At 40.3% G+C, this 144,179-nt stretch overlaps 3 protein-coding genes across 14 annotated transcripts; all 3 read right to left on the reverse strand.

Annotated features, from left to right (window-relative positions):
• Positions 1-35,751: 35,751 nt before the first annotated feature.
• Positions 35,752-82,123, reverse strand: svild (supervillin d). 4 transcript variants are annotated; one of them, XM_085416423.1, is made up of 29 exons: positions 81,969-82,123; positions 64,958-65,447; positions 59,728-59,762; positions 56,018-56,076; positions 54,027-54,124; positions 52,990-53,092; positions 51,268-51,848; positions 50,996-51,125; positions 44,746-44,893; positions 44,345-44,422; positions 44,111-44,197; positions 43,107-43,290; positions 42,850-43,022; positions 42,132-42,287; positions 41,805-41,941; positions 40,597-40,744; positions 40,254-40,399; positions 39,869-40,044; positions 39,330-39,465; positions 38,932-39,232; positions 38,575-38,729; positions 38,354-38,456; positions 38,006-38,213; positions 37,795-37,928; positions 37,483-37,638; positions 37,082-37,225; positions 36,665-36,777; positions 36,276-36,428; positions 35,752-36,161 (listed from the first exon to the last, which is right to left on the reverse strand). In XM_085416423.1, exons 2-29 carry the CDS (start codon positions 65,335-65,337, stop codon positions 36,075-36,077), a joined length of 4,509 nt encoding a protein of 1,502 aa, XP_085272549.1. In that variant the 5' UTR covers positions 65,338-65,447; positions 81,969-82,123; the 3' UTR covers positions 35,752-36,074. The 4 variants fall into 4 exon arrangements, with proteins under 4 accessions (XP_085272549.1, XP_085272548.1, XP_085272550.1 ...); XM_085416422.1 differs by having other exon boundaries at positions 81,730-82,104; XM_085416424.1 differs by lacking the exon at positions 81,969-82,123 and adding an exon at positions 73,209-73,230.
• Positions 82,124-84,639: 2,516 nt separating this feature from the next.
• On the reverse strand, positions 84,640-95,612 carry LOC146663590 (N-lysine methyltransferase KMT5A-A-like). Of its 9 annotated transcripts, none has more exons than XM_085416433.1 (11): positions 95,476-95,612; positions 94,566-94,709; positions 93,249-93,411; positions 92,969-93,161; positions 90,994-91,071; positions 90,245-90,322; positions 89,309-89,362; positions 87,141-89,130; positions 86,953-87,021; positions 86,118-86,504; positions 84,640-85,623 (listed from the first exon to the last, which is right to left on the reverse strand). In XM_085416433.1, the coding sequence occupies exons 2-11, from the start codon at positions 94,672-94,674 to the stop codon at positions 85,409-85,411; spliced, it is 3,336 nt and encodes a 1,111-aa protein (XP_085272559.1). In that variant the 5' UTR covers positions 94,675-94,709; positions 95,476-95,612; the 3' UTR covers positions 84,640-85,408. The 9 variants fall into 9 exon arrangements, with proteins under 9 accessions (XP_085272559.1, XP_085272558.1, XP_085272552.1 ...); XM_085416432.1 differs by having other exon boundaries at positions 95,341-95,476; XM_085416426.1 differs by lacking the exon at positions 95,476-95,612 and adding an exon at positions 95,296-95,338.
• Positions 95,613-103,932: 8,320 nt separating this feature from the next.
• On the reverse strand, positions 103,933-112,004 carry LOC146663591 (glycylpeptide N-tetradecanoyltransferase 2-like). The gene is made up of 12 exons (XM_085416435.1): positions 111,921-112,004; positions 111,705-111,813; positions 111,351-111,495; positions 108,127-108,245; positions 107,870-107,961; positions 107,171-107,287; positions 106,866-107,036; positions 106,541-106,649; positions 106,257-106,427; positions 105,945-106,112; positions 105,432-105,569; positions 103,933-104,690 (listed from the first exon to the last, which is right to left on the reverse strand). Exons 1-12 carry the CDS (start codon positions 111,935-111,937, stop codon positions 104,667-104,669), a joined length of 1,380 nt encoding a protein of 459 aa, XP_085272561.1. The 5' UTR covers positions 111,938-112,004; the 3' UTR covers positions 103,933-104,666.
• Positions 112,005-144,179: the final 32,175 nt, after the last annotated feature.

Raw genomic sequence — 144,179 nt, forward strand, 5'->3', positions numbered from 1 at the left:
TTTTGCATAAGCCCCTTGCAGACATGAGCTCCTTCCCATTAATCTGACAGGATCTGAACATGGCTTTATGTCTGAATGTACAGAGCTGCAGTGGAGGGAGCTTTTGATGGCTGCAAAACTTCAAACTACAGCAGTGAGCAATATGCAACATTTGCAGTGACAGTCGGAGAGACCTGACCTCCCTATGGGGGCCCCACTTGACCGCACTCACTTCAGTTGCAAGTGGCCTGCATGATTCTGTTTAAACAAACCCAATTTCAATGAGGAAAGCCACTCAATGAAAACGAAGGGTATTATCTTTCTCAGAGTGATAAGAGAAAGGATAAAAAGAGAAAGAGTCTGGGTGTAAAGATAAAACTAACTAACTAAATGCTTCTAGTCCAGCTTTAACTGTTAAGGCTAAGTGACAGATACTTGAGTAATGTAAGTTCTAAGAGCATCACATTACTTCTTCTGTTTACTTTGATGGTCAGCATCAAACATAGGTTAGCTAAGTTAAGGTAGTTAGCCTAAGTCAGGGGTGCCCAATCCCGGTCCTCGAGAGCTACCGTCCTGCAGCTTTTAGATGCATCCCTACTCCAACACAGCTGAATCAAATGGTTTGATTACCTCTTCAGCATGCCATCGTGTTTGGCAAAGGCCTGATAACAAGCCATTCATTTGATTCAGCTGTGTTGGAGTAGGGATGCATCTAAAAGCTGCAGGATAGTAGCTCTCGAGGACTGGGATTGGGCAGCCCTGGCCTAAGTTATCCAACCTAGCAGAGCAGCAGTGTGTCCAGTACCACAGATGACTTGTTAACATCACAGAAACACTGTAAACGGGTTACTGTCAATTTTAGAGTATTCACTGGCTGCTAGCTGCCAATAAAGTTACTGCAAAAAACTATTTACAGTAACTTCACTGTAATTTTATATTTTTTGCTATACTGTCATTTCAGGCTGAACGACAGTAAGCTTTTAGTAACAGTAATCTACATCTGACAGTCAGTCAGACAGAACTCCAAAACACAACCTTAGCAACATAGTGTATGCTGTACAGTGTAGCAAAGAATGCTCAGACCTCTACATTGGAGAGACCAATCAGCCACTTCATAAACGCATGGCACAACATAGAAGACAAGACTTGGTGGGCTATATGGTGGGGCTAGGTATCACAGCGGATTCTCCCGATGTCATGATTCGGCCGTGTGGCAGGCAGGATGAGGACCCAAATTGCAAACTCACAGACACGGGGGATAAACTCAAAATGCAGCTTTATTGCTGACAGGTGATAAACAATAACGATGATACAAAAGCAATGCAAAACTACACTAAACTGGGAAAAGCTAAAGTAACATATACCGGAAGACACGGGGAGAACCACACACGGCATGAGGGAGAACGCGACGCCGAACAGAGGGAGACTCAGACAGAAATACACAGAGGGTAAACGAGGAAAGTGGGCACACACGGGGAACACAGGTGACACTGATAATCATAACGAGACAGGGCGGGGTGAACTGAACATGACATGTACAGGCACAGAGGTTCAGACAGGAGGAGAGAGAGCACGGGGAAAACACAGACATAACGGGCTGGGGAAACATGAAACAACCACAAAGGGAGACGAGGGCTCATAAATACATAGAGGGCACACAGGGGGGAGAGAGAGCACGGGGAGAACTTAGACATAATGGGCAGGGGAAACATGGAATAAAACATAAGGAGAGACGAGGGCTCACAGATACACAGAGGGGCACACAGGGGGTAAAAGCCATGAAGGGAAAACACTTAGGGAACAACACAACAGGGCAACTCAGAAAACATGGCCTAAATAAGGAACGAAATACAAAAATACAAGGAACTAAGAATACTGGGCCCACATGGCCCAGGACCATGACATCACCCCCCCCTAAAGGGCTGGCTCCCGACAGCCCAAACCCGAGAAACAAAAACAAAAACAGAAAACAACCCACCCAGGGCGGGAGGCGGGGGACCAGGACGGAGGGACCAGAACGGGAAACAAAACAAACAACAGAAAACACGGGAGCACATGACCATAGTCAAAATAAAGTTCAGGGGGCCGACCCAGAGCCCACAGGCACAAGAGTTCACGGGTCACACGGTCGGGGGGCCGACCAGGCGGGTGGCACAGGTGGCAGAGCTGGTCCGGAGGCCGGCCGCGCGGAAGGCAGCGGCGGCGACGAAGGAGACGACGGAGCAGTTCAAGAGGCCGGCTGCGCGGAAGGCAGCGGCGGCGACGAAGGAGACGACGGAGCAGTTCAGGGGGCCGACCGCGCGGAAGGCAGCGGCGGCTCTCCAGTCTCAGGCGTGCTGGCCATGGCCTGGTGGGCACAGGACCAGTCGAGGCAGGACCAGACGAGGCAGGACCAGCCGATGGCGATGCGGGGGCCGGACCAGGCGTCGCTGCAGAGGCTGAGGCTGGACCAGGAGGAGCAGAAGCCAAAGTTGGAGCTGGGCCAGATGAGGACGAAGACTCTGAGGCTGGGCCAGACGAGGACGAAGACTCTGAGGCTGGGCCAGACGAGGACGAAGACTCTGAGGCTGAGGCCGCAGCAGACGAAGACTCTGAGGCCGCAGCAGACGAAGACTCTGAGGCTGAGGCCGCAGCAGACGAAGACTCTGAGGCTGAGGCCGCAGCAGACGAAGACTCTGAGGCTGAGGCCGCAGCAGACGAAGCACAGGCTGAGGCCGCAGCAGACGAAGCACAGGCTGAGGCCGCAGCAGACGAGGCTGAAGACTCGGAGGCTGCGGCAGGCGAGGCTGAAGACTCGGAGGCTGCGGCAGGCGAGGCTGAAGCCGGGCCAGGCGAAGATGAAGCCGGGCCAGGCGAAGACGAAGACGCTAGAGCTGCAGCAAACGTGGACGAGGCTGCCGGTGGAGCAGCTGGTGGCTGAACGGGCCCCTCGGACCCTCCAGCGGAGACAGGAGGCTGAACGGGCCCCTCGGACCCTCCAGCGGAGACAGGAGGCTGAACGGGCCCCTCGGACCCTCCAGCGGATGAGGTAGATGGCGGCGTGGGAGCCGCGGAGTCCTGGATGAGCTCATCCGAGCTCCCAGCAGGAGCTGATGCAGAGCCAGGGAGATTTGGGACCCCTGGCTGAATGTTAAGCTGACCAGCGGACCATACTGCTATCGGGGACTGGGCTACAGGAGCTACTGGGGACTGGGCTACAGGAGGCACTGGAGCTACTGGGGCCTGCGCTACAGGCGGCACTGGAGCTACTGGGGCCTGCGCTACAGGCGGCACTGGAGCTACTGGGGCCTGCGCTACAGGCGGCACTGGAGCTACTGGGGCCTGCGCTACAGGCGGCACTGGAGCTACTGGAGACTGAACTGGGGGTGACACTGGAGACTGAACTGAGGGTGGCTGCGAGGGAGCTAACTGAACTGAGGGTGGATGCGAGGGAGCTAACTGAACTGAGAGTGGCTGCGAGGGAGCTAACTGAACTGAGAGTGGCTGCGAGGGAGCTAACTGAACTGAGGGTGGCTGCGAGGGAGCTAACTGAACTGAGGGTGGCTGCGAGGGAGCTAACTGAACTGAGGGTGGCTGCGAGGGAGCTAACTGAACTGAGGGTGGCTGCGAGGGAGCTAACTGAACTGAGGGTGGCTGCGAGGGAGTTAACTGAACTGAGGGTGGCTGCGAGGGAGCTAACTGAACTGAGGGTGGCTGCGAGGGAGCTAACTGAACTGAGGGTGGCTGCGAGGGAGCTAACTGAACTGGCCTGGGAGGAGAAACACGAGCAGGAAAAGGAGCAGGCTCAGGGTCGACAAAAATAGCTCTATCAAAAATGAACCCGCCGTCCACTTCATGTTTTGTAGTTTTAGCATTGTCCGGTTTATGGCGGCGGGCGCGCCGCCTCCTTCGAGCAGAGGAAGCTGGCGCGATGGGCGCTGATGGCGCCAACACAGAGGGTGACGTAGTGGTGAGTTCCCCGTCGTCCGCCCCCATCCTTGCCAGAAATGAGACAGGCGAAAAATAGCCTAAGCGGATCGGAGACGGCGAGCGGCTGGTAGGCTGTGCAGCAGGTGAGAGGTCCTCCTCCGGGATGAGCCAGGGTTTCCGCCGGAGCTCGTCCTCCCGATAAGTCCGTAACACCTGCTGCCGCTCTTCCTCGCCAAAGTCTATGGCTTCCGTTGTCTCTGTGCGCCACGCCGTGCGGCCAGACCGCGGTGAAGACGCGGAAGCCGGCGGGGTGCGGGCGGAAGGTGTGTCTGTGGCGAGCCTCACCGTTCCAACTCTGACCGCTACTGGCTCATGAGACAGCGGCGATGACACCCGTTCACGGGACGGAGGTGTGGGTGCTGAGGCGGCATTCAGGACCCTCTGGGCCAGCGCACGGGCACGAAGCTCCTCCTTAAGGGGGCCCAGGGAGTCAAACGCCTCGACGAGGTGGGGGAGCTGTCGCAACCGTGGCTCCCGCAACAAAACGGCGTCCACGGCCGCCAATCCTGTGGAAACCACACTTGGATCCGCGCATCCGATGATGCGATCCATAATGCGGCAGAGCCGGTTCAGCTCCTCCCCTACCTCCTCTGAAATGTCCGCTGAGTCCGACATGGTCGCGTCGTCCTGGAGGTCCGCGGAGGGGTTGTGAACTGCTGGGTCCATGTTGTGGTCGCGTTCTTCTGTCATGATTCGGCCGTGTGGCAGGCAGGATGAGGACCCAAATTGCAAACTCACAGACACGGGGGATAAACTCAAAATGCAGCTTTATTGCTGACAGGTGATAAACAATAACGATGATACAAAAGCAATGCAAAACTACACTAAACTGGGAAAAGCTAAAGTAACATATACCGGAAGACACGGGGAGAACCACACACGGCATGAGGGAGAACGCGACGCCGAACAGAGGGAGACTCAGACAGAAATACACAGAGGGTAAACGAGGAAAGTGGGCACACACGGGGAACACAGGTGACACTGATAATCATAACGAGACAGGGCGGGGTGAACTGAACATGACATGTACAGGCACAGAGGTTCAGACAGGAGGAGAGAGAGCACGGGGAAAACACAGACATAACGGGCTGGGGAAACATGAAACAACCACAAAGGGAGACGAGGGCTCATAAATACATAGAGGGCACACAGGGGGGAGAGAGAGCACGGGGAGAACTTAGACATAATGGGCAGGGGAAACATGGAATAAAACATAAGGAGAGACGAGGGCTCACAGATACACAGAGGGGCACACAGGGGGTAAAAGCCATGAAGGGAAAACACTTAGGGAACAACACAACAGGGCAACTCAGAAAACATGGCCTAAATAAGGAACGAAATACAAAAATACAAGGAACTAAGAATACTGGGCCCACATGGCCCAGGACCATGACACCCGAAACCTTGGCTGATTGTCACCTACACCCGTTTTCACACCTTGGCTCATGTGATTAGGTAGGACGTCCATGTCCCTCTTGGAGGAAACTCCCATAGGGCTTAAATCTGGGACTGTCCACCATTTACCTTAGAACTGAAGAAGCTTCATGGATGAGAGGTGAAACGTCTTCAAGCAACTCAAAGAAGTCCTTTTCTTTCCAAGCTCCTTAGACTACGATAACCTGGATGACTGAGAACCTTCACAGACAGTATGCCACATCGTTTGATGGAAAGAAAAACTATCAACTGCAGAGGGATGAATTTAAAGACATCACGAGAGTCAAAGTAAAAAACTGACATGGTCGGCATTAGATAGATTGAATCAAAATGTCAAAGGTGTCCTGCTGGATTTTTGTCAGGTGTGCTAGGGGCCAGAAAATGGTATCAGTTCATTCATCATGCAGGAACTTACTGCATATTCTCACCACTTAAGGCCAGGAATTGTGTGCAGGAACCCACAACCCAGCCTAGAATTTGGCAGTGGGATCAAGGATTTCATTCTGATAGCTAATGGCAGTCATGTTGCTGTTGCCTGTAAAGGCCTGTTGGTGCTCCGCATGGATATGCCTCCACAGACCATCACTGAACCCCTGCCAAATCGGTCATGCTGAATGATGTTACAGGCAGCATAATTTTCTCCTTGGCTTTTCCAGACTCTTCCACACCTGCCACATGCCAATCAGACTCCATGGTGCCAGGTAGTGAGCACAGGGCACACTAGAGGACAGTAGCCCCTAATGAAGTCTGTTTCTGATTGTTTGACCATAGACATTTACACCATTGGGCTCATGGAAGTCCTTTGGTAGCTCTAGCAATCAGCATCCTTGTACAAAAGAGCAGAGACTGGTCCTCCAGATGAGTTGAGTACCTTCCACGGCCTTCTCCAGCCCTCCTAGAGCAACTGCCTGTCTCCTTGAATCTGCTGCATGTTCTTGAGACTATGTTGGAAGACACAGCAAACCTTCTCACAAAGGTATGCACATGTACCATTCTGGATACCTGTGCAACCTCTGTAGGGTCCATGTATCGCCTCACACTACGAGTAAGGACACTGGCCCAACTCAGTGGCCTCCACCTGTAAAATGTTTCCTGTTTGGGGGGTTGTCTCACTGTCACTATCACTGTCATCAACACTGAAGCAGCTGAAACTGATCAGCACCCCCATCTGCTACCTGACCGACCAGATCAATGTCTCGGAATTTTAACTGGCCTGATGTTATACTGGCAAAGCAGTTTTTGTGACTAGTCCTCTCCAAACACTTTCCTACTGAGCTAATAGGCTTAGTCATTTGTTTTGGGTGAAATTAAATAAAACGCATTAAGTCCATTTTGTAATTCCTGCTCGTACTATGTTTCAAAATGGAGACGTTCATTGATATTACTGGGCCTAAGAACATTTTAATATCATCATGTCATGATAATAACAACAAAGCTGCAGTAGCAGAGAGGTGTAAACCAATAAGTAAATCCTAAACCCTCATGCTGTCCTTAAGTTTCTGTAGTTTTTGTTTAATGACAGCAGGGACTCTCTGTGATGACATTAAAAACACTGATTGGCTGAAGCAGTATTTACCCTGGGGGAAATCATACAAATGTTAATTTCAGGACAGCAGCTTGGTTGAATCAGGAGCTGTGAGAGACAGTAATATAAAAGTGACCTGTGCCAATGATGCTAACAATGTTATGTATCCTATGTCTAAAAGGAGCTATAAAGATATAGCTCATAAAGACTCAAGGGTAAAGTGACCTTATGCAACTGCACACTCTTGCCTGACTTTAAGTGATCCTGAGTCACTACAAATAAAATTATCAGAAGGTGTGGGCATCATCTCCTCTTCTGTAACATAAATCTAAGTAAAAAATTACAGTAAGGAAGATAATTGTGTTCTCCTGTTAGCTATGCCCTTCTTCTGCCTCTCCCTTTGTGTCCATCTCATCACATTACCCAAGCAGGGGACTTCTGTCAGATTTTACCATAACCCGTGTCTCACACCCAGTCATTAGGTTGCTTTCTCTGCTGCTGTCAGCTGTCATTTCAGTGTCATATTGATGCGGTGCTCTCCCCTTTCACCTCCAGTTTTCATCACCAGTGATGTCCATGTGTCCGTCCAATCAGCTTCACGTCACTATCTATCTTCAGCATCATTCTGTTTCTAGACGTCATTGTGTGAATATTTCTGCACATTGCTACCCTGGATGATATGTTAAAATACATTTTCTCTAGCCTAAACACTGAAGGTTGCATGTGGACAAACCTTAAACAATGCTGCTCAGAGCTTTAACGCCCGGCGAATTTGCACAACCTCTGTCGACTCAGTGCTCCCTCTTAACGAATCATCTTGTATAAGTCAGCATAAAATTAGCCCTTTTGATAGTTTAATTCCCACTGCAGCTAACCCTGAGGAAGGTGGATGCACTGCATTGCAGGATACAATGAAATGTGTTAACTGTGATCCCCAGAGGCCGCAGATCCTCTCGCAAACTTTATTGCACTTGCGCTTTAGATCCTGGCAGTGGCAGATGAATGTGTGGAAGGGCACCTTGAGGGTCGATGGAGGGGCCGCTGCCCTTCCAGAGGCTGACAGAGTCATTTGTCAAACGGAGAAGGCCGTGAATTTACTGCACTCGCTGTCTTATCCGCATGTTTAACCCCATGTGCTCCTAACACACATACACATATACACACACACACACACACGCACGCACGCACGCACGCACGCACGCACGCACACACACACACACACACACACACACACACACACATCTCCTGCCCCTGCAATGTACGCAAAGGGATCCGGATCTGATGGAATTAGAGTGAGACAGAGGGAGAGAGCGGGCTATGGAGCAGACAGGGAGAGAGAGTTTATTTAATTATAGAGACACAGGAAGAGAACTGAGTGACATCATTTCAATGTCGCCTCTGTCGCTCTCCCCCCCTCACCCCCAAACTGTTCACTGTCAAGAGCTCCATCTGGTAGACACATGACGCACACACACATTCACGTCCACACGTATATTCACATGGACAGACTCATGCTCTGATACTCTGCGTGCTCCTCTTCACTGAGTCAGTAGTTCAAAAAAGAAAAAAAAGAAAGCTTCTGCATTTTACATCCGAGCTATTCATCATGGGTTTCACTCCCACCACACAGTCTGATTTTTAACCCATGTCCCTGTTCATGGAGGGGTTCATAAAGCCAGGACTGTAAGTGACACATGTGACACATTCATGCAAGATGCAGGACTATGAGGATGTCTCATGGATCAATATGGGAATGGAGTCTTATACTGATAATGTTCTTGTAAGTCTGCACACTCAATGCACGACAGACACGACAGAGTTGATCAGCCACTTCGTAATACTGGGGGGTTAGCATCTTGCCCCAGGACACTTTGTCACATGGACTTGATCAAAACACCAACCTTCCAATTAGCAGGCAACCTGCTCTGCCTACTGAGCTACAGCTGCACCTTTAATAAAACATATGACACATTTGTAATGAATTTTTTTGGTGATGATAAGTTAGATCTTGAAAGCTGAAAGTCAAAATATTATTTATTGGAAAAATGATATAAAGATACATATCTGTGTTCAAAACATTTTAACCGTTTTTTTCAGCAATTAATTAAATAAGATTTAATAAATAATTGTTGCCAGCCCTGGACATCAACCTAAAGTAGTTTAAGCTCATTTGTTTTGTCTCCTGATATTCCACCACATGACAATTTCTTCAGGACTCAGTTCACTGATAGGTGCTCTGACATTTTCCCATAGAATTTGGTAAATGGACTGGTGCTTGTACAGTGTAGTGTGTTTCAAACTGAGCACTCAAAGCACTTTACTACGCAAGTTTTACTCTACGCCTTTAAATGCTTTCCAGCTATCACACATGCACATATTCACACTCTGATGGATGCATTGGGAGCAGTTTGGGGTTTTCTGGGTCAACACTTTAACACCTTTGTGACAACACGCACCCATTTGCTGGTATAATTCATTGCTTCATCAGAAATGGTCGCCCTATATATGAAGCAAAACAGGCTCAGACCATGACATCAACACCACCATGGTTCGCAGGTTGAATGAGGTACTAATGGTGGAATTCAGTGTTCGCTTCTCTCGAGAAATAAAGTACAGATACTTTTGACTGCTACGTTATTTGCAAAGGGTCACAGCATGTTTTGATATGGCAGAGTTTTATGCTGGATGCTCTTCCTGGCACAACCCTAGAGAGATTTTTGTCTGCTCTCAGGGTTGAACTGAGGTTCTTTTTTCCTTAGTACCAAATGTATAAACCATGATACAACGAAAAAAAATTCTCATACAAAACATTGTTGACGTTCAACAAACTCTGGACAAAGCTCTTTATGGAGGCCAGATGCTTTCTCCTGTCTTCCTGCCAATGCATGTGCAGCACAGTAACTTATTCACTTTTTAAAAAATTATTATCATTTTAGCTGTGGTTTAAAAAGACTAAATTATTATAATTTTTAGTTCTTAACTTGCTTTGACATTTAGTCACAGGCTTAAGTAAAGTGAAGTTTGTTAAAGCCTGATCAAACAAATTTATATCTGTATATAAATTTATGTATTAGTACAGTCAGCGTTAATCTCGTTAAAATGACAAATCTCTGTTAGCGAGTTAACGTGGATCGCCCCGTGCGTGGGGAACAATCAGCTGAGACTGCAAGACCAGACTGACAAACCTGTGCACTGCCTGGATTGATCACAAGAAGGCCTATAACTCAATGCCCCACATATGGATCCTGGAATCCCTAGAACTATACAAGATCAACAGGACCCTAAGAGCCTTCATCAGGAACTCAGTGGGGATGTGGCGTACAACACTAGAGACCATCTTCAAGCCCATAGCACATAGCGGTCCTGAATGATGGCAAAATCAGGAAGAAGGAACACGAGAAGCTCGAGAAATACCAAGGGCTCAGAGAAGAGCTCGAGAAGATGTGGAGGGTGAAGGTAACGGTGGTCCCCGTGGTAATCGGAGCACTAGGTGCGGTGACTCCCAAGCTAGGCGAGTGGCTCCAGCAGATCCCGGGAACAACATCGGAGATCTCTGTCCAGAAGAGCGCAGTCCTGGGAACAGCTAAGATACTGCGCAGGACCCTCAAGCTCCCAGGCCTCTGGTAGAGGACCTGAGCTTGAAGGATAAACCACCCGAAGGGGCGTGCTGGGTATGTATGTGTATGTGTGTGTCTATCTGTGTTTTTAATGTTCCTCATACATATCTAAAAGATCATTTATGGGGGAAAATGCCCAACAGAGTACTGATAAAGACACTGTTAGTTCATCTAACATTTAGCATCTACTAACCAACAATAAACAATACATATCTCAAAAACCATGCCATTCATAAAGAGGATACAGCTGTCTGCTAAATAGATAAAAATTAAATAGTAAATATAGGACTAGGAAAAAGTGGAAAGAAATGCAACAATAAAAAAGGGTTTGATTAATTCTAGCTATGTGACACTAATAACTGATCTCCAGTAGCCCCCAGTTTGTATGGAGTACTGTGATAGTGAGGAAATAATCAAAGCATAAAATACATAATAAAAATAACCTATTATCTGTTCAGTTCTAAGGTTTTGCACATGAGGCTATAATGAAAAATTATCTGGCCCTAAGCACGTCTTAGAATTAGGTAAACACAACCTCAAATGAACAAAGGCAGATGAAATGCTAAATAGAAAACAAGAAAGGATGTAACATATGTTTTTACCAAGTTTTAATACCTGCCAAGATCATATATTTCATTTGGAAACAACACCTCAGTACCTTATTTTGTTAGATTTCCATTAAAGGTGTGTATTTATCTTCTGTGTCATATGCAGATGGAATGAACAGCGTTGTATTTTAGACTCCAACTATCCCAGCCGCACTGCAGAGCCATTGTAGCATAGCAGCACTGAGTCCCAGAAGCGTACAGCAGTGAATCTTCAGACAGTGAATCCTGCAGCACCTGCTGCATGAATGCTGAAGCCATTCTCTATTTCAGGGCAGTAAACACATGTGTTGTGTCAACCAGCATCTCTGCATGTATAACCAAGTGTGTTAGTAAGTAGTGTAAGTGAATGTGGGGGTGTGCATGTGTGTCATGTGTGTACATCTCAGCACGGAGTGGGTAGGTTGAGAACCACACAGGACGTGAAGTGTGCAGTGAAGTGTGGAGCATGTGGTGTGCATGTGTTACATGTACAGTATTAATGGAGGAGTGAACCTCCCATGGCTGGATCAGTAGCTAACCGCAGGGGACGAGGTGTCCAGGAGAGCTGTCAGTTTTATCCAGCACGAGCGCATTTGACGCATGAGCAGGTGACATTTATTGGATCAACTCTGTTTACACAATTGCCAAATATAACACATTTGTTCAAGACTAAGTAAGTAAAATTTATACCTTGACAGAAATCGCATTAACTGTTTGAGGAGATTTCAAAACCAGATTTGGACGGACTGAATTGGATATATGTTATACCTGAAGCATGTTACGAGGTTACAAAATCTTACAGGTAACAAATTAACAGGCTCTGTTCCATTTATCTAATCTCTACAAAAACCAAAGGACACAACTGACAGTGATAATGTCAGCGTCAGTTTGTCATTGCTCAGTGTGCTACACCTGGGAAGGCTTCATCATTAAACTCCCATACAAGCTCTTTAAAATCTATAGGCTCCTCCTGTTTGTATTTTAAAGTTGGGCAGATAGAACCAAATAGCAATAGTATCAATACCAATGCTGTTATGTGATTTAGTGGACATTAAAATGTATTCAGAATTTGCAAATTGATCATGGTTCATCTCATGGATCATGACGCACTGCTCTCCTCTTCATAAGCTGCCTTTGTGGGTTAAAAACTCTCAGTATCGGTATTGGTAGTGGCAGTATCAGCCCTATATTTAATAGGTATCAGATCAACACCAAAATTTGCCTTATTGAATAGCACCATTGTAGTTTTCTTTTTCTTTTATTTTGTCTGTTTATTCATTTTTATCATCATCCACAGTGTAACATGGCAATGCCAGAGGTGACAGGAAGGAAAAAAGTCCGGCTGTCTCTCCAATAGTTTGCACTTTGTCCGTTCTCCCTCTGCGCTCTTTCCCCGACCTCTAACCAATTGCAGTGATTGGCTGCCCCTCCCTGAGCCTGGTTCTGCTGAAGGTTTTTTCCTTTTAAAAGGGAGTTTTTCCTGCTCAGCAGAAACTCACTGCTGCTCCAATACAGCCAATAATTTAATAACGGGAAAACTTTTTTTGTTGTTGCTGCACTGCTCTTAGGAAAAAGGTTGGATACATGTATTCATAATAGATAAATGCCCATATGCATGCATGTGTGTGCCCTATAATGTATATAAAAGATGGATGATGGGGCTCCACTTGCTGAGACCATACATTTCATAGTTTCAGACCTTGCTGTCTTTGGCTTCCAGGGTCTGTGCAGGAGTGCTCCGGGCTGGACTTTATTCATTTGAATTCAAATTGATGGCAGTGTATACTAACTATACTAACTACTAACTATTTTAACAAGGCACAAATTTGTACATACTCTTGTTTTATGTACATAATTTATTTAGCTCCTGCTGTCAGTATGGAGCTGGTTTGGCAGATGTGTTAAGAAGGTTAACAGGCCGTATTTCAATGTATTTCATTCAAAACTGTGATTAAATTATAGTTGCCTATAAATAATAAAAAGTAGACACACAAGAAAAAGGGGGTAACAACTCTGTTTTTTACAGGAAACAGAAATGTTTATACCGTAAGTAGATTTAAGTACTGTTCAAAAATGTTTAATTAGTGTGCAGTTTCATGTTAACTTATATATAATCTTACATGATAAAGACGCTGTACATTTCGGGGGGCGGGCCATATTATTGAGTGGATTTATCTAGCCTTTTTGCATTTTTATTTAATATTAATTATGTTGATGTGTATGTATACTGTTCTCTCTTACTAACGTACATGAAAAAATAAACACTATCACATTTCTCAGGTCTATGTGATTTTATAACAATGGAGTAAAGTCTAACTTAAATTTTCTTTCACAATTACTGTTCAAAGATCAAAAGGAAATACCTAAAATACTTACATAATAATATATGTACTGTATACTTTCCTGTAAATTAAATGAGGTTCTACAATACTTAAAATTACTTGTGATTTATTCAAAATTACCTGCAAACTGTTTAATTTTACTTATAGTATAATGATTTTTCCCTTTCAAAACTTAAGTTGCTACCCCTTTATTCTAGTGCATATATCTTTAACTAATTGTAGATAGATATAATTACATTGTAATTTAATTTAAATTCAGGGGTCTTGCAACCCTACATACAGGCCGTATTATAAAGTGCTGCTGAGTCATTGTGGGATTAAATCTGTGTTTCAAGTGTGACCAGCAAAGTGATTCAGATGGACTTTTCCAACCTTTGATTGTTTGCACATGGGCAGGAATCCCTAATTACAAGACCAATCCAATGAAATGTGTTTTGTTGATGTAAATGAAAACAGGAAGTGGAGTAAAATGGGTGGGGTTTTTGTGTCCAGGATCAAACAGACTTATGTTTTAACCCTTTGCACTGACATGTCACAAACTCACAGAATAGCCTTCTTCCCACATCGTGAAATCTCTGCCCCAGAATTACAGGTCGACCTTGGGGTCAGGCTGAGATGGATCAGGGCCATGTGTAACGAAAAAAATGCACCCAGGCAGCAGGAGTAGAAATCACCAGGGAGGCTGTGAAACAGCAGGAAATGGTTTTGGTCATAACCTCTTGTCAGGAGAGGTCACAGCACAGATTATTTCACAAACATGTCAAAGTAAGGAGGTGCTATTATGGGAAATGTACGCTGGCAGGTGGAAACAGAGGTATGACTGTAATATATTTGCCTGCAATAAACTTCTTCGATAGTGTAACCTGGACGTGTGTCCCTCTATCCCAATAAAGTGATCCACCCTACTGGCCCCAAGTGTAATACTTACAGCCCTCATCTGGTAGTTTAATTTCCGGGTTTGCCCTGGAGGCATCACCTGCAGCTCAGGTGGGGCCGAAAAACAGGAGTACGAGCGGGGAGAGCGAAGGGAAGCACGGGTTGTCCAATTCGTGGGGAAGGAAAACTTTCCGTGGAGTGTAACACTTACATTGTATGGGTCTAGGGCCTTCCAGTGTAGAATCACCACAAGGCTACTCCGATTCGCACTCACTAACCCACTAGGTTCCGAAAGGAGATTGGCCGTAGCCGACTAAATGGAAGCAAATAAGGCCTCCAGCCCACACAACACACGCTGATGAACAGGAAATTTCTTTATGATGCATTCAAAGAACCCTGTACTTTTGAGTGCTGTGAATCTAACCAGGTTTACAATAGCAAAGGGTTGTAATGAACACCGCGAGGGTGGGACAAAGTGAGGAAGAGGAAACACAGCAGCACCACAGAGAATACCAACTGGCTCGCCGGAGCTGAAATTGAGTTTTTTCTCGTACCAAATTGTCGCCGTTGTATCACATTTATTACATCACTGTGATATATAACACAATAGAGGATTCTGCCAAAGCAAATCTCCCTGAACATTTGTAGATATTAAAGAGAAAGCAAATAATGAAAAATCTAAATCATCTTGCAGACGTCTCACCTTCACATTCCCTGCTTAAACATGAGTAGTCGGCGTTACAAATAAAAGCAGAGACGCGAGAGCCAAGACGTCACGCCGCTTGCAGAAAATTACACTCGGGGGAAAGCTGAAGTACAGCAGAGGAAATAAACAAAAGGTTTTGAGCTGAGAGCAAGGGCTGGCTCTTTGATGTCATTAAAGTTTGTGATGTGCTTGTCTGAGGAAACACTTTACTGTATCCATGTTCTGCAGATATGTGAAGATGAACAAAGATTAGGAAAGAATGCATTCAGCCTGCTTCTGTGTGTGTGTACAGTGTGTTAAATATTTTGCGATTTCGCCTGCTACCCGTGTGCACTGATATGTTGGGGGATTTGAGTTGATTGCTTGAGCTCAACACTTCCTCACGAGCTCAGAAAGGATCCATTATCCTTCAGTCGGGTAATGTCAGTCGTGCCAATTAACACAGAGCTTAATGCTTCACTGTTACACACTGTGACACCTCATTCATCACAATTACAGAGCTGCTATCATTTTAAATCGCGCTGTGATCCTCATCAGAAGCGTGCAATTAAACAATGATTTCTTCTTTTTTTTTTCACCCCCACTTCTACAGCCTGTGACACTTTCAAACACATTTTTCACAAATGGGATAAGTCTGTTAAGGGAACCCATTCGAGGCAATTATAGAGCAGTTTTTGACGGTAAATCAGATTAGCGTCTGATTTAGCGTCAGACGCTAATCTTTGTTTCTTGATCAAGCAACAAAGAACTCATGCACCCAGTTAACAAAATCCAGTGTCTCAAGAGAAACCCGAGGCCTTTATGCTGCACAAATGAGACTAAAGTCCTCCTATCCAGGGTAAGACTCTTTGTCAGAGGTGTAAGAAATCAAGAAATCAAGGCTACATTATGTTTTTTTCTCTGATCTTAAAGTTCAGATGCTGGGGTTTGGCATGGAGCTAGAAAATAGTTTTCAACTGTTGCTGCCGCTGATTGTTAAAGATTCAGAGGAGATGGAGAAGGCGAGCATGGAGGGCAAAAGAAAAGAAGATGGAGGCTGACAGATTGAGAGAGAAAGTGAGAGGCAAAGAGAGAGAGAGAATAGATATACAAAGATTGAAAAAAAATGGATCGGGTGGGGGAAGATGAGGTGGTGGGGAAATGAGAGGGAGGAAGAACGGATACCAGAGAAAAACACTTTTGGAAATGATACACATAATCTGGCTGATGCACTGTGAAACACCTGCAGGGATGCTGAAACTCATATAGCTCAGATAAAAGAAAATACGCCCTCTTTCATTTCTAATGTTTTACATATCAATAAAAAATCATCTTATTCTCAGCAGGTCTTACAATTATTCCAGCACAAGCTCAGACACCGAGTCTTTACTTATTTTAAAATCATGCATCCTTACTGCCTCCATAGGAGTTAAGATGAGGGTAAGTAGGAGACGTGAGCACCTCTGTGAAAGGAGATTTTTTTGGGCTGTTTGCTGGTTTGGAGCATACGGGTGTGTGTTAACACAATGCCAAAAAGGAAAGACATCACAAATGATCGTAGAGAAGAAACTGCTGCTGCATGCCAATCTGTAAAAGGTTACAAGGACATTTCCAAATAATCCAATTCCATCATTCTACAGTGAGAAACATTATTCACAAGCTGAAAACATTCAAGGCAGGTATCAGTGTTCCCGTTCACTCACACAAGTTAGGCCCATGCAATATTCAGAGAATCTGAATCACAATTAGAAAAACACTGAACAAGTGTGGCTTGTTTGGAAGGGCCGCCAGGAGAAAGCATCTTCTCTCTAAAAAAAAACAACATGGCAGCACAGCTTAGGTTTACAAAGTTGCATCCGAACAAACTGCAAGACTTCTCGTCTGTCCTTCTAGAGTCAAATGTGAGGCCATCTGTCTGACAGCTGAAGCTTGGCACAAAGTGGGTCATGCAACAGGACAATGATCCCGAGCACAGCAACAAATCTACAACAGAATGGCTGAAAAAGAAAAGAATCAATGTGCTGCAACGGCCCGGTCAAAGTCCAGCCCTCAGTCTGTGGCGGGACCTGAAGAGACCGGTTCTACAAGCTACTATGAGGTGTGCTTGTGTTTACACACACTACTTGGCTTTTAATAAATAAATAATGACACTATGTAATATCTCATGTGTTGCTGTTCATCTGAGCTTGGACTTAAATCATTTTAGCACCTGGTAAAGACCAGAAAATGTTTTATTATTTCCTGATATGTAAAACGTTAGATACGACTGGGTTGAGTTGTAGCAGCATGAAAGTTTCTGTTTCAGTACACGAGTGTAACTGTGTGCAGGTAGTGAACCACACAGGCGAAGGTAAACAGAACTGTAAAGGCAATTTCACAGCATCTGCATGGGCATTTGTATAAAACCACAGGAGGGATATAAAGGTGTGCATACTGTTGATACAGATAATTAGGAAGTCTGCTGTAAGAGATACTGGAAAATAAGGCTAATGTAGGAAGAAACATCAAAGCGCTTACCTACAAAATAGATGACTACATACTAAACACACACACACACACACACACACACACACACACACACACACACACACACACACACACACACACACACACAGATTTTATATGCATCTGTCCTCATTTTACACTGATTTTATTATATTTAATAAACAAGCTGTCACCAAACCCTCAGCAGCTTCAAATGAGAAACCCACAATTTTGTTTGTGTGTAAAAATCCATGAAAAAGGAAAAAAAGTTTAGAGTGTTTTGAAGTGCAGATCAGATTAAATGAAATGCTCATTTAAGTCAGTCATGTATACAAATCAGTCAATTAGGCTATATTATTTAGTATACTTCAACACTACTTCTTCTTGTGAGTTAGCTGATAGCCTAAATAAATCATTCAACTTAGCATTAGACTGAAAACAGGTTAAGAAAATTCACCTATTTGACAATAATTGCAAGAGCTGTGACCCACCTGATAACAGGTTATCGCCACCTCTGCTCAAGAAGCAGTCTGACACACACCTTGGCACCGAACAGTCAGGCTTGCTGTTTTCAGTTTTTAAGTTAAGCTAAGATAAGCAGTGCAGGCTGTAATTATCATTTTAATTAGTTTTTTTTATCCCAAATTTTAAGATATGTGACATCATAGGCACAAAACAGACAGAGGGATGATGAGCAAAGTGGATGATGCTGCCATGCACAAAAATTAAACACTTTTCATTTTACATGATTGCTTCTGAGAGCGTTTGCTCGGGTTGAGGAGTGGGTGACACGGTGCAGAAAACTGTTATTTTGCAGTAAAACAGTTCATGTAATAAACAGCAAGCAGAGAGGCACTTCAGGATGAGGGGAGTGACAGTGAGTAAGAAAGACGAAATGATAGCAGGACAGCGACGGCGCCCTCACAGAAATAATTCAGTTTCCTCTGCCACGCTGAAGGTCACTCAGTAAGAAACAGTGGACAACCCCGTTTAGCTGTGCCAAAGACCCAGGTGTGCTTAGTGAGAATTAGAAATATCAAGCACATAAATCTACAGACAGAACAAGGATAGGCAAGACCCAACATCGTACGGAGGTTGTGGTTTAATTACAAAGCCGTCTTTTCATATTAAAACCCCACAGAGACGTGTTGGCCTGGGAAGAACTGTATTAATTTCACATTTTTCTCAGCCTGCTTTGAACCTCTGAGATTAGCGAAGCTCAGTGACAGCAGACTGTCTGTTTCTATTGGTGTCAGACATACATTATAGTAACACGTCTTACATTATAGTAACTGAGGTTTTGATTGTCACCCTTGTGATTTTCCATAGTTACAGTCACAGGATTGTTTTTAGACAGTGCTTTTATTTATTCTTGCATTAGCCTACATTTACTGTGTTGAAATGTTTGATAGAACTTTATTATATAGCCCAGGACTCCTGTAGAAATCTCAGAGAATTAAAGGGAATTTCAAGGAATGTTACCTGAAATGAACAGAAATGAATGACATCATGTAATCATGCATTTTCCTACATATTTCCCAGCAGATACACTATAATAACAATTCAGGTTTTCACAAAAAGGAAGAAAAAATAGATTGTAAGTAATTTTAAGAACTGCATAAATAATAGTACTGTGTAATTTGAAGTACCACATAACTTCAGGAATTGCTGCTAAATTACCCACAGTTACACACTTATTTAAGTTACTTCCTGCGTCATTTTTTCTATAAAATATTACTTTTTTCTTCCTATAAAAGGCTGAATTGTTACCCCATTTTTTGAATGTACCTATTGGTAAGGCTTTGTAGTTAAATATAGTAATTTCAGATAAAATACAAATACATTTGTAGGGGAATTAAGCCTTAAATGTGTGCATGTTGATGACAATGGTTGTTGTCATTGTCAGTTAAAAAGATAAGCAGCTCTTTGCCACAGTGCTAATAATATCAAAGCTAAACAATGTTACTTTACAAGTATAACTATGTTTAGAATGTTAGCATGCTAGAGTTAGGCATGAAGTAAGACTGAACCGGTGGTGATGTCATTATTTTGACAAGCACTGAGTCATTAACCAGCGTTAGAGAAACTTACATTTTGAAATGAAAATTGTGCCAGACTTTTCCACATACTGAATGCGGAATAGCTGTTGCTAGTTCCTGGTACCAGCTACTGTTTTGGTACCTACTCCACCCGGCTTCCAAGCGATCCGAGGAGATCCAAAAATGTGACATCAGCAGACTGCATGCCACTGATTGGCTGGTCGGTGGTGTTACTCCTTCACCAAATTTAAAACCGCTGTTTTAGAAACTTGGCAACGAAGGAAACAGCTACAAAAAACAACGCTGTGGGGGATGCCACAAGATGGGAGGTTGAGGGGTTGAAGGTTCCCAGAACTTTGACTGTTTTCATCATTTCTCCGCTTTAGAAAAATGAAACGAGCACCAAAATGTAATTACAGCTGCTAAATCAAAGTGAAGAGTGCCGAATGCTGCCTTCAGCGGGATGTGAAAGAATGCACCCGTGTTTCCTTCTTAGAGCTGGTGTCAGCAGATCATTTACCTGTTTTTGTTCCAAAATGATCCAAAATATTTGAAAGCCAAGGAATAAAGTTGATGTAAGCAGCACCTGGCAGTCGCCCCTGTCACAAACTGCATCCTGATCCTGAAGGAGGAGAAGACCACAGGCAACTGTAACAAACAAACCAGTAATTTTATGGTAATTCTTGAGGGAAAGTCAGGGCTTCACACAGTAAACAGTAAATTTTGATCCCTGGTGGTTCTAACATCATATCATGTGTTGATGATTTGGGATCAGATGCTCCCGATTCCTCTGGGGACATTTTCCCAATCCAGCTAAAAACCTGTGATGTTTCAGGATGAAGAAAAGTGGCGTCTGTCTGACGAACACTACCATCCCTAAATGGATAAACTACGACTTCCACTAAGCATGATCATGGATATTAAAACGCAGCCGGCTGCTTTCTTCTCTACTGAGTCAGTCTCCCACATAATCTGTTCACATTTTCTACTCATTCCACTGTAAACCACAGAAAGCTGTTCTTTCAGCAGTCTTTTAGCAATATGCACATCACACCAGTAATTTTCAACTAAGGCTCTATGGCTTTGTTGTCCTCAATGAAGGAAATAATATGCCAACCAGAGAAAAAAAAAAGTTTTTTAAACCCTTCTGCAGTGCATATGTGATTTTAGGTTCTTTTTATGAGCTCCATTATTTTCAAGGCTGGAACAAGAAGCTGTACAGCCTCGACCCTGCCACTTCTTCTACTGGACATCTTTTAGTGACCTGCAAGTTTTTCTTGTGCTAGTGTCTCTGAATAAGGGCCTTTTAAATCAGCATAGACAATAAGGTCATGTGTGCTTTTAAATCCTTCTGTCCACGAAAACTGACGCACCAAATCAGAAACAAGAGCACCAGATGTTTGATTTCTGCCTGAAATGTGTGTAGGATGGACAAAAACAAAATAAAGAACTGAAATATTTTAGCATTTAAAAGTGCCTGTACTGTTTTCAATTCAGAGCATTATATTAAAGTTTGTTTTTTTAACGTCAGCTCGTTGGCTGAAAACGGGATCTAAAAACTGTTTAAAAAGGAGATGTTAAAAGTGCTGCTTTGGTTTATTCAAATCGTAGTCGTTTAAACAGAAAGAAGACAAAAAAACAACAACTTGCACATCTCACACACACACACACTCACATGTTTGGGATTAGTAGAGCTGCTTCCACTGAGCCAACCGCTGAAGTGAGCATTTATATTGTGTGATGTAAAATGTCAGCGGGTATTTCCAGGCAGCAGATGGTGACAGTTTGCCTACTTAACTTTAACACAATGCATCTGAACACACTTACACACACACGTAAGCACAGGGACCCAAACTCCAACTTTCACCATAAAAACAAAACAAAAAACCCCTATACGTTCTCAGTCCCATATTCCCATCTGAAAATAGCAGGTACTGCATGCCATTTAAATGCAAACACCCAAACGCACGCGCACACACACACACACACATTTACCAGCGACAAAAGCCTGCCTCTATCGACCATGACATCAGTGCCGTTTCCCACAGATGATACAGGAACTGCAGATGACAGATTGATTGAAAAGATCTTCCTCTCTCTCTCATACATCACTCTGGCCTCTTTATCATCGTCTTGCTGCTCAATCCATCTGCTGGAAAGAGAAGAGAATTCCATTTAGGCCAGCCCTGACCACCAGAGCAGCTTTATGCATCATATCCAAAGCAAGACAGCCATGATTTCTTCTCCTTTAATTCTACTTTGCCCTCCTCCTGACGATGGAAACGACTGGATGCTATTAGCCTTGTGAAGTTTGAGCTGCTTGATAATCTAATGCCAAAAGTTCTGTACTTTTGAGAGGTTGGGAGAAGCCTAAAATTTAATCTAAAGCCGTGGAGGGATTTGTCTGAGCTCCTCTGAAATGTTTGGAAGTTTCTTTTTAAAAATCTATTCGCCTTGGCAATATGTTTAGAAAAAACGAGAGAAATGGAGAAAATTTTTATAATGCAAAGAAGATACAATATACCGTATGTATATATGTGAGGCGAAGCTCTAACTTCTGTATCACACTTATCTCTGTTGTAATGTCACCATAATGAGCAACTGCACGGATCAACACAGGCAGACTTTTGGAGATGACAGAAATGAAACACCTACGCAGCAACTCTGCAGGCAAACATATGCAAAATGATTCAGTAGCTACAAGCAAGTTTAAGAAGACTGACTCTTTTGGATTAACTTGGCTTTTCACTGTAATGCTTGCACATCATTTAAGTACGTCTGAGCATCTTTAGATATTTTGTGGACATGTGACCACTTATTATGTGACGTTAACTTCCTCTGCTATTTTGCATGTGTGACAACTATGGTGGCAGTATATGATAATATAAATAAGGTCTCATAACACAGCTGGTCTGTGACCATCTGGCAATCAACAATCAGGAGGGAAAACTGAGTAGTTGCAGCCAGTACCCAAGTGGTTGCTGTAATGGCAGTTGCTGGAAAAATGATTGCTATAAAGCAACATTTAAGCAGGCCTACAGACTGGTCAGTGACACTCTGGCAAAAATATGCAATCCTCAACTGGTTGGCAAGTGATTGCAACACACTGCTAGCTATCACAAGGTGCAAAAAACCCTCCTTGTGATTGTTTTAGTCACTAGCAGATTTCCATGGTTGCCAATAGCCAACTTATCTGCGAACGCTCGCCATTTAATCTCTGAGCTGCATTGAAGATTGTGTAGTGTAAAGCGCTTTGGGGTCCTTAGGGACTAAGTAAAAGAGCTATACAAATACAGGCCATTTACCATTTAAGATTGAAAAAATGTGCTGCAAACAGGAAACGAATAAAGTTCACCTTCAAAGTAAAAGTTCTTTATTTCCAATTTGCATGGTGCATTTCACATTTTTACTATTGCTTGGCATGTATTTGATGTTTGCAGACAAATCGCCATCTTCCATGCAAACTGGTGGCCATGAGGGCACCAGTTTAGTTCACTGGTTGAGCTGGTGTCTGTATTACCCAAGGCTGAAATGCAGCAGCCTGGTTATGCCTGGTCTGACCTCTGGGTACGAGTCTGAAAAAAACAACAACCCAAAAAACCAAAAACGAAGCAGTGACGAAAAACCCTGTAGTTTTTCAGTGCATAAAGAAATTCCATTTTGCAATTGGTTTTGTGGTACTGACTGCCAGCAACTGGCCGTACAACATAGTTGCCAGGGGGAATACAAATTTTTTACTGACCAGTGGTTGCCAAGTGGTTGCCAGACAGTTGCAGACTAGTCTCTGTATCAGTGTGACTGTAATCACAAGGACACCCTCTTTGTGATTCCACTGAGCAACCAACAACACATTTTTCGCCAACTGTTTGGGTTATACCCGAGATTCCAGAGGAACTGAAGGTTTCCACAGGATCAGTGGCTTCTGATTCTCCTTTCTGCAGTTTCATGGAAACTAAAAGAAACTACTCTGATGACACTGACTAGAAAAGAGACAGCAGATTTTTATTCATATTTCTTTTGTTAATATTCCCTTTAATAGACATGTGATGCATAACAATCACTGTAAGATAAAATTCAATGTCTTGAAAAACTTTCAGACTAATCTGAAATGGTTCGAGGTGTTTTAATATGAGTCATACCTCATAGATCAAAGCATATTGTGAGGAGAATGAATTAGACAGCTCCGTACATTAATCCTGCAGCTCTCCAGCAGTCTCAGAGAAGTTACTAAATTTAATCTCAGTAGCAGAAATCCAAAGACAGAGCACTGCTGGGAGAGAAGCCAGGGAGCAACATTGATTAGCAGCATTATCACCTCTATTCCTACCAGTTGTGCGCACACACATCGACACACACACACACACACATCGACACACACACACACACACACACACACACACACACACACACACACACACACACACACACACACACACAGGCACTTCCAAGGTTATTGCAGGTTTCTTTCACTTTGATATTGGCTGCTGCACTCAGAGTGACAATGAATTTTTCAAAGCGTTGGATTTCTCACATACAAACAAGATTTTTTTTTCTTTCTTTCTTTTTTTTTCTCCTTTCAAATGAGCCAGATAGAACTGTTTTGTGAGTTATTAAAATCTGAAGAACTCACTTGTCTTGTCCATAAGGGGCTGCTATCTGATGCTTCAAATGATATGCATGATAGTATAAGAAAGCCTCTAAAAAGCCAGAGTGTAAACATACAGTCCACAGCATATGAGGATTGATTGGCTCATCACACACAATCAGTTCTTCTAAAATGTCTCCTGGGAAGACTTTTGGTGGAGTGTTTTTTCTTTTGATAGCCTGTTATATTGATGTTCTCAGCTCGTGCAGAGCAATTATGACTTCATCCCATCTTTCAGCATAAAAGGTAAACAAACTAAAATGAGAAAAAAAATACGCTGAGGCTATTTTTGTATCCTTTGTAAGTCTTGCAATTGGAACACAGAGCTCTGCGTTCACTTGGGAACTGATCACAAGGATAGCGTTAGCAATTTGAATGGCTGAGGTAAAAATGCAACAAATAACACAAAAAATCCAGTCTGGCAGTGGCAAAAGTAAAAAAAAAAAAAATACTGGTAAAATTGTAGTGTTACACATAGTCTCAACTGTTTTTATTTATCCACTTTTTAAGACAAAAAATTAAAATAGGATTGGTTTGAATTTTTGATTCAAAGCTACTTTACAAAAATATAACAACAAAACAATGAAAGTAAGCATATATTTTAAGGCTCTGTCCAACAGCCAGTTATTTAACATAGTTCAACTGTTTGTCAGTAATTTGGTTAAATATGACATTTATCAGATTTTAAAAAAAATTATAAACTGAGATTAGAGCAGTTTCTTGGTTGGAAGCAGCTGACGGCAACTAGCTAAAACTCCAGGGCGTTCCTCATCCAGGCCCAAGATATAATCTGGGAATGTTTCATTCCTGCGCTTAAGTTTAGTTTAGAACTTATTGCTAACCAGTGAGCTTACAAGTGCTTGTAGGAAAATTACAATATCTTTAATTGGAGGTAGGCTATAACACTTTAAACAAGTGTTTGAGCTAAGATAAGCTAAGCTAAGTTAAACATGTACTAGCTGCATCTTCCTGCATAACCTAGCTGGGTGTGTCCTTATGAACTGGATGGGCAACAAACGTCGACAGAGGAGTATTTGTTTCTAGTCACTTGCACATTGTATATGTACAAACTCGGGGTGTAAAGTAAGAACTCTTAAATTTTCTTAATTCTTAATTTCTTCTTCAGACTGAGTTTAGTTCATGTTTTTCCAGCTGAGGCCCAGCTCCGTCATCTAACATCCAGGACATCATTAGTCAAGCTAATCTGCTTTGTATTAGCATCGGCTTTGTTTGTCTGCATGTCAGCCACATCGTGGGCTGCTGTGGCACCTGAGCCAGAAGGCAGAACGATGCAGGTGATTAATGCAAGCCACAGTTTATGATAAATAAACCCACCGGCCTCTCATCTCTCTGCTGTTGGAGGAGCAATGACAGCATTCTGTAATCTGTTGTAGAGAAAGCTTTACTGCCGCATTCTTGTTGGCGTCTATATGAAATGAGAATGTAGATAAGCGATGAGGTGGTGAGTGTGTAATCCATATGGTGCACATCTATCTGGGTTTGTTTTGCTTGTCAGTGACCCTGAGAGTGTGAGGCACAGATGTACTGCATCCTAAATGAGCAGGTGTTGTCCAAAACAGCTATTCCAATGCATGAGTCAGGCAGGCAGGCATGACAAATATTCATGACTGCTGTTGACATGGTGTTGAAGAAATTTCCAGAACATCCGCCTACAAATGAAACTTTCATCTGGCAAGTTTGTTTTTAAAGTTTCTTGTTCTGCTCGTCAGCTTTTAAATATTTATGAACGAAAAGGCTGGAGAGATTTGTAGGGGGGAGAAAACACAGTGTTTAAACAGGAGTGAAGGTTGGCCAGACAGACAGCACCCTCTTCTGGTCACTTCTAAAAACTGCAGATTGCAAAGGCGTGTCAGAACAGACAGGTCTCTGGACATCAGTATAGTGGTTTTAAAAATAAGAATCTATTAAATTAACATTTTTGTTTAATAGTGTTTTGTTTAATGACTAACATATTGACATGATAGCATCACACAGTTGCTGCAAATTTGTTGACTGCACATCCATGACCTCACTCTTCTCTATGAGGTGCCGTAAGGGACATTATTACTGAAACGCTCTCACACAAACAACTGAAACGCTCTCACACACACTACTGAAATTTTAGCTCTCACACACACTACTGAAATTTTAGCTCTCACACACACTACTGAAACGCTCTCACACACACTACTGAAACGCTCTCACACACACTACTGAAATTTTAGCTCTCACACACACTACTGAAACGCTCTCACACACACTACTGAAACGCTCTCACACACACTACTGAAATTTTAGCTCTCACACACACAACTGAAACGCTCTCACACACACTACTGAAACGCTCTCACACACACTACTGAAATTTTAGCTCTCACACACACAACTGAAACGCTCTCACACACACTACTGAAACGCTCTCACACACACTACTGAAACGTTCTCACACACACTACTGAAACGCTCTCACACACACTACTGAAATTTTAGCTCTCACACACACAACTGAAACGCTCTCACACACACTACTGAAACGCTCTCACACACACTACTGAAATTTTAGCTCTCACACACACTACTGAAACGCTCTCACACACACTACTGAAACGCTCTCACACACACTACTGAAACGTTCTCACATACACTACTGAAATTTTAGCTCTCACACACACTACTGAAACGCTCTCACACACACTACTGAAACGTTCTCACACACACTACTGAAACGCTCTCACACACACTACTGAAACGCTCTCACACACACTACTGAAATTTTAGCTCTCACACACACACTACTGAAACACTCTCACACACACAACTGAAACGCTCTCACACACACTACTGAAATTTTAGCTCTCACACACACAACTGAAACACTCTCACACACACAACTGAAACGCTCTCACACACACTACTGAAACTTTAGCTCTCACACACACAACTGAAACGCTCTCACACACACAACTGAAACGCTCTCACACACACTACTGAAATTTTAGCTCTCACACACACTACTGAAACGCTCTCACACACACAACTGAAACGCTCTCACACACACAACTGAAATGCTCTCACACACACTACTGAAACGCTCTCACACACACTACTGAAATGCTCTCACACACACTACTGAAACGCTCTCACACACACTACTGAAACGCTCTCACACACACTACTGAAACGCTCTCACACACACTACTGAAACGCTCTCACACACACTACTGAAATGCTCTCACACACACAACTGAAACGCTCTCACACACACAACTGAAACACTCTCACACACACACAACTGAAACGCTCTCACACACACACTACTGAAACACTCTCACACACACTACTGAAACACTCTCACACACACAACTGAAACGCTCTCACACACACTACTGAAATTTTAGCTCTCACACACACAACTGAAACACTCTCACACACACAACTGAAACGCTCTCACACACACTACTGAAACTTTAGCTCTCACACACACAACTGAAACGCTCTCACACACACAACTGAAACGCTCTCACACACACTACTGAAATTTTAGCTCTCACACACACTACTGAAACGCTCTCACACACACAACTGAAACGCTCTCACACACACAACTGAAATGCTCTCACACACACTACTGAAACGCTCTCACACACACTACTGAAACGCTCTCACACACACTACTGAAATGCTCTCACACACACTACTGAAACGCTCTCACACACACTACTGAAATTTTAGCTCTCACACACACTACTGAAACGCTCTCACACACACTACTGAAACGTTCTCACACACACTACTGAAACGCTCTCACACACACTACTGAAATGCTCTCACACACACAACTGAAACGCTCTCACACACACTACTGAAATGCTCTCACACACACAACTGAAACGTTCTCACACACACACTACTGAAACGCTCTCACACACACTACTGAAATGCTCTCACACACACAACTGAAACGCTCTCACACACACAACTGAAACGCTCTCACACACACTACTGAAATTTTAGCTCTCACACACACAACTGAAACGCTCTCACACACACTACTGAAACGCTCTCACACACACTACTGAAACGCTCTCACACACACTACTGAAATTTTAGCTCTCACACACACTACTGAAACGCTCTCACACACACTACTGAAACGCTCTCACACACACTACTGAAATTTTAGCTCTCACACACACTACTGAAACGCTCTCACACACACTACTGAAACGCTCTCACACACACTACTGAAACGCTCTCACACACACTACTGAAACGCTCTCACGCACACTACTGAAATTTTAGCTCTCACACACACTACTGAAACGCTCTCACACACACAACTGAAACGCTCTCACACACACTACTGAAATTTTAGCTCTCACACACACTACTGAAACGCTCTCACACACACTACTGAAACGCTCTCACACACACTACTGAAAAACCAAGTCATTTCAGTGAACAGGAAGGCATTTCAGTTAAACAGGAAGGTGTTTCAGTTGAACAGGAAGGTGTTTCAGTTGAACAGGAAGGCATTTCAGTTGAACAGGAAGTTAATTCTTGACAAGGAAACTGAAGGAAAAAGTGTTAGATTTCAAACAAACCACTACACAGATGTCTACTCAGCAACCTGTTAGTTAGGGGTGGGTTTTTATAATCGATTTATTGATTAAAATCGATTCTGGCTTGGATAACGTGAAATCGATTCATTAAAATCCTGAATCGATTTTTTAATATAAATTTATTTTGCCCGAAATGCCAGAATCTCTGGTGAAACCTCACAAAATTTCAACAACCACCAAACAGCTAAGACAGTAAATGAGAGCAGGTACACGGCTTCTGCACAAAGACGTAAACACACAGCGCGGACCCGCGGATCAGAATCAGTGAGATGTCGCCTTTCTCACCCGACAGCACGGACACGGTCAGGGCTGAAAGCCGACAGCTCGCTGACTCTGATCTGTCGGCAGGTCCGCGCTTTGTTTTCACGCCGTTTTTGCGCCGATTCTAAAGCTGTTAGTTTGATCTCTCTCCAAACAATATTGACTGAACCAGCAGCAAAAGAAGATCCAAACTGCGCTTCACATAAACATCGTCATGAATTCCCTCACTGTTTTGCTTCCACCACGATAAAATCGCACGTCATGCACAGCCCTCTCTCTCTCTTTCTCTCTCTCTGTACTTCAAGAACAGTTTCCCGTCTAAAAATCTGTTTTCTGCATTATTCGCTTGCTTGTTAGGCACAAGTCTACTGTTGTTTACAGCGCAGTTGGCCGCTGTTTTTTTTTTTTTTCTTCATTTTACATACTTCCGAAAAGAAAACCTAATTTCTGCCGTTCAATACTGAATAAATTTAAACTTTTTAAAATTATGCAAAATGCAAAACGTTAGCCGTGTCTCTAATAAAACCGCTGTAACGTCAGAGGTAACGTTCATATGTTGATTAATGGTTTTCTTTCGTTTTTGATGTACTGCAGAATATTTTTTATAAAATCCCAGGTCAGGAAAACCACCTTCATGTTTTTATGTGTTTTATCTTCAGCTACTTTGACACAAAGGCATCTGCTGTGATGCTCACACCTTTGATAAAGTCTTGCGTGTGTCAGCTTCCTTTTTTTAAATACAAAAATATGTAAATGTACTGATCTGAATTATAATATTTCTGACTGTCAAAATTCCCCATAATCAAATCGAATTGAATTGAATCGAATCCTGGAACAAATCGATTCTGGACCTTAGTGAGACAGCTGCATTACTTAACAATATATTAGCCTCAGCATAAGTCAAAATTTAGAATAGCGGGAGACGTGCATTATCCTGGTTATTTTTTTGGCATATGTGCTTTTTGTCTTTTTTTTAGCAAAGAAAAATATCTTAAAATCATCAATAAAACCAGGGAGAGAAGGCTTAGCGTTCCTCCATTTAGCACAATGGATATGATATTTACTCAAAAGTATGATGATGTTAATAATGTCTGAGACATCCAATGCTAGATGATCCATATAAAAAAAATTATGATGTAATTCAAACAGTGGCACATCATTAATATTTAGGGAAATCCAATTTTTTTAAGTTGCACCAAATACATTGTGTGATAGGGCATAGAAAAAAAAAGATGTTCTAGGGTTTCATTTTCATCAGTACAAAAAGAACACTGATCCACCTCAAAGCCAAATCTCTTTTTTTAGAAATTCTGCCACAGTATTAGTTTTGTTTAAAGTGTGTTTCTTTAACTTTAGGTAGAATAGGCTATTTCATAAATTTTTAGTATGCTTTATCCAGTGTATATGAAATAACTAAATTAGAACCATGCCATGTAACCATTCTGTTGTAACTATGAAATATTTTGTCTTTGAAGAAACTACTAACAAATTTCTTATTGCATTTTTATCAAACAGCTGACATTGCCCTAGCAATAAATTTGGGAGCACTGATGAGAAATTATTGTATATCATAAAAATTTTAATCAAATGAAGCAGAGGCAGTGGGACCAGTTCACAAAATTTGTTATATTCTCTTTGAGAACAGTTTAGACAATATTTTTCTGAAAAGTCTGTGTAACTTAGAATGACACCGTTATCATCCAACAAATCTGTTATGAATATAATATTTTTGTTCAAACCAGTCACTCTTGAAAATAGATTTTTGATTAAGTGTTATTACCCTATTATTCCATAAGGTTGAATTATGGGGAGAAGTTGTGGGTACATCTCATTTTCCCAAAAATGCAACGTCTGTTTTGGAAAGTTTGATATCTTTATGGGGATTTTATTTGCCGCAAAATCACATTTCAAAATAAAGTCTAATCCTGTATACTATTTTATTAAACAAGAATCATGGGATGTGGGGCTAAGTAGAGTCTGGCTGTGACAGACAAGATTTTAACCATTTAATTCTAAGGGTGCCAACCATAAATTCCAATTCTGGAGTTTTGATACCACCTTTATTGTATCCCTTCACAAGCTGAGATCTTTCTATGTAATGGGTTTTATTCCTCCACAAAAATTCGAACACATTTCTATTTATGGTTTTCATGGTATTTATCGTTTTTTTATTTTTATATCGTTTACGTGGCGCAAAAAAGGTTGGGGACTGCTGTACTAGCAGGTTGCTGAGTAGAAATCCTTGTAGTGTTTTGAAATATACCACTTTTTCCATCAGTTTCCTTGTCAGGAAACAACTTCCTGTTCAGCGGAAATGCCTCTGGTTTCAGTAGTGTGTGTGAGAGCTAAAATTTCAGTAGTGTGTGTGAGAGCGTTTCAGTAGTGTGTGTGAGAGCTAAAATTTCAGTAGTGTGTGTGGGAGCGTTTCAGTAGTGTGTGTGAGAGCTAAAATTTCAGTAGTGTGTGTGAGAGCTAAAATTTCAGTAGTGTGTGTGAGAGCGTTTCAGTAGTGTGTGTGAGAGCTAAAATTTCAGTAGTGTGTGTGTGAGAGCGTTTCAGTAGTGTGTGTGAGAGCGTTTCAGTAGTGTGTGTGAGAGCTAAAATTTCAGTAGTGTGTGTGAGAGCGTTTCAGTAGTGTGTGTGAGAGCGTTTCAGTAGTGTGTGTGAGAGCTAAAATTTCAGTAGTGTGTGTGAGAGCGTTTCAGTAGTGTGTGTGAGAGCGTTTCAGTTGTGTGTGTGAGAGCTAAAATTTCAGTAGTGTGTGTGAGAGCGTTTCAGTTGTGTGTGTGAGAGCTAAAATTTCAGTAGTGTGTGTGAGAGCGTTTCAGTTGTGTGTGTGAGAGCGTTTCAGTAGTGTGTGTGAGAGCATTTCAGTAGTGTGTGTGAGAGCTGAGCATTTCAGTAGTGTGTGTGAGAGCGTTTCAGTAGTGTGTGTGAGAGCGTTTCAGTAGTGTGTGTGAGAGCTAAAATTTCAGTAGTGTGTGTGAGAGCGTTTCAGTTGTGTGTGTGAGAGCTAAAATTTCAGTAGTGTGTGTGAGAGCGTTTCAGTTGTGTGTGTGAGAGCTAAAATTTCAGTAGTGTGTGTGAGAGCTAAAATTTCAGTAGTGTGTGTGAGAGCGTTTCAGTTGTGTGTGTGAGAGCGTTTCAGTAGTGTGTGTGAGAGCTAAAATTTCAGTAGTGTGTGTGAGAGCGTTTCAGTTGTGTGTGTGAGAGCGTTTCAGTAGTGTGTGTGAGAGCGTTTCAGTAGTGTGTGTGAGAGCGTTTCAGTAGTGTGTGTGAGAGCGTTTCAGTTGTGTGTGAGAGAGCGTTTCAGTTGTGTGTGTGAGAGCTAAAATTTCAGTAGTGTGTGTGAGAGCGTTTCAGTTGTGTGTGTGAGAGCTAAAATTTCAGTAGTGTGTGTGAGAGCGTTTCAGTTGTGTGTGTGAGAGCGTTTCAGTAGTGTGTGTGAGAGCATTTCAGTAGTGTGTGTGAGAGCTGAGCATTTCAGTAGTGTGTGTGAGAGCGTTTCAGTAGTGTGTGTGAGAGCGTTTCAGTTGTGTGTGTGAGAGCTAAAATTTCAGTAGTGTGTGTGAGAGCTAAAATTTCAGTAGTGTGTGTGAGAGCGTTTCAGTTGTGTGTGTGAGAGCGTTTCAGTAGTGTGTGTGAGAGCTAAAATTTCAGTAGTGTGTGTGAGAGCGTTTCAGTAGTGTGTGTGAGAGCGTTTCAGTAGTGTGTGTGAGAGCGTTTCAGTAGTGTGTGTGAGAGCGTTTCAGTTGTGTGTGAGAGAGCGTTTCAGTTGTGTGTGTGAGAGCGTTTCAGTTGTGTGTGTGAGAGCTAAAATTTCAGTAGTGTGTGTGAGAGCGTTTCAGTTGTGTGTGTGAGAGCGTTTCAGTAGTGTGTGTGAGAGCGTTTCAGTAGTGTGTGTGAGAGCGTTTCAGTTGTGTGTGTGAGAGCGTTTCAGTAGTGTGTGAGAGAGCGTTTCAGTTGTGTGTGTGAGAGCTAAAATTTCAGTAGTGTGTGTGAGAGCGTTTCAGTAGTGTGTGTGAGAGCTAAAATTTCAGTAGTGTGTGTGAGAGCGTTTCAGTTGTGTGTGTGAGAGCTAAAATTTCAGTAGTGTGTGTGAGAGCGTTTCAGTAGTGTGTGTGAGAGCGTTTCAGTAGTGTGTGTGAGAGCTAAAGTTTCAGTAGTGTGTGTGAGAGCGTTTCAGTAGTGTGTGTGAGAGCTAAAATTTCAGTAGTGTGTGTGAGAGCGTTTCAGTAATAATGTCCCTTACGGCACCTCATACTTCTCTTCCACGACATCCCAAAGGTGCTCTATTAGATTGAGATTTGGTGACTGTGGAGGCCATTTGAGTACAGTGAACTCATGGTCATGTTCAAGAAAACAGTCTGAGATTATATAAGCTTTGTAAGATGGTGAGTTATCCTGCTGTAGGCAGCCATCAGATACTGGATATATTTTGGTCAGAGATGGAAATGGTCAGCAACAATACCCCCAAAAAGTGCCAAGAACATATTCCCAATATCATTACACCACCACCAGCCTGGCTATATGGCAGGATGGGTCCATTCTGACCCTACAATCCAAATGTTGCAGCAGAAATTGAGACTCATCACACCAGGCAATGTTTTCCCAACCATATGTTGTCCAAATGTGCTGACCTTGAGTGTTTAGTCTTACTTTCCTGTTCTTAGCTGACAGTCTGGTCTTCTGCTGCTGCAGCTCATCTGCTTCATGGTTTGACACGTTAAGGCTTCAGAGATGCTTTTCTGCACACCTTGGTTGTAACAACTGGTTAGTTACTGTTGCCCTCATTGGAACCCATTTTTGCCCAGAGAACTGCCACTCACTGGATATTTTCTCTTTCTCGGACCATTCTCTGTAAACTACAGAGATTATGTGATCAGTAGATCAGCAGTTTCTGAAATACTCAGAGGAGCCCCTCTGGCTTCCAACATTTTAAAGTCAACAGATCATCCTGACCACATCACATCTACATACCTAGAAGCACCGAGTAGCTGCCATGTGATTTCCTGACTAGCAGATGAATAGGTTTACCTACGACACGTTCTCATCCTGACGCGTAAAATACAGACGATTGTGACAAGTCGATATTTTACACGTTGGGAATGAGAGCTGGTTGGAATGAATCTGTTTTACGTGTGAAATGAAAATGATAAACCTGTCAAAGCATGATGTACGTTAAATCTGTTCACTTTCAGATCCTGAATCACTATGTGATGGCCACAACATGAAGCTATTTTATTGTTGAATTATGAGTGATACTTTGTGTTTGTGTTGGAATGGACGGCTGGAGCCTCTGCTCGAAGCGTCTCATCGTATTATCACTGGATTGTGCAGTTTCCCCTCTATATCTATCTCTCTATCTACTTTTGTTTATGAGGCTAACAATGAGAGTGATGATGAAATTATTCCCAATACTCTCTGAATAATTACATCAGAATACATAATTTTTTTTAATACATTTTATTTGAAAAGGGAATACTGAGCATCTCATTTCCAAACCACCAAACTTTTATTTTATGTGCTAAAAAAAATAAAAGCTGGCCCCAAACAAATCATACAGATCTTATTTAATCACAAAAAAGATGCATATTGCAACATAATGAATGCATGATTGTGAACACCATGCAGAGAGTGTTCTAGTTCAGACGTGACAGGCAGCTTTACTACCAGCATGCTGTATATACCATCATATCATTACAGGGAGTACGTTTGCATTAAAGGCAGTTATGCAGCACAGTTTCTCTCAGTCTCTCTTCACAACACACACCTAATACTTTTAAAAGTTGCACCCTTGCTCACAAAAAAAAAAAAAAAAAAAAAAAAAAAAAAAAAAATCACACATACACAGAAAAACATAAATGAGACAAAGCTTAGATTTGGTCCCAGATAACCAGAGGGGCAGTTAATTATAAGAACAAACTAATCGATATTAATGATCAACGAGGAAATTTTTGGGGGGAGAGTTTTGCAGATTGCTTTGTTGCTCATGCATCTGCACAAATTTAAAAATGCTAAAAACTGAATATTTTTCTGTGTGTGAATCAGACGTCTGTATCAACACTCTGGTTAAAGAGCAGCAGAGAATCATAGATTACAGGAATTGTGCACAGACCTTCAATTTTTCTTCCTCTGTTCTCAAAATATGTCGATATGTCATATTTCTGCTGTGCAATTGTTTTTCTTAACACAGAGGTGGCTTTTCCATGACGCATTTCAAAAAAAAAAAAAAAAAAAAAAGAAAGAAAGAAAAGGAGTAAATAAAATTCCCAAAGTATAAAGACCACAGGCATTTTTTCATAAACAAACACAGTTTTAAATGAGAAATAAAACTGATAAAAAACATTTATGGTATATTACATATTTATAATATGAGGATAAATGTAAAACAAAACATTTCTATTAACCCTTGTGTGGTGTTCGTATTTTTGTTACTCAGCCAGTGTTCATGGGTCTGGTGGACCCGCTAGAGTTTTGGCTTTCCAAATTAACACTATCAAACAATTTTATGTTAAATTACTCAACAGATGTTTACTTCATCCCAATTACAAGACATATGAACAGCAAACATGGTTAATTTTTTCCCTTTACCTTTGTTAGATCACATTTATGAATTAATGTGCTTCTCGTTTTTCTTTTATATAAAATGTTATAAATAAATCAGTTATAATCAAGTGGAGTGAGTGGAAAGACACAACACATTTACACGTGAAAAAAATAATTAATTGTTTAATTTTTCTTTTGAAAAAAACTGAACATGGGTCTCACAGACCCGAACACCATACAAGGGTTAAAAAAAAAAAAGGTTAGCAATTGCACATAGGCTAGAATATTTCACTGATAAAGGGGGAAAATGGCACTGTTTTTTAAAAATAGATCAACATTTGAACAAAATTGTACATTTGCTTTTCCTAAGTCTTTCTACAAAATGAGGCCTGTTTGTTTTTAATAAAACACGTTAAAAATAAAAAAGACCCAACAGATGCGTGAAGAAAACGATGCGGTTTTAAAACAGACCCTTGCTTTTCTTCAGATTCTTTTGCTTCCAGTTTGGCAGAGCGTTGAACTCAACGCGACTCATCTCAAGAAGTTTCTATAAAACATTAAAAGTGAGCGGAAAAATAAATGTCGGCATTTATAACATTTTTCTTTATTTACTGAATTTAAATGTAACAAATAATTCTAATGGCCACGGAGCGAGTCCTACCTTGAAGTCCTGGTCTGAGAGGTAATCCTCCAGACGCAGAGGGTCCACTCCCTCTGGCAGCGGTTTCCTGGTCAGCTCCTCGATGGAGTACTGCTGCTTACTGAGCTTGGACAGGGCCTCTTTCACCAAGATCACTTTTTTGGAGAGCCCAGCCTGCGAACACAGAGGCAGAAATACTCTACTTTCTATTTTTTTCCACATTTAAGCTCAAACTCTGTCTTTTTGCAACACATTTAATCAAACATAACACCTGAATAAAAGGATAGAAAACAGCACTGCACTCTTGCTGCGATGCTTAGGACAAAATAATCTCCAGTTCAAGCTGTGACAGCTCCCTGACACCAACACTTCATAAGACAGACTGCAGTAAAAGACAAGCCATCACCCACCTTTGAAGCGATATTGGGGTCCTTCTCCCAGTATGGGAAGATGTTGGTGAAGGTCAGGGGTTCACAGCCTGCTAGGATCAAATAGGCCAGAGGGGGGCGCCGAGGATTCTTCTCTGTAGGTCAATGTTGTATTGAAAAACAGAAGGAAAACATAAGCCAAAAAAGAGACTGGACATTTAAGTACAGAATATTAGAGACTTTACATAAGAACAACATTACTCAGACAAACACGTTACTACGAAAATCATTCCTGCATGACTCGACTGTTAAAGTGAAATCTGTGATCTGAAGATTTTTATGGCCTCTCTCTTTGATTTCTCTTCTTTTCTTATATTTAAAAATGATGATGAAGTATTTGTGAAGAATATTGCAAAACTTTAAATAAAATGTTCAAAATGCTTGTGTGTGACCTCTGACCTTTGCAGTACTGCAGCACAGTTTCCATGGCGCACTTCCTCTCGCTGTCCCAGCGCATTTTCGCAGATCCGGTGCACTGTGTGTCTTCAGGCTGCCAGCCCTGCCACAGATACACCTCCATACGGTTGTCGAGCAGAAACAAGGCTGAAGAAGAAATAGTGATGTGATAAGATAGCAAGCCATAACATGATTACATTGAACTTTTGTGTTGCGTTTGAACTGTTGCAAAATATTTGTGATGCATGTGGCATAAGCAGGCGTTCCTCTTGATTCCATCTTTCTTCATATCTGTAGATGTTTGCTGAAGATAAGCCTGAACTTGCTTCGCTAACTTTAAACTTTCTTTAAGAACTGAAATGTAGAAATAACTGAAATGCGACATTGCTCGCAGCTTGTGTTACCTGGTTGTTGTGCTGCGTAGAGGTTCTCCTGCAGGAAAGGCATCGCCATGACTCCTTCTGCTACCCTGGCGGGATACAGCACCTCCTCCCCTTCAAACACCCCGGAGCTCGCACTTAAGCTGAAGAGCCGCGGTGTGTGGTTGTACTTTCCTGGATCTGCAACACACACACACACACACACACACACACACACACACACACACACACACACACACACACACACACACACACACACACACTATCTCTCTATCTACATATCTACATTCTGCTAAACACCTGGATAGTTGCTAAGCAGCGCATGTTGGGCCGTACCATCCAGCATACAGTCGTAGGCCTTCTTGTCTTTCAGACCCAGAGCCTTCACAAACTCCGCAGGTTCAGATCCTTCCTCCACCTCCTCCACTCTCACGCTGCTGCTGAGGCTCAGGCCTAACTCTGACGGATGCCTTGAAGACACAGACACGTGTTGATCCGCAGCCGCAGCCAAACATCCATTCATACATTTACACATCCTGTGCCTTACCTCTGGGTTAGTTTGTCCACTGCTCTTTTGGCCACCTGCTTGGCGCTTGCATGAGCTTTGCAGCCGTGCCACAAGTAGAGCTGGCCTTTCTCAGCATTAAGCAACACCAGGCTGCCACGAGAGCGCAGACTGCTATGCTGGCAGTCCACCTCCACCAGCAAGGCCTCTGACTCTGCCTCACCACGGACACAAAACAACCTCCAGGCTTCTGCAGAGGTGAAACAGACGTGGCATGCTTTCATGTTTTCTACCAGAACCACCTAAATAATTCATTCGGTTTATGAAGTATTGTGAGGCTTTAATCTTTTACAACAAGTCAAAGTTTCAACATGACATTTTTTTGGTTACCTGTGTTGTTGGTGTTGTTCTCTCTGCTGCCCTTATGGATGATCAGACCTCCCTGGAAGAGCTGCAGGAAGCAAGGAGGTTCTTTTCCCTGAGTCACCAACACCTGGAGAGCCACCCGCAAAGAAAAAGGTGAACAAAGCTGGATCTAAATTTACTTTCAACAAGCAGGGATTGTGATTCTAACACTTATTGTGGTTATTTTTGGTGCATCTGTGACTCACCTGTGACCCCCTGTGGCTTCCGAGCTCCACCGTCATGAGAGCGGAGGTTCCTTTCTCACTGGCGCTGGAGTGGCGGCCCTGCCAGAAAAAATACGCAGCCCTCTCTCTCCCAGGACCTCCAGCGCTCAGCTCCCCAGGTTTCTGCCGCTTCCCCACTGGAAGAACAGAGCACAGAAAACCTTCTGCTTATTCGGTTCAGGCTTTCAGTGACATAACAGTCAGCTTTTCTTCACATGCTGTTCTGATGAATGTGTGCCAACATGGTAAGCATGTGAAGCCACACAAATTTATTATTATTATTTTTGCTCGCATCTTCTTCCACTATTTATTCTGAGGCTGTGCCAAAATGTGACTCACCGAGCGTGGTGACAGAGTACTTCCAGCGGATGATGTAGGCGTCGCCCTCGTGCAGCTGGCCCAGGCTTTCCTCAGGCACTTCCTCCTCTCCGTGCTCTCTTATGTGCCACGCCTCTACGGCCACGGTTGCTAACTCTGCCTGCCTCCCATCCTCCGTCCTCACCAGGCCGTGACCCCGCTGGACATTGATGCCCTCCAGAATGGTCTTCACCGGCTCTGGCTCATTGTTCAGCAGATCTTTAGCGTCACATGGGTGGAGCTCCAAGTCAAGTGGGGCGCGCACAGTGGAGTGGACTGGGCTCTGAGCAAACCAGGACACTTTTAATTAGCTTTAAATTTGTTACTTTAAAAAAAAAACAAAAAAACAAACCCAAACAAACAAAACAAATCTCCTCTACCTTAACTTCCTCAGCTTGAGCCGCTTCCTCTTTCTTCCTCTCAGCCCAGTCCAGGAACTTCTCTCTGAACAGGGACGTCTCATTGTGCTCTGACAAACGACCAAACAGAGCCCAGCTCGGACGACCTTCCCCTTTCCTACATGTCACACACATGAAAGTTACCTTTAGTATTTTTAGTGTCTTCTCTGTGTGGCTGTACATGCACAGTGAGACCACTAGGGGCTGCAATATAACTAAAAATCTAACATAGCTCTCCGCTTGAACAGACAATAGAGGTTTCTGGCACAACTTCACCTACTTCCAAAGTGCATAGAGAAGAACAAGAGTCTGAAGAGGTTGAAGCTCCAGCTGCGCATGCAGTTTAAAGAACAGCTTTATTACTTAACCAAACAATAAAGCTGTTCTTTAAACTACGTGTGCTGCTGAAGCTCCAAACTTCTTAAACCATTTATAGCTGCTTTAAATGTGAGATGACCACATCATGCATTTAAAAAGCACCCCACAGAGGACAGAATACAGGATTAACATGTCACACTCACTGAGGCGTGTTCTGGTCTGTGCAGGAAGCATCCAGCGGGTTGACTCTGCAGTGGCTGTAATCGTAGCTGCCGCTGTAGAGCTGTTTGCCTAGTTTGACGGCCACTTTTCTGTCGCTCAAGGGCACATCTTTCCCGTGCCACACGTACACTTCGCTGCCAAAATCAAACACCAACACCTGGTGTGAGACAACAGCAGCAAGAGGAAGGAGGAGAGAGAGACGTTGGTTAAGTGTTTACTGAAATCTCTGTCTTGACTTTTATGGACGTGTCCTAAAGATCTTCAGCTTCCTGTAAGCTTTTAAAGACTTAAGGCTTGTAGGAGAATGAAATGGACTGAGTTTCTATTCCACTTATCAGAACTTCCCAGACATATGAGTGACATCACCTCTTTAGAGTCGAGCAAGGACACACTTGGGATAGAGGCCCAGGCGTCTTCGTGAGGCACCAGCTTGTCTCCCTGGAGTCTGTACACGCCATTAGAGTCCACCACGCCACTCTCGTACAGCTCATCCTCCTCTGGCTCTCCCGCCCCTACAATCAAAAACAGGGTAAGCACATGTGTGTGGTGGAGTGGGGGCTCAGTGGTTAGACAGATAATCCTTTAAGAGGATAAGAGAAGTGCTCTAAGGAGAGTTTGACAGAATATCTACTGGTACTAGTCAGTATTATTAGAGATACAGATGTCAGAGACTGTGTTGGTGTTTACTTATGAAAATGTGTGCACGTACCTCTGTATTTGGTCTTTCCACCCAGCAGGGTCCAGAACTCTTTGGCCCATCTGCTCTCAGTGTTGATGCCCTCCTCCAGCACCGTCACCTGAGGGGCCTTACAGCCGAGGTCCCTCTTAGCCTGAACGAACGCCGCCATCTCCGACGCCTGTCCACACAAAGCACACGTTACAGCAAATACACAGCAGTCACATTTTTTTCTAAATGTGTAAGAGCAGACACATATTAGCTCATTTAATCCATCTGTAGTGATCGGACTTTGTGAAAATGAGAACACAAAGCAGTTACACTATGCTAACTTGTGTGAGAATAGCACAGGCAACACTTGTGGCTGTCCCACATTCTGCAGGCCCTACTCAGACAGGGCCCTCACCCAACCAAATCAAGTATTCCCAGTAGTGAGAAAAGAAATGATGAAATAGAGGTGGAGGAATCATCTGAACCTGTCTCAGCCGGTGTCTTATTAATTCAGCAATTCTCTAACCACAAGAATCCGTCACCCTGTAGTGTCAGCTCTCCAGCTCAGGCACAGCCTTTGATCTACTGATGAAATTCAGCTGATATAAACACTGACACCATTGTCTACTTACCTGTATATGTTTGAGGGTTCAACGTATCCCTGTTTATATATTTTATGTTTTTATGTTCAATATTTTACATTTGGAAACAAACATGTTTTAGGTTGAACTCCTAAAACCAAAGTGGTTCTCTGTTGCATCTCTTTGGTGTGATGATTGTTTGAGTCACAGATCAAACAGTGTAAAGACGTCTTTATGTCAGAGACCTTATTTTGGTTTCATGGATTTTAAGATTTTTGGTTGAGACCTCAGGATCTTCAGAGACAAATTTGTTAAACTCATTTTTCACGTGAAGATACTGACATATAATAACTGAAAAAGTTCACATAACATGAACGTCTGACAAGCTTTTTTGATTTCAGTGGCAGAAACAAGCTTTCATACATTACACAATGCAATAAACACGAGAGCAGCAGAGATCACCTCCCACGGGACAGTGTCCCTTTGGTAGGTATAGTTAAAGCCTTTTATAATCCGTTTGTTTCAACTCTGAATATATCAAACATCAAACTTGATCCTGCAGTTCATGATGGAAACAGCCCGTCAATGCACAACATTATCTGCTCTGAATCTCTTTGTTTTTTCAAATGTGGTCATTAGGGTGCTGATTCAGTGTGTGAGGTTCACTACCTTTGCTTTCTCAATGACATTGGCGAACTCTCCACTCCACATGTAGCAGTGCTTTGGTGTTATCAGAAGAAAGCAGTCACCACTGTTTAGAGACTGAGCTGTGGGCTCCACCAACCGAACCTGGACGTGCCGCCGGCCTTCACAAAGTAACAAAAAAAGACCTTTTACTTATTTGAAACATTAAAGGGATTTAAACTGTGGAAAAAAAGAAGTTGATTTACCAAATATTTTTAAGAAATGAAACAAGAAACATTTTACTGAACCTTTGATCGCTTCAATATTCAACACGTAATCATAGAAAGAGTTAATCCCCTCGTGTTTCCTCACCTTTGATGCGGATAAGCATGAGCTTATTGAAAGGAACTGCACTGTTATTGGTCACAACATCAGTGGACTTCACACTTCGCAGGTTCACCTTGCGAAAGTTTTCCTTGCTGGCCAGACCGGCCAAGGCAACGTCAGCCAGGTTCGAGTGTTTTGCCACTGGACAGGTGAGAAAACAAGAACAGGGACTCAGTTACACATCAGCTCTTGAAATATTAAACTGTTTTGAGGTTTTGATGATTTTCTGTTCCTTTTTCTAATTCTTCATAAACAAAGAGACGAGACACACTTTAATTATTTCTTTCATGTGAGCTATACTAGCACACAGCACACGTAGCTGTGGTGCTCACTTCCTCTTTTGTAAACTGTGAAGACGTCACTGTGGTCAGTCAGCAGAGTAGAATACTTGTTCAAGCAAACATCACACTAATATGATACAATAACCGGCTGGCAACAGCCCCACAGCTTTACCTGAACATCATTTTCATATTTTCTTCTTACATACAGTGTGTTTACGTTACGGCTGATTCACGACATAAACAAGAAATTCACTCTCCAGACATATTTCCTGTATAAAATAATTCACTGACTTTAATGTGATTTTTTTCTTTTTTAGAAATAACCCTTTTTGTGCTCCTTTAAAGCTATCCAAGACTTTCTGGCTATCTTGGGTGAGAATATACTGTAAGCACTGCTACAGTAGGAAAGTTTGAGCACTTACTCCTCTCCACTTGGATCCTCTTGGTCTCCACGGTGGCTACGTTAAGCCTCTGCTCGGTGTAGACCTGCCTGATGTCATTGCGGGCAGCTAAAGCTCGCAGAGGGTTCCTGGAGCCTTGGTTCCTTCTGGCTGGTCGCACCGCTCGCTTGTGCTCTGCTACTGCTGAAGTGAGCCTGATGACAAAGTTTAAGACTTAAAAATATTATAATACTAAAAAAAAAGGACAAAAAACCCATTTATGTTTATTACAAACTTACTTTGGCGACTCAGTCGGGATCTGGCTTAGGTCTTCCTCAGTCACCACCACGCCGGTGTCCTGGATTGCTGAGGGCGAGACGGATCTGTAGAAGTTGCCGAACGTCTCTTCGTCGTCCAGCTTCATCACTTCTTTCTCCATCTCTGCTGTCACCTCGATGGTGGATGTCTTGCTTTTGCTCAAGCCTGCGCCCACAAGCCATAACATCGGCAAGAAGAAAAGATGGAAAAGGAAGTGCTACAAAGACTTTTTGTGCATAACATTTCTGGCATTTTACAGGTCAAAGGTCACATGTGGTGATGGATGTCCTGTGATGTCTATAGCTCAAATGCTTACACTAATTGAAAGTCAACTTTTTTTAATGTTATTAAATTAGTGTGTATTATATTAATAGGATGAAACAGAGAAGAGCTTACTAAACTGCACAGGGATAAAAATTTACTTAAAAAAATAATAAACAGGGCAAAAAATAGATGAATAGAAGGAAAAATAACAATTCTGCAATTTTACTTGTGCATTCATTTATTTTTGCTTTTTTTTTTTTTGTTTAAATTCCTTAAAGTAAAAAAAAAGCTCCAAAATCTTAATTTAATCTGAAAAACAAATGTTCTGCCAATCTCATCGTTTCCACTAATCCACATGGTGGCCCAAACATTTGTGTTGGCAGTTGCTCTGCGTGATTCTTAAATGCTTAAAAATATGTTCCTGTATGTTGCCTCCACATGTTGAAGTGGTCAAAATCAGGTTTGTTTGTTTTTTGGCAAAGACACAATTTTTGTAGTTTTGCCTCAGCAAACGATCAGCAGTGGATTTTAAATCAAACATTCAAGATGTGATTGAAATGCAGACTTTCAGCTTTATTTCAGTGGGTTTAACTACAGCTCTAGATTTTAACTTTGGAATGACACATTTTTACCGACTCGGTATAATCGTGTACTATACGATTGTGCAATACATCATCAAATTCAATACTGTGTACAATAATCAGAAGCAGAGAAAGTGTACCTTTATTGTGGAGCTTGTCTAGGAAGGACTCCAGCTTGTCGAGCCGTTTATCTCCTTCCACCTTGACATCAGATCGAGTGGAGATTTCTGTACAGCAGAGAAAAACTCATTTACTTTTCAGTGGATTTTCCAACTATCTTTTTCATCTGTAATTAAGTGGCAGTTTGAGCCATATTTAATCATGAATATACTTTTAAAAGACCTTTCAGTGAGGTATTAGAAAGATTTACAGACCTTCAAGAGGTTTGACGGGTGTTGCATTAGCCTTCTTCAGAGCTCGAATGGGTGACTCTTCTACTCCTGACACGAGACCTTGCAAAAAAAATAAAACGTTTCAGTATTGGTTATTTGTTTGTTTCTTTTTTGGTCTTTAAATTCAAATGTTTGGTTTTTTGTGACTGTCTGGACTACAGAGATATTTGTATCTACTTTACAACGAGTGCATTCAACCCGACGGCTTGGAAACGTCCTATTCAAAGTAGTACGCTTTGTGTAATCAAATATAGGTCGTCTGCGTCTGTTGGGAGGGTTGGATTTCTGTGTATAATGTTATAAGGGCTGCAGTTATTAGGATTGTTGTCAGTGGAAAACAATGAGCTTATTCAGGCCAACTAAAGCCCAGAGTATAGTCTCACCTTTCTTGGCCATGCGTCCAGCCACAGTGAACTGGTTTGAGTCGTTGGCCGCTCCTTTGCCTTTGCATTTCCACTGCTCCTCCTTCTCCTTGAGAATTTTCATCCTGTCTGCCAGCGACATTTTGGGCTCCACATCTACGTTGGATTTCTGTTGAAACATTCAAACACTTTCAGCTTTGTGTTTGTTTGTGTGTGTGTTTGAATGCAAATCTGTTAAGGCTTACACTCTGATAAACTGTGTACACAAGAGCAGACACACATGAAAACTTGGTGCAGTAACTATGAGAGAGAAAAAAGTGTTGCATCAGGAAAACAGAGACTCTGATGAGGGTGAAGGAAGGAGAGTGAAACACTCATACAGGCAAATATTACTCTGTCAGCGAGTTAGGAAAATTTAATACTGGCAACAAAAACCAAGACCTTTTTTTCTTTTTCAAATCCATCTCTCACCCATTATTCAGCACACCGTTTCTTCTGTGATTTACTCCTGCTGCCATTTTTGCACCTGAACTCGACCATTAAAAGGGAATCGGCAGTAGTTTACTGGCCTCCCTACAGCCCAGGAACTGTGTTGCGGTAATTAATGATTTTCCAGTCTGAAATATTTAGGTTGTTTCTGTCACACTTTTCCCATTGCTGTCTAATTAGTAAGTCACACCGTGCGCAATGTGTGCCTTAGTTTTTGCAGTTGATTACACACAGCTTAGTCAGTGACTGCACAGATTTAAAAAAACAAAAAAAACAAAAAACAGAATTAACTGCTAACCAAGCATGAAAGGTCATAAAAAAGGTCTACACGATTAGATTTTTCATTCATTTATGCATGCAAGCTGTACGTACAGCATTTAAGCAGCGCAGGATGAAAGCTAATGTTTGGGATTCCCCACACCAAACAGCTGGAATGTTCTCGGCAGATGAGTAACGATCTGTGTGATCTGTTGACTCTTACTCTATAACTCATCGCCTCATTTTTACTGTAAGCTCAGAAACCTTAAACTCTTACAGATGCTAGAGGCAGCTTTAAAGAGAAAAACATATTTAGCTAAATTTGGGATTAACAGAGGTTCAAAACAAGCTGTCGGTGCAGTTTATTGTTGTTTTCATTATTTTTCTAACACTGAAGTGACACGAAATCATTTGGCAAAACAATTTGAAAAAACTACCATCTTCTTCTTCCAGATGTTTCGCCAAAGCAGATCATCTTCCTCCATCTGTTCCTATCCCTCGCATCCTCAATCACACCAACTCATATCATCCTTCAAGGCATCCATGAGTAAACGTCTAATAGCAATTTAAACTTTATTATGTACCATAAATGTACCATTAGGTCTCTCTACAGTTGTTGTTGCAAATTGCTAAGTACAGTTAAAAGAAAACGTATGCAGACACAAATCTCTGTGAGGGCAGGTTTACACTCAAGCACCACGTCAAGCCAGTCAGTTAGGAGACAATTATGTTTTTAGGTAACATAAAACAGAAATCAGAGATCAACAAAGTGCAGTCATCCAGTTAATCCTCCATTTTCTTTTTAAATACTTGGATTTACAGCTTCTCTCCCATGTAGATTAAGACAGCGAGGTCCTGTTCAGTGTTTCATATGAGATAACAGACTTTTGTTGATGCTCCAACAGGCACAAAGTTGGAGACCCAAGGTCAGATCAGCACACTCCAAGAACAATCCATCGGGCATTATCTCATTACCTTCAGACATCACTTAGTAGGAAAAAATAATCCTTTTGTGAATCAAGAAAAATCATTTTTGATCAGCCAATAAATCGCACATCTATAGAGCACATCCAGTCTCATATTTAACAATATTAGAGATAAAACATATCTTTGGCCTCTGCTATATTTAGCACACTGAAATATAATAAATGTGCTTTTTTTACTGTGTATGAGAAAATGGAAAAACGAAGGGGGAAAAAAAAAGCATGCTGACATGCTCAAACAATTATCCACCAAATCAAATCGCACGTTCTCTCTCTCCTTCCGCGTCTCGCCATTTCAACCTGAACTTTATTTTGTGCTTTCATATCGAATGTGCTGCCATATGTGCTCAAATATTTGCCTTACATGAGACAAAAGCTCAAAGAATTAAGACTGAACCATGCTGGAATGCACAGACACCTGGATAGGCTAATAAAGAGCTTTTCTACTCTAACAGACAAATCCCTCTAAAACATTCCTGCTCTTTTGCTCATCTCACACACTAAAGGGTGAGAGTTACTCTACAAGGTGTTCTGTGTTTTTCTTAAAATCACTTCAAGAGCCAGAAAGCCCGAATAAACATTTCTGCATACCAATAACACACTTTTGGACTACAGGACTAAGTAAAGTCTGCTTCTTGCAGTCAAAAACTACAACTTCAACCCCTTCCATATTATATTTCATGCCTGCTATAATACAAACAATATCTCCCTAATCACAAAGTCTTGGAACAACTCTCACACACTTGCACATTGCGATAGCCCTTCAAGCTAGCACGCTCCTCTGGAGTCAATCAGAAAAGGGAAATACCTTGGCCTGACAGGACCCCGGAGAGAGTGGAGGAGAGGAAAAGACCTCAAAGCCCCACAGGAAACCACTTTTCCACCCCCGCTTTACCGTACAGTGTGGGCAGCTTTTTGGGCGAACCACTAACACAGATATCAACCACCTGTAGTTCAGCAGACCGCATTCATGTAGCGAAAGAAAGTGTGTCGACAGCTCTGAGTTCTCAGTGGGACTCTGTGAGGGCGAGAGGCTGTCCGGGACACAAGTTGAGAAATACGAGCGAATGTTAAGCAGTTAAGTCCATGCATTGTATGTATGTGTGCACGCACACACAAACACACGCACACTCACCTGAAGGGGTGGGGAAAAGATGCCAAAGTCAAAGAAAGGGGAAGAGTCTGCATGTGAGGACAGAGGCCATAGGAACACAGCAAGACAGAGGAAACTAAGGGAGGGAAAATATAAGAGGAGAAGAAGAAAGGAAAAATATAACAAAAGAAGAATTAGAAAAGAAGAAGGGCAACAGTAAAGACAAGGATTATTTTTATAGCATAAAGTGGGTGAAGCTGAGACTGTTTTAAAAGCTGCATTAAGAGACAGCACATATGAGTCTCTGTCGATCGCTAATAGACTCTCTAATAGACTTTCTGGGAACAACACACATAAGTCTAATGACTAGTTAATGCACTTAAGTTTCTGTGTGGGGCCTGCACTGTCAGTGTGTTAGCTTGTGGAGGGATGCCAGACTGTTCTTTGTTAAGTCATCTCTGAAACATGAAACCCAAAAACTTAGCAAGCCTTCAAGGATTATACAGCAAACAATTTTAAACAATCTTCAAGAGTCAGTATGTTTTTGTAAAGGACACCTAAAACAGCTTGGTTTCTTATGTTATTAACCATTAGCTCGAAACGTGTAGCCATCACTCATTGCAATTTATGACTAACAGGCACAATAGACCCTCTTTAAATTAAATTTACAACAAAGCATCACTTTACAGCACCACTGTGTACAGATCAGCTTAGCAGGCTTAACAGGAAACATCTGGAGCCGATCATGGCCTGTACCATGCGTGTTACATTTTCTGGTCTTCCACATAGTAACCGAAGAGTAAAAACATCTGAAATAACTTGGCAGCGTATAAGATAAGAGAAAGTGTTTAACATGAAAACTCGAGTCTGACTGATTCTGGATTTTTGAGGCTGTGAGAAAAAACAGATCTATTAGACAGGATTCTTTGGACAAACTATGTGAACGCACATGTCCATTTACTCAAAGCTTTCCTCTGTCTGAAATTGAATCACTAGACACTTTATTAGATGCATATGTTCAACTGCTTGTTCATGTAAATAACCAGCCAATCACATGGCAGCAACTCAATTCATTTATATATGCATACATGCTTAAGATGACGTGTGCAAGTTTAAACTGAGTATCAGAAAGGGGAAGAAAGGTGATTTAAGTGAATCTGGACAAAGCATGGTTGTTGGTGCCAGACAGGGATTTGCTGTGATTTTCCCAAACAGTCATCTCAAGGCTCAGGGAATGACATGAAAAGGAGAAAATATCCAGTTAGTGGCAGTTCTCTGTGTGAAAATGCTTTGTTTATGTCAGAGGTCAGAGGTGAATGGTCCGACTGGTCTAAGCTGATAGTTTCAAAAATTACCACGTTATAGGATGCAGAAGCGCATCTCTAAACATACAACACATCACACCTTGAAACAGATGGGCTACAGCAGCAGAAAACCATACTGGGTGGGGTTCTCTGCTGTTGGCATCTGTTAGTGAAGAAAAGGAAACTGAGGCTACATTCAGAGGGACTCACCAATACTGGACACTAGATGCTTAGTCTCATGAGTTTCAATTTCTACTGTGACATTCGGATGGTAGGGTCAGAATACGGTGTAAAAACCATGGAAACATGAATCCATCCTGGCTCAAAGGTTCAGGGTGGATCAATGGTATGAAGTCAACAGATCACAAACTGATAGAGTACCTTAGGGATGTAGTGTAACATGAGATTTGCATCATGGATGCAATGAACTTGCAGCAAATATGTGATGCCAAGGATGAAAATCCCAGAGGAATTTTGAAGCATCTTCTTGAATCAATCCCAAGAAGAATTAACGCAGTTCTGAAGGCAAAAAGTGCGTCCAACCCAGTACAGGCAAGGTACAACTAATGAAGTGTCTGACAACTGCTTGTGCATCTGCTACATTTCAGACAACTCATACCCCAGCGTAGATATATCAGCAATAGGCCAATATCAGTTGGTAATATTTGTCTGGCTCTAATGAAAACCGATGACCTTTCCACATGAGAGAGACATGTTCCACATGGGAGTAAATGCCCCATGGCTAATGCAGACATGACACTAATGCCGGTAATTTAGTCAAACCCTGTATTAGCTGCATCCGTGACATAAGTTGGTTTCCCAGACCTCTACAGTAGCAGCCACAATAAACAGTAGGTTCCAATTCACAAGCCTCAGACAGAAGTAAAGGAAGCGATCCAGAGACATTTCAGACACCAGCTTGGCACCCGTTCATGCGTGCGAGTGTTGAGGATGCAGTTTTTGTGCCATCACTGGAAATACACTAAAAAATTTTTTTTATGGCTTTAGCATGGATTTATCAGAACGAATAAAGACCACACAAATATGAAATGACATCATGCTTCAGTATTTGGGGATTTGCTCAAATTTTGGCTGCTTGCACTCACTCATAAAGTGGCTTTTTCCAGACCTGGATTTGTTCTAACGTTAGCTCATATTTGGATGAACCCAAACCAGTAATCCCCCGAGAAAAAAAACACTGATCTTGACAGACACCCAGCCAAAAATAAAAAATAAAAATATATAAAGAAATATGACATCATTTCAATCTTAAGAGTCCATTTAACCGTTTTGGGGATGTCCATGCAGAACACACTGGATTTTTTTCACTTGTGCAGTATCATCCAGTACAAGCACTTTCAGTGGACTGGTTTTTGTATGGTGTAGTCTTGTGTTTCCACTTGAATACTTGCTTTGTGTGGGTGGTCATGTTTTTGTAGAAAAGAAGAGCGTGTAGAAACCTGCATAAACTTGCATCACTGCCAAGTACGACAGTTGCTTTAGCATGTATCTACTAGACCGTTTACACTGACCTGTGCAAAACCGTATGATCTGGATGTTTATATATATTTCTGAGAAATGAAAGTCTGTTAAGAACAAAAAAGCTAACCCTGTGGAGGAAATTATTGTTTTAACTTAGAGAAGTGAAGAAGAAAGGAGAGTGCAAAAGCCAACAAAGGAAGGAAGCATAAGCTTGGAAGGCTTGCAGGTGTTTGGTCATGGTGTAGGATTTTATTTTTACAAGGGGTAAAAGGTGTGTCCTTCATTCTCTCTGGCAGGCTAGCTAAGCCCTGGATCTCTGGCTTTAGCATCGCCACTCCTATATCCGCTGCACCGCCAAGCCCTCCTGACCTCACACCTCTTTGGCAGCAATTCAGGCAAACAAGCTGATTCAGCAAAGGAATACATGTGTCCGCAGCCAAGTCTTTTCTTTGCCTTTACACAAAACTGATGGTAATCTGCAACATATGGCTGTTTTTGCTCATTACCACCCTTTTCCCAGTGAAGAAAAAGCCCTGCAACCCTGCCAACACAATAGCCTCCAGCAAAAATGACCAATATAAAGTTTTGTAGAGGTGCAATTTTACAAAGTGAACAAGTTTGCGACCAGCAATCACATATTTGTTCAGTAAGTAAAAACTCACCTTTTTCTTCCAGGCACCTTCAGCATCTTGGAGCTGGTTGAAGCGGTCAGCCAGTGACGTCTGGAGCACCTGAGATGGCCTCGCCTTCTTCGGTGTGTCCTTCTCACCTTCTCTACCAAGCTCAGCCAATCTAAAAAGAAAACAAGACACATGAATCCTTTTTGCTTCTCTTTAAAAGTCTGAACCTTTCAGTAATTTTAAAGAAGTTTAAATTTCCATCTTATGCATGATATTGATTTTTTTGTCTCAATCATGTTTCTCCACATGCTGACCTCTGTTTGAATGACGAGCTCTGACTTCCATCCAAACTGCTCTCGAGCTCCTCGACATCTTCTGACATTGTGGAGGACTTCTCCAGGCTCTCATCAGGGGAGGGACTCCGCATCTCCTCATAGCTCCCTCCACCGCTACTGCTGCTGCTCCCCCTCTGATATCTGTTGATACTGATGCACCCTCCGTCTGGGAACTCATCTGTTAATGACTCATCCTCTTTGCCATTTTCCCCATTAACCTCTTCTTCCATCTCTTCTTCCTCCTCCTCCTGCTGCTCCACCTCTTCCCGCTCTTCTTCTTCTTCTTCTTCTACCTCCACCTCCTCCTCGTTGTCTTCACTCTGAGGGTGGCTTAGGGTGACACTACTTTGTTGTGCTGGAAAACGGTCAGGCATGGAGCCGTCGCTGTGGTCTGACTCCACACTAGTAGAGCGGCTTTTCTTTAGGATTCCCTTGATGCCTTGAGGCCCCGAGTCTTGGCGCTTCAGCACAGCGGCAGACTGGCAGGGAGGACTGGGAGGGGGAGAGGTGTCTCTGTTTCTGCTGAGTGGGAGAGCTCTGTCAGAGTGGAGACTGGAAGACTGTAGAGGGGAAACAACACAGAAGGGTATTTTTTAATTTATTTTTATTAGCAGCCATTATAATATGAAAAGAAATACAACTTTTAAATCTAACAGCTTTCTCAGTTTTTCGGCATTTATAGTGAAAATCTATTTTTCTTTCTCCCTCTCTTCTCCATATTTGTACAACCTAATACAATCAACACAAAGACAGATTCAAGTGCTTACTCACTGCTTTCAGTGACCTACTCCCACGTTAAGGTTAGTGAGTCACATTAAATATGACGATGACTTAGCCTCACTCCCCCCCCCCTCTAAGAATGTCAACATATCAAATACGGATATTGTCAACAAATCTGAAAGAGTTTTTTGTCTTTTGCAATATAAGGAAAAGATTCCGATAGAGAAACTGGTGTCAGAAAGCAAAGCTTTTTGAAAATATTAGAAATTCCAAGGCCAGACCATGAATTTCTTCCCTGCAAAAAGAGGAGGCATGATCATGTCTTTAATATGCTATAACTTAGCAAAAGCAGCTGTGACAGCAGACGCTAAGAGGTCAAAGGTGATGAGAGGGTGCTGATTTAGGAAGAGACCCACAAAGAAGTAAGACTGCAAAGCCAGCTGGGTGTAAGATTAAAGTCCAGTGCTAATTCGGTGGTCTCCTTTAATGAACTCCAGAGTTCGATACGTGTGTGGGCATTTACACGAAGAAGTATGTGTGTGTACTTCATCTGATTACTTTCGAGAATCAGTTTGGGTCACGTTATAATATTTTGTCCAGATGAGGGATTTATAAATCAAGTTTACAAAAACAAACTAAACTAAACTAAACTAAACCAGACCAGGAAAAAACAAAACCAAGCAAAGAGTTTTGGAACTAGAAATTGCAGATGTCTAGAAATAGGATATTATTAAATCCGGTTCTTTTGGATTCTTTAGAGCCAAGAAAGACACGGCTGAAAAGTGGTCCTTTTACTTTAAAAATTATCTTTATTTTACATATCCGGGGTATGGAGACCTGACCACAAAACACACAACCCAGAAAAGAATTCACAGAATTTCACTTTTATAGGTTTGCCTATCGACTCATGAGAATCACTTCTTATTTTTATATACCTTCACAGTTTTATGAGTGCATTATTTTTCATTTTGGTAAGCTGACCTTTTCCTCTGTAGTGGCAGTGTCCTCATGTTGCTGTTTCCATGAAGGTTCGTCTGCAGACTCCTTCTCTTCCATGACTTTGCCTGGATCAGGTTTATGGAGCCTATAATATATCAGAAAAAAAAAAGACAGAAATCACAAAGATCTTAGAACAAAATTAAACATTATATAAATTTGCTGGATTAAACTGGCAACACTGATATGACTTTAAGCTTACTATAACATAAGGCTGCCAATGTGACAGCTTACATGGTGAATCCACAGTAATAAAAAGGAGCTGATGATACTCTCACTGTTTGTATTTTATTAATTTATAACTTAAGAAGCTCTTGAAACAGTAGTCTGATGTCTTTGAAACTTCAGCCATGTTTAATATGTGCATGTATGAGTATAATGTATACAGAAGATATGAGATTACATACAGAAGACATGTTGCAGGTGTAAATAAGAATCTAACCATTATTCACTATACATGTTGCAGGCAGTGATGAGGTTTAGTTGGAAATGGTAATGCACATACATACACACTGAAACAATTCCTGACTTGGGGAGAAGCTGAGAACAGTTTGTGGGATTCATTCAAACTCCACATGGACCAGAAGGGCCAGGAATGGTTTCAGTTATACCTTAAACTGTCCACACAGTGGTTACAGTGCTAAGTACAGTGTGGCTCTCACTGCAGCAGCTATTAACTTCAATCTGGTTTGAATCACTGTGGCTACCACTGACACCTGAGTGCTTGTGTGTTGATGCATGTGCACGAGCGTGCGTGCGTGCAAGACAGAGCAGTATTAAAGGCAAGCCCTGCAGGTTTATCTGGTTTATCTCTGCAGCTGTTTACAACATTAGACAGCCTGTAATTACCTCTGTGCTCCATTCAGTCTGCTCGTCCTGCATGTCACCGTGTTTCAAGGTATATCTAACTATTAATGTTGTGCTGTATAATGTATCACAGCCCACAAGAAAGACACTACAGCATTTAAACGGTTAATATCGTTCATCTAATAAAAGCGTTCGACCTGGCTGGAATTGCTTACCTCGTAGAGGTTTCCTTTTCCTCACTGTCGATTACCTGATGCTTTCCTTTAACATCAACTTGTCGGCCGCTGCTTCCATCTTCCATCCCCTCCACCTCCTACAGGTAAAGAAAAAATGGAGGGAGTAGTATCTTAAAGGCTAGGTTTAAGTTTTTAAACACATACTTCTGAAGTCCTACGGCAGCTGTAAAGGATTTCTTGATATAGGAAGTAAATAAATGAATGTGGCTCCACCTCCCTCTATTTGAGAAAAGCAGTTAACCCCTGCAACGCAAACAGGGTGTTCCAGGAAAAAAAAGATAAAAGGAAGTATGTGATGTCAAAGAGCAGGTATGACATATTCATCCACCCTGTGTACGTGCAGTGTGAGAATTAAAAAGAAAGGAATTAGCTGGGCTATATTTTTCATGTTAATGCAAGGGAACCGCTGAGGCAGGTTTCTTGTTTGTGTTGTTTCCAATTCTGCTCGTGTGCTTATTTTAAATGCTAATAAAACAGCATTAAGAAAGTATGACTACCTTTAGACTGAACTATGGTAACTCTTCACCCAAGCTCGTAAACTAACAGGTTGTATATGTTGTGTTGTAACATAATAGCATCAATTTACTCATCAAACTTGCCAAGAAAGCAAAAGTGAAAGGATTTACATGTCTTCCTTTATATTTCTGTCTAATCGCCAGATTTGTTTTTTCTTTAAAACCTGCAGCTGTGTGGGACCTTTGTCAGTAAACACTTTACTGAGCCCTGAGGTAACCTGGTGAAGATAAGTGGATCTCCAGCAGTGAGGAAATTAAACTCCATCGAATTAGAGAATTAGAGGCTCCTTACAACCTAGGCGATGCTCACTGATTACAAAGAAGGAACACATTTTTCCACCGGGGAGGATGTGCTGCCTTCTGCAGAACAGATTTTTATACATTCAGGAAATTCAGTCAGGAAATTCTAAGTATAAATGAGCTGAATCTCTCTTTTATTGCTTCCATCCGAGCTGGAAGACATGCTGTAACCTCACTCCTACTCTGTCTCTTCTGATGGAGACACTGACTCACCTGCTTTTTTCAACAGGAGGAGAAATGAGTGATAAGGGAAACGTGAAGACAGAAAATGGGCATCTGTCACTGCTGCTGACAGTCGAGTGAGGCATCTTAAAATAACAGATCTAGGTCAGAAGAATGGATGGAGGTGGGGGTGGGGGTGTACTGTGATTTTCAGTTGGGCTCCCAAAGAGAGGCTACTTTCCCAGCAATTTTTTGGTTCAAGCAACTTGCTGCCATCTGGGTTCACTTGGCCAGTCTTGGCACCATCCCTAGTTTGCAGGCCCAGTTAGAACAGCTATTTACATCAAACATCATGAAACCTAACCACTTCTGAAACCTTAGCAGCCTGGGAAAGACCAACACTCAGTTCATTTTAAGAACACATGTGAAACTCTCCCATAGGATTGAGGACATTATCGACATTTTTGTTTGAGTGCATCTTTTTATTTTTCCACCACCAATTCCACTGCCTGTGTGAGCTGAAGTCATGACTTTGGCCAAGCATGCATCCAGGTGCAGGACATCTCTGTGCTGTATGGAAAGGCTCAATTTGTTATTAATGGTGCAAACCTCCAGAGGGGAGTTGGAGTGCACACCAGCTGCACTGGAAAGCTGCTGTGAGTAAATCAGCAAGGGGGCTGAAAGGGATAAACCAAAGACAAACGCACCCCCCCAAAAAAAAAAAAAAAAAAAAAATACACATACATTGCAGTACATACGGCAACTGTTCTACCACTAAACGAACAGCTGATTGCCTAACCTTGATTTCTAATCTGTCATCTAAAGCTCATAGCCTTTTATTTTCATGAATGGATTTGATGTTTGTTCCCTAAAAAGGTGCCAGGTCCTTACAACGAGGCAGTAGAAACAGATTTATGTGTCCACAACAAGTGCAAATATATACAAACAGACAAATGCATGAAGTGAGACAGATGGCAAACCAAAATACCGTACCTTAAAAAGAGACACGCTGGAAGTTGCACTTCTCTTGGAGTCCACAGGCTTTTTATCAACTAAAATGAGCACAGCGAATAAAAGAGTGAGAATTAATTGCTCCACAAGTGTCTTTCTTTCTGCCAGTGCAGTAAAAAACGATCAGTGGGAGTGTATGCAAGGGAAAATGATTCAGGACAGTGTGTTTGGCACAGAAAACATTGCATTTTTAAAGCTTGTACAAAAGTAGACATAACAGGTAATTTAATGCACTACACACCAATCTCTCTCTTGGTCAAAAAAAAATAGTCATGTCAAAGGGCTCATGAGCTCCACTGGCTTCAGGGGGAGCCTGAAAAGTCAGTGGGAAGCGCCACAGTGAATTCAGCGAGTCTTTCAATAATGCAACAGTTCAACATCTGATGAGAGGAATACGTTTACTTGAGCATATGCGTTAGAGAGAAATAGAATTGGGTCTCATGTGAACTCCCTAATCAAGAACAGCCCTGAGAATATAATCTTCTAATCTTAACAAAAGGAAATCATTAAATTTTACAATACTCCAAAACAACACACACTTCTTAAGTCAACGCACTTAAATTCATCCCCGCACTCTAAATCTGTTTTTATCGCCCCGACAACGTGACATTTTTACGCCAAAATAACAGCACGTCTCTGACAAACTCACTGTTTCCAATGAAAGAAAAAATAAAAAGAAAGCTCCACTTTTAATTTATGTTTCCGAGCTCCCCTGCTGTCGAGAACATAGTGTTTCATCATCTGAATTAAATCATGCTAAGCATTGCAGACTAGTGACTCCACTCAGACTGTACTCTTATAGCTTTGACTTTAGTCCAGTCTTTAACATCATCACCCATCCAAGATCCAAACTAGAGAGAGGGGAAAAAAAACTTCCACTGAAGTTTAAAGACTCGTCAGGTAGCGTTTCTTACAAGACTGCGATCTTTGTTCTACTGTTGATGCCCAGGTCAAAGGCTCAGGTCAAATGTAAATAACAGCCAGGCACTACTACTTTTAGCTGCTCCCTTGTTATTGGGGGTCGCCACAGCACATAGCTCCAGATGTTTGACACCAGATGGCCTCTCTGACACAACTTCAAAGCAAATTTCTGTCACTGTCTGGAATTAAACCAGCAACCTTCTGCTTGACAAGTGTAAACAATCACACTACAATACCAGGGAACATCAAAACATCAGATTTGTAAAATCAAACTTGCAGCAGAGGTGATGTTTAGCCAGTATCAGCAAACATCAAATGGAGTGTATTTACTGTGGTGGGCATCACCTATTTTGTAGAGTTTAATAATTATGTGGGTATCAACAGTGCTGCATCTTGGTTAGGTATTAAATTTGAACCAGCTAGCTGTTTGCATACATGCATTACTGACTTGATGAGAGGTCAGAGAAACCTTTGATGTAAATACAAGAGGTGTTCTGCCTGAGAATCGACTCTTCTGCCAACATATCATTTTTTAATGTTATTCTGTGAATATTTTGTTCCCAAAATCAAGATTGAAATGAGCTGTTTAAAGCTATAACATGGTTTAACTGAAATAACATAAGTAATGGTCATGTAATCCTGTTGTTTCCCAGCTGGGGTACATTTAGCTGGGAAACACAATGATTCAGTGTCCTGTTGGTGTTGACAGAAAAGAAAAGTCACTCAATACTGAAGAATATGGCAGTTTGAGACAGTCAGCAGAATACTGCCTGCAGCTCGTTTCATGCTGGGTTTTAAATTTCAAACCCTCTCATTACAGATCAGACCGAGTTCACTGGAGAGAAGTTACAGCTGGTGCAGGGAATAAAAGCAACACCAGTGATAGCCAGTGTGTGTGTGCACCTCAGTCAAATACACTATGGACACAATAGTGCTATCATTTATAATTTATGCCTGCAGTGCACCTTTTACACTGAGCAAGTCCAGGTTAAAATTTGTTATATGCTAAAATGAAAACAATCATGGGAAGAATATATTTAGCTCCATTTCTCTTCTCTAACATATGATTTTGATGATTAAATAACAACTTTTAATTAAATCTAAAGCTAACTTCCAGAATTCAAGCACTAAAAAAACAAGGAAACATGATCATTGTGTGTGCCAATAAGATGCTACACAACATTACTCTGCTGTGAAACACTAAAGTAACTGTTTTGCTCACCGCACAATTCTGAAAACTTTCACCTTCTACTTTCTTTGTCTAACCCAGCACTTACACTTATCTCTAAATACAAGGTAACCAAACGGAAGGGACAACAAACATGTAAGCAGAGAAATACACGGGTAAGTGGGCCAACCATGGACAAAGAAAGGCATGGTCACAGATTGTTGCATGCATCCACACTAAAACACCTCAAGCACTTATCTGCACAATGTCATACAAACACACCTTTAAACATCATGTTACCTTTTGCACAACGTTTCTGTCTTTTGCACAACCCACTGTGATTTTTGCACTTTTCTATTTCTTTATTCTGTGTCTGTATCATTCTGTTCTGTCTGGTGTTGCACTGGTTATTTGCAATTTTTGCACACTTTGCACTTTATGTAGTCCTGCCTTGATTGTCTGTTATGTGTAGCAGCATGGTCTTGAAGAAACGCTGTCTCGTTTCACTGTGTATGGTACAACTGCACATGCTTGAAATAACAAAGCCACTTGACTAGACTTGAAAAAAGTGTTTTTGTTTAAAATGTGGCATTTATACTACATTTATGGCTAGCATCCTACTTCCTGTATGTCTTTCACATCCACTAACAACAGTCACTAAACTGGACCTACAGACCGTGTTTATGCTGTTGATGCCTTTTGTACCATTTTAACAAAACATCTTAAAAGAAACAAACAATGTGCTGCTTGGTACAGACCATCTAAACAGGTTTATGCTTCAGTTTTAATAAGTAAAATTATAGTATTTTATCAGTCTGATACTTAGCATCAAAGCAAAGACTGTATATGTGCCTGTGCACTGCTAAGGCACATAAATGGTTTATGAATTCCTTGCTAACCAAGTTTGCTGGCATTAGCTGATTTAGCTGATGACTTAGCACTCCACCCTCTCATTCTAATATAGAAGCTTCCAGATGGCAGCAGCCCAAATGCTAACAATAAAGTGTATAATTCAAAGTACAAAACCACTGGATGATATAAAGTATAAAAAGGGTTATCAGCTAATAAACTTGTTTATATTGTCAATTATATCAGTTAGTAATATTTAGAGGAGAATAATAAGTAAACAGAAGATAAAAAATTACTTCTCCGTAGCTTCTTTTCCACAGTGGACACAAATAATAATCCTTGTAACTATACTTGTATGTAAGATATGTTTCTGTGTTTTATCTACACAGCTTGGACACAGCTTTAGTTTGTAAAGCTAGCTGGTTAGCTGTCTCATCAAGTAAATGACAAACAGCTTCTCTATTTTATTTATTTATTTATTGGAAAAAATATCAGTTTAGAAAACCTAAAGCAATGCTTTTTTAAATTATACATCAACCACAAACTGAGCAAAGAACATTTCAGATGTATTTTTCTTCACTTCTCGATAAAAGAGTATTAAAAAGCCAACGTCTATAAATCAGGAAGGTAATCTGACATCAGCAATGAGCTCAGTATTCCCTTCACACTGAGTAATAGAACTTGAATGAGCTTAGTGATAAGGCAGTGTGTGGAACAATAGAGGATCAGAGCGCAGTGAAAGAGTTCATCTTACCCTTTGGCTCCTCTGTGTCATCAGTTTCCAGCAGCCTGGGAGACAGAGAGAAATGAGGTCACTCTCTAATGCAATAAAGAGATGACAGAAGTTACACGTTTTTTACAAGTGATGCTGGCAAACAGCACAAAATATATGTACATCCCTCTTAAATACACTATTATAGTCCACATATGCACACTTAAGTCTAAAATAAATTGCAAGAACTGCAGCAAGCAACTTACTGCGTCTCATATGACATAAATCCATTTACTCATGCTGCTCTTCCACTCCTGTGTCAGCTATGATATAACAGCAAAGCCTTTCTTGCATCTGAAGATATGGCCATTCATTTCCAAGTAATGGGCGTTAAAAATGGATGGGGACAGCAGCTGCCTGTGGGGTAGCAGCAGTGATGTAACAGGAGGAGGGGAGAAATGCTTTAATACAATGGAAGACATCTGCAACGGGTCAAAGGTTATTGGAGAGAGGGAAGGCAGAGGCTACACAAACCCTAGTTCATTTCAGATGCATCATTCAAGTACATCCCACTGTGCTTCATTAAAAGCCCGCAACCACACACTGTTGTGAGAAAGTGAACCTCAAAGTTCACACTATAAACAAGCAGCAGCAAGCGCTTCCAATTAACTGCATCACAGAGTGCTTCTTGAGAACGAGGGAGTGTGGGTTTAGCCTCTACTTTAAGAGTCTAAACTCTTAAGTTCAGTTGTTCCTTCAGTGTACATTTGTCACCAAATACTTTCTGCATAGTGGAAATAAAAGGAATCTGAGATAAGCAAAAGTAGTAGTTTTAAGCAAATAAAGCTGATTAATTGGCTGGTTTCTTCCAGCCCTCTTTTCCTCAAAGACAGACTTGACACAGTTGGATTATTATCAGGATTTGATAATCTTCCTAAAGCTATTTTGAGCAAATATGGCTAAAGATGAGCAAGTGCCAGGTACCATACTATAATCAAATGTCAGTTTATGAAAGCTGCCTATGCCCATCAGTCCAAAATTGATAGCATGCCACACCCAGGCATAAAGGATGTTTGTTTCCTCCTTTTTCTTATTAAGTAAGCAGTATATCTTCTTAGCTGACACTTAATGTTAACCGTTTACATGCACAGGAGCTACAACTACACTATGCAGCTGCAAAAGGGAACAAAACAACATTTAAACATTGGCTTGGACTCCGTATTATTTCGCTTTTCCCTGTACTGCTGTAATTTGTGGGCCTAAAACTACTACAGAAGTGTTTTTTATTGCAGTTTCTTATGAGTAATTCTTGGCTTGGATTTGTTTACTACACAAACTTTTGTCAGTTCTTAACAGCCACGCTTCCTGATAGTTTTGTGAAGACATCATGCTACACTGGCCAATATATTCTTTGGCCTGTATTTATGTAGTTAACAATAAACTGAAGTGATGCAATACTCAAAAATCTCTGGCTGCAGAGATTTAAATTTAACACAGACGTATAAAACCTATGTTGTGTGTAAGCAAACCACGAACCCCTCTGAAACTATTCTCCGTCACAACATGACGTGCGCCTTCGTAGATCTGCAACCATACGTCAAGTCAACACAGCTCCAAACTATTTTGAGTGGCCTGTTCAGTACCGTTGATTCCTCCTACGCATTCCCAGCTATATTTTCTTTTTTGGGGCCCCAGTTTTTGATTGGATCAATGAGAGAATGATCATAACATTATAATGTAAGGACTCACAGATGTCAGCTCATTTGTGGAAGGAGATTGCCAAAACTATTGGAATGGAGACAATGGATTGTACAAAGAAATGGAAAAACTTGAGGGACGAAGATGTTTGTTTCTTGAAAACAAACAAAAGAAAAGAAAAATTGACCACAACAAAGAGTGGGAACGCAGGAGGAAAAAAGTCCCAGCACTTTGTTTCTGCTGTGGCTGGCAGCACATAAAACATCAGGACAGGACCACAAGGTAATTAACACATAATGCACCTCACACAAGTATGAATGCTGGTAATGGTGACGGCAACTTGCGTAGATTATGTTGTAGACTCTACAATGATTTGCTGCAGAAGTCCAAATCGGTCATTGCTCTGACTTGCATGTATTTGTAGACCTTGTAAACCTCATTGTTTGATCTCGGACAGCCCATTTTTAACAACCAACCTTATAAGTCTCAGAAACACATCACCTTTGCTACCCACACGTTGACGGTCAGCTGAAAGTAGATGAAGAAAACCGGAATGCAGTTTAGTGGGCGAAAAGCAAAACAGAGGGGAACTTTCCAATCCAGCTGGGCACTTGTGTAATCAAACAAACACTCACAGTAAAAGTGTTCACATAAATTTATGTTTAGCTTTGTGTGCATCATATTAAATTATATCATGAGAGAAAATGAAATAAGAGCATAAAAACAAAACTTGTGGCTGCAGCGTTGTTAAAAGCTGTAATTTTATTACATCTGATTTGTGTGCTTAACTTTTTGAGGCATTTGTCTTTGCTGTGGCTCAGTACTGTAAACAGTCCTTAGCCTTAATCCCAATTCTGTTTTGTTTATAAAGAGGTACCAACCCCATCATGTCAGTAGCATTAATAGTTGTGGTTTGTTACACATGCTTGATAGCATAGAGCACTTTCAAACCAAGATTACTATGACCTATGCAGCAACTTCTATGTATACTATCCCAAACTCATATGATAACACACACACACACACACACACACACACACAAAAAAAAATAGATACTGTTGGCTTTTAACCTTATGTAACTGAATATAACTTGTGGTAACTAAATGGTTGCCCAGAGTGTTTCACACTCACCATCATGTTAGATTGCACAGTTTACCTGATAGGAGGCAAACTTTCTGGAAACAGTCACAGTCTGGACTGAGAGCAATCGATCTCAGAGAGATTAAAGGTTTGCAAATAACTGATGTCTAATTTATCAATTCAGACAGATTGCCAGCATGTTGCCATCAGTCTGAACGAGTCTTTGTCAATGAGCACAATTCAAGGGGACTGGACTCAATTGGCAGCAAGCTGGTTGTATTCTGGTTATATTCCTATAGAATGAGAAGGATGCTGAGGGCAAATGTAGTGGTTACATTTGCATTTAGCACGGGTCATTGCTATGTTATCAGAAACAGATTGTTGAAGTGAAGTTGAAGTTGGCAACTTGAGCTCATTTGTCTGCAGTCAGACTGATATTAGACTGACTCTGTCTCAATAGCAGGCTTTAGTTACAGTGTTGACAATCACATTTTGCATCAAAATAATAGCTGAAGCGAACGTTATCTTATCGAACATAACAGATATCGACAAAGTTTAACTTGAGGACATAATTTAAAGTTGATATCGCACAGTGAGGAAAGTACTGTGATAATATTGTATTGTGGGGTGATTCCGATTCCTACCTCTATTAAAAACCAGGAGTCTTTAACATAAAATTTAAAAAAATAAATCATAATAAAGGGAGAAAGAAGCCAAAGAGTGCGCTTTCATGCACACAAACGCATCAGATGTTGGATGACAAAGCATTACCAAACGGATTCTTCTTAAATTGCTAAGGGTGCAATGTAACAGTTTAACGTCAAAAAGCAGACTTTTGGAATGTCACCCTTCAACTGCAACTTCACGAGGAAAAGATTCGTGTCTGTTGCAGATAAACGCCTGTTGACAGCTTTCATTATCACCGAGACAGCCAAGCTCCAGTTTCCTGTACGCTCTTTCTGTAAAAGACTACACAAAAATGTTGCTCAAGTTTCAGTAAATATGTGTGACCCACTAAAGACATGAGAGTCAATGCTGAACGCAGATGTCTTAAAATAAAGGAAAATATATGAAGTACTAAAAACCATTAATATATGGGAATACCTAGACAACAAAAGCTTCTACAGTACCATACTTATGTATGTTGTGTAAGCGTGCACAGCTGGGCTGTGATGTGTAGTGAACATCATAACAGAACTTACAAAAATAGTAGCTAACATGACAGGCATGTGACACAAACACCTTAAACTGTCAACCTGCCTTTCTGCTCTCTGTAATTAAAAACAGTCCATAAACTGCACTCTGTACTTTCCCCAAACACTCTTTCTGCAGTGGTAAGCCGACGCACTGAGAGAAGTTCCTCTCACATTTCATAACCTGTTTACAAAAAAAAGAGAGAGAAAGTTCTAATCCAAATAAAGCCACAAAAGCAGAACGATGATCACTGTTAAAATATGCATGTAGAAATAAAAAAAGACATATATTTATTTTAAAACGTAATCAAACTAGCCAAACTTGCCATAAAATATGATAACGTAGAACACTGAAACATGCCATGCTGCTTGTGCTCTATTTTTATTTTAAGGCCATAACCCAAGTCATGTCTTTTCCAGTGTATAAAATAGCTTGTCTATAATATGCTTAATTAAGCGCAAAGCATGAAAAGTTGGCAGAGCTCAACAGCTCTACACTCATTCCCTTCCAACTCTGATTTTATCTCAGCACTCTTATCCATCTCTGTTCTTCTCCTCACCAGCATCACTCCCTCAGGCAGCTTTATTCAGGAACAGACAAGTCCAGTTATGTGCATGCAGCAGAATCCGCAGCATGATTACAGCCCCAGACCCACGACTGGACATGTTTTACTCCGTCTGTGTACAATTCTCAGAAACAAGCATTCCTCTGAGAAACCTCCAGGTTCTTCATCCAGTCAAGCTGACAATAGAGGTTCATTATTTGCTGGTTTTGTGAGCCCCTCATATAACTGTGAAGTGAACCAAAGCAAGCAGCATGTACGTAATCACAGCAAAACACACCATGGCAAAATAAACAAGGTAGTCCTGTTCTTTGCACACATGGCCAATTTTGGAAATGCTAGCACTTGTGTTTACCTCAAACAGAAGATAGCACAAAGTGTTCTCCAAATGCGCCGATTTGTTACCTCCTTTTCACGTACTGGGAGCCAGCAAGCCCATTTAAAGTTATTTAATAGCTGAATAAAAATGGCTCAATTGTTGCAAATGTTCTCTAAATCAAAGAAACCTCAGAAAAGCAATACACTACGTTTTCTTCTCCTGAAATTAGTTTTAAGAGATTTACATGTGCATCAGTTATCTGTTCTTAGGGGATTTTCTTGCACAAGTCTGTGCAGCTCTGTTTCATGACCCTGGCCAATTTTATGTCACCATGAAAACAACAATGAGACTGGTCTTGCACAAACAACGGGTTAGTGTGTGTTTAATATCTAATATTATGACAATGTGGATAAACTCACCTGGAATGGGAGGACATCTTTATGGAGGGCACAGCTTCTGATTTTGAGGATGTAGTCGTTTCTGTTTTGGGGTGAGCTGTTCTCTTTGTGGGCTCTTCATTAGCAGGCTCCACAGGTTCTGCTACTTTACTCCTGAAGCCCCTCCTGGTGCATGTTTGCTCTGCTCCATTATCCTCACATTTCTCTTTCTCCTTTGTTGTTAAAGACACTGTTTCGGATGTGCCTGCAGTTTTCCTGTCCTTACGCACGTACTTTGAGGTGAGCTCCTCTGTGTTGCCATAGCGCTCAGCCAACTCCCGCCTTCTTTCTGCCTTGTAGCGAGCAATTCGCTCAGCCTTGGTCTCTGGCGCAGAGCTCTGCAGGGTGTCTATTCCATCCATTACGCTGTTCGACTCGGTTTAAGAGACTAGTTTCTTGATATGTGATCCAACTTTTTTCTTTAAAATCTCCCGTGACAGCAATGTCTCACTCCATCAAAATCATTCCAGCGCTGCAAACAAGGAAGGAAGACATCATTAGTGCATCCTGCAGATACAATTTCAGACAACTGGCCCATTAAAGCTGGTTAAAACCGGATGTACCAACACATACAGTAAACAAGAGAAGTGAGGGCACTCCTGTACAACATCACTTAGACGTCCAATGCAAAACAGATGGGTAAATGCTTCAGACTTGGCACAAGAGGCATCAGTGCATATCAGTAACAGCTCAGATACTGCGGAGGACATTTTGCACAACCTTGACCTCAATAGACTGCATCCAGAAAAATAATAAACGTTGCTAAAGCACATCAAAGAAGGATTGTGAACTCTGAGATAAGACGAAAATAAATTACTTAGTTAATTATTTGTTTTTTGAACGTGTAGTATGCACAGAGGTGGGATGTTGGGGGAGGTAAGATTACCATGCTAGCCTGTGGAAATATCGAAAATACTGACTGACAAGACAAACTCAGGAATCAGAAACACACACATTGGTGCAGCTTTCATAAGAAACTAAGCAAATTGCATCTCTCTCAGCCAAGCCCTGCCGTATCACATCTGGCCCCCACCTCATGAAAATGATGTCAGCCAGATCAAAGACGCCCGACCACCGCTGTGAGGCTCCGATTTGAACCTCTATTACATCGGCCGACTTTGAGGTGGTTGGAAAGTTGAGGTGGGGGTATAGAGTGGTAAATGCACATGCAATATTATCTTAATCCCATGTTATTCCTTACAGCTTTGCACCTAGCTTATCTGCTCTCAGAATTATTATCCAGAGTAATGACTGTCTTTACAGTGCATTGAAATCTCTATGTTGTCCATTAGTGTGTATCAGTAAATGTTTATTTTCATCTCTACATGTCCATGCATGCTGAGACAGGCTTCAGCTACCCGTGTCTGTGAAAAGGATCATCTTTTAATCATCTCCTTTCCACATTCTTCAGCACCCCAAAAAAAGCACTATAAAATAACTTGACTTTTCAATACCAAGTGAGTCACAATGATTTAGGGAGAAAGAAAAAACAAGACTGTTAAGTTCAACTCACTTTGTTCCAGTAAGTATTCACAGAGGAGGGGAAAAAAAGCCACACACGGTCTGAACGCAGAGCTCTGAAAATGGCACTGCCAGCTGACAACAGCAATAATAATTAGGCACCGTTTCTGACCGCTGGACCAAAAGCACTGGGGCTTTTCCACAGACGTTTCTCACAGCACAAGTATGCTCACGATGCTTTGGAAAAGTCACAGAGAAGACAGAGAGGGGCGTGAGGTATTTTTATTGGGGAAACAAAGAAACCGTCATTATACAAAAAAAAAACAAAGTCTTTTAGAGGCTCGTCACACCATCTCTAAACATTTAACCAGAGCAAAGTCGATGTGACACCACAGATAAACGTTAGCCAAACATCTTCATATTTGCCGATAAGCCAAAAGCAACAACACCACAGGTCATTTTAGCCAATGCACGTGCATGACCAGTATACGTATCCATACATTAATCACAGATGCATATACCATAGAGGGGCACATGTTAAACATAGCCCCCCGAATTCCCTATAAATACAGAGCATGAGTTAATTAAGAACATCAGTTCTCACACTTCAGGGATATGGGAAAATAAGTGTTCCGCATCTGGGCAATGTTAGTAATGTGAGAGGCAAGAAGAAAGAGGAAAACTGAGGAATGGGTCAAGGCAACAGGAAAAACAAAGGTGTGTCTGATCATAAGGTAGAATAAATGCTCTGACTCTAAGAGCCTATTCTGTAACAGTGATAAGCTAGAACAAATGTTGAGTGCTTACAATCTCTGACCACCTTTTAGTTAATAAATGACTCCCTTTAAGAGAATACAGCTTTGAAATATTACATAGGAAACTGGTGTATATTATACAGAATGTGTATGTGTACTAGGTTGCCACAAACAATTATTTTGATAGTCGACTAGTCACCGATTATTTTTGCGATTAGTCAACTAATCAGATCATGCGTCCATTGGACGTAAATCGTACAGCTTATTGCACCAGCATGCATCTGCTTTTATATATCTATCATTAGCTTACAGATTTAAGTGTTTAAGGTATGTGCTAACTAAAAATAAAGACAAGATGATAGTTTATTAAATTTAAATGAAATTTGCAGATTGTTTCGGTGGAGTTTAATAAACTCAGCCGTCTGCTCCTTGCTATCTAAAATATAATGGGACACCAGAGTATACTCTCGAGCATCTCACACTTCTGATAATCAGCTGTCTGCTTGACGTTTATTCAGCTGTGCAAAAACTATAACTTTAATCTCAGCCAAACCGATTTACTCAGGAACAAATAAAATACTGAAAAAAAGCCAAACAATAACATTTTTAAGTTATCTAAGTGACTTATATATGTTTAACCTGAGTAGCGAAAGACGGCGGTGGGTTTCAAAACGATTTGCCGGGTGTCCGGTGTTCTCACCGGCTCTAGTGAGCCTTGAACCCCGGCTAACTGTCGAGCTAGTGGGTAACAGACGTCTCCGAAAATGTCGGAGCGCTTTTGAAAATATGTGGCGTCTTGATAAACTGAGCAGATATTTGAAGTTTACACAGCTACATTCTCGCCTGAAAATATGTTAAACGTTTATTTTGTGACCCAGAAAGAATAATAAGAGTAACATTAAAACTAACTAGCTGCCACCACTGTTCAAAGTTGGAAACATTGAACAGTGAATTCTGGGACACAGTTTCTTCTTCTTCGGGGTTTAACGGCAGCTGGCATCCTTGTACATGCTGTGCTGCCATCTTCTGTTTCAGTCCGTTATTACACTCTTAAATCCTACTACTTATTCCTGCGTCTTTTGGGATCTTACAAAGCTTTGACGCGTCGACTATTAAATTAGTCGTCGATGTAATCGTGACTAGTCGACTAATCGTGGCAGCCCTAATGTATACGAGTGCCATCCAGTAAGAGAAAATGTGTCCGTTGGTGTTCACCTTGGCCTCCCCCATTCCTCCTCAACCTAAAATAAGAGATTTTCTAAACACTGAGCGACCACAGTGTCTCCCTTAGTTTACTTTGCGACTGTGTTGGACGGCTCCATGCCGTCTGAGCCTTCTTACAAGCCTGCAGATGTCCTAGACACCTACTATTAATCTGCTTTGTGCAGAAAAGATCCCAAAAATTAGTCAATGAGTACAGTTCACATTGATTCCGGTTAGTCTGATGTCAAACATCTGTGCTCATTTCACCGTTTCTCCTGCAGACGCCCAGGTATATTAAGTGCTACAAACTATGCTTGGCAACTTATGTTAGTGCTTCAGTTTTCATTCTGTCACGCCTTCAAGAAAATGTGCCATCGACAATCAAATTACACATGGAAAAGTCCCCTGCATCTATTTTAAAAGTTCAGTGACTGCCCGCATGCTGGTCCGAGCTCTTCCTGTCTTTGCGTTTTTGGATCACAGACTAAGTCGCTGTTTTGGTGGTCTTTGGTAACTTTTAGCTGCCTCTCCAATTAGTGTTTTGCCTTATGCCTTGACAATAATAACTTTTGTGTACTGCATTCCTGCTCTTGTTCTGATGAGCAGCTGCAAGCTGGAGGGCCGCTGTAACCAGAACTGCAGAGCTGAATCAGGACTACAGTTGCAACCAAGTGCAGTCTTGGCTGAAACTGGTTTCTTGTCCCACTGCATGAGACAAAGAAAAAGAAAGAAAGAAAAAATTCACTGTCACAAAGTGCATGGGTATTAAGGTATTTAAAGGCTAGCTTCTTATACATGTATTACTTAACAACAAATGATGTAAGCGCCAGAGGTTGTGGTTTGAAGTTCACATACACTCATCATCCTGTCATGGTAATTTGGGGTTTTTTCAAGCGGTTTTCCATGGTGGAATAATTGTGCTGCATACATCTTCAATTACTTCAAAACACAAGAGTTGGGGCACACTGGGTCAAGATTACACATACAGGCTCAAATGAATTCACGCAAATCTTTTCACAGGTGCTGAGGATTGACAAATAAGGCCTATTAAGTTCTCATTAGTCATCATGATTGACTACAACTGCTAATTTCTCTTTGCTGCCATAAAAAGGATTTGTTTGACAGGACTCGTTGGATTGACCAATACTCAGGAAAATGTCCAAGAAACTCAGTTTCTCCTTCTTCGATCTGCACTAAGCTTGATATTTGGTCCCAAATGAAAAGACGTATGTGAGTGGTGAAATCTTCAGCCAGAATTATACCAAAAGCTTGTTGATGGCATCAAAAGCATCTGGTTGTGGTACAAATTACTAAGGGACATTTAGCCAAATATTAGTTGGGGGTGTTTGTATGTATTTGAGGCTGTATGTATACTTCTTTTCTTGTGTGGATTGGATTTATTATGGATTTTCTCTAAACTTGTGCACCCAATTTGTTATTTAAAGTCATTGAAGATATGTTGTACAATCATATCCACCCTAGAAGAAAAACGGCTCGAATTAATCATTAAAAGCCCCAAATTACCATGACATTTATGCCCATGATGAGTGTATGTAAACTTCTGACCACAACTGGAACCTAGCTCTGTGGGAAAAACTGCAACTAAACTAGAACAGACTCTGGGTACACATCCCAGCTTAGACTAGGCAAAAGCTTTTAAAGCAGAGTTCACAACACAATACGAAAACCAAATGAGAAATTAAACACGCACGCCTAATCAACTGGGAACACCGCTTCCAAGACTGAAGCTTTCCTGGGTTACAGAGCTCAAAAAGAAACAGATATTTATGAGTAGAGTGTATTAGACTTCTCATCAAGCCTAATTTGTTTTAGGGTATTTCACAGTTTACATTCTTATAATATGGTAAAACCACCAAAATCAAAGTAGAACCAAAACAACCCTAAATTGTGACGTTCCCTGACCTGTTTGAAGCAAAGAGCCATTTTCGCAACAAATACTAACAAAGAAATCTTTAATTTGACTTGACCTTTAGGTTTGAACTCAATGCTACACCAAAACAAAGCCTTATGAAGGCAAAAAGGATCCTTCATTTAGATGTTGATTTCAGGACTGCACGCACGCGTGTGTGTGCGCTTACGTAATTCACCTAGGTCACTACCTATAAAAGGAGAGCTCCACAGTGCACTAAAGCTTATCCGTGGAGACCCAGAACGTCGAGGCTGCTTTGTTTGGAAGCCGCCTCTGTTATTTTAAGCAACAAGGGGACTCAAAATGCAGTTGTGAGTCATACTTTAAAAATCATCACCCCCTCTATCAGCACATGTGGACTCACCCAGAATATTTGTTTTGTTAGGTGATTTACAACACCAAAACACTGCATGGTGCCTTTCCCTATTTATGGTTATTTCTTGAGTAATGAAGACAAGAGCAGCTACCAGGATCAAAAAAAGCAGTAAGACAGGCCTGCATAAGTGAAAGGAGTAATAGCAGTCGACATAACAATAAAAAAGGGCCAAAGCTCCCAACAGAACAAAACATCTGTTCCCATCACAGCAGCTAAGTCATCTGGTTCAGTATGATTGTCCCTGAAAGGGGATCACATCACATATTTGAGAGCAGCTTGTTAACAAAGACAAAAAGAAAAAAAAACATCTTGTTCTTTTGTTTTGTGTCACTGGTGACAATGTGTCTGTCTTGTTCACTATGTAGTTATACCAGTCCTACCGGCTAATTTATGTGGGCAATAATATTTCTGCTGCTCTAGGGCACGCAAACAAACTGAATCATCGGCTTCCAATCACTAGAGTGTTCTCTGACCTTTTGTTGCCCATTGGGAGCTGTTACTGTCTACAAGAGGAAGATCTGTCTCAACACAGGCCAAGTATGTCACTTCCTGGCCGTGCCCCATATCCTTCTTCCTAAAAGCTTTTTCTCAACCCTGGCAAATGTCCAGTGCTCTCTTAAATAGAAGGGATGGGTAGTGAGAAAAACTTTGAATTGTTTCAGGCAGCATCTATTTTGGACTCAAAATATCTTCAAATCATTTCATATTGTAAGTCTAAGTACTACATGACAGGGCCATCTTAAAATGTTTACTCCTCTCAAGTAAGGAGTTACTTGAGATTACATAACGTCTGTAAGAAATGCAATATACCACAAATGCAGAAGTTACAACACTTAAACTCACTGGATAAAACAATTATGCTGCCTGCAGTTAAACTGTCAAGTGTTTTACTGGCTGGTATAAGCAGCTCAAATGAGAAAACCCAGTTAATTTTCACCATGTCACTGTTGGTCACTGATGATTTGAGTTACAGGAAATGAACACCTGTTGACATATTCATAAGAACAGCATACACAGAAACTACTCTGAGATAAGGGCCAGACAGAATGCTGCCCTAGAGGCAGATATTGACCTGTAGTCTACCAGACTAGATTTTGTCAGAAATCACATGTCCAAACAAGAGGACAGAGCAGGACTGTGGTCAACACTCTACTCTATGAATAGTAGATTTGTATGGAAAAGGCTTTTAACTGTGTATATATGCAAAAAAAATACATCACTGGTAAAGAATGAACCAAAGTGCATGTAAGCACTGTTTAGCAAACATTTAAGGTGTTATGACAGACAGTCAGTCAGCCTTTCACCACAAAGCCCACAGCTCTGTAAGTCATCAACTTAATGAGAGAAGTCACAGGACCAATGAAACATATTGAGCTCGCAACCAAAGACCGATATGAACTCGTGTCCAACCTTTCAGTATTGTTTCAGTTCAGCTTTGCCAGAATTCCCACAAGTCTTCTGTTTTTTCTCATTGAAACCCTAAACACCACAGACATTTACACCTGACAGCCCTAGACTGTGACAGCGCTCAGGTTTCAAATCTGCCAAGTTGTTTTATGGCCATTAGTACACAGGATATACATGTTGTTTTGTATCATCATGAAAACATTTTAGCCACTTCACAAATTCACATAAACAGTAAACCATCAGAGAAATGTTCTTTTCCTAATTGTACAAAATCGGGGGGAGCTGCTGAAGACAGAGCCAGCCAGTTGCTGACACAGTCTCTTCCTGAGGGAAGAGGGTGGAGAGTGGAAACTCTGCTCCACTAAGAAAGCCAGGTGCCAGTGGAAAAATAAACTGGCCTTCCAATTTTGAAATAAAGAAGAAAAAAAGGATTTACAGCTGGTGGTGTGCTGAGAAATCCTCAGCCAGCATCAGGAGCCATGAAGGAACAAAACAAAAGATGGAAGTAAAAAAGTGTGCTCTTTAGTGCAGAGGAAGGAAGCATATGCGAGCAACTTCCAAAAGTATTCCTTCCTTTGAGATTTGGCCATCTAATGTGAATCCCCAAATTTTACTGATGAATTCCAGTAAAAGTAAGAAAAGATCAGTGTTTACTGCCTCTGAGGGAGACTGTGACATCACCCATCCAGCCCTCAAGAAAATGTACCCAATTTATGCACGTCTCAGCTCAGTGTGCAAGTCTCTACTGCATTTTGGACTCATGTATGTTGTGCAATGGTTTCTATCGTACTTCCTCTCCACAGGTGTTAACATGAGGGGGGTAGGGTTAAAGTGATACATGCACACATAGAAACAGATGAGAGACACGTAATAATATTAAATCCTTAGCCCAGTTAAGTCCAACAAACATCTGTAAAGGAAGCCCTAGGCCTGGTTAGCCCACCAGGAGCTCTGCTGCAGAGTCACAGGTCAAACACCCGAGAGGACAAACTTCCACCTTCACTGCACTTCAAAAGCAGTCAAAAAGTCACTGGCACAAAAACAGTTAGTCCACAAAAATATTCTTACCCAAAGAAGTAATATAGTAATATCAGATCTTACCATTATTGTGTTCTTTTTATGTCCAGAGAAAGCAGCATGTCATCCTACCACTGTCGATAACAGAAAAATGACAGGAAGCACAAGAAGTCCTGTGATTTGTTTGGTATACAATATGTTGCATTGGGTGTGTATGACTACAACCAGGTCATGTGCCTTTCCACTGAAAGCAGACACAGGTCACTAGTCCTAATGCAATAACCCCATGTTTTATACGTATATCGATCCATGCAAGCAATCAAACCAATGTTTTTCAAATGGAAAAAAATGCACCGTGATGTGGCCCGGGAGGACGGTAGATGGAGGGTGTGTTACTTTTTTTTTTTTAAGCAACCCTCACATAACAATTAACCACATAGTGAGTGTTCAATGTGTGTCTCATTAAAAAGCAATCTTTCAGCACTTAAGGTGGTTTAAGTGCCCTGCCTGCAACAACTGGCAAATTTGAACCACAACTCCAACTGCTCGCATCCCCGTCGCAGCTAATAGATTGAAACTCTGAAGCGGACTCTGACAGCAGGGTGTGTTTGTCTATCTTGGCAACGGGGTCTTCAATCACATGACTAAACTATCCCTTTGATCTGTGAGGGAAAAGAGGGAAATGGAGTTAAAGTGACAGAGGAAGGAAAAGCAGCTGTAGACAGAAGAAGAGTACGGAGGGCAGAGGACGATACAAAAAAGGGATTGTGAACGGAAACAAGAGGGTCCAACAGGAAAATGTGTGGGGAAAGAGGACGGGAGATGGGAAGAAAGCTGGAGAAAATGGGCTTTTGTGGGGAAGGGGGGGATGGATGTGATGGCTTTGTGGGGCATGTGTTTCCAGGGTGCCGAGAGGCCTCAGTCTGGTGATATGGGGGTGAGGAGCAGAGGGAGGAGGACAAAATCTGCTACTGCAAAAAAAACAACAGGGTCTGAGACTAATCCATCTCCCCCTCTCCCCCCCCTCTTTCTCACAGAGACACAAAGTCCCTTAAATCCCTTTTACCAGAAGTCCTGCTGACTGGAGCCAGTAGCCTGAAAAGCAGTTGACATAACAACCCTGTGGGTACTCGTGCTGTAGAAATGCACTGACCCGCTTCAGGCAGCACTACTTATGTCACCAGAAAGACAAAGAAAGCGTGCAGCTTCCCCTCCTGGAAATATTTAATTTGGCTACATGTCATTCAAACACAATCAAGCCTCAAAGTTACACTGGACAGCGCGAGTGTGTGTTTTTTTCTCTATTTACAGACTACATTTTTGTCCAAGCCTTCCAAGCTTTCCATTTTCCTCCATTCAGAGAAGCCATTAAGCATTGCATATGGGGAAAAACAAACAAGCAAACACTCACACAAATGCACTGTGCACATGCAACGAGGGGAACACAAGAAAAAAGAAAAAAAAAAAAAAGAAGAAGAAGATAGGCGAGGAGAAACACACACACTGCCTCTCCAACAAAATACTGCAATCATGGAAGCTGCAGCGGTGAGAAGGAAGGGTGGGGTTTATGCTACTTTATCTAGCCAGGAGATCATATACGTGCACACACACAAACACACACACATGCACAGCAGAAGCAAACACCCAGACAGATGTTGGGGGTTTTTTTTTTTTGTTAAATGGGATACATCTAGCATAGTAGCTGCAATTAAAGCCACAACCCCCAGAGCAGGCACACAGAAAGAATTTTAGTGCTCCAGCAACACTTCCAGCACATCGGTTTTGCCAACTTACGATGGAAAATGTGAAAAGTAAATGACTAAAAGCCGTTTCAATTTTACAAAAACCTCTACTGGGTCAGTTAAGCGAGGGAGAACTGATGTTTGCATCCATTGTTTCTTCTCTTCTGCATGCACTTCCACGATTTATAGCAGTAGTTCCTGCTGTGAGGCCACTTTTGATCGAATGCAAATATTGTTGCACAACCAAAACTAAATTCAAAAACTGCCCAGAGGCAGGACATTTGACAAATAAATGGGTTTGCACATGTTAAAGTAGCAACTTCAGTAGCTAAAAATGACATGACCTCAACTACATGAGAATTAATCCACTCTCTTTTCAGACAGCTGTTCGATAGCTGTATTTGAAATAAGAGCATGTAACTATCTCTGCTGTTGTTCTTCCTCACAGCTGAGTTGAAGACCCTGACAAACCATAATGAGATTTTTCCGCTTGGCAACAACTTATCAGCATAGAGTTCTTCCACAGAATAGCAGCCTCTGAGATACCGAGAAGAAGAACAGAGAGAAAGAGGACGCAAAATGAGGACTGAGGGGGGGAATTAGTGGGGTGGAATGTCTCATCCTGCCAGTGGGGTTTCTCCCTCTCAGCTCTGTGGTGTCCACTGTGCAGGGCAGACACCATCTGGCCAGCTGGAATGCTACTGAGCAGGGGGTGAGTGGAGGGTTAAAGGGGGCGTAGTATCTTGCAGGGGGATGGGTCATGGCTGAGAGATAGAGTATTAACAGTAGTGGTATTAACCACTTAATGCCAGACAAACTAAAATGTGTCAAGTAAGGAGAAAAAGCAGAAATACGACATTAAACGCTCATGAAAAAAGTGAAGGCCCCCCCCCTCCGAATTTTCCAAAAATGCTGTTTTGCAGTTCATTCCAAAGTTTATGGCTAATTACATTTACATAACGTCTACTGCCCCACATATGACATGCATATATGATGAACAAGAGGCCTTATTTGGATTTGCTCTGTAAGCTTGAAAAACTTCCATGCAAACTTTGGCTCAGAACAGGAAGTATTGCTGCCTTTAAACACTCCCCCCAAATATGGTTTACCAATAACTGTGCATGTTTTATTCATGGGTATTTCATGGTAACATCTGCCACTCATATGGGTTTGAAGGCAATAAAAACGCTGGCTGAAAAGCACAGAAAAAAATAAAATAAAATAAAAAAAACACCACCGCAGATACACTAACTACCTCACTTATATTTTACTCTGAGGCTTTGTTGTCAGTTGACGGTGGTGTCAGATGAAATTCGGCTCTGACAGCTAAAAAAACAAAGCGAAAGGCAGTACGGAGAAATCCCCTGTGCTCCCTCAACGCATGGAAACTATTACGCGTTTGTGCAAATCAAACGAAACCCTGAAGTATAACCATATGTTTATGTGCCATGCAAATATTAAATTGGTTAAACAGACGTCGTTATTGAAGTTGGTCCCGGTGGTGGTGGTGCTGACCAAATACAGTTTGCATCTTAGCGCTGAAGCTGGAAGCGGTCCACTCTAACTGCTAGCAAGGTTTATAAATATGTCTTAGTAGAGATTAGCCCAAGGATAACTCTCTAGCATCTTCCCAGTAGAGTTCCTATTCCTCACACTGTCACATCCCGTCTGGTTTATATAAATATTTGTACTGCTGAACTTTTTGGCTGTGCAATTGACATCAAATCCTACTGAGAGCTGAGGAAGAAAAGATGGGTCAGCGCAAGAAAGAGGAGAGCAACAGGGCTGAGTGGAATTGTGCCTGACTTTCTCAAGTACACTATAGCTAAAGACTGAGAAATTCTCAGTATACTTAAATTCCACTGACCAGGTGAAACAATATCTACTCTAATAACTGTCTTATTTACACTGCACACGTTCCCAAAACAGCTGAGAGTTATAATCTCTCCGGCATGTCTTGGGTCTGTCCTGTGGCCTCCCCTTATAGGACTTGTCCAGAATATCTCATCCAGAAGGCATCCTAGTGCCCGGACCACTTCAAGTGGCTCATTTCAATGAATCCCAGAATGACCAAACTCCTCACCCTATATTTATGGGAGAACCCAGACCCACTACGGGGGAACCTTATTTTAGCCACTCGTATCCACAGTCTCATGCTACCCAAAGCACTTGGACATAGCATCTTATACTCAGTTCTCTCTTCATCACAGCAGACCAGTACAACATCCTCATTACTGCTCCAAGACACTTAAATTCCTCCACTTGGGGGAGCAACTTGTCCCTTGCCCAGAGTGGGTACCCTCCCTTTTACATAAAACATTAGCACTCAAATTAGATGGCAGAGTCATCTTTTAAACTCTTAGTTTTAGCCTTTTGGATGCTGGAACATTGTTTTGTTTTCATTTTATTCCTGAACCCAAAGTTATTGGTTTCTGACATGGTTAGCCAGCTGTGTCCATGCACTATGTATGCACACTACAGCCAGAGATACCCATCTATTAGCACTAAGTACCACACAATTAAACGGTAGAATTCCCCTCACCATAACTGAGGGGACCTTTTGGACAGACTGTTACATAAAGTGTGATAAAAACTACCTATATCAGCGAGTACCTGTCAAGTTGATTTAATTTAAGTTAGAATAAAAACCAACGAGTTTGCACAACTGGTGTGAAAGGGCGAATTAGCTACAGAGACCGAAAAACGTTTATATAGTAGGCTGGAAACAAGTTATATTATGTTTAATACAGGAGTCTATGAGGACTGATTGGCTTGTGGGATTCAGCCTCAAGTGGCCGCCTGAGGAACTGCAGTTGTTCTGCACCATTCAGCCTAATTTTTTCAGCCCTGGAGGTTTGTGCCCATCTGTACATGTACACTTTATCCTGTCAAAGGGGATATTATTGTGAAGTGAGTAAAGCCTTCTTCAGTCATAAGATTGTGATTACAATGTGGCAACAAACTCAAGGAATGTCCATACCTGCCACCCATTGCTTCTGTCACGACCAGACATCTCGGAAATTCCACTAACGTATCAAAACCCTGTCATATGACAATCATCAGGATCCTGGGCTCTCAGTAGTTGTCACTTCACTCGACTCAAAGTTAACAAAAGTTTAATTCGGGACCTTTCCAATTCATAAAGGTCAGGGACATTGTCTTGAAATCACTGAATTTGATTGACCACTTTTCTGCTAGTGGTTTCCTGTGTGGGTTTTAAGGTCCCAACGTAGCACTGCACTGGTAGTCTGTTGGTGAGACACATGTCAGCAAGTTGTAGTTGTAGTGACAGTCACCTGGGGGCACTGTCATAAATATGTGGAATAACCGGTTGTCCCGTTAGCTAAGCCTCTACCACAGAAAAAAAAACAAACAAACTAGAAGTGATAGTATGAAAATAGAGATAACAATAAAATGAAGCCAGGGTTACAAAAACTGTCAAAAGTAGTAATTTAACTCTTCTTCCTATTTGTGCTTTGTTGATTTTTGATGTTTTCTTCCACACTTCCTCCTCTTTCCTGATGTCCTTGTTGTTGTTCAAAACAATGCTTCAGTCATTCAGTGTTTTACCACTGTCAGGCTACGTGAAGTTTTCTTTTTGTAGGACCTGCACACATACCGTATTATGCAAAAGCCTTGAGCCACCCCGTCATTCCCTTATATTTTGCTTGGGAAATAAGAAGTAGGTGCAATGATTTATGGAAACATATGCAAACATAAATGGAAATACAGTAGATAAAGCAAAACAGAGTGAATCTGAACTCTTAGACAAGTTTTCCTGTAATTTCTTTCAGTAGTCTTCAGGAACAGTTTGCCAGCATTGTAAGGACATTGAAAGTTCTGCTTTGGATGTCGGCTGCCTCCAAAATTACTATTTTATTCATTTTAAACTGTGTCAACTTTGACATTTTTCACAGATTAAATAAAATAAAAATTAAAAATAAAACATCGATCTTCTTTGAAGTGAAACTAAATACCAATAGATATAATTTAAAACTCTAAGGTGTTGTGTCTACTCATAGCAGACAACACTGGTTCATATCTTGAGTTTTGCCTTTATGCTTGAATGATTCAGAGCAAACAAGAAAAACAGGAAAACATTTCTCTGAAAACATTTCTGTGAAAGGACTGGACCGAAAATAAGTGAAAAAGCAGTCAATGTCAAGAAGACCTTCAGAAAACCTGGAGAACTATTGCTCAAGATCACTTTAAAAGAATTACAAGACAGAAAGACTCCTCGGAGAACTGAAATACAAAGCAATGTGATTTTAGTCGGTTGTTTCTTTTTTTTTTTAAATTAATGTGGAAATCTTGGTGTGCTTGTTTTGGTATTTTGCCTTTAGAGTCTTGTTAAAACAGTCATTGCCCAACTGACAGCTCTAACTTTACAGATTTTATTTTATTTTTTTAAATAAACATCCCTTAATTACTTTTGAGCGAAGCAACACTCTATCGGAGGTGCAAACACCAAAAAAAAAAAAAAAAAAAAAAAAATTTTTGACAGTGTTCACAAAAATGCAGAACAAGCCTTAATGACAGGTCTTCAACCCATCTGTTGCTTGCAAACAAGAGGGAAATTTCTCTGATAGCAGAAAAAAAAGAGAACAAGGAAAGAAATGCGCAGCCACCAAGTAGCAGGGCAATGTCCCACGGTCTTTGATTCTGCGGGATGATTCCAGGGAACTGGCCCATGGTTAAGAGCCTCGTACACCTTGTTATTGTTTTCTTGTGATGGCAATGATCCAGGAATTGAGTTTTCTAGAAGAAAACAAACAAGTCTGTGCAGCAAAAGCCCTCATCCACGGCACACTTCTCCACTAGTGTTGAGTAACAAGATCCCTGCAGGGACAATCCATTACCACCCCAAGACTGACAGGAGGTGTTTGGATGAATGATAATACCTCCCAATGCCACTGCAAAACACTTACTTTTGCTTGACAACAATGGAGTCTCTGTCTCTCTTTGTTTATGGTCTTTGCATGGCTCAAAGAAAAGGCAGGTAATGTGCGGCAGCACTATGCAGATGAGAGAGAGGAACTGTAAATAAAAGCAGGATGCATTGTTTGCTGGTCTCATAAACCCATATTTTATTCACAATAAAAAACAGAAGAAAAAAAATCACATGTTTAATGTGAGACATTTTTGCTATTTTACAAAAAAGAAATTTGCTCATTTTGAATTTGATTGCATCAACATGTCTCAAAAAAGTTAGAATTGAGGCAGCAAATGGCTGGACAAGTAATTGGAGCTATAAAGAAAATAGCTAGAGGAACACTTTGCAGCTAATTAGGTTAAATAGCAACAGGCCAGTAAAATCCTATATCAGACATACCTGGTAAACCTGGCAAAACATAGGACTCAAAATCAAAAAGTACATTTTATCAATATAAACATTTGATGTGTTTCCTATGTTCTATGGTAAATAAGATATGGGTTCATGGGATTTGAAAAGCATTTTGCTTTTATTTAGATTCTGCTAAGCATTTCAACCTTTTCAGTGTTGGGTTTATTCCCACAGAGAAACAGGCCCCATTACAACAGCGATTAAGAGCAATGCTTTAACATGTGCCATCCTGTTCTGCGCCTGACACACAGCACATAGTACATCTTATCAAGGCATCAGGGTTTTTTTTCCCCTGAGTTGCTCAACACCAGCTGGCTCATGATGGTCCTGGGAAGCCTGTTGTGACACAAGCCACTGAAATGCCTTACAATGGGAAATTACAGTCAAGCCTTAAACACAGTACCCCTGGGATTCTAAAAAAAAAAAAAAAAAAAAAAAAAAAAAAAAAAACTTTAGTTCTATTCATAATTTCAGAAAAAAATAACAGCGACTCTTGAAATCATACATCAAACCCTTTTTGACAGATGAAAAACATGTGAACAGAATGTAATCAACTCTAGGGTCACCTTTCCATTAAAAACCAAAAAAAGGACAACATTTTGAATTTAAATATGCTTCGTGGCATGTGACAAGAACCAGACCCAATCATATGATCAAAAAAAGAAAAACATACTTCAAAGACAATCATACACACCTCCCCAGCAGTCTGCGAGTATTTGCACAGCCATGGTACTCTGACACAGATAAACACGACTCTGGCTCCAAACTATTATGTGCCAGCTGGAGTGACATTACTGTAACAGCAGTGGGCCCTGAAGCCTTTTCATTTTTATCGCTCTCTCTCTGTCTTTTTTTTATCACTTTGTTTTCACAGGTGGTTTTGCAGAACAGGCCTCAAATGTTCACTCACTGCGCCCAGGGTTAGTTCCCCTCTGTGGAGAGTGAGCTCAACAACTCTCTGCTGACTAATTTGCCGAAACCTAAGTAAAAGAGTGAGGGGACGCATAAAACCAGCTAACTTTAACATGCAATTTGACATGTCACACTTGAACTGCCTTAAGGGGGGGAACCTATAGATGGAAAGGAGCGTTTGGAGTCGTTTTGCTCAATGAATACAGTTAAAGGGAACAAGCCGGTAGTAGGCGTATTCAAGTGCAATATTAACCAGAAAGATTTAAACTGGTGTTATAAAAAGCAACATTTTACTCACACTGAGTAAAATACGAAGCTAAATATGAAAAAGGCGATGACAGCCGATTTACAATGAGTGTTTCGACCCAATGCATGCATCATATCCTTGTGCGCAACATTTTTTTTCCATATACAAAAATGCACGACTATCAGAGATGAGCATTTCCTCAAACAGCCATTAAATGCTTCAAATTGTTCACAGGAAGTACACAGTTTGTGCTAATGCCTTCAAACATCCAGCGTGACAGCACCGGAGTTAGTTACGCCATAACAACACGGTCATTACAAAAAAGGGGGGGAAAAATAACCCCCTAACTTGTAAACATACCTGCGACCCACCGTGGAGGTCTCCTTACGCGCCAGCAAACAACCACATACACGTCGAGATATTAGAGACCCTCTGTGATACAGCTGTTCAAACACTCGCTCTGTTTTGGAAAGTTTGGTGGCAGCACTAACGTTAACCTGAGCACGTAGTTCAAGCCGTCAGATAGCGTTTCACCGGCAAGAGCGAGTCCTGCACGACAGACGGCATGAAAGCAAAGTGAGCAATGAGTCAGCACTTGCCTTCTTCAGAAGACAGATAGGCTCTCCATACCACCCTTCACCGAAACTGAGGGGTCAGCACGGCGGAGTCCTGCCTGGTCAGTATGCAGAGAGAGAAAAAGCTGTGATAGCGGCTACTGGAAGCAGGTCGAGTGGCTTCAAACTTAAAATGCTATCTCTTCTCTGATTGGTTGGAACCAAACGGCGGTGCGTTCGCGTCTTTCCAGTAAACGCCCCTTTTCCTAGCTGTAATGTATAAATTATGACTGTGTGTGTGTCTGTGTGTGTACAGTAAGAAAATAAAAGTAATTATATACCAAGAAGTTAAATTTAGTAAATGCCAAAAGCTTTACATGACTACATTATGTGTATTCCTTATTGGGGCATTTCTTGTTTGTGCTGCTTGATACACCGCATTGTACCGCACTGATTAAAATAAAAACAATAATTGAGCCAGTGGCAAAGTCTATGATCTGTTAGTGAGGGACTGAAAGCTTTAACACTATTTATCGATCCATAAACTAAAAAATGGGGTGGGGTGGGGGGTATACAAACCCAACACTTTAAAAACACACTCTCCCCTCTTTCTCTTTGCGTGTCACTGTCGCTGCTTCTTATATGTTACAGATTTTGTTACACATGCAACCACATAATGCAAAGCAGGTGAGTTCTATATCTGGCACTCTGGTTGCTCATTAAGCGAAGGCCCGCTTTGATATCTTGCAGCGCACCCTGGTGTTCATTGAAAGGCACTGTAGGTACAGCATTGTGAAATAGTCATGAACCAACCCTTCATTTCTTTATATTTTGCAAGGAAAATGAGAAATAGGTGCAAAAACATGTGCAAATACACATCGTAATACAGCATCTAAGGCAAGAACTTAGTTTGAAAACTCTTAAGAGCTTGAAAATCAGAATTTGGAATGAACACCTTTATTCTAACCACACACTGAACTATCATAGGCAACTTTTCATTTGGATTGAGCACGTAAGACCTTTTGCCCCTGATTTTCAGTGCAGTTATCGTGTAATGTGCCATATCTTAGCTTTTTCTTCCTGTTTCTCTTTCTTAAGATTGGCTTCTTGACAGCCACCCTTCCACTGAGACCATTTCTAATGAGATTTCAGTGAATAGTTGACTGAACAGCTGCAGAGCCAGATGCATCTCTCAGGTCCTGTGTCAGGTCTTTCCTGGATTTTTCCCCTCTTTCTTAAGGAAATGTAGGTTTATAAGGCCTGCAGTTTCTTCCTTTGTCCTCCATTTGTCTGGTTTATGCCAAGTTTACAGCTAACAGCGCTTTGACCTTGTTGGTGCAAAAATTGGCATTTTTCATAGATTCAACTAAAGAACTGGGAACAAATTATGTGTTTTGCAACAGGCTCCTAGTAGCAAAGTGCCTGAAGACACAAATTAAAATAAGGTATTTGCTAAGTTGTTTTGTGCAGACACAACTGTGGTTTGTCCCTTGAGTTAGGTATGTCTTTATGCTTAAATGATTCATAGGTTGGAGTTACGAGGCTTAACAAACAAACAGAAAGCAAGAACAAAAAATCCATTTTCTTCATTCAAGGCCACCTGAGCAGTAGTTCTCAAGTAAAGGCAGAAAATATTTTAAAAAATGAGGGAATGCTTAAAACCTATGTACAATGAACAGCTTTTACACTGTACTGCATTCAGGAGAGAAAGTAAAACAAAAATTTAATATGTGTAATTTGTCTTTTTTTCATCAAACATAACAAACAGGTTACAAACAGGTTATTCTGAAGCAATACGGTCAGCTCTTGATTTCCAGAATGTCTAAGATGTAGAAAAAAACTAAACTTCCTGCTGTGTGATAGATACAGATTTATAGATTGTGAGAGCATTGTTCACTTTACAGCATTTACCTTTGGCTTCTTTGCTGACTGTTAGCCCTACAGAGAAACCCCCCCAGAAATGCTCATTAATGTTTCACTTTCACACTTCTGGAACAAATCATGCCTAGTTGAGATTTAACTTGAATGGCTTCATTCCTGTCATGGTGTACTTGGAAACTAAAAGGGAATAGCAAGAGCAGATAAGAAGACAGACTGGTTTGTGTACGTGCGTGTGTGTGTACTGTGTTTACATATCTTTGTGGGGACCAAAAATTGGAAATTTACTGTACTTGTCGGGACCAACATCCCTTATGGGGCCAAAGTCCACGTCCCCATGAGTTTGAAAGTATTTTTGAGACTCAAAATGTGGTTTTAGTGTCAGTGTTACAAATAGGTTATGGTTAGGGTAAGGATTAGGGTCAGGCATTCATTTTTTATGGTTAGGGTGTTAGGGTAAGTGGCTAGGGATATCATTATGTTAATTAGATGTCCCCAGAAAGATATGAAAACACAACTGTGTGTGTGTGTGAGTGTGACTCTAATGCCTTTGTCTTCCAATCATGTTTTTGTGCTGGTTGCACTCTAACAAGAGTCATGCCATCACAGGTTATATGAGTTTCCTCTATTAGTCAGAGGCTAATAGACTAATACAGCGACATGCCCTTCTGCGAGTGTGCGCGCGCGCACACACACACACACACACACACACACACATACGTGTTTTCATGATATATCAGTACCTATGACAAAAATGTGACAAATGGGAACGTGCCTTTCTGAAGGTCCTAGAGGCATGGGAATCACAAAAAATTTGACCCATGCTTCCAGGAACACGCCCATCTGTTGAGATTTTGGCTAGGGTTAAATTTTGGTCAAACCTGAATTTACTGCTACTTATGAGGACACTGTCAGGTTTATGTGACTTATGAGTACCATAAGGTCACACACACTGATATTTCATGTTTAGGTGAATTGTGAAGCCCATGGATACACACATAATTTTCAAGTATACATGACTTATAAGGACCAGGTAAGGGTAGGGTCTGTATTTTCAGCTTGGCTCCTTTTGAGATTACAATATAATAGGCATGGATGCACAATAGTAATGCTCACCAGTCGGGTAACTTCTGACAGAAATATCAGACATTCATGTGTTAATACAACACAGTAAATCTGAGCTGTATAGAGACTTAAAAAGAGACATAGCTCAAAAATGTGGTCAGTCTACTTTTTAAGTCTTAATATTGTATTGCATTAATTTTGCAGTGAATGTTTATGTGAATAAAAACATGGAACATTTTCTGCCTTTCTTATTTTTTAATTACAAAATGCACCCATAATAAACAGATTTATGGGTATAAACAATGCAATGCAGAGACCTGTAATACTGAAATAACTGTGAGTGACCTGCAATACTGAAATAACTGAGAGTAACAAACTATCTCCCTTGAGTATTAACTTATGATGGCAAAAACCAGGAGAAAGGACTGAGTAACTTAGTCATTACTAACCCAACAGACAAAGTCAAAAATTAAAAAAAAATAAAAATGAAAATCAAGTTAATTTTAACTGATGCAGCATTCCTGAACCTGCATTTTGTAATTTTATTTATTCATCTTTCTTTTCAATGCTACGATCCTGTTGTGGATGTAATACTTTATGGCAACCCAGTCTCTGCCTTTCAGAGCTGCCGGCTCTGCTTGGATGCAGGAGTCACATTCCTTTTTGCCAGGTACTTTGCAGCTTGTTATGAAATGAAGTAAGTGCCGCTCAACAGCCTTTACTTCATCATCTGTCCACTTGCACCTTGCCTTCCCAGCTGTCATAAATGGAAACAAAAAATATATATCTTAATGCGAATGTAAGATAAGAGAGAAAATATTCTAGTTTCTAATGTGAATACAAAATGTTCTTAAACCTTGCTTTCTACTGGAGCACTTTAAAGGAGCAATAAGCACAATTCATCATACTTAGGTTGAAGGAATTAAAAATGGCTATGTGAATAATTAGAGGTGTAATTTCATCTGGAGTACAGCATGAAGTCACAATCCCTCTCTCTGTGTTGATCTCCAGCCATAGACTTTGGTTTGGTTTACAGGCAGTGCAAAACAGCACACCTAGCAGTGAAAAGATATTGCTTAATGCTCCTTCAAGGATGCTTGGGATGAACCATTTGAAGTGCTGTGTTCTGCTGGGAATCAAAGAAGATGAAACGGATTATGATAAAAGCTCTTAATAGTGTCATGCCTGAAAAGAATAAACATGTCCATTGATAACAAGTATATTCACTTAAAACATTTTGTATATGGGTACCTTTACCCTTTCCTGGTGCAGTGTTGCTGATGTTTTTGCTGTCCAGGGTGGTTGAGGCAGAAGCGCCCTCCATATTGTCCAGGGTGGTTGAGGCAGAAGCGCCCTCCATATTGTCCAGGGTGGTTGAGGCAGAAGCGCCCTCCATATTGTCCAGGGTGGTTGAGGCAGAAGCGCCCTCCATGTTGTCCAGGGTGGTTGAGGCAGAAGCGCCCTCCATATTGTCCAGGGTGGTTGAGGCAGAAGCGCCCTCCATATTGTCCAGGGTGGTTGAGGCAGAAGCGCCCTCCATATTGTCCAGGGTGGTTGAGGCAGAAGCGCCCTCCATATTGTCCAGGGAAGCTGAGTAAAGTGTGTGGCTTTGGTTCCCAGAATTCTTGGTCCTTGAGCCTTTGAAAAGTAACAGTGAAATATGAGAATTAATGCATTTTTTGTTTGCATTGTAGGCAAAGTCAGCATTGGGCAGTGTGTAATTTTACATTTGATATGAATATTTTACATGTGAACATAATCTACTAATAATACTCATCAATACTCAGGCATCTCCCTAGAAACACATTACTTGCATGCACTACCTCTCAACTTGTGTGCCTAATCTCACAGAAGTGGACCTCCTAATCCTTATATTTAATATTTGCCTTTGTATTGCTTATTTATGCATTTTGCCAGACTTCAATGTATCCAGATCTTTTAGTACCATATTAATGAATGGTGTCTACCATTCTGTCTAATTTATATACTGCTGTCCCTTAAGCCCATCTAACATGACATGAACCTATTAACTGTCTCCAGTCTCATAACTTAAAGATATTATCACACACTGGGCAAGTCAAGATACCTTTGTGTTGTTGAGGGTCAGTGATGGTTTCTCCACTGGAATCATCATCACCACTTGTAACTGCTTCATCTTGTTGGGGAAAAATAATCAAGACAAAATATTTATATTAGAATCTGCTGAACATTCACAAATGTTATATTCAAAGATAACTATGTTTCAAAAAAAAAAAAGAAAGAAAAAGAATTCACCATCAGGATTGATCACGATGTCATCCAGCCCTTTCCCCTGCAGGTCAGACAGTTTTCCTTTCTCCATTGCAATCAACAGTTTGCTGACTTTTGCAAGCTGCAGGGTACTCTCTGGAAGCCGGTAGAATTCTCGATGGACACGGATGTCGTGTCCGAGAAAGGTGGCAAGTTGATCCATTTCATTTTCTTTTAGATTTAGTACTGTGGACAAAGTGGCAACTTGTTTCCGCAATCTTGTTGAGGTAAGGGCCTCTGGGTACTTTGCACCACATTTATTTGCATACTTGCGAAAGCAGTCAGAGCCTCTGTAATGGGAAAGGACACCTGGGCGTGCAAACAAGTACACATTCTCTGTGTGGACTTGACACTCACTTCTGGCTTTTGCGAGGAGCTCCATTGCAGTGATCATGTCAGGTGTGAGAAGCACAGGTACCATTCTTGATCTTTTACCACGAATCTCAACTCTGTCAAAGTGCTTTGCAAGTTTCCTTTCAAACTCAGTTAGGCCGATCATAATGTCAGGATTCAACTCTGTGCGATTCCGGGATGTAAAAACCTGGAGCTCCATTTTTGAAACTTCTCCTTGCCTTTTTCTGTTAAATAGCACTACCTGCGTCAAAGTCACTTGAGCAAGATTTCCGAAGGTTGTGCTGTTGGGTTTTTCCTCAAGGTCCTTCATGTACATTGCGGACTTAGTAGCAAGAAACTTATGCAGCAGTGACACATCCTGTGTAAATGGCAAAATCTGTGGTTTATTCCATTTGGCTTGTTGAAGTGTGCCCAATGCAGCAGCTGAAATGGACTCTGACCACTTTTTTTCATACAGAGTGGCAAACTGCTTGGCTGACTCTGCAACATCATAGCGATTTGCAATGATGGCTTTACACTGCACAATGCTTGCAACTTTAGCCAAACTGTGTCCCAATTTCAAAGCCAAGGATGGGGTTTTATACGAGTTGCTCTCCTGCTCATAACCAGCAACAGCTCTGACTGCTTGTATGACATGGGGAAAGTTAGTAGGCATAACAAGGTCTTCTGTGCTCTTCAAAGGTGTCATAGCTCTGGCGGTTATCAATAACCTTGCGATCTCTCTCATTTTTTGGCGTATGTAATCATTCCTTTTCTCATTTGGTTTTCTGCCATTGTACAGTGACTCACCAAGGCTAAGAATGTCTCTTTCACTCGTTACTACAAAGGAAATGTCATCCTGATTCATTTCACAAGCAATCTTCCATACAGCTTCATGAACTTGATCAGGTTTCGGTAATTGCAGATGCATCCGTCTTTGCCCAGAGGGAGCTTCCTCATTAAACCTCTGAGGGCACCTTCTCACATGCCTCCAAAGGCAATTTCTTGCATATAGTCCTTGACAAAATTTACAATGACGGTAGTCCTCAGATCCTGTTGCAGTAGTGGGTCTTCGACAAGCAACCATTTCTCCAGCACCAGAAGTTGCCACAGTAGCATTATGGTTAAAGTTTCCCCTCTTCTTAATAGAGCGCAACAAATCTCTTCTTTTGCAGGATCTTTTATCATAACTGAAGGCGCTTGCAACTTCCGGCACATTACCGTGGGCAGATTCAAGGTGTCTTGCCAATTTAGCAATGGCCTTTTTACAATATAGACAGTATTGCTTCTTGTTGTACTTGCTTTGTCTTTCCGTGTTTGGCAAAGGTAGGACTTTTATGGAGCTGTTTTTAGGTGATGTGACCCCTGATGAATCAAAACTGCGGCTTGTTACCGAAGTACTGTGACTGCTACTTCTCAGTGACAAACTAAATGTTGTAGGTTTCTCTGAACTGGTGATCTTCCCACTGTGTCCTGAAGCCGTCTCCAATGCCATGTCATTTAACGTATTTTGGGGAACCACAGATTCTGTGATTTTCATGTCCACACTATGGAGACTTGTGTCAGAGGAACTGCCACATGAATCTGGGAAATAGTCTTTATCTTCATAATCCGTACAATCTGAGAATTCATCAGTAGAGATCTGAACGAAAATGGAGAAAAAGCATCTTTGTATTTATTAATAGCTAGAATGTCATTCCCCCTCCAGTAGCAGAACATTCTGCAATCCATGACTTGATGAAAATGCATTCATGTAGTAAATATGCATAATTACATAGCATAAACAATTTGAATGAAGAAGAAAAAGGCAGCTGGCTTACCTGCTCTGAGGTAGCTGTCTGGTGAAAGGTGAGAACTCGAGATTTTTGTCTGGCCTTACATGAAACGTAACAAATTCAATGTTTGTAATTATAATTCATTTGAAAACTAACTCAAAATTATTATGCAATTCAGTATACTGTAAAAAACATTGCTAGTAGGTTAAGAAATGAAAAACAATGCATTGTAACTTAATAGTGAGAATGATTTAACATACATATCACACACTTTGTGTCATGTCATTTTGACATAAAATCTTGGGTGAAAATTCATTTGTGAACCCTGTCAATCATTAATTATATTTGCTGAGATGAAAGGCTGCATTGAGTTCACATATATGTCACAGATACATTAGTGAACATTATTGACAGGAGGATCTGAGTTCCTTATTCTAGATATTATAGAAACTTAACACAGTACAGTTCTGCTACCCAACAATATGAGGACAGTGTAACACACACACACTAGAGTTGTTGGTCCAACCATATGAGGACGTATTCTGAAACACACTCATGTTCTTCACAGCTTGAAACAATATGAGGACATGACGACTGAACACATGTAGAGTTCATGTTCCTGACTTCTAACTTGTCCTGCTGTTGGCAATAAAAGCTCTAAACCCAACACTGATGTAAAGCCATCTATTTCCCCAGAAATCCAATCATGTAAACTGATCAGCTTCAGGTTAAATGGACAAAAACATGCGTAAAAGGACAAAAATATTAAATTTAATTGGAATAAAGACCAAATTGATGCTTTAAAGGGAAAGTTTGGACTAACAACTGGTATAGCCAATTTCCTTCTCCTAATGCTAATGTTGATTTTGGGAAACTTTCACTCAAACTGATTGTTTTAATACAATCAAAGTGCATTTCATTTATGCACTAGGCCCAACTGACTCATATACTTGATTCCAAATACAAAAATTTATGCGTAACCTGTTGGAGGAATGAAGTGGATTTGTCACTCACTTCTTGGTCTGTAGGAGGTTGGGACAGGGTCTCAACACTTGGTGTCTGCAACAAAAGACAACAATATAATGTCAGAAACATTCTGTACTACAAATGCTGACTAGCTCATTAACTACAGATCATACTTGTTTCAGTGAACATTATTACAGAAGGATCTGACTTCCTTATGCCAGATTCTATAGAAACTTAACACAGTACAGTTCTGCTACCCAACAATATGAGGACAGTGTAACACACACACACTAGAGTTGTTGGTCCAACCATATGAGGACGTATTCTGAAACACACTCATGTTCTTCACAGCTTGAAACAATATGAGGACATGACGACTGAACACATGTAGAGTTCATGTTCCTGACTTCTAACTTGTCCTGCTGTTGTCAATAAAAGCTCTAAACCCAACACTGATGTAAAGCCATCTATTTCCCCAGAAATCCAATCATGTAAACTGATCAGCTTCAGGTTAAATAGACAAAAACATGTGTAAAAGGACAAAAATATTAAATTTAATTGGAATAAAGACCAAATTGATGCTTTAAAGGGAAAGTTTGGACTAACAACTGGTATAGCCAATTTCCTTCTCCTAATGCTAATGTTGATTTTGGGAAACTTTCACTCAAACTGATTGTTTTAATACAATCAAAGTGCATTTCATTTATGCACTAGGCCCAACTGACTCATATACTTGATTCCAAATACAAAAATTTATGCGTAACCTGTTGGAGGAATGAAGTGGATTTGTCACTCACTTCTTGGTCTGTAGGAGGTTGGGACAGGGTCTCAACACTTGGTGTCTGCAACAAAAGACAACAATATAATGTCAGAAACATTCTGTACTACAAATGCTGACTAGCTCATTAACTACAGATCATACTTGTTTCAGTGAACATTATTACAGAAGGATCTGACTTCCTTATGCCAGATTCTATAGAAACTTAACACAGTACAGTTCTGCTACCCAACAATATGAGGACAGTGTAACACACACACTAGAGTTGTTGGTCCAACCATATGAGGACGTATTCTGAAACACACTCATGTTCTTCACAGCTTGAAACAATATGAGGACATGACGACTGAACACATGTAGAGTTCATGTTCCTGACTTCTAACTTGTCCTGCTGTTGTCAATAAAAGCTCTAAACCCAACACTGATGTAAAGCCATCTATTTCCCCAGAAATCCAATCATGTAAACTGATCCGCTTCAGGTTAAATGGACAAAAACATGTGTAAAAGGACAAAAATATTAAATTTAATTGGAATAAAGACCAAATTGATGCTTTAAAACCCTCGGAGGGTTTAAGTCAAAATAGGGACCCTTTGGATTTTTGATTCTCAATATATCAATCATTTTAAAGACTAGTTGCATGAAACTTGGCCATGAGGTGCATTTTAGGATTATTTTTAAAATTCAATGATCCCCTCTATGGTGTGGTATATAGCAAAGGAGATTCACATAAGTGTTACCTCCTGTGTTCCTCGTACCATTTTGGGTCCCATTGACTCCCATTATAATCACATATTTTCGATATACTGTAATCCTGACATGTGATGATGCCTTTCTCGTGAATACCTAATGGATCTAAGCCTCAGCCTTCAAAATAAAGGAAAAATAGGTTTTGGATCAAATGAGCAAAATATTAGGTACAGCACCACCATAGACATTTTCAGTGGTTTTGAATGCAGGACATGGTTATCTTACTATGCAAAATACATGACAATAAAACAGCTCATCACCATAAAATAGTCTTGATGTAGTGGAACTGATATAACAGAGTGGTGTGAATGTGATTGAGAATATATTTATACTGTGTGTCGGTCGCAAACAAAACAGCCTATAGAGCCGCCTTCTTGAAGTGAACAACGGCAGCCTGCTCCGTTTTTTGTTTTTTTTTCCCTTCTCTGAACCTCTGTCAGTGTTATGTTGCTCCACTTTGCACACACTGGCTCTGAGCAAGTGAGTGGAGGGGTGCAAAAGCAGCCACGTGTTTGCAGAGCAGAGGGGGGAGGGGTGCAAAAACAGCCACCTGTTTGCAGAGCAGAGGGGGGAGGGGCAGTTGTTACTCTCTCAGTGGCAAGTCAGCAGAGCTGGGGGAGAGACAGAGAGAGATCCTTTTCTATCTTCTTGGATTCAAGTGCACATTTGAAGTCTGTGAGAATAGTTTGCAGCCTTGTCTTGCGAGTCATTTCTGCACAGACGCCACGAAATGCACAGATGCGCGCACGGACAACACAAAGCGCACGGTCAATTTCGGGGAGGCTCTTGCTGAGAAAGAGCAGCAGTGCTCATCGTGCAAACAGCACATTATTATCGTAACTGCTGCAAAGATATATATATTCTGAAACACACTCATGTTCTTCACAGCTTGAAACAATATGAGGACATGACAACTGAACACATGTAGAGTTCATGTTCCTGACTTCTAACTTGTCCTGCTGTTGGCAATAAAAGCTCTAAACCCAACACTGATGTAAAGCCATCTATTTCCCCAGAAATCCAATCATGTGAACTGATCCGCTTCAGGTTAAATGGACAAAAACATCTGTAAAAGGACAAAAATATCAAATTTTGTCAATAAAACCCTGCACTGATCTACTCTGGTCTTCATAACTAGAATAATATCTATCTTTTCATCTACTAATATTTAACATTCCCTGTACTGCACAATCTATGAAGAGGATTTACTTACCAGAGCTCGCCATGGCCACATAGATTCTCCATAGTCATAGGTGATTTCACTCTCCGCTTGGATATTTTCAATAGCAAACAAGCAGAGATGAGGTTTATCCTGGACTGCCAGCTGTTTCATCTTGCAGTTTGGGTACTTGTGGTCATCATTAACCAGCCGGCCAAGTGAGTCGTCTTCACGGGAGGCATCAATGCTAAAAGTGAAGAAAAGAACATATGTTTTGTTCACTAAAAACATAATGTTGTAAAGAACAACTGATATTGTATATGCCTTTACTTACCACCATGTGCTATTTTTCCATTTAAAATCAAATAGGAAAGCAGTTTGCTTTTCTGTGTACTTTTTCTGCCGCTTGTCCCGTTCATGTTCTGAGATAAGCTCCCCACGGTACTCGACCACAAAGGATCCCTTTTCAATTGGTTCAGAGGCAAATACACCACGTCCTAATACAAGATGTTCAATAAGTAGCGTTAAGTAATACAATCCAAATCAGGTTTACTGCAGCTGATCAGCCACTGACAAAACATATGCAGAACAAACAATCACAAAATGTTTTAATTGTGAGGGGAACATCTAGATCAGGGGTGCCCAATCCCGGTCCTCGAGAGCTACTGTCCTGCAGCTTTTAGATGCATCCTTGTTCCCACACACCTGAATCAAATGAATGGCTTGTTATCAGGCCTTTGCCAAACATGATGGCATGCTGAAGAGATCAAACCATTTGATTCAGGTGTGTGGGAACAAGGATGCATCTAAAAGCTGCAGGACGGTAGCTCTCGAGGACCGGGATTGGGCACCCCTGATCTAGATGCTTACGTTCAGGGCTGCAACAAATGAGTTGATACAATAAATAAATGCTAATAATAAAAAAAACAATTATTAAAATAGTTGGCAACAAATTTCAAATACATGAAAATATAAAACATTTTTTAATCTAGATGATAGATAGATAGCTAGCTAGCTTTGGGAGGTTCCCTCAGGGAAACTGAAGCAATTGTTATATATTTGTCACGGTCCGGGGCAGCGGCCGTGTGGAGAGTGGAAGGAGGACCCAAAACGCAGCACTTATTCAGGTGTGAGGGTGATTTATTGATAATATCAAACACAAAGTGGAGATGGCAAACAGAACTAAGGACGAAACTAAACTGGGATAAACTACACAGAGGAGTGGGAAACCTGAACATGAAGGGAGAACAGCAGGGAGAGCACGCAGAGGATTACACCAGGTATGAACACAGACGACGCGACGAGGAACAGAGGCAAACACACACTATAAATACACAGAGAGATACTGGGAAGTCACACACAGGTGGGAGACACAGCTGGACCTGATTAACCTGATGAGACAGGGGAACACTAACACCAGGGACCAACAGAGGGAGCACAAACCCAGAACCCAGTGTCTAAAATCCCAAACACAAACCATCCCAAAACAGCCATGAATAATAATGAAAGTAATAACAATAAAGAACATAAACACAAAGTCACCGAGTCATGGTCGCAGGGCCATGACAATATTATTAAATATTATAATAAACATTAGTTGCAGCTCTGGTAATATTCATGCAGTAGCCATAAGGAACAACATATAACATACCTTTATAGTCATTGATCCATTGGGCCTTTAAACAAGTCTTGTCACTTCCAGATAAAATAAAGTGAGCAGCCTCTGCTTCAGGACGAAGTCTGAGTCTTCTTTTTGACATGTTCTTCACTCTCAATCTGCTCAACCTGTACACATCTTCATGAGAAAATGACGAAAAGTCAGCAAGACAAAACCAACCAGTACTTTCTTTACATGGTATTTTAAATAGTATTTTTCTGCCTTAAATCACAATGCATTTGCTAATCAGACTAATATACCAGTGCAAACACTTTGCAAATGTAATGTGACATTAAATTACCTTCACGAATAATTTTAACATGCCAATACACGGACAAATACTGTAAACTGTGCACTTTACTACCATTACTGAAACACTAATGTCATTGATTTGTGCTAAACAGGAAAACATTAATATTATCATTTAAATCCCAGAAAACATATCTTGAAATAAAATGCGTGTTGCAGTAGCCTACACTTAAAAAGAGCTTAGACTGACTGTCTCTGCAGTTGCAGATGCAGAGAGGGCCGCAGGCCCTTTAACTCCAGTGGAAATTTAAAAACAATTAAATTTAACTTCTAATATCTGTTGCTGAAGATAAAGCTAAAGTATATTTATTACCATTTATCATCATGCACCATTTTAACTTTATTCAAATCGATTGTGTGTTGTTTCCATTCCATTTAGCTAACATTAATTAGCTTGTTAAACATACAACTTTACCTCGAAGCGTGCGTGAAATCATGGATATCAAAGGTAAATACATACGTCAAGATAAATCTCTCCTGAGTGCTGAAGGTCCCGGATGTGCCGTTCACGCAGAGCTCCGGCGAGTTTGTATCTTGCCGTGACCAGCAGCTCTTTGGTTGAGGCTTTCGAACAATCAGATGCATCTTTACTCACTTGTTGACCAATCAGAGACGTCGTTCTATGCTCCACTGACGAAATGCTGCATCCTCTCACCAGCCACGGTCTCTCCTCGTCCATTTAACAACAAAAACACAGCAACACGTGCTGTATTTGAGGTAGGAACACTTGAGAACTGTCACAATGTTTTGCAAACTGCTGTTACAGTTAATTTCGTTCCGTTAATTTGTTTGGTTCCTATTCTGAAGTAACACTTAATACACATGGGGTTAGCTTGCTGGTCTAGTTTAAGTTAGCATGGGCATGCTGTTCACTGATAGAGTAAGGCCAAAATTGTCCTGATATTGTCAGTGTGTTATCATAAACATGTCCTAATTTGTCATGAAAAGAAGAGCAGCACCCCTAGACCCCCAAGTGAAAATACAGATAATAGATAAGCAATTTAAGAAAATAAGTATAATGTATATAATAAATGATTTTACTGTCACTTTCCTGGGTCTGTTGACCCAGCGTTTTAAGTTTTAGTTTGTTTGGATGTCGATGTTTGTTTATAAGTTCTTTAGGTTTGCTAAGTTCATTTGTTTATTAGATTACCCTTGTGATGTCTGTTTTATTGGGAAAGTCCTTGTCCTATATGCAATGAGTCTAGTTTTGTTTCCCCTTGTCCCAGCTGTTCCTCATCCCCTCATTATCTCTCTGTGTACTTACAGTGGCTTGCAAAAGTATTCGTCCCTCTTTTCCACATTTTGTCACATTACTGCCACAAACACAAATTGTCATGGTCCTGGGTCGGTGACCTAGCGCTTTTAGTTTATTATCATTTTCTAGTTTATTATTATGATGATGATTATTATTATTGTTTGAGTTCTATGTCTTATATTTGGTCTGCCTCTGAGTCTGTGTCTCTGTCTATGGTGTCACCCCGTCTGTTTGTGAATCTGTCTGTTTAGTTCTGTGTCTTGTTTGGTTCCCCGTGTCTGAGTTTCCTGTTTTATTGTGAAGGTCTCTGTCTGATGTGAGTGTGTTCACTTTACGTTTCCCCTGTCCCGTCAGCTCTGATTCCTCCCAGCCGTATTGCCCTCCTGTCTCTCATCCCCTGATTACTGGTGTGTGTATTTAAGCCCTGTGTGTTCTCCTGCCTGTTGCCGGTTTGTCTTTGTTCCTCCGTGTCAGTCTGTGTTACTCGGTGTCCTGCTGGTCGTCGTCTCGGCCTCTCAGCCCTTTGTCGTATGCTTCCAGGTCTGTTATTTTAGTTCTTCCCAGTTTAGGTGTCTTCAGTTATTTGTCATGCCCCACTGCTTGTTTGCCACTACACCTTGTAAATAAACTTCACTAGCATTTTCATCCACTGCTTGCATCTCGGGTCCTCCTTCCTCCACACCACACGGCTCGCCTTCCCAGCCGTGACACAAATCAATTTTAATGGAATCCAATTGCAGCAAAAGGTGGTTCTACAAAGTATTGACTCAGGGGGCTGAATAATTGCGCACACCCCACTTTTCAGTTATTTATTTGTAAAAAATGTTTGGAATCATGTATGATTTTCGTTCCACTTCTCACGTGTACACCACTTTGTATTGGTCTTTCACGTGGAATTCCAATAAAATTGATTCATGTTTGTGGCTGTAATGTGACAAAATGTGGGAAAGTTAAAGGGGGCCGAATACTTTTGCAAGCCACTGTAAGTCCTGTCCTAATTTGTTCAGTGTCAGGTCATCTGTTGTCTTTGGTGCCACGTTTCCATGTTCCAGGTATCTTTGTATCCATGTCAGGTTTCATGGTTTTTTGTTTTTAATAAAAAATATTTTCCCCAGGTTAGGTTATTGTTTATCTTCACCTCTGCCTTCTGTTTTGTAATCTTTTAATTAAATTAAATTTTATTTATATAGCGCCAAATCACAACAACAATCGCCTGAAGGCGCTTTATATTGTACAGTAGATTGCACAATAATAGATACAGAGGAAAAACCCAACAATCATAGGACCACCTATGAGCAAGCGCTTTGGCGACAGTGGGAAGGAAAAACTCCCTTTTAACAGGAAGAAACCTCTGGCAGAACCAGGCTCAGGGAGCGGCGGGCATCTGCTGTGACTAGTTGGGGTGAGAAAAGGAAGACAGGACAAAGACATGCTGTGGATTAATAACAAGTATGATTCAGTGCAGAGAGGTCTATTAACACACAGTGAGTGAGAAAGGTGACTGGAAAGGAAAAAACTCAGTGCTTCATGGGAATCCCCTGGCAGCCTACATCTACTGCAGCACAACTAAGGGAGGATCCAGGGTCATCTGATCCAGCCCTAACTATATGCTTTAGCAAAAAGGAAAGTTTGAAGCCTAATCTTAAAAGTAGAGATTAATAAACGGCTTGCTTTCTGTTAATATTCAAATTTTCTTTCACGTTCCTTTGTGTCTGCATTTTGGTTCCACTCCTCAAATTCATACATATGTCTAACCGTTTTTCCCCACTCGGCGACACACCCGTCGGGGGTCAAACTCTGGTAATTCTGTTCTCAGACATGTGAAGCTAGAGACACCGGCAACCATAGTCAATTGTCTTCCAGGGGCCAGAGCAGGCGACATTGAAGGAAATTTAAAACTGCTGGCTAAGGGTAAACGTAAATTCAGTAAAATCATAATTCACGTCGGCAGTAATGACACCCGGTTACGCCAATCGGAGGTCACTAAAATCAATATTGAATCGGTGTGTAACTTTGCCAAAACAATGTCGGACTCTGTAGTTTTCTCTGGTCCCCTCCTCAATCAGACCAGGAGTGACATGTTTAGCTGCATGTTCTCCTTAAATTGCTGGCTGTCTGAGTGGTGTCCCAGAAACGATGTGGGCTTCATAGATAATTGGCAAACCTTCTGAAGGAAACCTGGTCTTGTAAGGAGAGACGGCATCCATCCCACTTTGGATGGAGCAGCTCTCATTTCTAGAAATATGGACAAATTAATTAAACCCCCCATAATATGACTATCCAGAGTTGGGACCAGGAAGCAGAGTTGCAGTCTTACACGCCTCTCTGCAGCTTCTCTTCTCCTGTTACCCCCCCCCCAAAAAAAAAACATCTCCTTTGAGACTGTGTCAGCTCCCAAACAGACGAAAAACAAAATAAAAACCAGCAACAAACAACTTAAACATAAACAATTACAAAGAAAGAACAATCGATTTGCCTTACAGAAACCTGGTTGTAGCAGGATGATTATGTTAGTTTAAATGAATCAACACCCCCGAGTCATTCTAACTACCAGAAACCTCGAAGCACAGGCCGAGGGGGCGGTGTGGCAGCAATTTTTCACACCAGCCTATTAATTAATGAAAGACCAAGACAGACTTTTAATTCATTTGAAAGCCTGATGCTTAACATTGTCCACCCCAGCTGAAAAATTTTAGAAACCAGTCTTATTTGTTATCATCTATTGTCCACCTGGGCCTTACACAGAGTTTCTCTCTGATTTCTCAGACTTTTTATCTGATTTAGTGCTCAGCTCAAATAAAATAATTATTGTGGGTGATTTTAACATCCATGTAGATGCTAAGAATGAGAGCCTCAACATGGCATTTAATCTGTTATTAGACTCAATTGGCTTCTCTCAAAATGTAAAAGAACCCACCCACCACTTTAATCACACTCTAGATCTTGTTTTTAACATATGGCATAGAAACTGAACATTTAACAGTGTTTCCTGAAAACCCTCTCCTGTCTGATCATTTCCTGATAACATTTACATTTACAATAATTGATTACACAGCAGTGGAGAGTAGACTTTATCACAGATGTCTTTCTGAAAGCGCTGTAACTATGTTTAAGAATGTAATCCACCCACTGTTATCATCTTCAATGACCTGTACCAACACAGAGCAGAGCAGCTATCTGAACGCTACCCCAACAGAGGTCAATTATCTTGTTAATAATAATTTTACCTCCTCACTACATATGACTCTGGATACTGTAGCTCCTGTGAAAACTAAGGTTTCAGATCAGAAGTACCTGACTCTGTGGTATAATTCTCAAACACGTAGCCTAAAGCAGATGACTCGTAAGCTGGAGAGGAAATGGCGTGTCACAAATTTAGAGGATCATCATAATTGGAGAAATATTTTGCTGATTTATAAGAAAGCCCCCCCAAAGCCAGAACATCTTACTATTCATCACCAAAGCTGTTTATCCTCTATATCAATGATATATGCAGAACATCAGATATACTACAGTTTATTCTATTTGCAGATGATACAAATATTTTTTGTGCTGGAGAGAACTTACATCAGCTTTTGGAAATTGTCACACAAGAAATGATTAAACTGAAAACATGGTTTGATAGAAATAAGCTATCATTAAATTTGGAAAAAACTACATTTATGTTATTCGGAAATTGTAAAAAAGATGCAGGAGCAAAATTATTAGTAAACAATGTTGAAATAGAGCAAGTTTCGGATACAAAATTTCTGGGTGTGATAATAGATAACAAAATCTGCTGGAAACCTCACATAAAGCATATACAAGCCAAACTGTCAAGAAGCATCTCCGTACTAAGTAAAGTTAAATATTTTTTGCCTTCCAAATCACTCCGGGTACTTTATTGTTCACTTATATTGCCATATTTGGAATACTGTGTGGAAATTTGGGGAAACACATATAAAACTGCACTTCAACCAATATGTAAAATTCAAAAAAAAGCAATCAGGATGATTAATAAAGCAGGATTTAGAGACCATACTAACATCATGTTTTTGAAATTAAAAATACTGAAGTTTATGGATCTTATAAAATATAAAACTGCAAAAATTATGTACAAGGCCAGATACAATATGTTACCAGGAAATATACAGAGGATGTTCTATGACAGAGAAGGAGACTATGAATTGAGGGGGAAATTGAATCTAAGGATTCTTAAAGCACGGTCAAAGGTTAAAACCTTTTGTGTCACTATTTATGGGGTAAAACTGTGGAATAGTTTTACTATAGATCTACAGCAATGCTCAGGAATTAGTAAGTTCATGAAAATACTTCGAAAACTGATTTTGGAAGAATATGATACCGATAAAGATGATCACCCATTGTATGTATAAAAATATCAAATTATATCCAAATTATATCAGTCACGGTAGCCAAGTTTATATAGGTTCTCCTCGTGTATCGTGTGGAGTATGTGATGATGGGAATTAGGTGAATTATGTGGGATCAATAAGATGTTGAGCAGGGGTAGGAATTAATAAGTATGTTCATACTTCTTCCTACTCCTTTTCAGACCAAACATTGTTACATTATGTCAGACGATTTTGTTTTATTTCATTATATATTTTTTGTTTATCTGAACACATACGTGTGTGTGTGTGTATATCTACATATATATTCGTATCTGTAAATGAAAATATATGTAGTGTGTATATATTGTTTTTTGTTTTATATGTCTGAAACAAATAAAGATACAATACAATACAATACAATACAATACAACAATCACTGATTGAAGAAAATAAGAACAACCCCAGGTTTCTCTTCAGCACTGTAGCCAGGCTGACAAACAATCAGAGCACTTTTGAGCCAACCATCGTTAACTAGTAATGACTTCATGAACTTCTTCACAAATAAAATTCTTATCATTAGAGAAAAAATTACCAATAATCATCCCACAGATGTAATATTATCTACAGCTACTTTTAGTACCGTTGATGTTAAGTTACTCTTTTTCTCCAATTGATCTTTCTGAGTTAACTTCTATAATTATTTCCTCCAAACCTCCGTGTCTTTTAGACCCCATTCCTACAAAACTGCTCAAAGAAGTCCTGCCATTAATTAATGCTTCAATCTTAAATATGATCAACCTATCTCTAATAATCGGCTATGTACCACAGGCCTTCAAGCTGGCTGTAGTTAAACCTTTACTCAAAAAGCCATCTCTAGACCCAGCAGTCTTAGCTAATTATAGGCCAATCTCCAACCTTCCTTTCATATCAAAAATCCTTGAAAGAGTAGTTGTCAAACAGCTAACAGATCATCTGCAGAGGAATGGTTTATTTGAAGAGTTTCAGTCAGGTTTCAGAGCTTATCACAGCACAGAAACAGCTTTAGTGAAGGTTACAAATGATCTTCTTATGGCCTCTGACAGTGGACTCATCTCTGTGCTTGTCCTGCTAGGCCTTAGTGCAGCGTTCGATACTGTTGACCATAATATCCTATTAGAGCGATTAGAGCATGCTGTAGGTATTACAGGTACTGCACTCCAGTGGTTTGTATCATATCTATCTAATAGACTACAATTTGTTCATGTAAATGGAGAGTCCTCTTCACCCACTAAGGTCAATTATGGAGTTCCACAGGGTTCAGTGCTAGGACCAATGCTGTTTACATTATACATGCTTCCCCTAGGCAGTATCATTAGAAGACATAGCATACATTTACACTGCTATGCAGATGACACGCAGCTCTGTCCATGAAGCCAGATAACACACACCAATTAGTTAAACTGCAGGAATGTCTTAAAGACATAAAGACCTGGATGGCCGCTAACTTTCTGCTTCTTAATTCAGATCAAACTGAGGTTATTGTACTCGGCCCTGAAAATCTTAGAAATATGGTATCTAAGCAGATTCTTACCCTGGATGGCATTACCTTGGCCTCCAGTTATACTGTGAGGAACCTTGGAGTCATTTTTGACCAAGACATGTCCTTCAATGCACATATTAAACAAATATGTAAGCCTGCTTTCTTTCATTTGTGCAACATCTCTAAAGTTAGAAATATCCTGTCTCTTAGTGACGCTGAAAAACTAGTTCATGCATTTATTACTTCCAGGCTGGACTACTGTAATTCATTATTATCAGAATGTCCTAAAAACTCCCTGAAAAGCCTTCAGCTAATCCAAAATGCTGCAGCAAGAGTACTGACAGGGACTAGAAAGAGAGAGCAGATTTCTCCTGTTTTGGCTTCCCTTCATTGGCTTCCTGTTAAATCCAGAATTAAATTCAAAATTCTACTCCTCACATACAAGGTCTTAAATAACCAGGCCCCATCTTATCTTAATGACCTTGTAGTACCATATCACCCTATTAGAGCACTTCGCTCTCACTCTGCAGGCCTACTTGTTGTTCCTAGAGTATTTAAAAGTAGAATGGGAGGCAGAGCCTTCAGTTTTCAGGCCCCTTTTCTGTGGAACCAGCTTCCAGTTTGGATTTGGGAGACAGACACTATCTCTACTTTCAAGATTAGGCTTAAAACGTTCCTTTTAGCTGAAGCATATAGTTAGGGCTGGACCAGGTGACCATGAATCCTCCCTTAGTTATGCTGCAATAGACGTAGGCAGCCGGGGATTCCCATGATGCATTGAGTTTTTCCTTTCCAGTCACCTTTATAACTCAGTATGTGTTAATAGACCTCTCTGCATTGAATCATATCTGTTATTAACCTCTGTCTCTCTTCCACAGCATGTCTTTCATCCTGTTTTCCTTCTCTCACCCCAACCAGTCGCAACAGATGGCCGCCCCTCCCTGAGCCTGGTTCTGCCAGAGGTTTCTTCCTGTTAAAAGGGAGTTTTTCCTTTCCACTGTTGCCAAAGCGCTTGCTCATAGGGGGTCATACAGTATGATTGTTGGGTTTTTCTCTGTACCTATGAAGCGCCTTGAGGCGACTTTTTTTGTGATTTGGTGCTATATAAATAAAATTGAATTGAAATTGAATTGTACTTCTGTATACTGTGACATTTACAGTTGCTTAGTTAATTAAGTGACTTAATTACTCACTTTTATTTACTAATTGAATTACTAAATGAAGCTGGAATTGTGCATTCTGCAGTTTTTAATAGTGTGTTATTAGTTTTTAAAGAAACAATATGCATTTTATACCATATTGTAAAAAGTATAAGGTAAGTTGAATTTAAAATATAATTAATAAAGTGTTGACTTTTTTCATCAATTCTTGTAGATACACAGAGTCGAGACTGAGCCTGATGATCATACTGAATCAGATGACAGCGGCAGGAATCTCCAAGTTCAACTGCGGATTGCAGATGCAATTATATTAATTCAGATTAATATAAACTCTTCAAGGGTCAAAATCTGCACACACATCATTCTGCATAGTGAAGGTCAGACAATTTGTGCATTGATCTTGAGAAGTAAGACTCATTAATTAATAGTAATATAATTAGACAAATGTTGAAACTTTATATTTCGATACATTTTGTCAACAACAAAAGAAACCAAGCTGTGCAGGCACTGATAACTGAACCTAAAGACCTTCATTTTTGTCAAGATTTGCCTGATTTAACTGTTGTTACCCTTGTTTAGAGTTCACCTTAATATGTATAAAAATGTGAAAAGATTTTGATGTGTGTTAGAATGATTGTTTAATTGGCAAGGTTTGAACGAACAATTTTCAGAAGCCTCAAAATTCATCTGTTACTATTCCACGAATGTTTCAAATAAATTTCACCTCCATTTCAACATTGAATACGACTGTGGACATAAGAGCCAAAAGGTGCTGTCCACGCATGTGTCCACTAAGCCCCAGAAGGGTATAACCTGGGTCAAATGTGTTATTGTGTCTGACACACCTACAATATGAGGACTCGCAGAGTGACGTCACTGAAAGTGTGTTTAAAGTGTGTTAAGTTCCAAAACTGGCCAGTAGGCGGTGAAACTGAAAGTGAGCAAAAACGCTAAACACACTTAAACACACTTTTTCATAAAATTGTGATGTTTCAGGACTTCCGAGATTTTTGGTTTGGGAGCATGTTGGGAGCCTCTAGAACACTTTAGAAGGCTCAGAAAAATGAGGACCTCAAAAATGTCCTCATTTTTCTGAGCGTCCTCATTTTGTGAGTGTGTTATCATAAAATTGTCCTAAGATGTCATGAAAACAAGTACACACACACACACACACACACACACACACACACACACACACACACACACACACAGGTGTTAGGATGTGCAGGGTCTATCTACTGAACAGCACAAATTCTCCTTTACGTCAAAAACAATTTGTCCCTGTTACTAAAAAACTGGACCCAATGAATAACTGCCATAAAAATCAGAAATGCATCTGGAAATTTAATTCTGCCTTTATTCCTCTTCTTGATTTTTTGAAAACATGTGTTTTGCAGTTTTCCCCCCCGAAACCCCAAATTCCCCTTTGCTGATACTGATGCAGTTTGACGTCCAGTCTCCTGAAAGTCCTTTCACTCGCTTCACCGCTCTGCCACTCTGCCCTCGTCCAGTAGCAGGTCAGTTTGGGAACACAAGGCCAACCTGTGAAGCACACGTCCATTATATGAATTACTGATGAGCAACAGTTATCAAGGACAGGAGACACCTACACTGAACCTTACAGGGTGGACTCGCAAACATTTTTAAGCAGTTTCTGACATTGCCATTTTATTAATTTACTTTTTATACCTGACAAGACAAAACGGGTGAAAAAACGGTAACGCTGTCAACTCATAATGTAGCAACTTGTCAAACACAAAGTATTCACATCCAGAATCATTTATTGTCTATTTTAATCTAAATGGGATTATACTTTATAAAGTAAACATCATGTTATAATAAACCTGTCTTGAAAGTTGATTTGAGGCCATGAACTAATTCAAAAAGTATACAACAAGGTGTTAAATCAAGTGAGACGTAGCATCATTTTCTCGTTGTCCTCACTATAATCTTAGTCGTCTAAAAAATGTGCATTTAAGGCATTTGCAAGCACTGGAATCCATTGGGTCCTGTTAAAAACGATGTATACCCAATGATTAAATAGCATGTGGAACAACTTTGAGCAGCAATAACCTGCAGTAGTGGTTTTCTCCACATCACCGTGGAGGACTTCTGTCCCACTTTTCTTTACAGTTGATGCACTGAACCCACAATCTGACCCAAAGCAAAACTCATCAGTGCTTTGACCCAAGATTAGACAATAAAGTGGTGGACCATTGCATGTAAATGTAAAAAATGACAGTAATGGCTCTTAACTGATTGCAACATTAATGCACTGAATACCTTGTCTGGGCTCATATTAGGACACATCCAGTTGTACAAGTAGTAATGAACACTCTGGTCAATGACACTGAACTTGAGCTTCTCCAGGAAACTCTTGTTGTCCATCACATCGATGGCAGAGAAGACGTCACAACCTTTCTGTTAGCGAGGGGATGAAAAACAATAACGTGACCATTATATGCACAAAATCAATTATACACAGCTTCATAGCTTACAGCATATGAAGTGGAGTGACACATAATGGCACATAATTCAGTTTTTAGATGATAAATGGTTATATAATGTGGTCATAGGTGTGAATGGGAGTGTGAATTGTTAGCCCTGCAACACACTAGCAACCTATCTAGGCATTACTCCACCTTTTGCCCTACGACAGCTGGGATAGGCTCCAGCCACCACCCAACCAGAGACCAGAGACTAGGGTAACGAATATGAGGATGTACTTTGGCCTCTGTAAAGGATCCCTGGCTCCCATGCTTTATATGAACTAAGGTTTTACAGTGACACACTCACAGACTTTGCCAGGACCAGGGTGTCCTCCATCAGGTCGACCAGCTTCGTTCTAGTAGAGACAACATAAAGGAGGCGAGCTCCTCTGAGGCTTGTGTGGACCGGGTGATTCAGCACTCTCGAGGAGAAGCTATAGAAACTCACTATATCTGTCAGGGCACCATTATCACCCTGTGTGGGAGGAGAGGAGGCAAATACATTTTTAATGACTACAGCATAATATCATTTTAAATTCCCCCCAAAAAAGAACCCCAGCGAAAAAACTTTTTTTTCTTCTTCGATATAATTTAAAGTAGAGATACAGTGAGGTCAGACCTCGACCACATAGGTGTCGATCACATTCTCCCTCGGCAGCAACAGATGCTCTACATCTTGCAGGGATAAGATGGGGCTGAGGTGAAACTTGCAGAAGTTTGTCTGGAGTAGTGAATGTATCCCCGGGATATCTTCTCTGGTCATAGGGCGCAGACCTTGCACTTTTGTCACCTTGGAAATAATTTGAGCAAAGTGAATGAAAACAGGAGAAATGCTTTCGAGAAGTGCTGCAGTAGCAACATGCAGCAGTAAACTTCTGTCTCTAGATGGCGGCACAGACTAACCTCAGGTAAGCGGTTGAACTTCAGAGCTCTCTGCAGGTTCATGCTCTGTCTCAGTGCTGGGTGGTTGACCTCCATCAGCTTACGAGGATTAAGTGGGCGATGCCAAAGTCTAAAAGGATTTATTTGACAGAGACGTTCCTTCATAAATAAAACACGAAATGTAACCTAAGTGAAGCATACACAAACACCTAAATGTATAATTAGTTATTGTAGATAAAGGCGGAAGAGTCTGGCATCCATGGCAACGTGACAAAAACGTGCTGATTTTATTCCCTTTTGCACCGTGCCTTTAAATTCTGACTCAACTACGTGTGGCAGCTACTACCTGCAGGAGCTTATTGGTGTGGGCAGTACTATGCCAGTGGTGTAGACAGCCTGGCAGAGCCCCTGCTGGTTGACCCGTCTGGTGAGCTCTCGGATCAGCACTGGAGTCATTCGCTTGAGGCGGAGCTTCTTATGAACACACAGGAATTTGACCTGTACCACCCGCCTCTCCCTGCAGAAACATTTTGAGTCCCAGCTTTGAGATGTTCACGAGGAAATTGCCACGGTTACGTGCTCTGAATGCGGACATCACTCATCAGACTTCACACAAACACACATCTTTGCATATATTTATGAGCTACTCACATCTCATAAATGCGAACATCTGCAGGAACAGCAGCGATGAAGCCGACTAACTTCTTATTGGCGTCTACTCTCACACCGCAGTGCCAGTGAGCCACCCAGTTAGGAGGCTGTAGAGCCCTTAAGGGAAAACAAATAATGCTGTTTGCAGCACAACACTCATTTCATATAGACATAGTTCACAACACCCTGAAAAAAAAAGAAAGAACTCAGCATGATGTGACTTCAGAGGCTGAATGAATGCAGCAGTTTTTTCAACCTCAGGGCCAAACACTTGTGCCAATTCCTGGAAAGATAGCGCTAATTATTCATTTCAAAGTAAATGTTATTATATTTAGTAGCCCCGAAGGTACTGCTTTATGGAGATCACTGCCAAAAAAAAAACCCAAACAAAAAAACCAAAACAGCAGTGACGACATTAAAGCAGAGGCTTGTTAAAGATATGATGTGTTAGGTCAGGTTGGGGAAAAAATGTCCTTTAAAGACATTTAGTGTTTTAATTCGGTGTAATGCAGAGACTGAAAGCAAAGCACTGTGATTACACAGAGCAGAGTCCAGCTGTGAATCTGTAAAAATCTATGAAGTATGCCTGAGCCGTATGTGTGTGTATGTCTGTGTGTTTCTCTATTAGATAAGAGGTTTTAAAAGGTATTAATGCTAAAAAGTAGACATCAAAAGGCACTACATCTTTTCGGAGTTTACCACTGCAGATATTCCAGAGAGAAGTCAAATCTGGTCGTGTTATCATCTTCTTCCATGTAGTTCTCATTTAGCAGACTGCATAGTTCTCTCAGCTGAAATGATGGAAAACCGCTGAATTGGATTCATTTTATTTTAAATAGCATTTGATTTTTCTGAGCCATACACTAAGAAGTTGGTCCTTTACTTCTGAAATGCTAGCAAAAGACTGCCATATATTTTCTGTTATTGCATACAACAACCTACAATAAATAACTTACCACTGGAGGGCTGCTCGGGTCCAGAGTGTCCCAGGAGAAGCCCTGAGGTAGTGAGTAGGGCTCCTTCCGGATACTTGCCTCACCCTCTACTATTGGGCCATGAGTTGTAATGCTGTCACCTGAGGGCAGAGAAATAGACATGACTGCATCGAATGACATTCAGATAACACTATTCTCAGTACAAGTGAATGAAGGAGTGATGTACAAATGCACTTTTTATACTATCTACTATAAACTTACAATATATTCTCAAAAGGTCAACACAAAGTCAGTGTTTCAGGACTTCTTATCATATGTAAAAGCAAAAGGAAGGTCAGCTGAGCATAAAATTTTATATATATATATATATATTATGGAATGCCCTTTAGGAAAATATTATATATATATATTCCAACCAAAGTCTGAATATATAGAATGAAACTTGAATATATAGAATGATCTTTTGAATATATAGAATGAAACTTGAATATATAGAATGATCTTTTGAATATATAGAATGAAACTTGAATATATAGAATGATCTTTTGAATATATAGAATGAAACTTGAATATATAGAATGAAACTTGAATATATAGAATGATCTTTTGAATATATAGAATGAAACTTGAATATATAGAATGATCTTTTGAATATATAGAATGAAACTTGAATATATAGAATGAAACTTGAATATATAGAATGATCTTCTGAATATATAGAATGAAACTTGAATATATGGAATGATCTTTTGAATATATAGAATGAAACTTGAATATATAGAATGAAACTTGAATATATAGAATGATCTTTTGAATATATAGAATGAAACTTGAATATATAGAATGAAACTTGAATATATAGAATGATCTTCTGAATATATAGAATGAAACTTGAATATATAGAATGATCTTTTGAATATATAGAATGAAACTTGAATATATAGAATGTATGAACCTCATTTTTAGAGATGATGTGTTTCTGAATTCTCTGCCTTTACAAAATGGCATCAGCTGAACTATTTCAGTACTTTTTAGAGCTTGACAACTGTTTTGCGACAGCTGTTCAAATTGCAAATTTCCATAGTCCACTAGTTGTATCCTGTGGTTGTACAGTGTTCGAACATTTACTGACAACATTTGAGATATGGCCATCCAACTAAACCCCAAGTCTCGCATATCAGTCAGCTCAGTAGCTGGTATGTTGTACCTAAAAGAGTTAGAAACAAAAGAAGAAATATGTTAACTTCTTTCTTATTTCTTGCATTCATTATCTTGTTTGCCATCTCTTGACTCTTTCAAGTGCCATACACATTACGAATGAATTTGTTTCCATTTTTATCACTTACCTTGACCTTCCTCTTTGAGATGTAGAATGATATAATGAGCCCATAACATGTGCTTCAGCTTCTGCTCGAAGTGTTAGCTCAGTTGACATCTCCATCAGTGATTGATAAATTCCCTCAAGAAGTGTGCATAATCTTCTCCCAGAAACATTTTGTTGAACATTATTCATGAGCACTAGAAATGTTGCAATAATGAAAACGTGTTCTTCAAGGTGATGTAGTATAAATTCAAATTATTTCTACCATTTGCAATTTGAACAGCTGTCGCAAAACAGTTGTCAAGCTCTAAAAAGTACTGAAATAGTTCAGCTGATGCCATTTTGTAAAGGCAGAGAATTCAGAAACACATCATCTCTAAAAATGAGGTTCATTCAAGTTTCATTCTATATTTTCAAAAGATCATTCTATATATTCAAGCTTCATTCTATATATTCAAAAGATCATTCTATATATTCAAAAGATCATTCTATATATTCAAGTTTCATTCTATATATTCAAGCTTCATTCTATATTTTCAAAAGATCATTCTATATATTCAAGTTTCATTCTATATTTTCAAAAGATCATTCTATATATTCAAGCTTCATTCTATATATTCAAGCTTCATTCTATATTTTCAAAAGATCATTCTATATATTCAAGTTTCATTCTATATTTTCAAAAGATCATTCTATATATTCAAGTTTCATTCTATATACTCAAGTTTCATTCTATATATTCAAAAGATCATACTATATATTCAGACTTTGGTTGGAATATATATATAATATTTTCCTAAAGGGCATTCCATAATATATATATATATATATATATATATATATATATATATATACATACACATAATGAGAATGCAGTATCATACAGATGCCAGAAACAGTGGAAGAAAAGAAAAAACACTGTTTTCCAGAAGAGGTCCTGTATCTTGCCGACTAACAATCCACATGTGTAGCTGTGATACGTTTTGCTGTAAAATGTAAGAATGCACCAATACAGTCCAAAACTACTTCTTTCTCTGTATACAGACTTTAGTAAGCAGCCAGTCCAGGCTGTATGTAAAAGATAGACTTAGCCCCCCCCCCCCATATTGGTTAGCAAAACCCCATCATGTAACCTTGCTTATGGCTCCCTCCATCTTTGTTTCAAATCCAGACCTCATGAGTGAAGGGTGGAACTTACTGAAAACCCCAAGGACACTGCACACTAATGCTGTAGTGAGTGTGAGTGAACCGAAAGGAATTAAACCAGTATTACAATCAGATGTCACAACCACTGCACAGTTTACTGTGCTGGGCTAGAAACCATTAGCAAGGCTTCCTTCTGTATAGCCAGTTTCATTTACTTATAGCTCTGTTTTTGACTCAGCTATGGGCCATAATTTGAAAAATCAACATTTCAGTCTATTCAGTAAGGATTGAAACTACAAGTGTGACTGTGAACTCAACAGAAGACAGTCACTATACTTTCATGTACATGGAATTATTGTTTTCCTATTGACTCCTTTGTAACTGGAGTTATTTTTGCAACCACGGGAGTTTCCTGTTGGTGAACAAGACTCTGACTCCACTAAGTCCTTAATTGTATATAGCCAGTTATCTTACAGATTAGCATAGAAACTGGACACAGAAACAAGTAACCTAATCATATTGGGATAGCTAAAGCTCCATAATTACCTTGACTATTAAACCGCCTTTCTTATAATGCCTTGTTTGTCTAGTCTGCTAAAATCAAAGTTTATAAAGATTTTGCTATCTTTGGACACTTGGACAAGCTTGTTTAAATTTTCTATTTGTGCTAAGCTAAGCTAACCCACAGCCGCCAGAATTATAGCAGACAGACGAAAGAAAAAGTTTAGTGTTTTTATTAGTGCTTTCTTAGGTAGACTTTTTCTAAAAGACGGGTTACCCAGTTTAGGGACAGGTTGCGTGTCCCAAAAGCAGTAGGTGTGTTTTTTGGCCTGCTGCAGGGTCTTTGGCAGACCTGGCTCCAAGGAGAAGAGGTGAAGGGCTCTCTGGATCTCCTGCTGCTTGTTCTCTGGCAAAGCATCCAGCTAGTACAGAACAGGACATTGAAAGGACAGGTCATTGTGCAAATATCCCACCTAAGAAAGTAAAAGTTTGACCGTCAAAAAGAAAGAAAAATCAGCTACAGCTAGAATACAAATGCACTGAAAACGAAATGTTTCCAGCAGCCAAATATTCATAGTCCACAAACAAAACATATTGAATATCACAGTCAACCATGCACAAAAAAACAAACCATGGCGAATGGGTCTCTTGGCCCCTGTGGTCTCCAGGCATCGTCCCCCTTTTTCTTCTTTTTGCTCTTCTTAAAGCTACTATTCTTGTCATCTGGCAGTTTCTCATCACTGAAAGACATTTTTAATGCCCTAAAGTTCCCGTATATTCCTCTGTACTCAATACTGAAACTTTAGATGTTCAGTTAATGGAAAACAGAATTTATTGCTGTACTTACTACTTTGACTCAGCCATTGTAAGCAAGTGTGACTCCCTTAAGCTGAGGGTGACTGGTGGTGTTTTGTGGTTTTTTCATCTCTTATCTCTGCAAGCAGTGAGGGGAGGAGGGCGGACGCCTCAGTTACCCAACCCAGCTCCCACCCAGTGGATAGATAACCGAGAACAATACGGACAATTACGTATGACTTCTCACGGTCTTCATATGTCAGACTGCTGCTAAATAGAGTCCTCTGGTAGATTAAAGCTTACAGCAGCTTGATCCAGGTAGAGGTTTTAATTGGTTGGGGCTGTCTAATTGCAGAGTTCCCATACAGGCGCCCTTTTAAAATTCAGCACTTTTCCAGAACTTTATATCTCCTGTGGACTTGACAATCTTTGTGCTTTTTCAGCACAATGTAAGAAAACACGGCTAATTTGACCATATAATCTCACTGAGGATTTTTCTGCACACAAGCAAATGATAGCGATTGAATTCAAATATTACCAAAATATTAAAGTAACATCAGTTTACAGTTTAAAGTACTAGGGAGTAATAAGAGCTCAGTGTGGCTGAAATACATTCACTTGCCAATTAATTAGGTACACCTGTTGGACTGCTTGTAACTCAAATGTCTATCAGCCAATCAAATGGATGCAACTTAGTGCATCTAGGCCTGCAAGCATGATCTCAATGACCTGTTGAAGTCTAAACTGAGCACCAGCATGGGGAAGAAAGGTCGTTGAAGTGAATAACTAGTGAGCGGCAGTTCTTTTGTTGATGCCGGAGGTCCAGACCAGACTCCTTTGCGCTGAAGGCAGCAGTTACTCAAATAACCACTTGTTACAACCAAGGTCTGCAGAAGATTGTCTTTGAATGCACAGCATATCCAACCTTGATGCAGATGAGCTGCAGCAGCAAAAGAGCAGATGTCTTGTTTATCAGAATAAAAAATGTCCTTAAATGAAAGGAAGTGTTGTGGTAAGGAATGTTATTGTTGTTGTTACTGAGTTTTCACCTTATAAGAAAAAGTGCCTTGAGGCATCTGTTGTTGTGATTTGGCGCTCTGTAAATAAAACTGAATTGAATGAAACTGAATAAAACCCAAATCCCGGCATAGGAACAGTTTCTGGGATGAATAAGCAAACTTTTATATAATCATCCATGCAGCCTATTGATCCGGGCTGACAGAACAATTTCCAATAATAATAATATCACAATATCTACAGATTTATTTTAATTAATAAGTAATTTTTTTAAGGCTATCGTCAGATTCATCTAGAACTCTGTGTTTTTCCGTAGCCAACACAAGACTTCACAGGTATATTTATAATATTATCCTACTATGTGTATTATTGACACATCATTGATATTTAATTTAGAAATACCACAATGTTCATCAACACACACATCAAGAGATCTGTGCTCTGCATATAAGATCAGCAGAGAACAAAATATTAAGGTACCGATTGTTCTAATCCAGGAAAGACGGAGAGCTATTCCTTTTTTCTTTGAAGAGAAGGGAAGTCTTAATTGTTTTGTAAGAGAGCAGAAAAAGGGGTTTGTAACTTCAAAAAAGATTAATCTAATATGTCATTCTTACACTTGAGTTTTTTAAATAAATAAAAGATCAAATAGTTACATAAAATTATGGCTTTTGTTCATGTCATAGTGCATGAACAATGCAGTCCATCAGCAGCTGCAGACTTCTCAAAGAGCTGTTATACTCTTTATTATGCAGCTCTGTATGTGAAAACACAGAGTGGCTGGAATAACATTTTGCTATGCCTGGAAAGTATTAATAATTTGGGGACAACTTGCTTTTTTATTGAATAAAATACAAAGCTCAGAACTTCTCCCCCGCTACAGTAATTTTGGCAAAATCCCTTAAGGGGAATAACAGTTTGTTGACTGTAAAATGTGTTATGACACAAATATTTGTGCTCTCTGGTCTTAAGTTTAGGCGTTTTCTTTTTGTTTCATAAGCGCTGATCTCCAGTTAGATTGAAACTAATCAGCTGCTTTTGGCCATGCTTTCTCCCTGCTGCCACTTTTGCTAATAATAATGATAATTCTGACATCTCTTGCATTGTGCATGACAAATATTCTCTTCCGTTATACCCCAGGGGAGGTTTATTGCGGTCCCTGAGGAGTCTGTTGCATACTTTCTTGGATTCGTCTCCGGAGTACTGAGCTCAATTCATCTGCATACCGATTTGTGCTATAAATGGTCCACTCCGCTTTGATCCGAGTGTTTTTTAACCAAAATATACATGTAAAATAGATGCAGCCTGCATCTTTTATTTATTTTATTTTTTTAAATGTGCACCCTGGAGCTATTTTTGTCTATACTTCTTGGTTCTGCTGTGTTATTATCCTGCCACTCAAAGCTAAATGCCAACAGAAGGATGCTCGTAACACCTGTCATCTTTCAGGGTGAGGCAGTGGAGTTACCTCAGACAAAACTTCTGATGTGACAACAAAGAGACAGCGGGCAAGAGTGGGCACTGGAGCGTGCTCATCTTGAGTTTCAGGTGCTTTAACATAATGTAACAATTACAAATTACTCAAGGCCACTGCACTGCAGCTGCAAAACATGGTAGAGACAGCCGGTGGTAACTGGTGGCACAGCTAGCTCAGCTGCGCAACCTGAAGGCGCCAGTGGAACGGGAGGAAGACGAGCTGATGACATTTCCAACTGCTAGCCACACAATGAATTTCTAGTGAGCTGAAACAGCTTTTTAATAAATTTTATATTCATGTTCATCTTCATACTAGCATACTTTTTTCTAGTTCAATCCCATTTCTCTTATAAAGCTGAAGTTTCCCCCAGAAGACATTAAAATTTAATCTTCTAACGGAGTCGTAGTCCTATCTGAAGGAGTCTGAAGGGGTACACCCACACGTGGAAAACAATTTACCAGTTATGACAAGAATAGGTAAAGCTCGATGAACTAATAAATTGAATGTGTCTGTGATGATTTCTGTCATAAACTGACATCAGATGCATTTGCCGGTACATTTGCCAGTACAGTTTCTTGCTCAAGATGATAGTGTTCAAAATCAGCATGTGCCTGGTGACCATCGAGTGCTATTATGAAGCCAGCATGAAAAGGATAAGATTTGCAGTTAGATAAAACTGGAATGTTCAGCCCCACACCATCATATTCATGAAAGGGAATATTAGGAAACAACTGATGAGGAGGCCAAGCTCCTGTGAGGCAGACCTGTTACAGTCTGTGGTGTTTCTTTATCTGTTTCATTTTCTGTGTTTTTACTGCGTCTGGTAAGACAACAGCAAAATAAATCTCTTCATTGTCACTGATTGCGATTGATCTAATTAAATTTTGCCCATGTTTGTTTGGGGTTTTTATGTTTGGTATGATGAAAGTACAGAGTAACATTTTTTGTTTTGGCAGTTTGGCTGAAAAGTAAGACAGGCCAAGTTTCCCAGTTTAGGCTACATACACCCCATTTATCCTGCGGTCCTTGCAGTAAGGTGGTCAGTGCCAGCTGTAGCTGTAACTCTTGACCTAAATGGTGGACACCCAAGCTAAATGGAGTCATAAATCTGCGGAAGGAGTCATATCAAGCTTAGCTAACTTGCAGAAAACGGCCTTGGAGCAATTCTGACAAACTGACATGTGACTCTGGAAGGGGAACCAATGCTCTGCTCACACGTGTACTGCAGGGAGGTGCTGTTGAATCCCGAGAATGAAGGTTTAAGTACTTTGAGAATCCACTGGTGTGCCTTCTTAATGGAAGCACATTCTGGGGACAAAGGAGACGACAACGTCAGTGGTCGGTGAGGTTGCGGGCTCCTGGGTTGGACGAGATCTGTTTGAGGATCTGCTGTGGGGCTGTTGTGGTTGAGATATCTTTTCAACAGCGAGGAGGTCTGGAGGTTAAGCTATTGAAGAGGAGAGCGAGTCTGTTAGTTGAGCCTCGGATACTCAGAGTTTTCCATCCTGGTGATGGAACAGCATACCAGCTCTTTATCCTCTCAAGGATATCTGAGTTTGCCCAGGCAGTCTACATGTGTTTAGTGGACCAGGAGAAGAGCTGCTCGTTTGTCAGATCTGTTGCTGGTGGGTGTTGGACTCTGCCAGCGCTGTCATTTGTCACCAATTCTGTGAATAATTTTTATGAAAAGAATTTCTATCTGCTGCGAAGTGGTGAAAGGAACCAATTGAGGTGGGTTGGCCATCTGCATACGATAACTCCTTGACACCTCCTAGGTAATAAAATTGTGTATACCCTAATGGGGGGAGACCCAGGACATTGTTGAAAGATTATGTCTATTGATTGGCTTGGAATACCTTGGTGTTTCCACAAAGGAGCAGAAGAGGAACTGATGGTCCAGCAGGAGTAGCATATTCTCAGTCTGCTGGTCATCTGGAATTAGCCCGTCTAAATGCAGAGAGCTCTGTTGTCAGATAGAGACAGTATACAAAGTTGGTGTTACAACCGATCAGTGGGTAGTCTTGTTGTTGTTGGTCTGTCACCCAGCAGAATTATAACATTCAAAGAGCTGAATTGAAACTGAGCATTAATAACAATGAAGACTGATCACTGCAGCCACTGTCAGTGCTTTTCAAATTGTATTTTCTGATCTTTGAATTTTTTTTCTCTGTGAACTTGACAACCAATCAGAATTCTGCAGATAGACAGTCAGGATTTTGAAAGACTCCACAGGAGTGTGTCTGCAGCAGGTGCACATTTGCAGAACCATAAATTACACTTAAAAAGATGGCCAGGTGAAAGGGAGGTCTGATATCGCTGCTTAGACTGTTGCCCCCATGACCCGAACACAGACGAGCAGCAGAAAACAGGTGGAATTCTCCAGACATAGAATGGCAGACCTGGTCAAACATGACTGGGAAGGCATTCTGTTTCTAGTATTAAGTATCAAATTTTACAGAATGACTCCATGTTTCTAGTTTTGCAATTAATTCCTGCATCACAATCCCAGAGATAAAAATCAAAAGCTTTATATTTACACTCTCTAGATGGCGCAAAAACACCTGCAGCCCATTACAACTGATAATAAACACAATGCAAGAGCAGGAAGGTTTTGCTTTCTACTCGGGGGATACGAAGATAACCTGCCAAAGGGGTATGCTTGCTGTGTGTGTGTGTCTCTGAGTTTGACATTGTAGGTGTTGGTACCTGCTGTACACACACACACACACACACACACACACACACACACACACACACACACACACACACACACACACACACACACACACACACACACACACACACACACACACACACACACAGTCAGAACCATTACTAATCTGTAAATAGATCTGTATTGCTGTGATCTCTCTGCCGAACAAGATCCTCTTCTCTTTGCCTCGCTTTCTCTTCTTCTTCCCCATCTCCCTCGTCTGTCTCAGACTCTGTAACTCTGTTGTTTGCAAGTCTGGATGAATGAGCAACAATCTCAGCGTCTCCCTTTCTCTCTGCTGACTCTTGTCTTTCAGTTTCTCTGACTCACTGTCGCTCAGATTTATTTTTCAGCTTGTTGTTCTGCCCTCGTCTTATTCTCTCTCCCTCTCGCTTATGCATTTCTTTATCTCAGCTCAATTTTTTTTGTCAGCCGCGGCTGTCAAATGAATCATCACGATCTCCAGATATATCTGAGATATTTCTAAAAAAGTGCACAGGAGTAATTACTCCATTAAACATCTGTTTATCTTTATTTCTGCATTCAGCCTAAATAATAACTGGACTGGCTTATCTTTGCTTTCTTATTTGTTCATTTGCCACTTTATTTCTTTCTCTCTTTCCCATATGTGGTTCCCCCATTGTCATTTTGACAAGATAAAGATACAGACGTGAAATTAATAGAAATTATTGGGATTATTTTTAGACTTATTTGGACAAGAAAACATTTGATCCTCTTTGAAACAGTGCCTGTAGATAAAGGTGGGAGGTGGTAATTATCTTTAAACAAAAATATCAATAGATGAAAAGCAAGTACACTCTCAAACTCAGATGGTACTGCCTCCTTAAGGAAAAACGAATTGTTGTAAGCGTTTGGCATAATTGCCTCTGATATCGGCTCACAGATATTTTTCATTATTTTTTCCCATTCCAAAGTTCACAGTCATCAGTGGTGTTTAAAGGTTTTCTTGCATGCACTTTTTAAAGATGTCTGTTTAGTTATTTCACTTAACTGCACCAATCTATTGTCATAATAACACCCCATCACAGATTTCTTGACTTTAATCTCAGGAATGCTTTTTTTCCTTAAAATTTATTAGAATATTTCTTATAATATCACCCTTCTTCCTCAGCTCTGTAATTATTGTAATTTTTTTAAACTAAATATGTCTTTAATTCTGTGTTTTAACTCCACAGCCTTCTCTTTCTTCTTTCTGCTTTGTATTTAGTGTCATCATTCTGTTGAACACTCCACTTCCATTTCAGATTCAACTTTTGGACAGATGGCCACACATTACCTTCAAATACTCTTTGATATGATGCAGAATAGAATATTTATAGTTGAATCAAGGACCGCAAGCTGCTGAATCTCCAAGGCAGTAAAGTAGCTCCAAACATTTCCACCACCAAGCTTTACACCTGGTATGAGGTTTGGATATTCCCCTCACAATAAAAGCTAGTATTCACAAAAATGAGTGGAAAATTTTGCTACGGATGCCCAATCCTGTTATGTTGGGCTGTGCAGCAAAGTGTAAGTAGTTCAAATTATACATTTATCCCTTGATTAATGCTACAAATTGATCTTGAGATGTTACTGGTATGTCAGATTTTCTTGTTAATATCATGTGATCAGCTGTCAAACAGTTTTTTGAAACATTTGTCTGAAATTCCTTATACAAAGTTCCTGACACAGCATATAGGGCCGTGTCACTTAAGGAATGACATGGCCATTGTTAGGAGGTACTACTTGGTTTGGGATAGGTAAATGTCAAGGTCTAGAGTCAAAATATATCCTTTAAAAAGGTTAAATAGTGTTAAAAAGTTCAGTTTTCCAAATTTCCAGGGAGTTTCTCTCAACTCCTTGGTGTGTCCTCCAGGTGACTGAGGTCACCCTGCAAAGATGATATTTCCTGATGTTTTTTACGGTATTATGGTTGTACTTTTTCATACTGCCACTGATGGGGCATCAAACCAGTTTGTCAACCAGTACCTAAAATGGCCTTAAGTTGCCCAATTGTTTTAATATTTCACAAATATCATCAAACAGTGCAACACATCTTTTTGCAGGATGGTTCCTCAATAGTTGAGTTTGCCTAATTGGTAACAGTAAAACATTTGCATTGTGGCAGTAGTATAGTGTCTGGTTATACAATACAAGTCTGGCTTTCAAGGAGACAGACTTTCTTGTAATTTTTTTTCAAGTCATCTTGAGCAGTTGTTTTCCAGGCTTTCTGAATGCCTTTCAAAGTTTTTCTACATTGTGTTTTCATTCATTTTCAGTACCTGACAAGCAGAGTGTTGCAAAAACACAGAATTTGTTCCAATTTCTTTTTTTGAATCTATGAAAAATGCCAAAGTTAACACAGTTTGACAAGCATGAAATAGTATTTTGCCCCAAGAAGGTGATTCCTAAAGAGCTATTAGCTGAAAACCTGGCATATCTTAGCATGGACTGGATAAGTGGCAGACAAAGGAAGAAATGGCAGACCTAAACCCTCACCCAAAACCCAATTCAAAGCAGCAAAGTCAGAAATAAATAAGAAAAATAGGAAAATGACCTGACTTAGGACCTGAGAGACACATCTGGCATTTCAGCTGATCCATCTTCTGTTTACTGAAGCCTCATCAGGAATGGTCTGAGTGGAAGGGTGGCTGTCATGAAGCCATTCTTAAGGAATGGAAACAATAAGAAAAAGCTGAGATATGCTACATCAGGCTGAAATATGCCAAAAGAACTGAACTAAAAGTCATATGTAGCGATGAATCCAAATTTGAAATTGTCGTCGTTATGTATGGAGAAGGTCAGGAGAGAGGTAGAGCAGTGAGTGTCGGCAGTGGAGACTCACGGTCTGGTGCTGCATTTGAGCCAGTGTTGTTGGGGATGTTGTCAAAATTGAATAATTACAATTGCATAAAAGTAACACCAGATCTGAAGTAGTATTGGTTCATCTTTACAGAGAACAGAACAAAACACAGCCAACATCCAAAGAAGAGCTTTGAATGTCCTTCAAGAAGCCTGGAGAACTATTCCTGAAGACTACTCACAAAAATTACAAGAAACCTTGCCTAAGGCTGTGCTGAAGAATGAAGTTGTTCATACCAAATATTCACTTTCAAGTTCGTCAGAGTTGTACAAACTCTGTTTTTGCCTAATCGACTGTATTTCCAGATATATTTGCAGATTTTTCATTAAACCAAGGCAACTATTTCACATTTTTCTAACAAAATATAAAGAAATGAGTGATTGTTCAAGAGTTTTGCACAAAATCTGAAAGTTCAAACTTTTTATGGGGTTAGCCATTGAACCAAACTTCTTGGTCAAATTTTCTCATTAAACTCGAGAAGGCAGAGGTTGTTTCTTTCCTGTCAGTGTGAAATTACTACCAGCCCAATTTTGGCTCCAAAACAGCAGCTTTTCATCAAGGAGTCCATGACGCGCTCTCATGTTACCAACAACTCCGAAAATGAAAAGCTTGTTTTGCACTGATTGGAGTGTCCTCCCTCGTAAGTCAGGCAATCAAAGGCATTGGTATTGTTATTTGGCCATGTTGCCACACTTGATGAAAGAACTGGACAAAAGTATCTGCATTCAAAATCAGCTCTGAGCTCAGTATCGTTGGCTTTCTCTTTCTTTGTGCAACTTTCATTATTAAAGTCAGTCAGGAGAGTTCATGGCAGGAGAGTTGGGGATCTTTTCTGGGGGTGTTTCTCCAACTTACAAGTTGATGAGTAAAAGTAACTAAAAGTGACAAGAAATGTTGAGTGTCTTGTTCAAGGGCATGGCAGATAATTGAGAAAATCCCCATGGTCTGAGATTGAAATGTTGATTTTCCAATAATGACTATTACTATTGGCAACCTTCACCTCGCCTTTTCTTTCTGTATCACTCTGCAATCCCATTATCTATTCTGGCAAAGAAATGAAACAGAAAATGGAGCAAAACCACACATCACCTGTCTGGGTCTGCACCTTTCTAAAATTTATTTGAGTACACCCAGAATCTCCCCATCCCCCAAAAAAACATTTACTATAAAGACTACTGCAGGTATTTTTCTGTTATGATGATAATGATGTCATTAAAAACCATCTGTACTACTTTGTGTGTGTCCATAAGACCATGGATTGCATTTTCAAGCAAAAACATCACAGTTTAAGATTAAAACCTGGTTTTGAACGCTGAGATTAAGGGTACGCACTCTGCCAAGGCCTTGATTATTTTTATTCTACTATTGTTAAACTTTAACAATTCAAGTACTACTTTAAGTCTCGAGTGAATGATGCAGAGTCCTCCTAAGTATGGGTATTTGGCTTCGATTCAAAGCAGCCGTTTCATTATTTCTGGCCTGGCACGATATTCAGTAGGCAATCTCTTGTGCATTATAAATCCCACATTATATCATTTGACATGATAGAGAAATTCAATAAAAACATCATCCACTTAACTGCCAAATGAACACAAAATATGTTGTATATAAAAGTATACAGTATTTGTGACATATACACTGGACACTTTATTAGGTACACCTGTTTAGCTGCTTATTAATGCAAGTATTTAATCAGCCAAACACATGGCTGGAACTCAATTTATTTATGTATGCAAACTTGGTTAATGCAACCTGCTGGTGATGTAAGTGACTTTGAATGTGGTATGGTTGTTGGTCCCAGACGAGCTGGTCCGAGGAATTTAGAACCTGCTGATCTGCTGGGATTTTCACACACAACCATCTTTAGGATTTACTGACAATGATGTGAAACAGAGAAAACATCCAGTGAGCCGCAGTTCTCTGGGTGAAAATGTCTTTTTGATGGCAGGGGTCAGAGGATAATGGCCAGACCACTTTGAGATGATGGGAAGGCAAATAACCACTTGTTACAACCAAGGTATGGAGAACAGATGGATAGCACACATTCATCTCAGACTGTTTTTTTTTTAACATGACAATGAGTTCAGTGTAGTCAAATGGCCTTCACAGTCACCAGACATCAACCCAGTAGCGCGCATTTGGGATGTGGTAGGGCAGGAGATTCACATCATAGATCTGCAGCTGACAAATCTGCAGCGGCTGTGTGATGCTATCATTTTAGTTCAATAAGGACAGATCATTAGACTGAATTGAATCTGATTTATTGATATAGAGAATTTAATTATGCTATTTGGATGCTAGACTCTGATGGCACATCACAGCACAATGAAATCCCAGCAGTCACAGGAATTAGGGCAAGAGTCTAGCCGGTGGTGTAGATGTTTTGGAGGACTGGATGGAAGATGGTTTTTCTGTTAAAACAGATGACAAACTTTGAAATAGGACAGTCTTCTGGCATCATATGATTTCATCTCACCATGTGGCAGAGCACCGACTGAGCTTTGTTGTTGGTGTCCTGTATTTATATTCTCTTACACGACTCATCACTTTAAAACCCTCTGGCTCTCCATCCCTGACAGACACAAAATAACCAGCATACATCTTTTTCCAAAAAATCGTTGGCAAGTATGAGGCTACAATAAATCAGAGGACGAAACATTGTGTTTGTAAAGTGAATGAATATGTGGTTTCTACTTTTTCTAGATCCACACTTGTCAAGCACTAAAGAAAAAAAAGGGTAAGACAAGTGTAGTTTGAATCTAAAATAGTGCGATTGTGTGATTCAAGCCTTTATTTGGTGAGACAGTGAAAAGAAGACTGAAACAGTAGGAGAAAGACTCACAGTAAATAGCCTGAGGGTTGATTTGAACCTAGGTCTCTGCATTAGCCTTGCAGGTTGCCCGCTCAACCTTCTCAGCTAAACAGGCTCCTTTTTAATGTCATTTTTAAAACTGGAGAATAATTTTAACTTTATAACCAAACCAAAGCAAATTTTTATACACATTTTAATTCAAAATAATAACAAAGAAATTACTTTTTAAGATCAATATTGAAATTTAGGAATATAAAATTGGATACATCTGGCAAAACTGTTCTCTTTCAGACAGATTAAACGTTATTTATGAATCCGCACTAAGATAATGTGATGATGTAGTCAAGAAAACCCAAACAAACAAAAAAAATAACTTGATTGTCACAAGTTAGCCAACTGGAATTCCAAACCAACAGGAAGGTTGCAGCAAGTCCCTCTGGTGGACAAATTGTGCAATTTCAACACAAATAATACAGTCAGTGGGTTTTTGTCTCATCTATTGTTCACTTTCTAATTTAAAAAAAAAATCACCATTATTAATGCTGATACCGATACACTGGCAAATAGCTGAAATTGGTCAATAACATCAGTCCACAAGTTGAACGTCAGGCTCTACTTTAGTTGAACACCATCGTGTCATTCATTTATTTATCCATTTTTTGCAGAGGGTTGAAGGACTTGCCTGCCTCTTTGGTATGTTTAGCTAACTTAGATAACAACTATTAACTCTGTTAGGTGCAAAAAAATCCAACATGTTTTCACAGTGACTTCATGAAGTGCCCTTTGTCAGAGAGCTTCAGGTGTGCAGTTCAGAGTTTTTCTAAGCTAAATACCTACGGACACTATGAAAAGCAACCTTTTTTGTTTCATAAGTGTCCTTCGAAAATTAATTGGTTTTTTTATGTACTTGGTTGTAGGGATAGGAGTAAAGAACTAATTCTTGTAGAGAACTGGTTCCCAGTAGTTCAATTTCTTGGAATTGTTAGCCAATCATTTTGGCTTGGTTCCACTTTTTTGCTGCAATCAACTGATTTGAGTTTGAGTGCCAGAGGAGAAAAATAGTGGTTGGTTTACAACATCACTTTTATTTTATTTATTTATTTTTTACAAACTGCATCCAGGACAGAAATATTTGCAGTAACATAGCATAACTGCTCTTTGCAAGCACCTGTGCAGACAGCAATGCTAAGCTAGCCAAGAAACCAGAGTGATGTTAAACCTGAGTGAATGCCAACCCCAGCCCTGCAGCCAGACCCTGAACCTTAACAGGTAACAAAGGCAGTGATGAGCAGTCAGGCTGCAGCTTCCATTTCTACCTTTTCATTTTTCTAAAGTAGAATCAGTGTGGCGATCGCTTTAAAGTCTCTTTGTGCCAGTTTTCATCTTTGCTAAATGCTTTCAGCTTTGTTTTTATACATAAAAACCAAGAGAAAGATCATATGTGTGTCCTCATTAGGATAAGGATTCTTGTGTTGGTGTGTGAGACTGTAGCCTGTAGGTTTATATTGTTTAATGGAAATCATGAGACAATGCATTTCAGGTAATTTTACAGAGAAATGCCACAGTAATATACAGTAACGAGTAGTGCAACAAGTTATTTTCTCCTGGCATTAAAGTAATGTATTACTTTTAAGAACAGTGATCTGTGTAATATGTGTAATGCATTCATTTTGTTTGAGTAACAATGATTATAACAAAGAGGGGAAATACATCTATGCACAAACATTTGACCACGCAGCAGGCAATTAATTCACAAAAATGTAATGTCTTTACTTAGCAACTGCGAGAACTGATGAGAATCAATTGCGATATCGAAATTGATAATGAATTCTTAATCACTGAATTTCCCTGTGTCTGTCTTGCTTATGCAGTCTTAGGTAGAGTAAAAGATATTTGATGGTGCCCATTGCCCTTAGAGATTAGCAGCAGATCTCTTAAAGCCTTTAGGAGTCGAAGGAGCTGCCTCTCTGCCAGGAGATTTGTTTGTGCAGATCGCTTGTACTCTGTAGCAAGTCAGTGGTTTGTCTATTGTCAGAACACTGTGGGTATTTAACATTGCTGACACTAGGAGTTCGAAACAAGCTTTATCAACTCTGGCGTGCTACCATTAGCTTCTTGTCAGAGTTACTCTTATATCTTTGCACCTTCCCACTTCTCAGCATCCAACATATTCACTTCAAGAACATTTACTTAATATACCAGACCAAGAGATATTCAGAATGAACTTCATTTGTTCATTTTGGGTTAAAATCTCCAAATTTCAACATAACTTGAAATTTCAAGTTTCATATCTCAAAATTGTGAGTTACCCAGAGGTAAATAAAAATGTCAAGATACTTTCTGAGTGGAAATTGTGAAATATATAATTCAAAATTTAGAGATAGTGACCCCACCTTCTACATGTCACTGCCCAGTTCCCAGATTGATTTTATTTAGGCTTTCTGTCCATTGTTTCTTGGTTCTTGGCTCAGTGTTCTTCGCATCTTCCTTGTGTTCATAATTGATCCCTTCGTGCGTGACTTTTTCCCGCCCTTCAAAAGAGTTGTTTACTTGTTCACCTGTGTATGACCACTGCTTGTGCGGATTAAAGATTTGGATTTTGGATCTGCCTCCTGGTGTTTATTTGAATCCTCTTCCATCTGATCCCTTACAACCACAGAATCTATGTGCATTTACTTATAAGGTCATCCTTATATCATCAGGCTGCTTTATCATCTTCCAGAAATAACCTATGGTGTTGCTTCTTAGATGATTGAGCCTTTGTTTTTCCAGTTTCATTGTAGCAAATTCCATGTCACCTTTTCCCTTAGAGGAATAACTTGTCTTTCTCCATGAAACTTGTCATCGCTAACTTTCAGGACTAATCAAGCATGTATCTGCTTTGTCTATTCAAGCAACTATAAACTTCCTGTCCTACTCGATTATATTCTAAGCAGAAAACAAATCTTCTCTTGGATGTCAGCCATAGTGGTTTCTGCATCCCAAAATTCGTCAGTCACTTCTATTATTCTAGCAGCCAAAGTAATTTTGTGCTTTAAGTGAACCACCATATGCCAGTTTGGACACTTGCCATGGTGGCAGAATACACACAGCTAAACAACAGCAGTCAAAATTTACCAGCATTTACTGGCTGTTGGCTCATATTGTCAAACCCCATGTTGATTGTATGCAGTGTGAGATATATGTAAGAATGCGAAAATAGACATCCATCCATCCTTGTCACCAGCCTTTTCATGCAAAGAAGTTTATAAATCCATTTTCTGACAGAAACATCTCCAGAACAATTTGTACCCAATTTAAATAAGCTAGTGACCTAACTTTGGATGCTGCACCAGTTTTTGAGGCGTGCAAAGGCTGAAAAGTTAAAGCTGTAAGGGAAACAACTCTCACTCAGACAGCAGCGGGAGCAGCAGCAGCTGCCTTAGGGTCAGGCAGATAATGCTGCTTAAGTTCAGGAAACAGTTTGGCTCCATTTGGGACACTATTACATCTAAATTTCATCACAAATCATCATGACAGACGACGCAACACTTAAACATACCAGTTATTCCCTATTAGTGCTGTCTTCTCAGCTTCAGCTTTAAAGCCGGGACACTCCGCAGATCACTGCAATCAATCCCCTTCTTTTAAAGGTTTACTGTAATCCTATCGATGCATTACTGGACAACTTCTGCTATTACGTCAAATTCAGATTCAATTTATACTCCAAGTATGATTAGATAAAAATCTTCAGGGTCAGAAGTTGGTTTCAGATGAGGATATAGGTCTGGTTTAGTGCAGATTGCTTTATTCTTCCACGTGAGCTTCACCCCAAATCATCATGACAACAGGCGGAACATACGGATGAAGTGGATGAATGAATGGAGTAGTGATTAGAAGAGAGTGAGACAGTGCAGAATTCATGAAGCAGAGCTGTGTTATTGGGAGTGTCAGTGTCACAGGCTGGGTCTCTGACCCAGCGCTCTGAGTTCATGTTTGTATTTGTCTCATTTTGTTATGTGATTTAGTTTGTGTTATTTCCTATCTGCCTTTAGTTTAGGCAGTTATTGTTCCTGGGTTTTCTATGTTTTGGGGTTTTGTATTTATTCATCACATATTAGGTCTGTTAAGTTGTGTTGTCATGTTTTAGTTTTAGTATTTCCTGTTTTATTCTGACAATGTCATGTGTTCTTTGTTTATTGTATTTAGCTTTCCTCTCCTGGTCCTGTCATTAGGTTTATGTCTGTCAGCTGTTTCCCCCATGTGTCTCCACCTCCCCTGATCACCTCATGTATGTATTTAAGCCCTTTGTTTTCTGCATGCCATTGTCAGGTCGTCTGCTCATCCATGTCTCATCTCCAGGTACCCATGTCAGTTCACTATGGTTAAGGTTTTTCATGTTTTGTTATTAGTTCACCCAGTTTAGGTTATTGTTTAGTTTCACCGATGCCCTATTATTTTGTACCCTCGTTGCTAACCTCAATAAACGGCTTGTTTTGTTAATCCACACCACGTTTTGGTCTGCGTTTGAGTCCTCCTCTGCAACACATACGGTCTGCCCCAGCCAGACCGTGACAGTCAGGCTGTGAGTGACTCATCCTGGGAGCCTCCCAAATCACTTAGCATGGAAAATCATGAGACAATTCATGTCACTGCCTTGGTTTTGTGTGTATCACACGTTAAAGTGTGAGCACATTCAGCACCATGCACACATTTTCGTCTATTTCATTGTGAATGAACCAACCATAAAATCATAAATAAAATAGATGATAAATTTGATTCTCATATATTCAGAAACTCTAATTTATTGGTACTCTGCTGGGTTTTACATTTTATCTTTCTTATGCCTTACAGTAAACTCCCACTCCTACTCCGCGTGCATGTGGCTGTGCATTTGAGCATATTCAGCTGCTTATATATCCACGTGAAGGTCATGACTCCCCATGAAAGCCATCAGAAATTAATTTGTTTTTACTGTTTATCTCTGCTTGGACAGTTATTAAGAAAAGAACACTGACAGCGAGCGCTTGGTCCACGCACAGGCGTGTATGCGTGTATCTCTGTGTATGTGAGTAGGCCATACAGATTAGCTTCTGATCCCTTCGTAAACTAGCAATCAATAGGTCTCTGTATTCAGACGGTTAGACAGACAGTTCTGCTTCAAAACATCCAAACATCACCTCCACTCCACATTCAGAGCACACAGACGTCTTTCTGACACCTATGAAAGACAGAGGGAGAGTGGAACAGAGAGGTGAGCGAGAGCAAAAAGGAGGGGAAAGAGGCAGGAACAGGAATGAAAAGGTCTATTTTTGACATCAGTAAAAACTGACAGACGGACCAAGAGTAACTGAACAGGAAAGAGGAGTTTTTCCTTAAGCAGAGGGACAAAAGGGAAAATGGAGGGTGTAAAAGAAAGTGGTGAAAAAATCCTTTCAAGTTACATCTTTTACTTAGAAAAATAGAGGGAAAAAAGTGGGTCAATTAAAAAATGGTCAAAGATATGGACTAATGTCTTTCAGAACCACTGATATTTAAATATTTGCATTATTGAGAGAACATTTTGGCAGCTGCAAATACCACCTGCAAATGATGCTGTGTACACTCAGTGGTTCTTTTTTATCAGCAAGCAGAGCACTCTCTCACTTCTTCTGCACTTATCCGAGGGATGGTCAAACTAGCTAGTCACTGCTCTCCAAATTTGACATGAAGGTCAACAAAACACAGCGCGAGCAAACTGATATCATACTGCACAAACACAAAAAATGACTCAAGCAACACTGTTGTTACTGTTATCAATATTTGTCTATTCAACGAGTTTAGGAATGCATTTATAGCATTAAACCTGAATCAAACACTGTGAGCAGTCTCTATCCTTCAACCTCAGATTCTCTACCAGAGGTCTGAGAGCTTGAGGGTCCTGCACAGTATCTTTGCTATTTCTTGGACTGCCCTCCTCTGGACACATATCTAGGATGTTGTTGCTGGGATCTGCTCCAAGTATGCCCTGCCTGCTAGCATCTTGCAGCCTGCTGTTATGTGCCAGTTTTTCTCAGGGGCATCTTTACACAGTCTGTACCTGGGGTCTTGCCTGGTGTGGTAAACCTCAGCCTTTGTCAATCTTATACTCAGAGCTTTTTCCTGTGCTGCCATAATTAGTGCCTCTGTGTTACCTTTCAGTCCAGCCATTGGTAGGATTTTTCAATATCAGCCACTTCTTCTATTTGCTGGTGGTACATGCTATGCAGGGGCCTGTCCTTCCATCATGGTTCCTCTTCTACCGCCTCTTCTTCTTTGGGTTTCTGCTGCCTGAGGTATTTAATCAGTTGATCAGATTCAGCTGCTTTGGTATTAACGAAATTAACAAAAAGTGCACTAGAGCGACAACAATGAGAGAACCCCTGGAACAGGTTGAGGTCACTGACATTTTTTCCTCATCATCTTTTCTGACTGTTTTTCACTACTTTTGCATTTGACTGAAGTCAGTGTAACTACTGGTAGTGTGATGACCCTGCACCGGTTGCACAGGTAGTCCAGCTCCTGGATGGCACAACAATAATGTTGGTTGTCTTTCAGCACAGTCTGAAGAGCGTGGAGGAGATTCCAGGAGACAGAGAGTTACTCTAAAGGAGCTGGTCAGGGCCATCTCATCATTTCTACATTTAAAAGATCATGAAGATGCACAATTTTTTCCTGAGCAAAGTTTCCTCCTCAACGATGATACTTCACATTTCTTAATCAGGTGTTAGTAGTTTTAGCACTCTCTTTAGTTGTTTTCTTAGCTTGACGCAGTCTAATAACTGTTTCCAGCAGACTATTTTAACCATGGATGTAATAATCTGATGGATGCAACGGCTTGCTTAGTTATAACCAAGTATTTCATTTTTGGGCTTGGCAGTGTATATTAACAATGCATATTAATTTTAAGATGCTGTAGTGTGCTTCAGGCTACAATCCTTGGTAGAAAGCAATGGCCTGGATTTAAAACAGTTCTTCAAGTCTGAGTAGGTATTTTTCATAAAACTTCTGTAGCTGACAAGCTAAATATGCCTTCTCTTGCCTAGAAAGTTTTTTTCATGCAGGATTATGGATGTTTGATATATATATATTTGTTAGAAAGACCTTCTGAAGGAGTGGTGCACTCAAAGACACCTTGGTTGCTAACTGTTTATTAGGATGCAACCAGGCTCTTTTATGGAAGCAACATTGTCTGCACAGCTGCTAAGGAGGAAGGAAACCCTGGGAAGAGCGCAATAGGAATAAGAAACAACACTTAGCATGTTTGAATGCGATATATGCCTTTCAACCAGGCATATGTTCATTAATAATCCTTCTTACAGAGTTTCAATGGCCCCTTTATGGTGCAGTGGAGCCAGAATCCACTTGCAATCTTCTCTTTATTTAATCAATATTGGCATAAGCATATCTGTAATGTATTAAGTATTGCACTGATTTTTTAATTGAATCTACTGTTTTGTATATAAGTGTAAATTATAACTTGAATGAGGTGCTTGTGAGAAGGTCAGGGTGCTGTCAATAGTAAAGTGGTCCTTTCTGCAGGAGGCAGGAAATTGCTTATGACAATCTAACCTTTAGGAATTTTAGATACAATGGGTAAAAATGGTTTCCCTGCAGATGGTGCTCAGAGAGAGGTTGTTAAAAATCCAAAGGATGAATCCCCTGGGGCGCACAGATCTATTTAGAGTAGGTAAGCATAATCCACTTTATGTATGTCATGGTGAAAATCAGCCATTATGTTAATGGCAAGGTCAGGGGGTGACCAGAATCCACCCGAGTCACCTTGAGAGTGGAATAAACAGACTGCAAATGTAATGGAAAGATGGTTATTGTTTTGCTGCGTGTGTTCTCTCATGAGCTGAAGTGTCATTAAGTGAATATTACCACTTGCTAGTGGCACAAAAACAAATGTCAACCAGGTCATTGGCATTTCTGAGACACATTTTAGGAGCAAACTCTTCATTAATTTGCGAACAAACAAAACATTTCAACTGATCACCTGACAAGCTAAGTCCAGGTGTCACAGCCATCGCCTTAACAAAAGGCAGGAATATGGGGGAAAAAATGGATGGAATTCTCAGGGAATAAAATGGGATGCACATAAGTGTATGCGTAGACAGAAACATGCATTTCTATGCATGCACACAGGTACCGGACCTTCATCTGCACTCACATATGCAGTCTGTGCATGTACATGCAGGGATCTTGTATCCTGAGCCAGGACTAGCACAAGGGACTGGCAATGCTTGGTTGCCTCTCTGGCAGAGACAGAGGGATTGGCATGACGTGAGTGAATGAATCCATTGGCGTAACAATGAGGATGTGATATTAAGACATTATTTTAGAGGGAAAAGGGAAGCTTGCATAAATCTCCGAGCCAGGTTTAACTTTTTCAGCTCTGGCTAAGTAACATTCTGCTGCACAATGTGCAGCGCAAAAGAAGGACTGGATGTTCGGACACTTATCAAAGAAATGACTGCTTAAGATAATAATCAGTCAGGTTTTGTCACCTTAAAGTCTCTCTTTTTTATGAATCTTGAGATGTTACAACAAGAATACACAGGAATAGCGTCAAACCACTACATTCATATTATGATGAATATTTGCTAATTAAAAAAAAAAAAACTGTCACCTGAGATTGAAATATTCTTTCCAATTTATTGGGACTTTTTTTTCTTTTCTTTTTTTTTTACATCTATCAAATGGTGATTGCATTAAATAATTTCAAATTTCCACTGTGAAGCTGCCAGGACAGATGGTGGTAGGCAACCTGTCTCCAAACAATCGCAGTCTGACTTGGACTGACTGAAATCATTCTCAGACCGACTGGCAAAGATATGCAAATAATTCTCATCTAATTTATAAACATAGAGACAACAGTCTGAGTCTGATGAATGCAACTCATCTGTGGCACATCTCTTTGCAATATGAGACTCCAGTGAACTGGCTGTACAGTATACTGGTTTTTATTCCTAAGTAAAAGCAAGTTCCTGCAGCAACTACATCACAAACTGTTGAGGGATTTTTATTTCAAATCCATGAGGTTCCAGCTGGGGTCTGAATGTAAGTAGTTAATAGGAATTTATGTTTAATGTGCATACGAATGACGACAGATTTCCAGCAGAGGGCAAAAGATTTGTGATTGAAACCATTCAGTCCAGAACTGAGAGCAGACAAACTGTCTTTTTGCTGTTTTATTGCCATCTTATTACTTTATTGTTCTGATAATAACAATTGACTGCGAGTGCTTGCAGACCTGTCCTTGTCTACAAAGCAACCATTTCAAAAACAACGAGATCTCAAGTTTATTAATGAAAAGGTTTAATAACAGAGCATTAATTACAGAGAAAACCCCAACAATCAGATAACCCCACTATGAGCAAGCGCTTTGGTGACAGCAAGAAGGAAGAACTCCCTTTTAACAGGAAGAAACTTCTTGCAGAACCAAGCTCAGGGAGGAGGAGACAAGCGTCTGGTTGGGGGTGAAGGGAGGACGATGGGACAAGACAACCTAATGATTAAAAATAATAATTACTATTAATAATATTAATATTAAAAATGGGTCAAATTTTACAGTAACAATTCGATTGTGTACTTAACAGCTGGATAAGAACAGTTTTTTATGGTTCCTAACAGCATGAATATAGGACCTTGTGAAGTTTAAAAAGAAGAAATACCTCAAACACTGGAGCTTTAGAAGGTTTTGTGGCAGTGGCAGAGATTCTCCTGTAACCTCTTACTGAGAGGCGATGGGATCATTGACTTCTTCCCTGCTCCTAGCTGATTTATTCAGCACAAACACTATATGGAGGAGCAGTACAACAACATGATGAGACAGCATGCATTTGGGTAAGCTTTACACACATATGCAACGACATCCACCATGCACCAGCGTATCGAGAATACAGAAAAATGTATGGGAAGGACGAAATAAAATAACATCAAACACACAGTACCAGGCAAAAGTTTCAGGCACTATAAGGGAAGTGAAGATGACTTCAGAAACAATGTCATGAGCAGTTTCTATCAATTAACTTCATGAAAATTTCAGTTGATTGAAAAAAGAAAATCAAATTACCTGCAAGAGTTCTCCTTTGGCTTCAGGATGTCTCATTGTCTCTTTATGTTATCTCACACTAGCTTAACGATTTCAAGATCAGGACTTTAAGGGAGCTATACCATTATTAGAGTCACTGTCACACCGCAGAATGAATTCAATCAGACACCCCACTGATGGTATAGTGCAAATATATTTGCTGAGGACCGAATGTGCCAAAAGGCACACATATGCAGTTTATACACTTTCACACACATGAACTCACATTTCTGAGAAGATTGATATCAACAGGAATGGTTGACATTGCAATTTGCCCATGCTCTCTGGCAATATGTCAGTCCAGGTAGCAAAAAGCAAGAACCAGGCATTCATAGAATCACAGTTTTCTTTCCATCACTTGAGAACATGTGGCGTAGATATTCCCACACGCCTCGTCTTGTACCCCAGGATTCAACTAGGTTTTCACTTTAAAATGGAACAATTTTCTAATTTTTGTGACTATGTAAACACACCAAAGTTCCCAAGACACGAGTAATACAAATACACACGCACATATCCATACTCAGAGGTATATAGTCATGCTTGAGAAACAGACAAAAAAAAAACACAATGAGAGAAAAACCTGTTTACAGTGCTTCCCTGTTTGAGACTTTCAGCTCTTGAGATGAAAGCAGAGGGACTTGAAACTGATATTTTTCTTTCTTCGAATGTCACATGTCCCACTTTCTGTGCAATAGAACCATTATTGTGTGAATCCAGGTCATAGCTATGCTCCCCAAACAACTTTGCCCATTAAATCCATTGCACTCATGACAGGGTGAAGCACGCGAGACCGGGTAGAAGAGATTCTTAGAGCCTTAAGGTATGTTCATAGTGAATGCGAGATGAATTTCAAGAAAAGCACTTTTGCATATAAAGTCAAAGAAAAGATGTGAGCAGGCACAGGTTTGCTCCCGGCAGTGCAAACTGAGTCATGATGAATCTGTACGAGAACACATTTCTTGGGGGAAACACTGTACATATTTATGCTTTTCTAATACTGTATGACTGTCACACAGTCGTCTACCCTGCAACGGGATGATGCATCCTCTTGTAGCCGGAAGAAAAGTGTTGGTGCTGATTTAATAAACGTGGGTGAAAATTGCATCATTTTGATAAAGCTCTCTGCGCCTGAATGCGCAACAAATGCAAACAAACAAAAAATGCCAATTACCCAGGTGCCTAAGTTGCATTGCACTCATGAGCTGATGCCATGACTGTTGGCACCTGTCTGAAGGGTGATGAGGGTGATTCATCCTGAACTATCAAAACAAAAAAGCAATAGCTCTGGCTAGCCAAGACCTTCAGTCACGCTCAGCAAGTACCAAGAGAGCAGACAGCAAGTCAGGGACTGGCAGAGACAGCGCTCCCAAGAGAAAAGACTATCAATTATGTCAGCAACTTACATTTATGGAGTACCAAAGCCCTCTGGCAGCCATAATTAATTTGGACTTTAGAAACCAAACAGAGTTGCTCCCTCTGTTTGGTGAGTTGCTAATACTACAGAGAGGCCTGGAAAGGTCAGGACTGGTGGAGACTGACTGGTGTAGTCTGTTCTGCAGCTATGGAGGCCTCGTGGACAGTGCTGCTTGTTGTCTGGGTGTTGTTTGAGAGACTTTCACTGCTTGTCTTATTTGTAGGGGAGCTATTATAAAGAAAACTCTCTGTGGACTGATTAACTTCAGGCTTGGAAACTTCAGACACATGCTCATCTCTTATCTGTTTGATGTCAAGTGTTTCTGTAATAAATGTATTTTTATTCCACACTTTACATTTGTGTCTCTTGAAAGACACACATTGCTAAATCTGATCTGTTGGTTGAAATATGAGGCCAAAAATGCTGAATTTGAATCTTTAATATTTGAATTCCTCAACTTGACTAATTGCAGTTAAATTTAAGAGTTTAATGTTTTGAATTGTTTTACCTGAGGAAGTGCACTAAAAATTTGAATTTCAGGAATTGAATCATTTGAAATAGAATCTTGCTATAATACTCGTGCTGTCTGCGTTAATCTCGTTAAAATGACGTTAACGCCATAACTGCATTAACGAGGTAAATCTCCGCTAGTGAGTTAACACGTGCAGGCCTCGCACGGAGCGAGCCGCGTTAACTCGCTAACGTTAACGTCATTTTAACGAGATTAACGCTGACAGCACTATATAATACACAAAATCTCTGTCTATGTGTTGGTTTGTTTCTTTGTGCACAGGCTTCTTTTACACAATCAGGAGCCGAGCAACCAAACTTGGCATATGCGTACATATTAGACCCCCGATATTATGACATCACCATATTGCCAACCACCTAGCAAGGAACCAAAATTGCCTGTTTTTAGCATTAGTATCTTTAACATTTGTAAATGCTTTGCATCATTTAGATTTGATGTCAACAAGTAATTTATATTCACAAAACCTATATACAAACTTAGATATGTTATAATGCCATCATGTTGCCTAGCAACGACCTAGCAACACTCTAAAATGACTTTTTCTGACTTTCTGCACCTGCAACACCAAACAATCCATCCTGTTGTTTTAATTTCATGATAATAACATCATATTTATATCTATAAAAGCTCAGTTATATATCTATAAAAGCACTTTGAATCACTTTGTTGTTGAATTGTGCTATACAAATAAACTTGCCTTGCCTTGCCTTATACATTATATATTTTAATATTATCACGTTGCCGGGCAACCACCTAGCAAGGGGCTAAAATGGTCCATTTTGTGGTGAGCGCACTCACAATACCTTATAAAAGCATCCAAAAGCAAATTTACAGAACTGAATTTGGTTGAAACTCAAATTGTACTTCAGTATCTTTGCTGATTCAGTTCAGCTAAAATCTTTATATAACTGTACAGTCACTTCTCAGAATTGAAATTCAATTCTTGTAATAAAAAAAGTCTTTAGAATTCAATTTAAGTGGGCTGAGAGACACTGTCAGGGCACAAAATCGAATAACAAAACTCTTTCCTTGAATGTCTATTAAATGTTTTGTTGTGACACAGTCTACACCGGGAAGTTAAATGGGTGGAAGAACAAAAATATGACACATATTCAACCAAAATTCTCTAATGTGAAACAAGTAGTTATATGAAACAAAATGTGTTGGTAAAGACCTGGGATAGTTTGTATATTTTAGTTTTATTTGACACTTTTGATATTTTTTCTTTAAAACCACTATGCTTATGCTTTACTATCCACAATTTTATATGTAAAATAAAAGATGTGTATATGGTCCATTCGTGAGCATTTATACTGCTAATGTTAATACTCTGGCACCTCAAAGTAGATTTTAAAACTACCGTTTACCAAATCTTTGACCTTTAAGTTAAAGATAATCAGTCTCAGTGCCAGATAAGGCTCATATAAATTTAACCAACTTTCTACTTTGCCCAAGGTACCTATTAATAGTCACTCATGTTTTTTTTTAATGCTAATATAAGTTTTTATTTTATCTTTGATAAAATGTACTATTCATAAAATAATTACAAAGAGAGATTAAACAGATTAAATCCTTGCAAACCAAGAAAACTATTTAAGGTTATAATATTAACAATTATGATTTTATTTTGTTATATAGTAAAAAGGTTAAACTTAGAGAAACAGTGTGCACAAGATAACAGGGCCAAAGGAATACATGACTCATTTTTCTATATTATGCCATACATCTGAAAAATAAATATTCAGGACCACAGAATTGTTGTTTAACAATATTTTCTATGTTTTAACACATGTTTATGTGAAAGTCAAGAACAAATACATAAATTAAAAGAAGGAAGCTTGGTGATTAATTAATTAATTAATTAATTAATTAATTAATTTTCTTTTGTCTTTTGCTAATATGGTTTACAGGGTCGCAACAATGAGGGTGTTGCTGCCTAATCAGAAAACATTGGGATGACACAAATTATATGAAAGGGGACTGAACTGTGGTCGGGGGGGAGGTAGTTCTCAAGCTCAGTTTCACTTTTTGAGAACTCACCTTGTTTTTTTCTAAACCGTGAATCACATATCTGTGCTGTCAGCTCTGGGTGTCTGTAGAGAAGCGCATGTCACACTGGCAACGTTAAGAATCTAAAAAGAAGCAGCAGTCAAAAACAGCGTGATGAGGCTAGGCACTTCAAAAAACTTTGGCATGCATTGGAATAGAAGGATAGTCTCCAATATTAGGCTGCCAAATCTATTAAAGTTTTGCATTGTTTGTGTGAAGAGAGGTGAAGATGATGAATTTCTTTGGCTCTGATGCAGCGAAGTAATGTCAGGCATTGATGATGGATTAGGTTTGCACTGAAAAATCCTCAGTGGAGTCTGATTTAAAAGGAGAAGAATAGGTGATGATCCTGTGTTGAGGTGACTCGGGGACTTCCAGCAGATGGCTGAACATAAGAGACGAACAGGGCAACATTTGTGGTACTGCCAGAGGAAGGGCTTGACAGCTGAATAGTTGTTGGACATGATTAGTTTTCTCACTATGGGGTAAAATAGGTTTGGTGAGGTGTGTGTTAAAGCATGAACTGCTCTGGGGAAAGTATTAGCAGCATATGTGAATCACTCTTTCCAAGTTTTGGTTATGAATTCCAATTGTGTTACACATGCAGTCGCTGATCTCATTCAGAGAGAGATTATTCTTGTTCTTCTTTCCTAATTGATTGTTTCTCTTCTCTAGAGTCTACTCTCTTTTTCTAGAGATGTCACTCACAGAGCCACGTTTTTGAAAACACAAGCCCAGAGCTCTTCTTTACCATAGTTTTGTTGCCATTTGTTCAAAAGGATTGATGCATTACATCCACTCACCCGCTTCACTTTCAAAATAAATACATAAAAAATACATAAAAAATAACAGAAGCTAATTTGTGCCAAATTCTGTCGGCAGAGAATCCACAACCTATCACTCCTACACCACCTGTGCACCAAAGTAATCTGGGCAGACGTTTGGCAGCGCTGACATTCAACCAGCGTCGAGAGACCAACAGAAAGAAATTGAGTTGCAACAAACTGATGCAATTGCTTCCCTATAGATGTTTGCTCTCTAATCACTATATTTCAGCCTTATTTGTAGTGTTTAGGTGGATGCAAAACAAATTTGCAGAAACTTCATGTCATACATGAAAGGTCACAAAAGGTGCGTGAGACTAGCTAGCTTATTCAAAGAGAGTAGGCTAACCTTATATATGGAAAGGGTTATTTAAGGTTTTCTACACAATTGAAAGTGAAAAACAATTCAAAGTCACAGTTCTGTGGCTTGTATCTAAATGAAAAGACTACCTGCACAATTCATGGCTGCTAATTTAGCCCTAAAACCTCTTGCCGACATTGTTTGTGTCTAATGCATAAATAATAGGACAGGGACTTCAAGCTTTGTTTGCCTGGATGAAACACACACGACGGACATATTTCTCTAGCTTCTGTCTGTTCTGTCTGACTGCTGTTGTTGGCATTAATTTTAAGTGAATTGAAGCTAGCTTTGAAGCACACAGTATATTGTTTATGTAAACTTTTTCTAAATTGGGAAGAACGAAGTATACAGATGTTCATGCGAATGGAAGATATAGCTGCTCCTGCCAGATAAGATAAGATAAGATAAGATAACCTTTATTAGTCCCACACGTGGGAAATTTGTTTTGTCACAGCAGGAAGTGGACAGTGCAAAAGTTATGAGGCAAAAATTAGAATACAATAAGAATAAATACAGTACACAACTGTACAGAATAGAATAAAATAAAATACTATATACAGTAGAATAAAATAAAATAAATATACAATAAGATAAAAATAGAATACAAATACAAATACTATATACAACTGAGTAAAAATACAACGATGACAGAAAGGATTATTGCACTTAGTATTATTGCATATGTATGGATGTGTGTGCTTGATCAGTTAAAGTCTTTATTATGGAGTCTGACAGCAGTGGGGAGGAAAGATGTGTTGTTGATGTGTGGTAATTTGGCCACATTGCCAATCCCTTAGTTCTTTTAAGTAGACGGCTTTTAACAATTAATATTTCTTGCCTTTGTCTGTGTGTGTTGTGTTTTTGTTTGTGCTGCCTGCTGGTTCTTTTAGCTGTGTCTGTTACTTGGTTAGGAAGTGCCAAGTAATTTGTTTTTCTGCCATCTACCTGGACTATTATACATAGCTGGTGGTTTATTAACCACTAATGAATAAAGCACAAATGCGGTTTTATACATTTTATCTGCACTCATTGGCTACTTTGTTAGATGCCTTGCCAATGCCGAGTATGGCCCTTTTTGTGCCTTCTGAATTGCCTTAATTCTTCATGGCATAGGTTCAACAAGGTGCTGGAAACATTTCTCTGAGATTTTCTTTCCCTATTTACATGATGGCACCACACAATTGCTGAAGATTTGTTGGCTGCACAAATCTCATTACATCCAAAGTGTATATCTGGTGACCGTGGAGGCAATTTGAGCACAATGAACTCATTGTGTTGTGCAAGTAAAGTTTAAGTGATTTTTGTTTTTTGGCATGGTGTGTCCTTCTGGAGATGGATACACTGTGGTCATGAAGACAGAGTTTAAATGATGATCAAGGGACCCAAAGAGTGCTGAGAAAAGTCAAGCACAAACCTACACCACCAGCCTAAACCACTGATACAAAGCACTGTGGATTCTTTTTTTAATGTTTACTCATAAGACCAGGCAGCTTTTTCCAGTCTTCTTTTGTCCAATTTTGGTGAGCTTGTGTAGCCTCAGTTTCCTGTTCTCAGCTGGCAGAAGGACCACGTGGTGTGGTTTTCTGCTACTGTAGCTCATCTGCTTCAAGGTTCAACATGTTGTGCATGCTGAGATGTTCTTCTGCATACCTTGTTTACAATGAGCGGTTATTTGAGTTACATCCAACCAGCCTGAAGGAGTCTGTTCATTGTCTTCTGACATCAACAAGGAATTTTCTCCCAGAAAACTGCCACTCACTGGATATTTTTGCTTTTCTGGACCATTAAAACCCTTATCCTTATCAGGGTCATGGGGCGGCTGGAGCTTATCCAAGCTACCATAGGGCGAGAGGTGGGGTGCAACTAAGACAGATCTCCAGTGTGTCACAGGGATACTCTGGAGACAGTTATATGCCAACGCTCACATTGCCAATTGCATCCAAGCCCATTTAAGGTCACTTAAATCAGTTTTCCTCCCCATTCTGATGCTCAGTTTAAACTTCAGTAGGTTGTCTCAACCGTGTCTACGTGCCTAAATGCTTTGAGTTTCTGCCATGTGATTGGCTGATTAGATATATGAGTTAAAGAGTAACTGAACAGGTGCACTGAACAAATAGCTAGTGCCTGTACTGTATATAATAATGGCTATTTATTGCTGAAACTCTATGATAGAAGTGTCCATAGAGCTTATTGAGGGTGTGATTTGTGGTATTATTGAACTGCACTGCAGTATTCACAGAGGTGTTTCTGTTATTTCTTCTACTTTTTTGAACATCATTGACTTTATCTGAACTCCTCTAAAATGTTCTAGTGTCTGGGTTTGTCTGTGATCTCTCAGCTTGCCCCCGGATGAGGCCACCATATGAAATAGTGTCACAAATATGACAAGATAATGCATTAGAGACTTACATTGTTTGATTTATTAAGACCTAACTTCTGCAGGAATTATTCACTATTATTTGTCTGCAGTACATAAAGTTAAGTGCATGTCAGGTCTCATATCTTAAGTGCATGGACAGAAAAGCGTCTAGACCATTTTCCCAAATATAAAAGTCTGACATCGGCCAGAGTGACTTGATCTCACAGGATATGGGAACCATCAATCATTTTTAAATGCTGATGTACAAGCAGCAGACACTGCTCAGGACATCCAGCCAAGAGGAAACGGAGCTGGAGCAGCTGGAATGCAAGATTTTCCCATGGCTTAGAACAGGCCTGTGCGGAGGATGGGGGGCACAGCAGTATATCACTGGTCATTGTACAATAAAATGCATTTTTATGTTAGTTTTTAATATTTGATTAACAAGAAATTATTATGTTTGAGTCAACCCCAATTAACAAAATGGTTTTAAAACTGTTTTACTACTAGCATTGTCATTTTTCTTGTTTTATATCATTGGTTGTTTCAAAAATAACAATACAGGAAGAACTCTTTAATGTTGGTTACTTTTGTCTATTGTTGCCATTAAGTTTTTAAATATACAAAGCTGTTCTGAAAAAGTAACCATTAAGAGCATCTCAACGGCTGCAGCAAAAGATCCCTGCTGAGGTGGCATAACTAATAAATTTATTCTGCCCTGCATTGCCCGTATCACCTTCCGTGCCTTTTCCAACAACATATCAAGTGTAATATAGTGCCAGAATTATTCATGCTTTCACTTAGGCCTTACAAAAGGCAATGCACCATTACTGGGGCACGCGAAACACTCCCAAGGGAAATTAGGGTGTTCGTTGCTATGTTGGAGTTCAGCGACACATTGAACTCAGCCAGCAGGAGATTGAGGAGGATACCAGTCTGTAGCACCGATCAAAGGAAAATCCAGAACTAAGTACTTAATTCACAAAGTGCTTCAGCATGTGGAAACTAAGAGGATCCCATATTTACGAAGGAAATCGTAGCAAAGTCAGCGTGGATTAATTGTGAATGAATCAGATTTCTATCGTGATAAACAAATCCCTCTGCACATTTTCACCATATCATTACCAATCTTTCTGAATTCTCAAAATTCTTTTTTAAATTTTAATCTGACCTGTTGGCAATGAGAAGATGACTGGACACACTACAGATGAAAAAAATAGAGGTGAGAAGCTGACTTCCAAGACCAATATTAAAATTTAGAATTAAAAACACAATACCCTACTACATCAAATAAAATATATTTTTTCTTTCAGACTCACAAATCATAACGACATTTTCCTGTTTATGTGTAGCTTTTTATTTACATGTTTACACGCTCTGCTCAGATCAGCTGGTTTCTGTGTTTGTGGCATTTCGAACATGTTTTGCAGAGCTCTCTCTGGTGGGCAAACTAGGCAACATCAGCATTCAAAACATAACTGAATGGTGTTTCTCTTTTACTTTTTAAATTAAAATGGATTGGGTGTTATCAATGCCAATACAAATAGATTGGGTAATACATAATATCTGCAAATATCATTGGTCCACTAAGAATTTGGTTGGGCTCTAATTTTTGAAATGCTTATTTTTTTGTAACGAATAATGCTGGATATGTGGGACTAATGCCTGTAGCAAACACACTGTGCTGACATCGATAAATAGCTTAATGTTCTCAATATTACAGCCCAATCAATACTGGATCTGTTGGGTAGATGTCATGTTCTATGTAACTATAATATATATTACTGCAAATTGGACTACAGACTGTTGTCTTATGCACGCTGGACTTACAGTATGCACCAACACTGGACAAACAACAGACAGCTCTATAAAATACCAGCAACGTTTTATGAATGGATTCAGCCTACAATATATGTGAGCTGAAGTGAAAGGCAAATAGCCAAAGAATTTTTTTAACTCACTGCAGAAAAAAGGGAAGATATTTTCATATTTTTTTACCTCCACAAAGGAGATTGTGTTTTTCGTAGTGTTTAAATCCATTAAAATTTGTTTCACATCCACCAAGGTCTTCAAGGTCAACTTAATGATTAATTGGTTGATTATTGACAAAAAGTCTTTTAACATAGAAACTATGATTCTTACAAGTGTGATGTGTATTGTTAACATATAGAAATGCATATACATATACACACAGAAAGTATCCTTTAAAATATTTAAAATATCACATAAGTGTCCCATTTAACCTCTGACATGTCTTTTAGTGCCAATAGACTGATCTGAAGCTTCATACTATGTACAACTGTTTCATACTATGGTTGTTTTTATTGACATGGCATATGGGAATATATATATATGGACAATCTAAATATCAGATTATTTTGGCCCTCTGTCAAGGTCCATTAAGATATTATCAAGAGAGTGAGCTGTCTAGTTAGTTAGTTAGAGATGTCATAGGATAATATTATACAGTATGCTTGTGTTAATCAGGTACCGTTATGTAAAAATCAATACATATTTTCTAATGCCTACCTACTCCCTGTAAAGGAAATACTGCAGAGAGCACGAGCTTCTTGTTTTTAGATCTTTTTCTTTTCTGCCAAAGTTTCTTTTCTTTTCTTTTCCTGCAGATGAGTGAAGTTCATGTCATCTTGGTTAAGGGATGTTTAAGGGGATTAAAACACACCGAATGAAAACTAGCGAGGTATGTCCAAGTTTTCACAAGTTTTGGCCTGAAAGGATGTACAAACACACACACACTAAAATGGCAGCGGTGAGAATGGTTTATTGATTTGTGATCAAGACTGCAGTGACATTTCAATTCTTCTAAACCAAGAGAGGAAATTCTGCTAAGGTTTTTTTTGTTTTTCCATGTCTGTTTTTGTGAGTGTAATAGCTGTATGTAGTAAGAAAGAAAGGAGTTGGATGTGTGTGTGTGTGTGTGTGTGTGTGTGTGTGTGTGTGTGTGTGTACACTTCTACCCAGCACCAATCCTACAGGGAGTTTCAGATAAGGTTCAGTGTATTAACAATCAGCACACAGAATGAAGTGAACATGGCGAGAGAAGTGAAATCTCAATGGAGACAAAGATGGCAAAAAAGGAAGAAAAGGTGAATAGGATAGAGTCGAAAAATAAAAGGATTAAAGGAATTGATAAACATCAATTCAGACAAGAGGCAAACAATGGGAGCGTTAGCAACTGACATAAAAAAGGTGTGTTTGAGACATAAAACACACAGGAAGATACTTGTCCACAGCATCCCTTTTAACTGTCATTCCATACAGTTCATGCTAGTCAGTACTCTCAGTTATTTATTTTCCTTATCTTTTTTTCTTTGATCATAGCAAACTGTAGAGTATAGCAATGCTTTTGTTTGGTGCTTGATATTAATTTCCCTGAGGTATTATGATGAAAAACCTTTGTAAATTCAAGACTACATATGGTAAGTCTGGCTTACCATGTGCATAGTAAGTATGGCTGTATTTCATTTACAGTCAGAACCATTTGTATTAGAAAATGGCACAAATTTTTCAGACTCTTGTATTGCTGAGCTGGTCAGTGCATGCCTCCTTAAGAATGTACCAGATTGTTGATTTGGAGACAATTTTTCTGCCATTTCTCAGTTTTTTCCAGCTTCCTTCAGGTGGATTGACCTCTCTTTTGAATTAAATCGACAATTCGGTTGAAAAGCTATTAAATAATAAAGGGATAGCTATTCTGCTTCCAAAGTAAAAAATTTCAATCAACTGCAGATCTTCTCTCTGCTTATGCTGTTATAAAAGAACAAGGGGAGAGG

The sequence above is a fragment of the Rhamphochromis longiceps genome, linkage group LG8 (assembly GCF_057381845.1).
Source record: "Rhamphochromis longiceps isolate RC_006_pf linkage group LG8, R_longiceps_female_GT1.1, whole genome shotgun sequence".
Classification (NCBI taxonomy): domain Eukaryota; kingdom Metazoa; phylum Chordata; class Actinopteri; order Cichliformes; family Cichlidae; genus Rhamphochromis; species Rhamphochromis longiceps.

Excerpts from the sequence above, each read along its gene's own strand:
- svild (XM_085416423.1), bottom strand. The coding sequence starts at position 65,337 with ATGGATGGAATAGACACCCTGCAGAGCTCTGCGCCAGAGACCAAGGCT. Across the intron at positions 44,198-44,344 it reads ACCCGTCAAACCTCTTGAAG|AAATCTCCACTCGATCTGAT; the intron begins GTCTGTAAATCT and ends TCTGCTGTACAG. Across the intron at positions 42,288-42,849 it reads GAGGATCCAAGTGGAGAGGA|TGGCAAAACACTCGAACCTG; the intron begins GTAAGTGCTCAA and ends TCACCTGTCCAG.
- LOC146663590 (XM_085416426.1), bottom strand. The coding sequence starts at position 95,338 with ATGTATTTACCTTTGATATCCATGATTTCACGCACGCTTCGAG. Across the intron at positions 91,072-92,968 it reads TGTGGCCATGGCGAGCTCTG|ACACCAAGTGTTGAGACCCT; the intron begins GTAAGTAAATCC and ends CTTTTGTTGCAG. Across the intron at positions 87,022-87,140 it reads CATCGTGATCAATCCTGATG|ATGAAGCAGTTACAAGTGGT; the intron begins GTGAATTCTTTT and ends TTCCCCAACAAG.
- LOC146663591 (XM_085416435.1), bottom strand. Across the intron at positions 108,246-111,350 it reads GCAACCTGTCCCTAAACTGG|GTGACAGCATTACAACTCAT; the intron begins GTAACCCGTCTT and ends CTCTGCCCTCAG. Across the intron at positions 106,650-106,865 it reads ACACCAATAAGCTCCTGCAG|ACTTTGGCATCGCCCACTTA; the intron begins GTAGTAGCTGCC and ends AAATCCTTTTAG.